This window comes from Andrographis paniculata, unplaced genomic scaffold (genome assembly GCF_009805555.1).
Source record: "Andrographis paniculata isolate CXL003 unplaced genomic scaffold, ASM980555v1 Contig15END, whole genome shotgun sequence".
Classification (NCBI taxonomy): Eukaryota; Viridiplantae; Streptophyta; class Magnoliopsida; order Lamiales; family Acanthaceae; genus Andrographis; species Andrographis paniculata.
The window spans coordinates 1780581-1897988 of NW_026137435.1; the positions used below are offsets into that span (position 1 = coordinate 1780581).

At 26.8% G+C, this 117408-nt stretch overlaps 7 protein-coding genes across 7 annotated transcripts; 4 read left to right on the forward strand and 3 right to left on the reverse strand.

Annotated features, from left to right (window-relative positions):
• Positions 1 to 10457: 10457 nt before the first annotated feature.
• On the reverse strand, positions 10458 to 13134 carry LOC127263234 (scarecrow-like protein 6). Its single transcript, XM_051292260.1, has one exon. The coding sequence runs from the start codon at positions 12763 to 12765 to the stop codon at positions 10747 to 10749; it is 2019 nt and encodes a 672-aa protein (XP_051148217.1). The 5' UTR covers positions 12766 to 13134; the 3' UTR covers positions 10458 to 10746.
• Positions 13135 to 34962: 21828 nt separating this feature from the next.
• LOC127260585 (root meristem growth factor 10) lies at positions 34963 to 35640 on the forward strand. The gene is made up of 2 exons (XM_051288367.1): positions 34963 to 35097; positions 35300 to 35640. Exons 1-2 carry the CDS (start codon positions 34963 to 34965, stop codon positions 35573 to 35575), a joined length of 411 nt encoding a protein of 136 aa, XP_051144324.1. The 3' UTR covers positions 35576 to 35640.
• Positions 35641 to 41607: 5967 nt separating this feature from the next.
• Positions 41608 to 42343, reverse strand: LOC127260458 (putative lipid-binding protein At4g00165). The gene has a single exon (XM_051288193.1). The coding sequence runs from the start codon at positions 42192 to 42194 to the stop codon at positions 41790 to 41792; it is 405 nt and encodes a 134-aa protein (XP_051144150.1). The 5' UTR covers positions 42195 to 42343; the 3' UTR covers positions 41608 to 41789.
• Positions 42344 to 60158: 17815 nt separating this feature from the next.
• Positions 60159 to 75141, reverse strand: LOC127262996 (protein RGF1 INDUCIBLE TRANSCRIPTION FACTOR 1). Its single transcript, XM_051291900.1, has 6 exons — positions 75103 to 75141; positions 74932 to 74999; positions 61191 to 61385; positions 61044 to 61118; positions 60824 to 60964; positions 60159 to 60685 (listed from the first exon to the last, which is right to left on the reverse strand). The coding sequence occupies exons 2-6, from the start codon at positions 74980 to 74982 to the stop codon at positions 60338 to 60340; spliced, it is 810 nt and encodes a 269-aa protein (XP_051147857.1). The 5' UTR covers positions 74983 to 74999; positions 75103 to 75141; the 3' UTR covers positions 60159 to 60337.
• An 8893-nt stretch (positions 75142 to 84034) lies between these two features.
• Positions 84035 to 85817, forward strand: LOC127263289 (protein GRAVITROPIC IN THE LIGHT 1-like). Its single transcript, XM_051292287.1, has 2 exons — positions 84035 to 85368; positions 85436 to 85817. Exons 1-2 carry the CDS (start codon positions 84145 to 84147, stop codon positions 85490 to 85492), a joined length of 1281 nt encoding a protein of 426 aa, XP_051148244.1. The 5' UTR covers positions 84035 to 84144; the 3' UTR covers positions 85493 to 85817.
• An 11569-nt stretch (positions 85818 to 97386) lies between these two features.
• Positions 97387 to 100761, forward strand: LOC127260063 (axial regulator YABBY 1-like). The gene is made up of 7 exons (XM_051287720.1): positions 97387 to 97844; positions 98171 to 98326; positions 98535 to 98655; positions 99558 to 99606; positions 99928 to 100003; positions 100107 to 100187; positions 100310 to 100761. Exons 1-7 carry the CDS (start codon positions 97560 to 97562, stop codon positions 100385 to 100387), a joined length of 846 nt encoding a protein of 281 aa, XP_051143677.1. The 5' UTR covers positions 97387 to 97559; the 3' UTR covers positions 100388 to 100761.
• Positions 100762 to 109888: 9127 nt separating this feature from the next.
• Positions 109889 to 114745, forward strand: LOC127262271 (plasmodesmata-located protein 8). The gene is made up of 3 exons (XM_051290893.1): positions 109889 to 110803; positions 113461 to 113574; positions 114185 to 114745. The coding sequence occupies exons 1-3, from the start codon at positions 110089 to 110091 to the stop codon at positions 114187 to 114189; spliced, it is 834 nt and encodes a 277-aa protein (XP_051146850.1). The 5' UTR covers positions 109889 to 110088; the 3' UTR covers positions 114190 to 114745.
• Positions 114746 to 117408: the final 2663 nt, after the last annotated feature.

Genomic DNA, 117408 nt, shown 5'->3' on the forward strand with positions numbered 1-117408 from the left:
CACACTTTTCTTACTTTACCTTTTTTGTTACTTTTCTATCTTTTTATTGCCCCTTTCGCCTTGGATGCTCTTGTGTTTCTTTTTTTATCTCCTTTTCTATTGGCAGGCAATGGTTATCAATATTTGTGTTTTATATGTTAATGTGTGTATATATGTGTATATGTATATATGTATACGTATATATCATTTCACTTTGTGTTTTTTTTTAGTACAAAAAATGATAATATTAACATATGGCATAAGGTATATGCATGAACATAACTATGATAGCTTTCAAGAAATGATCTCATCTTGAATACGGAAAGCTAGACTAGTTCTTTGAGCTTCTATATTAATAAGTTTGTGTTACCGATTCATCCTTTCTTTGTAATATACTCCCTTTTTCCATTAACTTTTTTTACATTTACTTTGTTTATGTTGATTACAAATAATACTATCAGATATTGTGCAAGTTTGTAAAGATTAAAATACTTTTAATTAGATTTTAAGGGTCATATTGGTTGACTCCATAATAAGTGACTAAATAATCTGTATCATTTAAAATTTAAATTTTTAAGTGAGATGATCTTTGTATAATATGGTATTAAAGTTGGGATGTCTTGTGTTAGAATCTCCTATCTCCTATTATTCTTTTAAGTTTAAATTTTTAGGTGAGACGATAATTTAACCGGTTAAGTCCATACTTACCAAATAAGAAAATATGTTTTTATTGTTTGTAGAGTTTCTAAATAACAAAATGTGGCTATTGTTAGTAATTAGAGAAGACTAACTAAACATTATGCTTCTTGGGTGTGCAAATACTTGGATTTCTCATTTTTATTTCCAGTTGAGCAAATACTAGGTGTTCAAATCCCTTGATTATTAATTAATTAATATGATGATAATATCAAAGTTGATCTTTTTAAATCCCTGAGTCCTGGGAGGGGAGAGAAGCAGCTTAGCTTGTGCATTACAAAAGTGCCTCACTTTAAAACTCCTTAACAAAAAGTTGTATATCATTATTATACTTTTCATGGAAGGCTGCTTTCTTTTGCAATTTTATTTATTTATTTATAAGCAAAAGTTAGTGCAATGTGTGCTTTTTAGTGGCTTCTATGTTTTAAATTTGGTGTCCTTTTCTTTCTTTCTTTCTTTATTTGCTTTCTCAGAATCTACTCTCATTCATTCATTATCAATCAACATTGGGAGGTGTTGTTTGGTTTCATTTAGGGTTTTAGTGCCCTTTCCTTCACTTCCCTTTACATCCATTCCTGTCTTTTCTTTCTTTTCTCACTTCTGCGGTGCATATGATTTTATATATACAAAGATAAAGATATATATATATATATCTATACGGGCATGGGTCAGATCCGGTCAAATCAGCATCAAGTTGACTTGTCTAGATTAACACAAGATCTGCGGCTTATGTATATACTCTTCTGTCCGGAAAAAATATGTAACTTGGTTGGATATGAAAATTAAAAAATAATGATATTATAATATTAAAGCTGTCTAGGTAAAAAGTAAACTGAAAATTTATAAAAAATTTATTAATGAGTTGATAACAAAGTGGTGGTGTAAGTAGAAAAAAGTTGTAGCAAGATTATTACTCCCTCCGTCCATATAGTAAGTAAACATTTATTTTTAGTGTGGTGTTTAAGAGATAATAGTATTTTAATTATAGTAAATAACTAAAAGTATTGTAATGACATTTTTGTCTTTGTTTTTTTGTGTAAAAGTAATAATGTGATGCAAAGTAAGGGTATCTGTGAAAAAAAAATGAGGTATTTAATGAAATGTTTACTTTATAATTAGACGTCTCAAAATAGAAATATGTATACTTAGTAGCTGGACGAATGAAGTATTATTTATTAAAATAGGAGTAATAAATTTGTGGGCGAGTAAAATATTTTACTATAAGTAGAATGTATATGCATTGATATGTTTGTTTTGTGAGATTGTTAAAAATGAAAAAAAAAAAAATTATATGGAGTATAAAAAAGTTGGGTAGAGACTATAAAAATAATGAATATGGCTAGTGTATTAATTTTTTTGAAAAAATATGTAAAAATAAATAATACAAAGAACAAAGTCATAAGTTACATGGATAAAGATTAAAAGATACTGACATTATTTCGGCGGACTGAGGAACTATATTAGAAATGCAAGAGTACATCCTTTTAAATGTTTGTTTACTTAAGAGTTTGATTTTATATTGTACTAATTTTAAGTTTTGGTATAAATAGTAGTTTGTTTGAAGGATTTTTGGATAAATTTATATTATTCATACAAATTTTTTCTCCGAAAATATCCAATCAAATACTTATATTTTATTTTTATATTATACTAAAAATTAATTTTACATTCAAAATATCGCATAAATACTTATTTACATTACATCGTACTATTATTTCAATTCAAATGTTTTATCATTCAAATCCTAACTCAAAATCCAAACGCCCAGACAAACACATTCATAATGTATATTTTGATAAAGAATTGTGAGAGCTTAATGGTAAAAATCTTAAACCAAACTTCAAGTAATAGGAATTCAAGGTGTGTGTATTTTGGAATTTGGTTTTATTTTTTGGTTGTGTTTTTTTTAATAATGTTCACTCTATCTCAATTCAATATGGTCATATATTTTTTTATATAATAAATTAAAAATAATAAGATTTTATTAATTAATAAAAATATATAAGAATGTTTTGATATTTTTGTTCATGAAAGTAAAAAAAAAAAATGAATATTCATATTAAAGTTAGGGGTATTTAATATTTAGGTATAATTATTTTTATTGTAGAATTAAAATTTGATACTTTTGAATGAAAGTAATAAAAGTAGTAAAAAAATATATTGAGTTGAGACGGAATAGGTAGTTTAAATGTAATATTTTGAAATAATAATAATAATAATAATAATAATAATAATGCTATATTATTATATATCACACTATATACATTCATTATTTTTATATTCTTTATGTATTTTTCTATACTTCATATAATTTTATTTTATTTTTTTATTTTATTTTATTTTTTTTATTTCTAACAATCTCACAAAACAAATATACCCGCAGCATGCATGTATGGTTGATCTAAAAATTGTTATTTTAAATAAGACACACACATGAATATGATGTTGTCTTATGAATCGATATTGTTTGCATATTTGTTGAATTAATGTAACATATATAAAAGTTGAAGTTTGGTATATGAGTGTTGTAACGAATGCATGTTAATAAACCTTGAACATTAGGATGATTATATAATACTCCCTCCGTCTCAGATACCGTGTCTGTTAGACACAGTATTTTACAAGGAATGTAATTAGTAGATAATTAAGGATGTATTAGTGAAAATAATTATCCTATAATATAAATAATTATAAATTAAGATTAAGATAACTAATTAGTTTAATTAAAATTAAAAAATTTAAAATGAGATTAAAGTGTGTAATCATTTTCCAAAAAAAAGAAAAGTGACATGGTGTGTGGGACGGACAGAAACGGCAACTTGGACATGTTATCTGGGACAGAGAAAGTAATATATATATATATATTTATATAAATTGTTTGCTTGTTAATTATAATTTCTAATAACTAATCATAAAAACTCTAAAAAAATTTCTAAGCATCGAAAGAACATAGGGTGTGTTTGATTTTGATTTGAAATTGAAGTTTTGACATGAGATTTTTCAATAGTATTTTAATGTTATATTTTAGGAGATAAAATAATGTACTTTTTATGAAAAATCATTGCGTAGAAAATTATTTGAAATAAAAATAAACAAAATCATAACTTGGCTAGTATTTATGCATTGTATTTTTATATGTACTCCCTCCGTCCCATGTAATATGGGTGTATTACTGTAGACACGAAAATTTAGATAAAGTATAATTAGTAAGTAATTAAGAAATGTATTAGTAAAAATAATTATATATTAAAATTAAGATAACTAAATAATTTAATTGAAATTAAGATAACTAAATAATTTAATTAAAATTTTTAAAAAAATTCTAAAATTTAAAATATGATTAAAGTGTATAATTATATTTTCAAAAAAGAAAATGACATGGGACGAACGAAAATAGAAAATAGGGACAAATTATATGGAACGGGGAGAATACTCTCTCTATCTGAGTCAAATATATTCATTTTGTCATTTTTGTATGGGCAACACAAAAGTTTTTTTTTTTTTAGTAAAAATATCTTCTAATTAAAATAGTTTTTACACTGTTATATTACATTATGTATCTATAGAATACTAATATATTTAAATCACGTAGAAAAGTCAAAATAAGTATTTTTTATTCGGATGGAAGAAAGTATAATTTTCTCTCACTCAATTTTTACTATTCTTCCCGTCCCGTCACAAATAACCTCTTTTTCTTTTATGTATGTCTCACAAAAGATAATTCATTTTTATTTTTGATAAATTTATCAATTTTAAATACACTTAACATATATAAATAATTTAATTAAATTTCTAATTAACCTCTTACACAACTTACTCAAAACCTTTCTATTTCTATATCTTTCATCAATTAAAAAATTTATTTACTTTTAAAACTTCTATTTTTTCTATAAAACTAATTTATAGTAATGATAAAAAATAAATATATATTTTTATTTATTTGTATTAAATAATATTCATATTTATATATTTTATCGAGGTGTAATATTAAAAATATTAAAACACATTTTAAAATTTTTTTTAACCATTAAATAACTAATATTGATTATCTAATAACTAATATATACTATCTAAATTCTTGTGCGTAAAAGGTTCATCTTTACCGGAACAGAGGGAGTATTATTTTTAATTCTAAAATTTTTGCAATATTATTCATTTATTTCATTTTTATTATTTTAAATATAATTTATAAAATTATTTCAAAATATAAAGATTGGTTAAGAAAATACAACAAAAATCATCTCACTTGAATAATCGTATTAAGAGTGAACACAACAAAAATATATTGTAACATAGTTTTTTTTTTATTTTTTATATTCAAATACTATATTCAATATAAATTAAAAAAATTTTAATTGATTTAACTTTCTTCTTTTTTTTTTTTTTTTTAATTTACTTGTAGAGTTTGTTCATTTAATTTATGTTTGGGGTAGCACAACAATTCTCTATAAATATTAAAAAAATTTATTAAAAAAATTCAATATATATATATTGACGGCAATTACAAATTCAACATGGTGTTGATAGCCGGTGCGTTAACAAACAACATACATATTACTATATACAGCACACCGTAACTGTTAATATAATACAAATACATCACATAAATTAACAAGACATGCATACTATAATTTTATACAGCATACAACACTTGATTTTAGCGCGCACACACATACTCTTATATAACATACTTATAATTATAAACAAAGAGCACATGCATTTATTACACATAACATGTGTTATGTATAATAAGGATGTGTGTTGTTTGTATATATTACTTGATTAGATGTATTGATTTTGCAAATCAGCACTGTAACCATTCATATACATATGAATACAATATATATATATATATTATTCATCCATAAAAAATCAATAATTCAACAAAAAGTATTACTATTTTTTTATATGACTAGACAATTCTTTGTATCTAACATAAAAAATTCACAATTTAAAAACATAAGTAGAAATAATAGTATTTTTTTACTTAAAAAAATAAAACGAAAATAAATTTAAATAACAGATGAAGTAATTAATAAGTAAGTAAAAAATATATTAGTAAAAATACTTATTGCATAATGAAAATAATTATAGATTAATATTAAATAATTAAATAATTTAATTAAAATTAAAAAAATTATAAAGTATGAAATTTAAAGTAATAAATTATATAAAACAAATCAAAATTATAAATAAATAAATAATTTTATATAGAAGAAATTAGTATTATCTAAATCTTTAAAGTCGGTTTCGAAAAGCATCATAGGATATAGGGACCATCTACTAATTTAATTGGTAAAAATTGACTTGATCTGATATTGGTCTTTCACGTCATCAATATATAATTATATCAGTTGTATATGACATAAAGGGAGATGATTACGGTGTTGATTTGAAAAATATCAGCATGGTGCTAATTTTTTACGTTAGCACGTATTCAGTGGTGTCTTGTAATACTAATAGAAAGATATTTGTACAAAAAATTATACAAATATAAGGATACTTTTAATGTGAAGTACAATGATGTAAAAGGTAAATGTGACCCTTAGAACGAATGGAGGGAGTATATTTACCCTACACTTTATCCTATCGTATTATTAAAATAAATATACATTTTCCTCTCTCATCATATCACTTAATTATCAAATTATTCTATTAATATTATCCACCTAAATTCTTGCGTCGAAAATAAATATTACATTATATTTAAGACGGAAATAATATTAAGAATCATATAAAAAAAAAAAAATTATGAGCAAAAGAACTCATTCTCTCTCTATTTATTTTTAGCATGTTGGGGTTGATATATATAATCAATAGCATGTTCTCCTTGCATAGTACACTTTGTATAAATTTTTAAAACAAAATATTTTATACTACATAATTTACTATAATAGTACATTCGTTTTATAAAAATTATCATATTATTGTAAATACAAAATTTTAAGAGAAATATAATTAGTGAATAATAAAGAAATATATTAGTAAAAATAATTATTATATAATACAAATAATTATATATTAAAATTAAAATAACTAAATAGTTTAATTAAAATTAATTTAAAAATTATATAAATTTAAAATGTGATTAAAGTGTATAATAATTTTTTTAAAAAAAAAGATATTATATGGGATAAACGAAAAAAAAAAAAAAAAAAAAGTGAAACGGATAGAGTATAAAATATCTTGTATAAAAATATAGATATTGTCCTATCAATTAATTATTTAGATAAAATATAATTATGACAATATTTTGATCCTATCATTTAGGAAAAGTTGTAGTATGAATAGTAAAAATTTTGAATTTTGAGTTAGGATTTTGAATTAGGATTTGAATAGTAAAAATCTTGGATTTGAATAATTGTATAATGTGATATAAATAGGTGTTGATATGATGTTTTAAATGTAAAATGATTTTTGGTATAATATAAAAAATTGAAAAATATGTGTTTGGTTTGATATTTTTTGGAGAAAAAAATAGGATGAGTAGTGGATATAAAATCCAATCCCCCATACAAACACACCCTAAATGTATTCGTATACTAATGCTTTACTATTTTTTCTTCTACTACATTTAAACGATATATATGGCAGTATCTTAAAATAATTTAGGGTAAATTGTTTTTTAGTCCGGTAACTGAACTCTCTTATCATTTTAGTCCCGTAAGTGGAGTCTGTCCCAAACTAGTCTCATAAGTGGAAAAATTTTGTTGTTTTAGTCCTCCGACGCCGGAGACGCCCGCGTAGCTCGCTGGAAGCTACGTGTCCCGCCAAGTCAGCAACACTTGGTGGATACGTGGATTTTTTTTCTTTCATTTTTTAAAAATTTTAAAATGAAAATAATAATAATAAAATCCATGTGTCCGCCAGGTGTCGGTGACCTGGCAGACACGTGGCCTCCGGCGAGTCACACGGACGTCTCCGGCGCCCGAGGACTAAAACAGCGAAATTTTTTCATTTATGGGACTAGTTTGCGACAGACTCCACTTACGGGACTAAAATGATAAGAGAGTTCAGTTACGGGACTAAAAAAACAATTTACCCAATAATTTAATATGAAATTATATATTTATATATATGTAAAATATATTTGATCTTATAGAAAATTTTAAATAAGATAGTTCGCGATGAAAGATAAATTAAAATTATTTGAATAACAATTTAAAAGTTAATACTTTCAGTATTATATTTTATCATCAAATTTAAACTATATTTACGTCGAAACTTGTACATGAAATATAAGTATGATAATAAAATATTAAAATATATACTCCCTCCGTCTCATTGAAAGGTTACCGTTTTCCATTTTCGTCAGTCCCAAAACAAGGTTACCATTTCCTAATTTAGTAAATGTACTACTTACTTCACATAATAAATATCCTTTCAATTTACAATATATTACACAAATGTCATTATTTTTATATTACACCATACTAATAGGGGTATTTTCGTCTTTTTTATTACAATCCAATATAATACTAATATTCAAAAATCTACGTACAAAAAGCAAACACCACCCTCATTGGGGGACGGAGGGAGTATAATATATCATTTTTACAGTTGTTCTAAGTCATTCAATACATTCATATCTATGTGAAGTGAGTTTTGTAAAAAAATTTGCAATTTTATTTATTTATTTTTATATTTTACTATAAAATTATGAACATATAAAAGTTAGATATTATCTTCGTCCCATAAGAAGAGTATCATGAGTTTTTTGCGTGTAGATATTTAAATATTAGTTATTATATTAATACTTAATACAAATAAAAAGAAAATGACAAAACCATCTCTATTAGTCTCTTATAATACAAATACAATGACATTTGTGGAGTAAATTATACAAATATTTTTAACTTTAAATACAATGATACAAAAGACAAATAATGACATTCTTATAGGATATAAAATAGAGGTAGTATAATAATTACTTGATTACTTATGTTTTATGTTATAGCGTAAATTCAGTTCCATCGTCGGCATGGGCCTATTGTGTATCCAACCCGCAAAATTAACTATCCTAATAATTATTTCATCATTACTTATACCGTAATCATTAGATGCCTCGTGGCAGAGTGTCATATAAGAGTAGGGACAATAATGCACGGTGGATGGAAGAGTTCGAGGTTATATTTATCTTGATTTTTTACTCACACTTTCAAATTAGACACTCCGTAGATAAAAATTTCACCAAAATTGCTTAGGGACAAATCATACAAAAATTTGTATTAAAAGCAAACCTAACTTATAAACTTTATTAACTTCAAGGTAAGTACATCGGTTTACTTGAGGGCCTACTATTTATTAGGAGTCCCATGCAGGGCAAATCGAGTTAGGTTAGGATGCTGAGTTGGGTTGGCCTTAGGCTTGGGTGAGAGAGGTGCCCGCCAAGGGCTCAATATAGATGAGGAGCGTCGGTCAAATATTTTTGTTATATATATATAGAATTTATTTGATTTACTTAGAAACTAAAAGAAATGTAGTTTAGTGATGTAAGATTATTTTGTAATTGTGAGATTGAGTTACAAAAATTTTGAAATTTTCTTAATGCTTCATCCGTCCTAAACAAGGTGCAACATTTGCTTTTGGCACGGGTTTTTAGGTGAGTAGTATTAAGTAGAATAATTTAGAAATTAGGTGATGTGATGGAGAGAGAAATGTATATTTTATTATTTTATTTGGATGATGTGATAGGATAAAGTGTGAGGTAGATATTAAGTATAATTAATTATTTCATATTTTAGAAATGTTACAGGGTGTTTGGGACGTACCAAAAAGGAAATATTGCAGGGTATTTGGGACGGAAGGAGTACTAAATTTTCATCTAAAAATATTAGAAAAGAATATTTTATTTAATTATTTAAATTTTTATTATAAAAAAAAAAATTATTTATATATATTTAGGGATCCCTGATTTTCTTTGTCTCGAGCCTTCGAAAGTTAGGATCGACCTTGATTCTACAAAGGAAGGCTTCTCAACCATAACATTGCCTCCATGTTTTTTGAGTTGTTTTCCGGTAGACGGAGTAGACATGAAGCAGCTTAGGATGACACTGTACTCCGTGCCTTTGATGTGTTGAAATTTATTTCAGGATTTTCTGTGGACAGAAGCTTAATTCTACAATACATGCGTGAATGCTTCTTCTCCCTTGGTCGGGAGATGTAAGAAAAGTGTGTCCGGAAGCTAGATATAATATATAGATTCTTACGATGAAATAAATAATTTTTAGTTTTGTATTCTAATATAGTATCGGAGTAAAATTCTTTCTGAATAAAACCATAACCCGTTATGTTGTATTTGTTGATATAACTTTTTATGCATATATTTTTACTGCGCCGCCACTGACAAAACCTTGTTTCCGACGCTAACGATATTGAGAGTCATGTCTCCGACTCTAAGGCCATCTCCAACTCTATACTCCATTTTTGCAGTTGCTACAGTAAAAATGCAGTTGATCTACAGTAATTTTACTTCCAACCGTAAACTTCAATTTTTACTCCATATAATTTAATTTGGAGTAACACTGTACATGTCTGCAAAAATGGGAGAAGATTTATGCAATGGGTTGGAGAAGCTCTAATAATATTGAGAGCTTTGTCTTCTACTCTAATGATGTTAAGAGCTCTACTTCCGATTTTAACGACATTAAGAACCCTATTTGTGACTCTACCAACGTTGAGAGCTCTATTTTTTACTTTGATTCAGTGAATTATCCCAACTGCGTCGTAAGAACAAAGGAAGAATGTAAACAAGAATAACAAAAATTAATTTCTATGCCATAAAGAATTTGATGAAAAATAAATATATAATCAGTCAAGGCTCAGATACACAACAATTACCTCCCACAATATCTTCCAATAATGAATTTAGACAACAATTAGCATATATGCAGCAGCAAATGCTTAAATTCTTACATCCCAATCATACATACATACATATATATATATATATATATCTACCTAATTAATCCATTAAATTTTACTTCACCTGATCAGTCGAATACGTATAACAATAAGATCGATTAAACCCATGAATCAAAATTAAAACCTTTTCCGAGATCTTATCTTAGCTCAGCACCGCCACGCCGTGGCGGAGATCAACTCCTTCTGCCGCCAGCAAAGCACGAGCGACGACTGCCGCCGCTCCACCTGAAATCCGCGGATCGGGACGCGCTTCACGACGCACTCCGCCTGCGACTCCGCGAAATTGCTGAACGTCGCCGGCGAAAATCCCGACGACACGAACAGAGCCCGCCAGTGCTGCTGCGTAGTCTTCTCCGGGCAATGGAGGAATCGCGCCGCAACGATTTTCTCGATTCTTGGCTGGAATAGCAGCCGCTCGATCTTCTGCATTGCGTCGATATTCACGTTCCCGGCATCGAGCGATTCCAGCAGATTCGAATACGTCTGCAGCGTGTGTATCACGTGGTTGGCGATCGGGAGATCGGATCGGTCACAACCCCGATCGACCGTAACGACAATCCTCGGCGACAGGTTCTTGACGAAGCTGAGAATGGCCGGGTTTTCGACGAGAGAATCGACGGGGAGATTCACGGCAATTGCAGTATCGGATTCACGAAAAAGGAACGGATTTGAATTTGAATTCAATTTTTCGATGTCATCGACGATCTCGAGATGGAAAGGAATGTTGATTTCTTGCGCGAATTGGATTAGATTCTCCCCCGTAAGGCTAAGCTTGAGGCGATCGTGGGGCGCCGCCGCCGCCGCCGCGACTGCGGTGATTTTGAGGGTGGGGGCGCCGCCGGTTCTTAGAACGAGCTCCTGCATTAGGGAGGCCCATTGGCCGCCATAGCCGATGTCGAAATCGAGAATGTGGATCGAGGGGAAGCCTTGGAAGGATTCGAGGAGGGCCTGGTTGGAAGTGAAGTTTGCGAAGTGGACGATCGGGGAGACCTCGGAGAACAGCTTGTATGCGGCGATTTTGAAAATGAGGTTGATCGGAGAAGATAGGGTTCCGGCGGCGACGGCGGTGGTGGTGGTGGAGGTGAGGGATTGGAGCAGAGCCTCCTTGCAGTAATAAGCAGCTCTGGTGAAGGGGTTTCCGGCGGGGGAGAGGTGGTGATTGAGCCGCGCCAATATCCCTTGCGCGAGGATTGGGTTTCCGGTCTGGACGAGCTCGGCGGCCTTGTAGAGATGATCTACGATGGCCTGCTGCTGTTGACCGGATTCGTCGGGGTCGCCGGAGTGGTGGCGCTTCGCCGGCGGCGGAGGGGAGGTGGGTGTAAAGGAGTACTGGTCGTGAGGGAAGAAGAAATTAGGGTTTGGGAAATTTGGGGATTTGGAATTGAAATTGAAATTAGGGTTTATATGGGAGGGGAAATTTGGGGATTTTGAATTGAAATTGAAATTAGGGTTGTTGAGGTGAAGGTAAGGGGAGGGGGGGAGGGGGTGGGGGATGGATCTGGGGGCCAAGTGGTCGGCGCCGCCGTACGGGTACTGATCGGCGCCGCCGAAGTCGAGCTCCGGCGGGGTGGAGGTTCCGATTCTGTTGAGGTCAGGGTCTTCGGCATTATCGGCCATGATCCACCGGAGAATCGACTGGTCTTGTGACTCCGACAGGACGCTCTCCCAATCCTCCATCGCGAATTTCTCCGGCGGGGCTCCGATCGGCGGCGGGAGAGGGAAGAGCTCCGACTCAGCTCCTCCGGCATTGGAGCTCGTCGCCGTGGCGGACTCCTGCGGCCATCCGGGAGAAGGATTCGTGTCGGAAACCGATGGGCCTACGCCTGGTGCGGTGTCGGTAGAAGCGCCGGCGCCGGCGCCGGCGACGGCGCCGAGGGATGAGGACAGCGTAGAAGAAGAAGCAGGCCTGCTGGAAATTTTTGCAGAATCCAGGACAGAAGTAGGTTCACCAAAACTATAGCACCAATTCTTCTTCTTCGTCGTCGTCTTCTTCAGCAGAGAAACAGAAGACGACGTCGTATTTGCAGCAGCAGCACTGTTCTTCTTCTTCTTCTTCTTCACAATCAGCTCCAAATCAAAATCAAAATCAAAATCGAAATCGAAATCAGAATCGAGAAACCCCTTCCCCTCAAAATCAAAATCAAAGGGCAAGGGCATCCCCTTCATCACCCAAATCCACCGATTTGATCGATCAAACCCTAATTCTCATCAATACACACATATTTCATATACATGTATGAATGTATCTGCTACCAAATCCCTAATTTCTCCATTTCCGATCAAAGCCTACAGCGATCTTCCTGTGAGAGATTTTGTAGGGAGAGAAGAAATTCAGACTTTGGAATTTAAGCAGGAACGAAAATGGTGGGTGGGTCTGAACTGAAGCAATCTCTCCCTCTATTTTATCTCTCTCTCCCACTCCTTTTTTCTATATCTCTTCTTCTTCTTCTTCTCTGTCAGTTCATGAAGCTCAGCTGGTCTCTGTTTTAGCTGCCATGGATGCGTGCGACATAATAAAAATAAAAATAAAAATAAAAATTAATTAATTAATTAAAGATGTAAAGTTCTCTCTCTCTCTATGTCTGTCTGGTCTCTGTTTATATTTTTATAAATAATAAAATAAAAATTAATTGAAGCCTGTTTAGTTAATTTATGTGGCTTGTCTGGTCATCTTTTCTTGCTAGGGTTTCTGTCACTCTTCAGACCTCACGCGCCTATACTGTCGCGTGTGCTCATTCAACTTCCACCCCCCGGAATTTTCTCAACTCCTTAGATGTGTTTATTGGTGAAATTTTTATTTTTATTTTATTATTTTATTATTATTATTATTTTTTAATCTCAAATTAAACTCAGAGTGTGTGTTTGTTTGGCGGTTTGAGATTTTGGGTTTTGAATGGTTAAAATAGTAAAAAGTTAAATTTAAATAATTATTTGATGTGATATAAATATATATTTATGTGATATTTTAAATATAAAAGAATTTTTAGTATAATATATATATATAAGTAATTGTTTGCTGTGATATATATATTTTTTAAAAAAAAATCTGAATAGTAAAAATTTGGAATAAAAAAAAAACACAATCATACATATTTCTATAAAATATATATATGTTTAATATGTATATAATTTTTAAAAGTATATTAGACTATTTCCGCCCTTAGAAATGTCAAATGGGGTGGATTAGCTTTGAATGAGACAGGTTCGGATCTAAAAATTGTGCTTCGAAACGAATTGTAAATTTTAAATTTTAAATTTGGCGGGTTCGGAGCATGTTATGAATTTTACTAAAATCGTTCTAGCCAGGACTTGGTCTTGAACCCAAATATTTTAATAATTATTAGAATTAATATATATATATATATTTATATAATACCCCCTCCGTACGTATTTATATTTTGTGACGTCCAATTACAAAGTAACTATTTATTAAATACCTTTTTTTTTTTTAATAAATATCCTTACTTTACATCATATCATTACTTTTATACCAAAAGACAAGGACAAAAATGTCATTACACTACTTTTAATTACACACTATAAATAAAATACTAGTATTATTTCTTAAACTCCCAGCAAAAAATAAATGTATACTTCTTAAGTGGACGGAGGGAGTATAAATTATTATTACATATTTATTTTTAAAAAATTAAATATAAAATATAATTTTAATTCTCAAATCAAATTTGTATTCATGTTTGCTTTTTTCTCAATTCTCCTTACAATCGGGACTACTGTTGCCGCCTCACCTACCACCGACCGACATTATTGCGGATCACCGTCTATATTTGATTATTCTTATTTTTTGAACTAAAATTTTGCCTTACTTGCTGCCGACCGCCATCATTGTGGATCACCGTCTATTCTTTTATTGTTTTGAACTAATCTTCTTTTTTTTTTTTTTTGGATTTTAACACTTACTGTTTTTAGTATTAAATCATATATATTTTAGAAAACGGGTTTATCGAGTTGGCCTCGAACCCAGAGAGTTCGGGAAGGGGCGGATCCAGGGGCTTGCAGAACTCATTCCAAACCAGCCCCGCTGACATCTCTATCCGCTATAGATGAATTTTTTTTTTTCTTTTTTGTCCGTTGTGACACCTTTTTATTTTTATTAAATTTATTTATGTTAAATATATTTAACTAATATACTATTTCCGTCCCATAAAATCGATAACATTTTATTTTTTTTCATATAGATTTTTTTAATATTAACATTATATTGGTTTATAGTGAAAATGACAAAATTGTCCTTATTAGATTATGTGATATTAAAGTAATAAAATTCATGTAATATATTGAAAGTTGTAAGGATATTAATTATGTTATGTATGTAGTACAATTACTAAATTAGAAAATGGTACCCTTGTTTTGGGACAGACAAAAATAAAAAATAATACAAATAGAGTAAATAAATTTAATTAAATTTCTAACTTCTTATTTATTGGACCTACTCAAAACCCTTTTAATTTTGTATCCTTAATAAAAAAATATATATTTTTATTTATATTTAAAATTTTTTATTCTTTATAAAATTAGTTTTAAATTAATTAAAATAAATAAATATATATTTTTTATCTATTTATATTATATAATATTTTATTATCTACAAAATGATATTCATGTTGTATATACTATATTGGGATATAATGCTAAAATATTTAAAATATAAACAAGGTTATTCATATAAAAAATAATAAAATAACATAATAATTCATTATTAATAACTTACTAATATACATTATCTAAAATACTGTATCCTTAATCAAATTGATTATCTGATCGGAAATATCACCTACCTAAAATACTTTATCTCTAATCAAATGGATCATCTGATCCGAAACTGAAGAAATATTATTTATTTTTTTGGTAAAAAAAATTACTCATTTTATACACAAAATAAAATTTGATCAAAGCCAACAACAACATAAAGGAACAAATAGCATGTCGGAGGCACGACACATGTAGCCACCAGCAAACAACCATTAAGCAAATCAATTTCCGACACTAACATCACATCATATTTTCAATTATGCATTTTGTATCATATTTTTTTGGAGAATACACAAACTAAAAATTTCATCCAAAAATAATACTTCCTCCGACCAGCAGCTAAAAGTATACATATTTTTATTTTGGGACGTCCAATTATAAAATAACAATTTCATTAAATACTCCATTTGTTTCACAAATACTCATACTTTACATCACATCATTACTTTTATACAAAAAAAGTAAGGGCAAAAATATCATTTAACTATATTTACCTACCTATTATAATTAAAATACTATTATTTCTTGAACACCGCGTCAAAAGTAAATGTATACTTATTTTGTGGACGGAGGGAGTATCATGAAACAAGAAACAATAGTCTCATTTGGATTTGATAAAGAATTTAAGAAATAATAATATTATATTAAAAGTGAATGTAAAGTAGATAGTAAAATACTAAAATATTCTTGTGAGAGTATTGGTGTAAAAAATAATAATTTTTGTGTAATAATAATGAAAAAGTCTGAGGTAATTTTATAGTCATATAATTATTTATGAAAATGAAACTAATTATTTTGAAATGGACAAAAATAAAAAATAAAAAAAAAATTATTTTGGGACGAAAAAAAATAAAAAATAAAATTAACTGTTTTGACACGAACAAAAAAAAAAATGAGAATATTATTTTGAAACAAAAAATCATATTAGCAATCTTTTTGTCTGATAGTAAAATTTTACACAAAGCACAAGCATATATATATATATATAGAATATATAAGTAACACGTAAGATATAATTGAAAAGCAAAATGTATTTATTAATATAGTATGAATTAATAGTGGTAAAAAATAAAGATATAAACTAGAACAAAGTATGTGTAGATTATATAATGTGTGCATTTTTTTAAAAAGAAAAAATCATGTGATGTGTAGTTTTTTATGGGCTAATCATGGCTATCCAATGTAAAACTCTAATTATTTAATAATATAAGTAAACTATGTAATAATTTTTGTTTAAAGAAGTTACTCTTTTAAAGAGTTGTTTAGATATTTTCTAAGTTGATATTTTTCTTTTCAACAATCAAAACTGATGTTGTTCACACGTACACTAATATTTTCTCCGTTTCAATGCAATAGTCTTATTTATCATTTTTATACGTCTTAAAATAATAGTCTTATTTTCATAAATCATCGTATCACCGTATCATATTACCAAAAAGTCAGCAATTTTTGTTTGTTAGGTATGTTGTACCAAATGATATATCATTTCCAAAAAAATGGACAGCCTATTTTCATTTGAGCATTAGTCAAAAAAATATTTGCTATCCTTTCATTTTTATCAATCTCAATCTCATAGAAGAAGTAAGATTGTCTATGTGTTTTTTTTTTTTTTTTTTTTTTTTTTTTTTTTTTTTTTTTTTTACTGAAATATTTGAGTAGTGCATTTGCTTATCATTTCTTCAAAGCAACATCTCTTTGTTTGTTCATCTGATTTTTAAGAGCTGGCTTAAGGAAAACTATACTTTGGCTGCCCTTTACAACTATTTTCATCGGATCAAAAGTATTTCTCATTTGGATCCTAGTTTCATGATTCATCTTTGCTATAATAATGTACTCCCTTCGCTCCAAAATTATAGTCTGAATTGTGTTTTGACACGAGATTTAAGAAATATTGATATTATATTGGTAGTTGGTAAAAAGTACGGGTAAAAGACTTTTTTGCCCTTGTTAGTGTATTAGTGTAAAAAATAGTGGCAATAATGTAATAATAATGAAAACGTAAGAATAATTTTATAGTAATATGGTTATTTATGGAAATGAGACTATTGTTTTGGGACGGACAAAAATGGTAAACAGAACTATTGTATTAGAACAGATGGAGTAATATTCATTCATTCTTCTGTTTGAAGTAAGCATATGCTTGTGTTCTGGTTTATGTAATTCATGATTATCGTTGTTATCAAAGAGGTAACTTTGTATATATCAAACTGTAATTTCATTTTTGCAGTACACTCAATCATTTTTTCATGCTTTGTTCGACTTGCAATCTTCTTTTGAGAAATATTTAATTCTCAACTGATTTTTTACTTTTCTTAACAGTGATATTCTTTTTTCACTTTTACTACAACAATACTTCAAGTAATAAAATTTTGAGAAAAAAAATATTATTTTTAGTCCTAATATAATTAAAATTAATCACTTTTGTTCCAAATATAACAAATTTATCAATATAACTAATTTCAATCAATTTCAATCCCACTACTAAAAGAATTAACGGAAACGTTGACGTGAACATAACGGAGCTGATATGGCATCCAATTAGGACCAAAGACTGAGATTGACAATATTTTTTAGTTAAATTGTCAGTAGAGTCTAAATTGAAAAATAAATGATATTTTGGTGTTTTTTTTAAATAAAATAATTATTGAATGTTATATTTTATATAAAAACTAAATATTGAATATATTAAAAGGAAGAAGATAAAAATTACTCCCTCCGTCCCACATAATTTGTCTCTATTTTCTATTTTCGTCCGTCCCACATAACTTATCTTTTTTATTTTTTAAAATATAATTATGCACTTTAATCGCATTTTAAATTTTAAATTTTATAATTTTATAATTTTAATTAAACTATTTACTTATCTTCATCTTAATCTATAATTATTTTACTGATACACTTTTTAATTAGTTACTAATTATATTTTACCTAAATTCTCGTATCTACAGTAATAGTCCCATATTTTCTGGGACAGCGGGAGTAAATAATAACAACATTTTAAAAATATAAAATTAACACATTCCAAATATAGATTACATTTTATTTATCATGAATTTCCTGTGTTAGAAAAGAAAAATTTTTATGTAAAAGAATTTTAATCAAATTTTAGGCAAATGCTTCATATAACTAGAAATTTGAATAGCACGCGCCGCATAGGCGCGTGTTGGAAGGGAAGTGGTATGCTTTGCTTGCGTAGCTTTCTTCCACAGGCCCATCAAGGCAATGGTGGGATGAACTGTCCACTGCATTCCCAATATTACCCCTCCACGCGCCACCGCGGATACGTTTCCTGTGCAGGGTATTTAGGTAATTTGACATATGTCCTGGTTTACGGAGATGGATCTGACGACACGAGATAATGAAAAAGCGTTTTCTTTCTGTTTCGGGGCTATGATTTTTGAAAATATCGAGACCCAATCCACGGACAGGATTCATCGGAATAGACGGCGAAGATTGAAGCAGTTGGGCAGGGGGCGTGTTTGGCACTGTGTAATTAAAAACGGTTAATTCAGGTGTGGATGTCTATACCCAGTGGGATTTTAGTGGAAATAATAGTCCATAACAAACAGAGCATAAGAATTGGAAGAGGTACCTGAAAGATCCGGGAGTTGGAAGACCGGATATTGTGTGCAGCTACAATATCTATCTCTGGTGCTGTGGTCCTGTAATCTTGCAACTGGTTTGTAGCCTTGAGGTCTGTTTGAAAACCATTGATCAATTTTTGAAAAATGTGGATGAACTTATAAACACGTCGATTCGTGTTTTCGGGTCGTGTTCGTGTTGGGTTGAGTCATGAAGATAACAAAAAAATTGTTAACTCGAACCCGACCGAACTCGAAATTTGACCTGAAACCCAAAACCCGAATACGACACGAATTCTTTCAGGTCGGGGTTCAGGTTGACCTAAATTAGTTTCAGGTCACATGAAACTCGAACAAATCCGACATGAACCCGACACGAAACAGACCCAAAAATTTTAAAATAATTAAATTAACCTAAAAAAAATCATTTTTATTTTATTTTTTTATTATTTTAAATATAAAAAAATATAAAAATTATAAATTAAAATAATAATAATAAAAATTTCAAGTTAACCCGAAACACGAAACCTAACTTAATTTTTATATTTCGGATTATCAGGTTAACCCGAAACACGACACGAATTTTTTTAGTTTCGAGTTCGGGTCACTCCGATTTTTTTGTAAACCCGAAATACCCAAACCCGAACCTGAAAAATTTCAGGTTAAACGAGTTTTATTTTTCGGGTCGGGTTTAATTTTAACACCTCTGCTTATAACTTAAGGGGTGTATCTTTTTGAGAAAAAAAATAAATAACTTTTAAATTTAATAATCTATTTGAAAAATAAGTGTTCGATATAATATTCTAAAGGCCACTTTCTAATAATTTTGTTGACTAAAGTTATTTTTTGTTCTTCAATAACAGTTTTCAATAAAAATATATTATTTTGTTTACAGTAAATCTACCAATTTACTGTTTGAAGGTTAATATTTGAATATTGATTATTATATTAAAACGTATAGTAAATTAAGAGATAATGACAAAAATTTTTATTAATGACTTATAATACTAATGTAATGACATTTATACAAAACTATACAAATATAAAAATATTTTTAATTTTTAAAAAAATGACAGGCAAATGCAAATGGTTTGTTTTATTTATCTCACAAAATATTCCCTTTGTTACATTCAATTTTGTTGAGATGATATTTTATGCTATTATTATTTTCACAATATTTGTCTTTGATGATATTTTATTATCATTATTTTACAATATTGAAAAAGTAGAAAATTGTAAGTTTGTTTATTTAACCCAAACTCCAAGTTTTATTATTTGTACTATATCTTTTTCGAAAAAAATACAATTTTTTTTTTATTATTATTTCACAAAAATATCTCATTATACATTATTTTAATGTCAAACCGAAATCAAAATTTTTCAAACTACTATCTCCGTCCAGCTAGAAAGTATACATATTTTTATTTTGGGACGTCCAATTACAAAATAAATATTTAATTAAATACCTTATTTTTTTCCACAAATACTCTTATTTTACATCACATTATTACTTTTACACAAAAAAGTAAGGGCAAAAATATCATTACATTATTTTTAACTGTCCACTATAATTAAAATATTATTATTTCTTAAAGACCGCGCCAAAAGTAATTGTATACTTTATGAGTGGAAAGTATATCATAACAATCATACAGTAATTATGATATTAAAAAAATATAAGACTCTCATAAAAGATTAATATACAATGAGGAGTTAGAAATTTGAGATGTAGTTTTAGGAATTTATTGACAATTTACAAATTTTTTAAAATAAAATAAATTAAACAGTAAAAAAAAAAATGTAAAAGTTTTTTACACAATAATTTTTATTGATATAATAAAAAAAAATAATATATACACACATTTATATAATATAAATTTAATAATATATAAACTTTATTATTTAACTACAACTACAATTAAATTAATTAATGACTTTGAAATAAAGACGTCATAAAAAAATATATATAAATAGTACGATGGATTTATTAATAACGAAGAAAGAGCAACATGCAAATAATATTACATAATAAAGACAAAAACAAATAAAAAAATAAAGATAAAAAAGTGTTGATTATATAAAAAAAAATTAAAATTTGTTGTAATGTTGGGACAGGTTTGCATTAATATTACTTTTTTGTGTACTTGCTTAATATTTTAATTTAAATTATTTAAGGAAGGACATCATCTATTTAAATAAATATATATAATTATAATATATATATGTATATGTAATTAATTAAATAAATAATTTGAGGCATTCATCCCATGTGATAAGTGTCTCCCAACTCAATTCTCCTTTATTTGCCTTTTTTTTTTTTAATTATTTAAATACTTCCTCCGTTCCATTGAAAGATTATCATTTTTTATTTTCGTTCGTTCCAAAACAAGATTATCATTTTCTAGTTTAGTAGATGTACTACCCACTTCACATAATAAATACCCTTTCAACTTACAATATATTACACAAATACAATTACTTTTATATTACACTATACTAATAAGAGTATTTTTGTCTTTTTACTACAATCTAATATAATACTAATATCCAAAAATCTACGTGCAAAAAGCAATCGTCACTCTTTTTACTGGAGAAAGAGAGTATTATTTATTCATTTAATTAATTATTTATGCAAACACACACTCTCTCTCTCTCTCTCTCTCTCTCTCTCCTCTTTTATTTTATTTTATTTAATAATAAAAAGGGATGATTGCATGGATGTTCTTTACTCTCTTCTCAAGGAACATATTGCTCAAGCAATCACCGTAGACATTTATTCCACAACATATAAAAAGCTACATCCACAAATTGAGATATATATATATATATATATATAATATAATTCTTGTTCTAAAATTATTTGTGTTTATTTATTTATTACATACAGTGGTTATTAAAAATAATAATGGGTTGGTTTTTGTTTAATGTTTTTGTAACAAACCTTTGACTCTTATATTTTTGGGATAGGAATAATAAAATAAAATAAAATTAAAGTGATTTGATGCCAATAATTCTTAAACTTCGATTTTTGATATTTTCTTTACTTTTTGAATTATACAATTTTTACATTTTTCTCAAAAAAATAAATTGTTTTTTTTTTTTCCATAAGATATCGTGCCCAACCATTGTTTAGACTATATATATATATACATGGTAAACTGATTTTTTAGTGTTGTAACTGACCCCTTATCATTTTAGTCTTGTAAGTGGAGCATGTCGCAAACTAGTCCTATAAGTGAAAAATTTTCGTTGTTTTAGTCCTCCAGCGCCAGAGACACCCGCGTGGCTCACCGGAGACCACGTGTCAGCCAGGTCAACGACACTTAGCGGACATGTGATTTTATTTTTTATTTTTTTTATTTTATTTGCTTTTTTTTTTTATTTGGTCCAATTAAAAAAATTAAAAAAATAAAATAAAATCCACGTGTCTGCCAGGTATCGTTGACCTGGCGGACACGTGGCTTCCGGTAAGCCACGCAGGCGTTTCAAGCGCCGGAAGACTAAAATAACAAAAATTTTCCACTTATGGAAAAATAATACGGAAGTTTAGTTACGAAATTAAAAAAACAATTTACCCTATATATATATATAACGTATGTTTGTATTTTGTATTTAACTGATTTTTTTATATTTTAAAAATTGTACTATTAACTAAAAAAATTTAAAAAAATATATATACACAAAAGAATAGAGGCATGAATACCCATTTAAATATATAATTTCCCGACCAATCTAAGTTTCTTTTTTTTTTTTTAAATGCCATTACGAATGGTAATAAAATTGGGTAGACCAGATAATTGACCTGAATCCAACCCATTTAATTAGAGTCATGTCAAATTATTTGAATATTAGATTAGATATGAGTCGTTAGAAGTTGATCCACTCCTAACTTGAATTCGAATTCGAATTCGACTTTATTAATGTATCGATATATTTAAGGAAAAAATAATCTCTTGAAGCAATTAACATTTGATTACAAGACATACAATATATATTATGTTATATAGAAATACGTGTTGTGTGAGTTATATATATATATTATATGTTATGCTGTATAATTTATTTATTACGCTGAAATCACAATATATTTTATTATATAAAATTATATAATATGCTATCAAAATATATATTATATACTCCCTCCGTCCACTTACAAAGTTTACATTTACTTTTGGCGCCGTGTTTAAGAAATAATAGCATTTTAATTATAGTGAATAGTTAAAAGTAATGTAATGACATTTTTTCCCTTAATTTTTTTTTTTTTTTTGTGTAAAAGTAATGATGTGATGTAAAGTAAATGTATTTGTGAAAAAAAAGTAAGATATTTAATGAAATGTAAACTTTGTAATTGGACGTCCAAAAATAGAAATATGTAAACATTGTAAGTGGACGAAGGGAATACTATATTAATATGTGACGTGGAATATTTGCTATTATGTACTGATTAAATCAAATCAATCGTGATACTAATTTATGAATTATGTATTTATTTAATTAATTACAAGAGACAAGACAAATCTTGCAAACTGATTCAATCTATCATCAACATGTCACAATTAATTCATGGTATTCAGACACAAAATCTATTATTATATTTTTCTCAATATAATAAATTAATACTAAAGTTTAATATTTAGATATATTTTATTTGGAATATTATATATACACTTAAGGGTTGACATTATTTCCATGCAATGTATTCATTAAGGAATCTAGGGAGGTCTCTATTCATGAATAATTCATTTATTTTATTTTATTTTAATTATTGAATAGCATACTTAATTAAACTCCATTAACATATGATTCTAGAAGTTTTAAAGAATAATGTAAAATTTAATATTCTATATAATATATATATTTATTGTGATATACTCCCTCCGTCTCACATACGGTGTCTGCTGTAGACACGGTATTTTAGGAGGGGTATAATTAGTAGATAATTAAGAATGTATTATTGAAAATAATTATCCTATAATATAAATAATTATAAATTAAGATTAATATAACTAATTAGTTTAATTAAAAATTTTAAAAAAATAAGATTAAAAAGTTTAAAATCAGATTAAAATGTATAATTATTTTCCATAAAAGGAAAATGATATGGTACGTGGACGGATAGAAACGGCAACATGGACATAGTATGTGGGACGGAGGGAGTATATATTTTTAAACAGTATTATAGATGAATTTAGGTTGCGTTTTATCCATCATAATTTCCTTTGTTAGAAAAATATTTTATTTTTGTATGTAAAAATATAGTATTTTATTTTTTACAATATATCGTATTCAAACCAGTACTATTAAAAAAATCAAATAATAATAATAATAAACTTTAGAGTGGTAAAAATACATCACTTCAGCACTTCGATAAATTGATAGTTATTTCCTATTTACTGTAATTTATTAGATATATATATATATATACACACATATACTTCCTCCGCTTCACATGATTTGTCCTTATTTTTTATTTTCGTCTGTCCCATACAATTTATCCTTTCATTCTTTGGAAAATTGATAATACACTTTAATTATATTTTAAAATTTACAATTTTAAATTTTTTTAATCTTAATTTTAATATATAATAATTTTTATTAAATAATAATTATTTTTACTAATACTCTTCTTAATTATTTACTAATTATACTTTACCTAAATTTCCGTATCTACGTTAATGCGTCCATCTTATCTAGGACGAGGGAGTATTAGATACTAATGTTTATTATATATTTTCAAAAATTTCAATATATAAAGAATTAACGCTTCAAAAAAAAAATAATAAAATAAGACACCCAAAATATAAGACTTATTTAGTATTTTAAATTTTGTATAATTAATTTTTGTTATTAATATTTAAAAACTTATAGAAAAAAAATAGGTTTTAGAGTTGTGATGTTGTTTATGAACATAATTTTCATTCTTTTTTAATAAATATTTTATTAAAAATATAGAAAAAAAATACTACCTCCGTCCACTGCGAATTTATCCATTTACTTTTTGTATGTAAATATTTGAATATTAATTATTATATCAAAACGTATTACAAATCAAAGAAAAACGACAAAAATAATTCTATTGGTGTCTTATAATACTAATGTAACGATATTTCTACAAAAAATTATACAAATATAGGATATTTTTAATGTTAAAAACAATGATGCCAAATGCAAATGGATAAATTGACGGTGGACGGAGGCAGTATTAACATATGCTATAAAAGAACATACCCTATATATTATAAATAAGTTTGTTTATTTGCATTTCGAAATCTTTGTACTAATATATTGTTAATCTTTTTAAATATTTTTTTTCATCATCCAAATATATGATAATTGTTTTATTATCATTAAAATTTTATTATTTATTTTTTTAGTAAAAAAAAATGTATTATCTTTTTGTACTTTCTTATTATAAAATGCAAAGTAACACTCTTTTTATTAAAATTTATGTCCAAATATTTGAGCACACATTATATGACCGATGGAGTATATATTATCTTCGATATTTATTTCTCTTATTAACTAAAAAATTAAATTTTTTTATGTAGAAATATTTAAATAAACTAAAAACTGTATTAAAAGAAAATATTATAAGTATATTTGGGCCAGCTTTTTAATGTTCCAAAGCCCAATAAATATTAGGCCCAATAAACCCAGTTTAGTTATGTATTGTTTTGATCTATATTCAAGTTGTCTAGTGATCAATCTGATTCATCCAATCAGGCCCAGCCCATTTCAATTCAGCCTATTCATCCAATCCGGCCCGGCCCATTTAAACTCGGCCCAGTTTTAAAAATAATTGTATTTTATATAAAAATATGATGTAAAAAAATAAAATGATTAATTCAATAGATTATATGATTATAAGATTAATTAATATTATATTTATTTTGTTTAATTAAGTATCATATAAATTTTAATACAAATATTAATTAGGATAAAATAATATTACTTATTTAGGTAAGATTAATTATCAATATATTATTTTTTACGGACTTTAATTAATTTCATATTTTAATCAATTATGATAAAAATATAATTGAATAAAATAATATTATCTATTTTAATTATCCAAAATAAATACACCCAAAATATAATATAATAATACTAATATCAAATAATAATAAATTATAGACTTCTAATATAAAGTTTGCAAGTAAATTGGACCTGTTTAATATAATGTTTATACAATATATTTCTTCTTCCCGTAAAATTATATATGTTTGTTTAGATACAGGACTAAAAAATAATAATTTTTTAATATAAAATAATGTAAATAAAAAGTAAAGTAATGTATTATAAAAATTTATTAAAAAAATTAATAAAAAGTTAGTGAAGTAAGTAAAAAAAAAATAGTGACAAATTAATTACTGTTTTTTTTTTAAAAAAAATAAGAATAATAAAATTATAGATGAATAAAATTATTTAAAAGATGAAACAATACTTTATTCATTTTAAAATAATAGTCTTATTTTGTCCGTCCCAAAAAATAGTCTAATTTTTATTTTTAGTAACTAACTACTCATCTTTTTACAAAATTATTCATATTTTTTCGCAATAATTACATTAATAGGAATATTTTAGTCTTCTAAAAACATGTTTATCCCACCATCGTTTCCTTGAAATTATACTTGGTATCATTTTAATAAATTATATAACAATAAATTAATTAAGACAATATTTATTTTGATTGAATATGATATAATTATTTTTCTTATATAAATACCTTTCGTAATCATAATTTATTATATCTTTTTTAATTATAACAATATAATTATAATGACACGTTATAATTAATTGAAATATTGTTATGACATGTACATAATTTTATTTTATTTATTATTTATTGAATATATTTAACTTTATCTTCAAAAATATAAATTTATTCGTTTTATTAATTATGTTACTCTATATTATTTTTATCACTTTATATTTCATTAATTATTTTTATTTTTTAAAAAAATCTATTACATTTCTAATTAAGTCAAAATATATTGAACATAAATATTGCTATTATATTTATATACTACTAAAATGATTCTCAATATGAAGAGTAATATATTTTAGTAAGTAGAATTAAATAATATAAGGGTTGGATTATAATTGACAAAAATAGATATTGTCCAAAAATTCTATCCGAATTTGGCACGAAAAAATTGTGTTTGGATTTAAGAAAAATAGGTCAAAAAAATTTCAGATCATGCCTAATTCGGTACGAGTATGAATCGGGCTGTACCCAAGTCTATCAATGTTGGGCTGTGCTGACCTGAATTTTAGATTAAATATAATTTTAAAAAAAAAGGGTAAATTGTTTTTTTAGTCCCGTAACTGGACCCCCTTATCATTTTAGTCTCATAAGTGGAGCCTGTCGCAAACTAGTCACATAAGTGAAAATTTTTCGCTGTTTTAGTCCTACGGCGCCGGAGATGGCCGCGTGGCTCGCCGGAGGTGACGTGTCCGCCGTCGCTGAGTATTTTTTTAAAACTTATTTTTAATTTATTTTAAATTTTATTTGTATTTTTTTATTTTTTTATTTGATACAATTAAAAAAAATTAAAAAATTAAAAAAAAATGAAAAAAATAAATAAATCCACTTGTCCGCCAAGTGTCGCGCCATCTCCGGCGAGCTACGCGGGTGTCTCCGGTGCCAGAGGACTAAAAAAACAATTACCCTTAAAAAAATAAATTTATAAATATGGTAACAAATGATTTTATGTTAAAAATGAAAATGTAATTTAATAGTTTAATTTGTGTAAGTATAAGGTGATGGGATCAATTCTTACTTTAACTTATAAAATTTTATAAACTATTTTATAATTAAAAAAAAATAAAATTAATAAAAAATTTAAAATTTAAAATGTATCAAACGGGCCGGTTCGGCACTGTTTGATTTAAAACCGGAGATGCCTAGTTGGTCCAAAATATTTTCGGGGCCGGGGCGACCCAACACGAAAAAGAAAAACCCGATCATACCGATTTGCTACCCTAGGTTAGATTTTATTAATTATTCTATAAATTGCTATTGTTGTTTAAGCATGTAACTATCTCGAGTTCGAATATATTAAAATAAAAATGAGATTAGATAAATTAAATAATATTATTCATCGTAATTTCATTTAATAAACGCACTCAATATATATACATAACAATAAATAAAAATCAATAAAAATACATTAAAGAATAGAAAATATTATTTTTTATAATAATTTCGAAATTCTCAATATTTCATAATAAAAAGTCTAAATACAAATTATTACTCCATTTGCCCCGAAATATATACACGTTTAGTTAGAGATACAATAATGTAATAAAGTTTAGTAAGTTATAATATTATTTGTATTAATTTTTTATGTTAGTGGAGTTTGTTGGTATTTTTAAAATAAAAATTTAAAAATATATTTAAAAGAAAATTATAATATATAATTTTAAACACCATATTTAGATAAAAGATAGTATATAATATGTATATCATTTTATAAATATAAAATTTTATATCGTATACTACAAATAAATAAAAAATATATCTATGTATTTATGATTAATATAAATTAATTTATCAAAATATAAATAATTTTGAATACATATAAATATATTGTTTATTAAAGAGGAAAATGCAACTAGAAAAATGTAATATTTATTTTATTTTTAAAAAGTAATGTAAAAAGTAAAAAAATATAAATGTTTTGATATTTAATTAAAATTATTTTTATTTAATTTGAATATATTTATATAACAAAATAAGAAGTTTACTTTTAGTCAGATGAAATATTATTTTATTCCATCCTAAGTTGAAACTATAATTGATAATTGGTTCGAAATTCTATTGAATTTTGTTAATTTCAAGTTTTGTATAGTACAATTTTTATATTTTTTTTTTGTTATATTATCATTATAATTATTATCTCTCAGACATCACTCACATATTAAAAAAATCAACATATACTCTCTGTCAATTCCAAATCTTGTATTAAAATTACTGTATATATGAGAATTTTATAAATAATTAATTAAATTTAAATTTAAAAAATTAATATATAATTTATTTTTAAGAAAATAAAATAAAATCCATTAACGGAATGGAATGGTGGGAGCACAAAATAAATCCCAATATGTCACAAATCAATGGTGGTTGAGTAGCATTTATTTATTGAGGTTAATTATAAAATACTCCCTAATTTTAATAAAAAATTGTTTAAAATATCTTATATTTTATTTATTTCGTAATTTTTTTTTTGTGTTAATTTAAAATTTACGCGAAACACCCTCTTGGTTCAAACCCCCAACGCCTCAAGTTATCTGCTACACTTGATTCGCTTGATTTTTTTGTCGGGCATGATTTGTGATTAATTAGGTCTTTATTTAGAATCAAACGTGTTTCGTTTAAATTCTTACGTTAACACAAAGGAATTTCATATAATAAATAAAACACATATTACTTTAGCATTTTTACTAAAATAAAAGGATGTTATATAATTTATCATATTCCTATTTATTGTTCCTATTTATTATGGGCGCGATTTAAGTTAAGGCCTGGCGTGGAGGTCCCGGGATCTCCAAAGACTATTATCCCAATGTCGTGGGGACAAGGGCGGGTGGCCGCATCGAGAATGCTGGTCTTTAACAAGACATTCGTACATACATACATAAATACGAACATGTATGTTAATAGAGTGTTTTCCGATTTCTATCACAAATCCCACCGCCGCCGCCTCGGCCGGCGGCCTTCGCCGGCCACCGCAAAATAGAGCCGCCATTTTGTGCACCGACGCGGCGGCGCTTATTTAACTGCACGTGGACTTCATTAATTACACGTGGCACGATGCTCACATGGGCTTCTGCCACGTGTCATTCGGTGCCGTTATTGACGGTTAGGGCACTTGCTACTGTCCTTTAGAACAAGGTCTTGCCATGCGACCCTGTCTCTCTCTCTTCGTACATACCTGCACATTATATATGAATGTATAAATGATTATAAATGAAAATAAATTATTTAAATTGGATAGTTTAAATGGTAAGTGAGACACATGTGGAAATAGTTATGTAAAATCATATTATATCTATTAAAAGAAATAAAATTTATTATAATTAGTATTTTAATTATCCAAATCTAAAATGAATTAATTTTTTTTTATTGACTCGTAATGTTAGAATCCATTATAAAAACTGTTGGCCCCGAAAAACTATTAACTCACGCACAATAGCAACAAATTTAGAAAAATCAACACAAAATTTTTTTCAGCAGAGACTGGTTGTTCGCTGGACGATCGAACTATGAATGAACACACTAATGACGAAAAATAATAGAAGCACAACTCGGCTGCACCAACCTACATCGGGGGTTCCAACCCAGGCGAAACTCATTACTTAAACTATTGAAGCACATGATCTATCTACCAATTTCTCGATGATTTCTCGTAATCAACCTATCTACCAAACTCCTCACCCTCAATGTTTAATTTTTCTCCCTCAATACTCTACTAGAAACTACCAGAATATAACATTAACAGTCTCATTTGCTCCACTATCAAATTAGTTATAACAAACTTAGATTCCCTCCGTAGATGCTTCACCAATTTATTACACGTCTCAGTTTTGGATCCACCGTCACCACAAACAGGCTTCTGGATAATAATGTAATCTTGAAGCTCAAGTCGCAGTAGCCCAATCTCCTGTTGCAACTCATTCTATATCCAGACAGTCTACAAACATCAATCAAAATCCAATAGAAAAAATAATTAGCAACTTAAACTATTCAATAATTTAAAATATTTTTAAATCATTTCTTTTTTATTGTAACCCGAATATTAATTACAAAAACGTAAATGACTTTAATTGTGCATTATGTAAATATATCAAATTATAAAATTAAAATAAGTTTTTTTTTTTTTTAAAAAAAAATCATTTTTGTAAATATAAGACACAAATAGATTATGATTTATTTAATAAAATAAAAGATGTACACTCTTTATCTTAATATTAATAATATAAGGGATCAAAATAGCGAATAATATAAAAGGTAAATATTAAAGAGTTTGAAAAAAAATTACTTAATGTAATCTTAAATCATTATATATATATATAGATAAATAAATAAGGTGCTTGTTATAGCCTTACTCTCACTCTTTATAATATGATGCATTTATTTTTTATTAAACATATTATTTTATTTTTTGAAATTCTACAACATATATTTACATTATTTTTAAACTCAACAAAAAGATAGAAAATCTTACTCGTCAATATTTCACAATCTTTATTGAACACTCGTTGAGAAGATATAATTAAAAAAATATTAAATTTATTAGATTTTAAACTCTTCAAATTAGGTTAGTTTTTGTTTGATATACTAACTCTTGTGAAGATACTAAATTTAAAAATGAAACTGAAAGTTTGATTAGTTCACATAAATTTTATGAATTTTCACTTGATATAATTATTTTGTATTAAATTTTATTTGTTATTATCTTAACATAAATTTGTGTGTATATAGATACTGCTATTAAACAATTGCAAGATGTTTTTATCATTTTTTTGAAAAATATAGAAATAAAGAATTTTGTATTATTACAGACATTACAAGAAAAAATCATTTTTGTAACAAAATATTTGTGTCTCTAACTTTAGGGACGGAATTCTGTTACAAATATATTATTTTTTTTGTAGTGAGATATGATGTTGAGAAATAAATTGCTTGTAATATGAATATTGAATGTGTATTTCTAACTAAATGTTGCTTTCTTAAAAATATATTTTTTGATGACAATAATAAAAATGAAGAAATACAATCAAAGGAAAAAAAAAAAATTAAAATGAATTATTTTTTAAGTTATAACAAATATGACAATTACCTTGTTAAATTATAGATTTGTGCAATTAAAACTATTTAATACTAACATATTTGATTTTTTTGGTTTAGTTCACAAAAATTAAAATATTTAAAATAATAAAGAGTTAAAAGAGAATGTTCATTGTCATTTCAACTATTATTTTTCTCAAAACAATATATCTGACAACAAAAAGATATTGTTGAATTAAAAGTTTTATAAATAGTTTTATTTAATATATTAAAATGGTTAATTGTTATCCAAAGTATTACAACATCTTATCATTTTTTATATTAACCGGTAATAATAGCGTCCACCAAAAAAGTTTTTCAAAATAAAATTATTGAAAACTTATTTGAAATTGTGTGTATCTCAAAAACGATTAAATAATTTGACTTTATTATGTATTGACAAAAAATTAGAAAAAATTGATAGTGATGCAATTATTGATGATTTGCAGCAAAAAATATTAGAAGAATTTTGAAAGTTATGAACTTATTTAAAATTGTCTTACCTAAATAGCTCATTTCGGTTCCAAAAAAGATGTCTTGTTGGAAATGGATACGAGAATTAAAGAATAATAGTATTTAATTAAAAGTGGATATAAAACAGAATGTAAAAGACTAAAATGTCCTTACTTTTTTAATGATTTTAAAAAATAGATTAAAATAATAATTAGGGGTAGTTTGGAAAAATATAAATAATTTTGTTATAAAGTTAGAGACCATAGTTACTAAATAAGAAAATAAGACAATTGTTTTGAGATAGACGAAAATAAAAAAAATAAGATAATTCTATTAGGACGGATGGAGGATATATAATTCTTATTCAATTATCAATTTATCTCCTATCTCTATTTAGCCTAAATATCACCCCATATTATACTTTTGACTTCACTAACTTAGAAGGTATTTTGTATTTTTTTTTTATCTTATACAAACTCACTCACTAATATAATACTCTCTCACTATAATTATTTTTGTTCTAAAGCATATTTGCACGTTTTTATACAAATTCACTCACTAATATAATACTCTCTCACTATAATTATTTTTGTTCTAAAGCATATTTGCACGTTTTTTAGGTAATTGTTTTTCTAGTTATGAATAAAAAAAAAATTATCCTTTGTTGTAAAGTGGAGATTAAAAATAATAAATGAATAAATAGTAAAAAAAGTAAAATTTGTATATAAGAAAAGAAAATAGGACAATAATTATTGGATATTCCAAATAGAAAAGTAGGATATTAGTTTGTGGATGAAGTAGATTTATTAATTTAATATAAAAAATCTTTTGTGACTAGTATATATGTAGGACGGAAAAAAAAAATTATATAAATAGTAAGAAATTGAATAGTAAGTAAATTATAATTTTTACGTCTCATATAAAATGTCCAGTTTTTAAATTTCGGTCCGTCCCGTATAATTTGTCATTTTCTTGGAAATATGATTATATACTTTAATCACATTTTAAATTTCACATATAATTTATGATTTTTAGTCTTAATTAAATTATTTATTTATCTTAATCTATAATTATTTTTATTATACAATAATTATTTTTACTAATATATTTTTTAATTACTTAAATTCTTGTATCTTACTATAACAAGAATAAATATTTCGAGCTGTTTTTGACAGCTTCAAACACAGATTATCTGCAGCAAATATAGGGTTTTCAATATGACATGCAATTATCAAGTAACCTTAAATTACCTTCACCTTTTGTCTCCAAGATAGATCTCATATATATATATATATATATATATATATAAAATACATATTAGAGCCGTCAAAATGGGTTGAGCACATCGGGTTAGCCCGCCCCGCCTTACTTTTAAGGGGGGTTGGATTGTAATTTTTTAAGCCCGTTAAAATGCGGGCCTAAATGGGCCAACCTGCATGGGCCGTGGGTTGAGAGTGGATTAGCCCGCAGTGGGGCGGGTTAACCCGCGGGTCAAGTAAATATAATAAGTAGTACTCATTCGTCTAACTAAATGTATTTTTTTTACCAATTTTTACTGTCATATTAAAAAATTATAATAAAACTAATCAAATATTAATATAAGAATATATTTTAATTTTTTATAAATTACAAATATACCATTATAAATAAATTGACGAATAAAATAAAATTTATATTATCATTAGTTTAAATAAATTATCAATATTGTCTACACGTTTATTTTTCTTCTCTAACTATGTTATTCATGACATTGTTATTTGTTTTAATTTTTCATCATTTGTTTTGTCCCTCTTCCATTTTATTATTTTATAATTTTACAAATTTATAAAATTAATTATGATTTATTTTTAAAATGAAGTATTTCTTATTATTATTTTTTTAAAATAGACTAATAAATAATATTTAGAATTGAGAATTTTAATATTTGTTATTTATTTTAAAATACTTATTATTTAAATTGTATAATAAAACTATTTTAGCAATTTTTAAATATTAATTATAAAAATATTTATAACATTAATATTCTTTTAATATTTTTAAAAAGTCCGTGGGCTAGCCCGCTTAGTTCGCCACCCGTAGGTGGGTTGAGTTGGGCTAATGAAATTTTGATCCGCCCCGCCGCAGGTTGACCCGTAAATAACCCGCTTATTTGCGAGTTAGGTGAGTTGTGGGTCAATTCGCCCCACTAACCCGTTTCGACAGTTCTAATACATATAAACAAATACGTATGTATATATTATTTATGGGGAAATAAAAATAATAATAATAATAATAAAATTGAAGTAGTAATAAGAGGTAGCAAGAAACCAGGAACACCAAGCCATCTAACAAGGGAACTCCACACATAACGACACTTGGGAATTACAGTAATTTATTTATTTATTTATTTATGTATAATCCTCGATCGAATCGAACCAGACATTGGCTCTTGCTTTCTTGCTTCCATAACTAATTATTTCTTGATTTAAAAATTTATGAACCCCAAACAAGGGTTATATTATATATATATATATATATATATACACATAGTGTATTTGTATGTATTTGTATTGTGGGGGCTTTGAAAGAGACAACTTGAGGCCACCCATATCTATATTTACTTGTGGCTGTCTACCCATTCATCTCCACGTTCTAATTCTGATATTCGATCGAACAATATATATATATATATATATAGAGTAGAGATTTCTAATTTTTTTTGTCTCTGCTGAGATTAATTCTATGTCAATCTTTGTCTCTTTTGTGCTTCTTTTGCTATGTTTTTCTTACTTGAATTATTGCTGTAATGCTCGAAGTTTTGGGGTTCTTGGAAAGGATGATGCTGCAAATGGAGAATTTCAAAACCCTATTGACAAGGTTTGTTTTATTTTCTATACTTGGAGGGTTTAGTTTGGAATTCAATTTTTTTTTTTTTTTTTTTTTGTTGTTATTTGATTCGGCTAAAGAATTGATTAGTTTGTTAGTTTGAAGATTTCAACTTACAAATGTTTTAATTTTATGTACATTTAATTCGAGGGTAAGGATATATTAGTGATGGTATTTAGGGTTTTCTATGCAGAGAAATGAGGGTTTGAATCCAACTAGGGTTTCCGAACAAAGAAACTTTTCGACGCCCAGTGATGGAAAGAAAGTAAGAAGATTCGAGGTTCATGGTGAAACCTCGGATCCTATTGCAAACCATGTTAGGACAAAAGGGGCGCATGTTTCGACTAGAAAAGAGTCGGTAGATTCAGTGGTATCATGGCAAGTTCCTCACAAGAAAAGAGGTGAACAAGAACCGGGGTTTAATTTGGACTACTTGCCGCCAAAGACACACCCACCCACCCACAATTAGGCTTCGATTCTATCAAATAATTTTGCCTCGATCATAAATGGTAATGCGATGAAACCCTAACTAGATCGAGGATGTATATGTAAGATTTTCTCTCTTCATTAATACATATTATTAACATTTAGGATAAACCCTAATTATGTATACAACGCACAATTTTATGTTGTGTTAATTAAGTAAGAGTATGTTATGCTAGATCTTTTAAAGTTATTCGATCTTTACCTAATGATCAATTTTGAATCCGATAATGTATATTGGGGCATATATATTTTGTGTATGGAACATAGATCAAAATTTAAAATTTTGCATCGTATCCCCTATTTTTCATTGTTTGATTAATCAGTATCAATCCCATTTGATCGTATACGTTGTTTGAGTAAATAATAGTACATACGCTTGCTTTGTGGAAAAAAATTATAAAATATAGGAATATTTCAATGAATTGTATAATCATATGTAAAATAATTCAATTTTTTACTTTGATGGATTATTATTTCAAATTATTAATAAAAAATAAAATAATTTTTTAACATTAATACTATCTTAGTACTATTATATGAACTTTACTTTATTTCGAGCTATAGTAATATATAGTAAATCTATGATTAGTATTGATACAATAATATTATTCATTATAATCATCCAAATAAACACACATTTTATGTCCTATAAATTATCGTGTTCGCCAATTATGAAACATAAAAGGTGGTACGTATAGGGTTTAGAGTGCATAGTTTTGTACACCATCTATTGTATCTCAAAATTTAAAAAACAAATTAAATCGATCTGAAATATTACTTGTATAATTTTTTGGGAAATGTTATTTTGATCAAGAACGAGAATAAAATATATTGAAATGATTCGTATTAATCTGTAAGATCAGTTCGAAAAAATAAAATAAAATAAAATCTTGAAGAGGTGTTTCATTCATGGAAGAATATAAGAGATTTGCACACATTATTAATTAATGTATTGTTACTAAATATTGTTGTTTCTCTATCGACATATGTATACTTATATGTATATATATATATATGTGTGTGTGTTTTTTGAAGACATAAATTGGCAACATTGAGATCATGAAATCCTACGAGGATCAAAATTCAAACAAAAACAAGACACAAGGTGCATCAATTCGATGATGTTTCCACTTCCACTATGAACAAAAACACACACACACCCACGCGTGGGTGTGTGTGTGTTTATGTAATTAACTATCAATAAATAAATTAAGCAGCCCTTTTGATGTAAGTGCATAAATCAAATATTAAAATCATATATATATATATATACGTACTTGCCCAATTTATTCAGATCCCCATAATCAAGAATATGTATAATATTCTTAAAATTTGTTTATACGTATAAATAGATTACTTAATTAATTGTTATTTATAGTACTCCCTCCGTCTCATAACAAAGTATCCATTTTTCCATTTTAATCCGTTCCATAACAAAGTATCCATTTTTTTAGTAACTGTATTATCTGTCTAATTAACATTACAAATACTCTTACAACTTACAGTATATTTACACAAATGTCGTTACCTTTATATCACACAATACTAGTGAGATTATTTTAGTAATTTCTACTTTATTCATACTAAATCTCAATATAATACTAATATTTCTAAAACTCCGTGTAAAAAGCAAATGGATATCTAATTATAAGACGGATGGGATGGAGTATATTTATAAGAATAATTCATAGTATAATTAGTAATCTTTCTTTGATATATATATATATATATTACATAGTGGTAAACTCTTAAATTAAACAAGAATCCTTGTCCTTTTGACATTCTTTATAACTTGTTTTCGAACAAAAACATCCTTTGTAATTAAGGCCAAAATTGATGATATCAAATCCCAAAAAATCACACAATGCAATTTTGACTTTGACTTTTGACTTTGACTTTGAGTTTGGATTCATTACTATATCAGACATTTTCTCGAAAACATTCAAAAATAGGGATGTAACATAGCAGGTTAGTCTTTTGAAGAGTCCTAATTAAGGTTGGTTTGACTGTAGATTTGAAAATTAAATTTAAAATTTTGTATTGAAATTTTTATTTTTTTTTTAATTTTTGTTTAGGGATGATTTATTATATTTTTAGTAAATTTATCAAATTTTAAACATAAGAGCTTATTCAAAACATTTTTACTTATATATCTCTTCTTAATAAAAAAATATTTTAATTTATATTTAAAATTTATATTTTTTTATAAAATTAATTTATATTAATTATAAATAAATAAATATAGGTCCTATTATTTGTATTATATAATTTTTTTACAACATTATATTCATATGTCTATATAATATTGATCTATAATATATTAAAAATATTTAATCATATATTTTAAATTTTTTAATAATATATCAATTCATATTTTAATAATACAAACAATATTATTCATATAAAAATAATAAAATAATATCATAATTTACTGGATTTATTTGTTTAGTCTTTTAGTTTAAGATGTTTTTTTTTCTATGAGATATGAAAATAGTATTAGTAATATAAAAAATAATATTTGGAATTGAATTTTTTATTTTATGAGATAATAGAATATAAATATTAACTATATGAAAATCGTGTTAGAAAAAAAAAAATGATTGAGTGAACAAAACATATTATTAAGGTACTAATACACACTACATAAATAATTATGCCTAAAATAAATGTATCATTTGTTTTAAAACAGATGAAATATATAAGATAAATCAATATTGATATATTATTTTAAATTTAAAATTAATTTGAGTATAATATAAAAATAAAATATAAATATTTAATTTGATATCTTTTATTAATAAATTTAATATATAATAATAAAATTTAAATTTAAACCATAACCAAACACTAAATAAAGTTATATATACAGTGGCGGAAATAAATAGGGATTTGGGGAAGTAGGTTCTGACCCAAGTTTTATAAAAAATTTTAATGTAAAAATACCTTTTTTTCGTTGAAAGTAATTTTTTTTATAATTTTCATATTTGTTTGTCTTCTGTAATTTGTTTTATTTTTTTATAAAAAAAACAATTATACAGATTTTTTATTTAAAATTTTATATTTTATAATATACATATTTTAATATATTAATTAATTATCTTAATTTTAATTTATAATTATTTGTATTATATAATATTATTGTTACAAATATATATTTTAATCAATTACTAATTATACTTTACCTAAATTTTTGCACCTACAAAGAATTGGACAATTAAAAATCGACGGAGAAAATATATTTTCATGTATGATTATAGTCATTTGACTTTATTATTTTGCCATGTTCGTTTTTTGTTTTTTGTTTTTCTTCTTTTTCTTTTTTTTTTTTTTATGAATTGGGGGGAATTTGAATGATTAGGGGAAGTTGGAAGCGGGGAAAATTGAATTATTTGATAGGTTCTTATTTTTCTGAGCTTTTTAATTATAATAAAAAATATGTATAATAAAGATTTAAAAATTTTGAAATTATTTAAAATTTTGAATTTTTCTAAGGCCTTTTATTAAAATATAATATATATATAAATATTCGGAAATTTTGAAATTATATAATTAATTGAATATAAATCTATATATATTTTTAATGCAGTTTCAAAAATTTTGGAACAATTATATTAATTAAATATATAATAAAACATATACTAAAGTTTCAGAAATTTTGAAATCAATTAATAGTTTCATAAACTTTCAAACTTTTTTTTTTTATTGAAAAAATATTAGATAAAAATATAAATAATACACTTTTTCCATCCCAACTCAAACTACTTTTTGTATGTCCTATTCTAAAATAATTTTTTTTTTCTATTTTAGAAAAAATAATTATATACTAATACCAAAATACCCTTTAATTTTTATTTAAATTACAAATATACTATTACACGTACAGTTACTTTATAAGAGCAAATATATCAAAATCTTTTACACACTTCTACGAATCAATAAAATACTATTGTTTCTTTATCTAGTACAAAACTCCAAAGAGCCATTTTCGTTTGGGATGGAGGTAGTATAAGTTTCAAAATTTTCGAAACCAATTAACAGTTTCGAAAACTTTTCAACCTTTTTATTTAAAAATATATATAATAAATCTTAGGAAATTACGAAGCTATTTAATTAATTAGATATAAATAATATATAATAAAACTTAAAAAATTTTGAGACAAATTTATTAATAAAATATAAATAATATATATAGTAAAGCATATAAATTTTGAGACTAATTAATAGTTCCGAGAACTTTCAAGCCTTTTTCTTTATAATATATATATATATATATATATATATATAAAGTTTTGGGAACTTTCCAGACTATTTACAATGAATTCGAAAAATTTTGAAACTTAAGGACTGTTTGGTTCATGAATTTGATAGAATTACATGAGATTTGAATTTTAAAATTTCAATGAATCAATGCTTGGTTAAAAATAGATACTGAAATTTAAAATAGATGAGATTTTAAAATTTTGCAGATAAAATTTTTTTTACCAGAATACCCATGTTACTTTAAATTCTCATTCTACTTGCATTTCATTTCATATTTTATCCTCCTATCAAACGAAAAAAATCATTTTTTTTAATATTATATGTATATATATATATATTTATATATTTAAATATACACTACAAATATATATATATATTTATTTGTAATCATTAATTTTTATATTTAAATTTATTTGACTGGTGTGTGTTTTGTTTAATAGTATAAGACTTATTGTAGACATTTTAATTGGATGATGACTGTGGGATTAATTTAAATATTTTTCTTATGCATTATGATTCTAATTTTGTATATATATAGTATATTTATATCTATATAATTAAATTTATAAATGTGTTGTTCTATAGCATTTTAGTTGTCGGCGGCAATATGTATGCACGTTAATTTGTGTTTTTGGATCGTTTTCGTGTCAGTTGATGAGTTGTAGGTATAACAAAAAATTTGCTAAATATTTGAATCTGATTGAACCCAATTTTTAATCTGAAATCCTACGTCTGATTACTTGATAATCTGAGCGAATCCAAAGAACCTGACACCAAACAGGCTAGAAAATTGAAATGAATAAAACAAACTCGAAAATTTGAAAAAATTTAAAATTTACTAAAATACCCGATGCGAAACATATTCGAAAAAAACTTGGATTTTGTTTTTTTTATGATTAGTATATTATTATTTTTTTATTAAATTTTTTATATTATTTTTTTTTGCAAGAAATAAATAAAAATAATTTTAATTATGAAATCAGTTAAAATCATGTAGAGTTTGAATTTTCGGTTATTTGGTTTTTATATTTTGAGTTATCGGATCAATTAGAAATCCAACTTGATCTGACTTTATTATTATTTTTTTTTCATTTCGAGTTCAAATTGACCTATTTTTTAAAAAATTCAAAATACTTAAACCCAAAAATTTCCAGATCCAATGGAATCAATTTTTTGGATTGGAGTCAATATTGACATCCCTGTCAATATGTTATCGGAAATTGACAACCATGTCATTAATGTAGAGACTTATTAGAGAAAAATTAAAAAATATTATTGTATTGAACATCAAAACAAGAGTCAATTTCATGACATTTGATTTCATAATATCAAATAATAACAATCTAATATAATGAATATGATGAAATAATAACAATATAATCCAAATAATAGAAATCTAAATCTAAACTACAAACTAAATCATTGAAATATCTCAAACATAGTTCAAAATGAAATGCAAACCCCAAATATAATGTGTGTGTATTTGTTACAATTTTGTTTTTACACTACAAAGATAATGGCTAAATTAATTTAAATGGATGAGTTTTTAAGGTCTCTTTCTTAGCTTCTTTGTGGCATTAAAGATCAAAGAATCAAACTTTATTTACAGGTTTTCACATGGTAAATATATGGGTGTGGATCAAGTGCTGCCTCAATCATATTAGCATATGATATTTATAACACAATATATGTTATACTAAACACTGAATCCATCGCCTATATATATATATATATATGTATATGATAGAGAGCTACTTCAATTGGAATCTTCACATCCAAATTTATCTTCTGAAATAAATTGGGTTGTGCTCATGCAATTGCTTAATTGGTTATATATATATATATATATATATGATTAATACATAGAATCCAGCCAGATCATTACAGTTACCAACATATATATATATATACTTACTGAATATGATCTGATCTGACCTTTAAGAACAAGCAAAGCCTTTGGGGAGTTTCTTTCCACATGAGTTGATGACCAAACTCACAGCAACTTGTATGTCATACTTGACAACTCCCAAGACATTACCCTTAATTGCTGTGCAAAGGCACAATGCAGCTTCCAGGTCAGCCAGGCCCTCTACAAGTGCACAACATTTAGCACTTGGGGGTACCCCAACCACCTCATGGACCAACCCTAGCCAGTCACCACAAACCCCAAATTTCAGGGTGTCTCTTGGGCACCTAACCGCCTCGGTTGGAGCTTTGCGCGGCACTGATGGAGGAGCCGTGCAGGTTGGAGGGCACGGCGCGCATCCGGAAGAAACAAAAGTGAAGAAGATGACATTAAGTATGAAGAAAATAGGGATCAATGCACTTGCTGCACCTGCCATTTTCTTTCTAAGCTGAGGCTGGGGCTGGCTTTTCCGGGGTATGTATGCTGTTTATTTGTTTTTAATACTAGTGAAACATCCCTGGATTAAGGGTAGACAATATTTGGAAACATCAGAATTTGAATTGATGACCTCATGATTAATAATATGAAAATCTGCAGCCGTAACCTCATGATTAATAATATGAAAATGCAGCCGCTAGATCAAGTAGTGAAACATATCTGGCTCAAGGGTAGACAATATTTGGAAGCGTCAGAATTTGAACTGATGATCTCATGATTAATAATATGAAAATCTGCAGCCGCTAAACCAAGTAGTGAAACATCTCTTGCTTAAGGGTAGACAATATTTGGAAGCATCAAATTTGAACTTATGACCTCATGATTAATAATACTAAAATCTGCAGTCGCTAGATCAAATAGTGAAAAATTCCTCACTTAAAGGCGAACAGTATTTAGAAATGTTAAAATTTGAACCGATGACCTTATGATTACAAAATCATTCATTTCCCCACACCACCGGGTAATCCGTTTCGGATATATAAGTTTTGTAGTTATACTTATGTGGAGAATGAATGATGATGATTCTTGGCCATGTATGGATGATGGGTTTGGGGTTGTGATTGGATGATATTGAATTGAATAGGGATTGGTCTTTTGTGCTGTGTCACATCATGGATGTATGTATGGCCCATATCCCATGTGCTTGCTTTTCTTGTTTTGGCTTTCTTGTCATAGGATAGGGTATGGTTTCTTTAGCAATATTTTCTCAAATTTTACTATTTTGACTCTGCGTAAAAGAATATATTTTTTTTTTTATAAAATATTTTATCAAACATTATTTTTATACTAAACTCAAACTAAATTTTTTTCAAAAGAAACACACCTTATAATGGTCTTAGTGCTTTTAGGACTATATATAGCATATCCATTAGGCATTAGGCATAGGTTGATTTTTCATGATCATATTTATAAGCATCATGACAACCCATTATTGTTAAATAGTGTTATCGATTATTTATTTATTTTTAGGATAAAATGCATTTAAATTGAAGTAGAATCATGTGAAGATGGAAGAAAATTAGCATTTGCTATAGCATAATTGTTCGAGGTGAGGGGTCTATGGTATCATCCTTTCTAATGCTTAATTTATAGTATAATTAAAAAGTTGTGGTTGCTGATGAGACAAGGGGTTTGTCCTTTGCCAAAAGTTTTTGTTTTTGTAACTTTAGAGCAATTACAGTGACTTTAATAGAATAGTGCTTTTAAATTATTATATGTTAAAACTTTGTTTTAATTTGGATGGATCTTGAGGGAATGATAAGTTAAAACTTGACAATGGTATAACACTTAAAAATAGGAAAGAAAAAATTTGACCTCCAAAATTCACCAATTGTGTAATGAATTTTTCGAGTGAGAGAATAAAACCTTTCAAAATATCTAAGTGTGTCTTTCTTTTGATGGGTTTGAAAAAAATTTGATTTAAATTTGGTATTAACATAATGTATAATGTGATGTTTTGTGAGAGGAAAATATATACTACATCCATCCGACTCTAAGGGAGTGAGGGTCTCATTTACTTTTTACGTGTTGATCTTTGAATATTAATTATTATATGAAAACATAATTCAAATTAAGAGAAAATGACAAAAATACTTCTATTAGTTTCTTATAATACTATTACAATGACATTTGTGCAAAAAATTATACAAATATAAGGATATTTTTTATGCTAAGTACAACGACACAAAAAGTAAATGAAACCTTTATAGCCGGACGGAGTAGGGATGTCAAATGGGGCGGGTTAGCCCCGGACCCGGTCTTAATGAGGCAGGTTCGGGTCTAAAAAGTTTGGTTCGGGGTGGGTTGTGGATTTTGAGTTTTAGACTCGGCCAGGTTCGGGGCGGGTTACGAGTTTTACTATAAACCTGCCCCACCCCGGACCCAGACCTGGACTCGGATATTTTAATATATATTACTCCCTTCGTCCCAAAAGAAGTGTCTTATTGAGAGTTGGCATGAGAATTAATGAATAATAGTATTTAATTGAAAGTGGGTATAAAGTAGAATGTAAATGACTAAAATGCTCTTACTTTTTGAAGGATTTTAAAGAATATATTAGAGTAATAATTATGGGTAATATGGAAAAGTAGGAATAATTTTGTTATAAAGTGGGGACCACGGCTACTAAATAAGGAAACAAGAGAATTGTTTTGGGACGGACGAAAATGGAAAAACAAGACAAATCTTTTGGGACGGAGGGAGTATAATTTATTTATACTTTTATACCGTATAAATTATATTATTTTTTTATTTAAAAAATTTTAAATATAAAATAGAATTTTAATTTTAAATCAAATTTATTTTCACTTTTGTTTCTCCTACAATTCTCTTTATAATTGCGATTACTGTTGTCCGCCATCACTACGAACTATCATCAATATTTGATTGTTATTATTTTTAGAACTATAATTTTTTAGTACTTTAACGCATATTTTTTTTAGTATTAAATTATTTTTTTAAAAAAAATTATTTTATTTTTTATTTAAAAAAAAAAAAACGGGTTTGTCAGATTGGCTCCGAACCCAGAAGGTTTGGGGCGGGACAGGTCCTAGGGCCGGATTGAAGTGGAGTGGAGCGGGTCTTGGTCCTAATATTTTTTACCAGGGCGGGTCCTGGAACCTGTAAAACCCGTCTCGAACCCGCCCCGTTGACATCCTTATGACGGAGCTAAGTATTTTTTCTAGAAAACACATAATCTAAATAATAAAAACTTAATAATTTTTTTTTTGCAAAAGAAACATACCCTAGAATAACCTCTACAAATAGACCATTGTTGTTGATCTCAGCTCCTTTATGCACTAATTATTCCTCCAATAAATAAACTTTTTAATTATCTGAAAATTCATTTGAAAAGAGAGGGAGGGAGGATGACAATTGAATTTGAATTGTAATGGAAGGTGTAGATATAATTGGTTTGTGTGAAAATATTTTACGAAACTAAGAAAATTGCATTGTTATTGATCATTAAAATAAAAGTTTATATATCAAAACAATATAAAAATAAATACTGTAAAATACAAGCTTGATGGACTCGTATCAAAACAATGTAAAAATAAACTCAAATCATAAAAAACTATCAAATCTAAATATATAAAAATAATGTAAAGATTAGATACTTTTTTTTTTCTTTTTTGTCATAAAAATATTACTGTCTATGTTCCTTTTGAAAAGGGGGCCACTGATATTTTATAGTAAATTAAAAAATAATAATATTTTAATAGATTTTTAACAGACAAAAATGGTAAAAATAATATTTTGAATCGGACGGGGGAGTATTACTTACCTTTTTATAAAAAAAAAAATACCAATTTCTAAAATTTAAATGAGCATAAATATCAATGACGGAGAGAGTTTTATTTAATAGTTTAAACGAATTTTCGATAAAAAATATATTATTTTCTATATAATATTATATCAAAATAAGATTTAAATTTAAATTCAAATAAAAAAATTAATCTCAAATCAAACCAAACCAAACCAAACCAAAGAAACTCATGATTTATTGAATTTTGGTTGGCTTTTAACATAATTGTGAGGCTCAAAAATTAATCCAGTGCCCAACACAGAACAACCCAAATGTATAAACCACTTAGGGTGGCCGTTTGGGCCGGTTAGTTCGGATCCGACCCATTCTAATCCGATTAGGGTTAATTGAGTTGTTTTTTAAAATATATTTCATCCTTCTCATATCTATATATTAATTTGTTTTTTTCACGGAATTTTAAAAATATTAGTAGTATATAAACAATGTGCTATATATATTATATATTAATATTTGCTTTTTTTTTTTTACAGATATTTGTTGATTTGATCAAATTATTATTGTGCTGAAATCAAAATATATTTTTACTAAAATTAAGATATATTTTGCTATATATAATTATATAATGTGTTATTCAAATATACAGTATATTATACTCCTTCCGTCCACAAACTAATGTCCTATTTTCCTATTTGGAATGTCCAATAACTATTGTCCTATTTCCTTTTCTAAACACAAATTTTACATTTTTACCCTTCAATCATTTATTACTTTTCATCTCTATCATACAATTAAGAACAAATTTGTCAATTTATAACAAAAAGATAATCACCTAAAAAATCGTATAAATATACTTTAGGACAATAGAAATTGGACGGATGAAGTATATTACATCAATATTTATTATTTGTTTAATAAATACAGCTAATTGAGCATCAGCACGGTAACCGAAGAGAATAGTAATAATCTTGAAATATAAAATAAAAAATAAAATGAAAAAAAAAAAAAAAGATTATTGAACAATAGGGATATTGTATAATTGTAATTGTATGATAGAAATTTGTTTACATTACTATATGTAATTTTATTTAGTTACTAATTTTGAGTTATCATTTGTTAAAAAGTAAATGTTAAACTTTATTTAGGACTTGTAATTCTACATGTATCAAAAGTGTGTATTTTATATTAAAATTAATAAAACTATCTCTAAAACAAATAATAAGAAAAAATAAATAAAAATTAGAGTTAAAGTAGTATATATGTTTTTTTTTGTATTGCAATTTTATTTAGTAATTAGGATTTACCCCTCCCCTTTCAATTTATGATTAATATTATGTATTTTATCTGGGTTTGGATTTTGAGTTGGGATTTGAATAGTAAAAAATTTGAATTTGAATAGTTGTATGACTTGATATAAATAGGTGTTGATGTAATGTTTTGAATGTAAAATTGATTTTTAGTATAATATAAAAAATAAAAAATAGGTATTTAATTTGATATTTTGGGAGAAAAAAAATGACATGAATAATGAAAATCTTCACAAATCCTTCAAACAAACGCCCCCCAATAAATGAATCGCCGAAAAAAAATTCTATATTTATTTTTGTACACACATAAAAAGTTTAATGACTGATTAAATAACAAAACGATAGTTTCCTTCATAATTCGAAATAAATTAAAACTAAAAGTAAATAATAAAAAATAAAATAAAACTGACAGGCGTAACAACTTTGCCCCCAAAACCTCAAATTGGTTTGTCGCCGTATCAATTCCATATTGACCGATAATTATTTTGTCTCACATAATTTGTTTTTATTTTTTATTTCGTCCGTCCACGTAATTTGTTATTTTTTTAAAAAATAATTATACATTTTAATCATCTTTTAAATATCATAATTTTTAATTTTGTTAATCTTAATTAAATTATTTAGTTATTTTAATCTTAATCTATAATTATTTTTATCAAATAATAATTATTTTTACTAATACACTTCTTAATTACTTACTAATTATATTTTACTTCAATTCTCATATGTACATTAACGTGCCCAAAATATGTGGGACGGAGGGAGTACATAATAAAATACTTCATCCGTTCCTTAACAATCTATCTATTTTTCTATTTTGATCTAGTATTTATTTTCTTTTTTAGTAATTGTATTATCTATCTAACATTACAAATACCCTTTCAATTTACAATATATTACACAAATATCATTACATTTATTTCATACAATACTAATAGGGTTAATTTAGTCATTTTACATTTATTTTTACTTTATCCCAATATAATACTAATATTTCTAAAATTTCGTGTAAAAAACAAATGAATATATAGATATGAGACGGATGGAATAGTTAGATTTTGTTTATATCACTCCTAACAATATATATCAATAATTATATTTTTAGTCAAATAACTTATTAATCAATACTCCCTCTGTCCACCAGTAAAGTTTACATTTGTTTGTTGCGTATTGATTTTTGAATATTAATTATTATTTCAAAATATAGTACAAATTAAGGAAAAAAAATACAAAAATACTTATATTAATGTTTTATAGTACTAATAAAATGACGTTGATACAGAAAATTATATAAATATAAAAATATTTTTAATATTAAGTATAATGACGCAAAAGGTAAATATAAACTTATTAAGTAGACGGATAATGTATATAATAGAATTCATAAATCTCTAATTTCTAATTTTGAAATCTAAATATTTAATTTGTCAACTTATCATCTTCATCCAAAGTTCAAAACCAAACCACATTGTAACATTGTCCACCCTCCATCACTCAATTGTCCTTATTTCGATCGACTTCTTTCCATGATATAATATTTTAAAAGTAATACATAAAGAATTTTTTTTTTTTCAAAAAAAGAAAAATAAAATAAAATTACGGGGTTGTTTTAATTCAGTATAGTTTTCAAACCGAGTCATGATCGGATTTGGATTTTTGGGCTCAGTTTCAAAATCATTCCCGACCGACTGGATTTTGCCAACTCTATATCACATCTACGACTAATTTATACCATTTCCATTTCGGGTAAGATGAATCATTTGATTAGGGACACGATATTTTAGGTAGTGTAATTAATAGGTTAATTGTAATGCTATTTGATTATTATTTTTATATAAATAGTATTGTTATTATTTTTAAACAAAAAATTAATATATTATTAAAAAAATTAAATAGATATTTATATATTATATCTCAATAATATATATATATATAATATGAATGAGAATAAAATTTTATATAATAAAAATAATTAAAAATATAGATTTATTTATTTATAATTAACAAACTAGGGTGTATTTCTGTTGGTGGAATTTAAAATTTTTTTTATGTGAATTTGATATTAAAATAATATATAATGATATATTTAGTGAAAGAAAAAATATTTTTTTTTAAATAAAAAGAAAAAAAAAAGACAAAGTCCACGTAGTAAAAAAATACACCCCTAATTTATAAAATAATAATAATAATAAATGAGAGTTTTCAATATAAGTAAAATATTTATTTATTGAGGATAAAGATATAATATAAAAATAAAAATAAAATTCAATAAATCTCATGTGTAAGATATTTAAAATTTAATTAAATTGACTTATATTCGTTAAATATGCTTAAAATTATTAAATTTAACAAAAAATAAAAATTGATCATCTTTTATGGACATACTAAAAAGCAAAATGAATAATGTATGACTAGACAAATGAAGTATTAAATTAAATGTTTATTTTTTATTTATATTTCTACAATTTCATTAAGGAATAATAATATACAATTAATTTATTTAATTTCAACACCTAAGAAGAAATCGATCTCTATTATCTATATATATATACTAGAACACGCTCTTGCGCGGTATACCGCGCGACTATTCTATAATGTAATGTAGTGAAACATTATTTATTTGAAATATAAACTGTAAAACAAAAATGTAATCGAATTATTTGCGCTCAGGTCGGTGGGTCAGGTCGTTGGGTTTGGTCGGTTGGTCTGGTCGGTTGGTTAGCGGTCGGATAGGCAGGTCGGAAGGTCCTCAGTCGGTTGGTCTGGTCGGTTGGTCCTCGGCCGGATGATCAGGTCGGTTGGTTAGCGAATGGATGGGCAGGTCGGAAGGTCCTCGGTCGGTTGGTCCTCGGTCGGATGGTTAGCGGTCGGACAGACAGGTCTGATGGTCACCAGATCGGACAGACAGGTCTGATGGTCTGCGGTCGGATAAAGTAGGTCGGCTGGTCTGCGGTCGGATAGGCAAGTCATCTGGTCCGCAGGTGGATAGACAGGTTGCTTGGTGGGTGCGGCCAAGGAGTCTTTTGGTCTAGCGATTGGTCTCTGGATTGGTCGGTTGGGCTATTTGAGTTCTGGAACTGGTGGAGGCGTTTGGCGAGGCGGTTGATGTAACCGACCAGACGACGTTTCAAAATGTTTCGTCTTGGGCGGTTGACGGCGGTTGCTGGCGACGGTTCCAAAACGTCTTTTCAAGCCAGTACAAAGGTAGGGTAAGAGCTAAATTGTCATTTTCGAAATGAGGGGCATGATAGACTTTTCAAGTGACAAATCCATACAATCTCGTGTATAACAACATACAAGTTTTAATACCCAAATCAACTAATACATAAGGTCTTGTTACGTACAAAAATAATAATAATAATAATAATGGTAGCAGGGTCTTGAACGAAGGTAGGACCCGAAGTTGGGCAGAAAAGTAGAAAAATTTGCGCTCAGGTCGGTTGGTCAGGTTGGAAAGTCCTCAGGTCGGGAGGTCCTCAAGACGGAAAGTGGTCAGGTCGGGAAGTCCTCAGGTAGGGACGTCCTCAGGTCGGGAGTTCCTCAAGACGGAAAGTGGTCAGGTCGGGAAGTCCTCAGGTCGGGAGGTCCTCAAGACAGAAAGTGGTCAGGACGGGAAGTCCTTAGGTCGGGAAGTCCTCATGTCGGGAGGTCCTCAAGACGGAAAGTGGTCAGGTCGGGAAGTCCTTAGGTCGGGAAGTCCTCAGGTCGGGAGGTCCTCAAGACGGAAAGTGGTCAGGTCGGGAAGTCCTTAGGTCGGGAAGTCCTCAGGTCGGGAGGTCGTCAAGACGAAAAGTGGTCAGGTCGGGAAGTCCTTAGGTCGGGAAGTCTGCAGGTCTAATGGTCAGCAGGTCGGACAAACAGGTCTGATGGTCAGTAGGTCGGATAAAGTAGGTCGGCTGGTCTAGCAATTGGTCTCTGGAATGGTCGGTCGGGCAAGTTGAGTTTGGGAACTGGTGGAAGCGTTTGGCGAGACGGTGCAAGGCACGTGTCAATAAATGAGGAATTAGAGATTCCTAATCTCAGGCGCTAATTAATCAAATTTAAGGATATTTTCCATATCTTTGAATTTTACTTTTTGTCTGTTGAAAAAATACATCAACACTTTATTTTCATATTTTATTTTTTATTGTTGAAAAATTGCATCAACAACAATAAAAAATAAAATAGAGGAGAATATAGATGAAATGTTTGAGATAAGAAGGGTGACCCTGCATCTCTTTATGAGTTTTGAAATGTCAAAAATAGCAAGGATATTTTAACTTTGATAATTGTTACGCACAAAAAATAATAATAATAATAATAATAATAATAATAATAATAATAATAATAATAATAATAATAAGGATAGCAGGATCTTAAAGGAAGATAGACACGAAGTCGGGTGGAAAAGGAAAAAAAATTGCGTTCAGGTCGGTTGGTCAGGTTGGTTGGTCCTCGGTCGGATGGTCAGGTGCGTTGGTTAGCAGTCAGATAGGCAGGTCGGAAGATCCTCGGTCGGTTGGTCTGGTCGGTTGGTCCTCGGTCTGATGATCAGGTCGGTTGGTTAGCGGTCGGATTGGCAGGTCGGAAGGTCCTCGGTCAGTTGGTATGGTCGGTCGGTCCTCGGTCAGATAGTTAGCGGTCGGACAGACAGGTCTGATGGTCAGCAGGTCGAACAGACAGGTCTGATGGTCTGCGGTCGGATAAAGTAGGTCGGCTGGTCTGCGGTCGGATAGGCAAGTCAGCTGGTCCGCAGGCGGATAGACAGGTCGCTTGGTTGGTGCCGCCAAGAAGTCTTTTGGTGTAGCGATTGGTCTCTGGATTGGTCGGTTGGGCTATTTGAGTTCTGGAACTGGTTGAGGCATTTGGCGAGGCGGTTGATGTAACCGACCAGACGATGTTTCAAAACGTTTCGTCTTGGGCGGTTGACAATGGTTGCTGGCGACGGTTCCAAAACGTCTTTTCAAGCCAGTACAAAGGTAGATTAAGGGCTAAATTGTCATTTTCGAAATGAGGGGTTGGATAGACTTTTCAAGTGGCAGATCCGTACAATCTCGTCTTTTCAAGCCAATACAAAGATAGGTTAAGGACTAAATTGTCATTTTCGAAATGAGGGGTAGGATAGACTTTTCAAGTGGCAGATCCGTACAAACTCGTGTTTATAAGATATAATATATATATATCTCTCTCAAGAGACAATATAGTACCTTGTGTTACCCAATGTTACCTAGTTCATCGACATTATTAATTAAAAACAATATTAATTAGTACAATTTTGAATCCCTAAATTATGAATACCTCCATAATTGAGGTTTTTCAGGTTTTTTGTTGTTCAATTCCTAAGTTAATAACAATATAGTACCCGATTCGTCCCATATCTATATATTCATTTATTTTTTGCACGGTGTTTTAGAAATATTAGTATTATATTGAAATAAAGTAGAAATAAAAGTAAAAAGACTAAATTAACCCTATTAGTATTTGTATGATATAAATGTAGTATTTGTGTAATATATTATAAATTAGATGGGTAGTTGTAATGTTAGGTACTTAAAAAAGGAAGTGGATACCTTGTTATGAGTCGGACCAAAATGGAAAAATAGATAGATTGTTAAGGGAGGGAGGGAGTAATATGTTTTTTTTTCATAAAACATTAAATTAAACAACCTAATTAAAATAAAATATTAAATTAAACACCCTCATTAAAATAATAACAATAATAATAATAAGAGAAAAAATTATTTTTAGTTCCAATATAATTAAAATTCGTCAATTTGTGTCATAATATAAAAATCTTATCAATTTTGGTCGCAATATAACCAAAATTCATCAGTTTTTGTCTCAATATAACCAAAATTCATCATTTTGGTCTCAATATAACCAAACCTAATCATTTTTTGTCTCAATATAATCAAATCTTATCTTTTTTTTTGTCTCACCGTCAACAAACCGACGGAAAATGCTGACGTGAAAAGAAATTAAACCTTATATTTATATTTGAAGAAATTGCATAATCTTGCAAGTCCACGTCAGCATTTTTCGTCGATTTGTTGACGGTGGGGCAAAAAAAGATAAGATTTTATTATATTGAGACAAAAAATGATTATGTTTGGTTATATTAAGACCAAAATGATGAGTTTTGGTTATATTTGAACTAAAATTGATAAAAATTTTATATTGAGACCAAAAATAATAAATTTTGGTTATATTTGGACAAAAAATGATGAGTTTTGGTTATATTGAGACCAAAATTGATAAAATTTTTATATTGAGACCAAAATTGATGAATTTTAATTATATTGGGACGAAAAATAATTTTTTGCCTCGTAATAAATACTAATTCCATGTGTTCGATTTCATAATATAATATATATATATATATCTACTATAGGTATTATTTCAACAAAGTATTGAATTACATTTACAATTTATTATTCACTTGCCAACTACTCATATTCATGGCTTCTAACAAATTTTTAGATACTATTTCATCTTTAAATTTGTTACTATTATATTTTAATTTAACATGTTCAAATTTTTGCAACTTTCTTTTATTCATATTTAGTTTTTCTTCATTTCTTGTTCTAAATATAATTTATAAGATCATTTCAAATAAAAATAAATAAATAACAACAAAACCACGAAAGAAAATACTATAAAATTTATATTCTCTCCATCCGAAACATTGTCGTTATTATTTCTAATTTGGGAAGTTAATTTATTTGCAACTTTTCCCTATTAATATACATATATATATATATATAATCTATTTTACTCTTCTATATAATTGATAAAAAAATTCTAAACAAAAAGCAAAAGTAAATTAGTTAAGGAACCAACAAACTTATACCACATAAAATTTAATACCGAAATTAAAACTAGTAATTTTATTAATGGGATCGAGAGAGTATTACCTAAAAAATCGATACCGAAAGTAAAAAAAAACAAAAATATTTCGACAGAGGGAATATAAATTAGTTTATTAACAAGATGATAGACACATTTACAATTATATATATATGCATGTATAAATCGATAAAAATTAATTTTTTTAATTAATTACAGGATGTTTGCTTATTTTTTAGTTTGAAATATTCTTTTTATGTAAGATATTAAAAAATCATGTCAAAAATATAAAAATATATTTTTTTTTTTTATTTTGAATATTAATTTTTGGTAAGAAAATAAAATATACTCCTTTCGTTCCATATCTATATATTCATTTGTTTTTTGCACGAATTTTTAGAAATATTAGTATTATATTGAGACAAAGTAGAAATAAAGATAAATAGACTAAATTAACCCTATTAGTATTGTATGATATAAAGGTAATAACATTTGTGTAATATATTATAAATTGAGAGGGTGTTTGTAATGTTAGGTAGACAGTACAATTACTAAAAAAAATAAATAAATACTTTGTTATGAAACAGATGAAAATGAAAAAATAGATAGATTATTAAGGGACGAATGGAGTATATATATTCTATCAAAGCCTATTTTTAGTAAAGATAAATTTAAATTTAATAACCACCTAAAATAAATTTTGTTATTAGCTATATGTATGTCTATATTATACTTTCTCCATCCCATGTAATATAGGTGTATTACTGTAGATACGGGAATTTAGGTAAAGTATAATTAGTAAGTAACTAAGAAGTGTATTAGTAAAAATAATTATTATTTAGTAAAAATAATTATAGGTTAAGATTAAGATAAGTAAATAGTTTAATTAAAATTAAGGAAATTATAAAATTTAAAATTTAAAATGCGATTAAAGTACATAATTATATTTCCAAAAATAGAAATGATAAGTTATGTGGGACGGACGAAAATAGAAAATAGAGACAAATTATGTGGTACGGATAGAGTATTATATTATATGAATATAGCAATTATTAACCTCCAATTAACTCTTTTTTTTTTCTTTTTTTTTTAAAAAAAAAACTAAGTCTTACAATGTTGTGAAGTAGTTTTCAAGAATATACTTTGAATTCACCTAAGACAAAACATATATATTGTGGAGTGAATTAATTATAAACCTCCCAAATTGTTTGGGGGATTGAATTTTAAATATACTATTCATCCAATTTTTTTCTAAAAAATATCAAATCAAATACCTATTTTTTATTTTTTATATTATATTAAAAATCAATTTTACATTCAAAACATCACATCAACACCTATTTATATCACATTATACAACTATTCAAATTCAAAATTTTTACTATTTAAATCCCAACTCAAAATCCAAATCCCCAAACAAACACCCATAAAATAATTTATTCCCAACCATACTAATAAATATTTCCATAATCATATTCTTTTTTGAACCATTAATTCTTGAATCTAACTTAGGTATCATTGTGTTTATTATTGTCTAACATATTAAATAAATATGATTGATGAAATATAATAATGTAAATAAATAAATGGGAGAGGGTGGGTTAGATCAAGGGGTCATTTGTATTCATTTCTGTTCAAATCTATTCTTACTTTTTTTTTTTTTTTTTTTTATATCATTCAAATTTATTCTAGTTTCTTTTTTTAGTAAAAAAATACCACTTTTTTTTTACCAAAAAAAGTAAAAAATTCTATTCTTACATATATTTTTTTTAAATCCATGTCCGATCAAATGAGCACACAATTGGATGACGGAGGGAGAAAAAGATTTTGAATGAAGTAATCGTATTTTATATAAAAATTATCTACTTCATCCGTTTCATAACTATAATCTTAATTGGGGTTGACACGAGATTTAAGGAATACTGATATTATATTGGTAGTTGGTAAAAAGTATAAATAAAAGACTTTTTTGCCATTGTGAGTGAATTAGTGTAAAAAGTAGTGGCAATTGTGTAATAAAAATGAAAAGGTAATAGTAGTTTTATGGTGATATAGTTATTTATAAAATAAAACTATTGTTTTGGAATTGACAAAAATGGTAAATAAGATTATTATATTGAGACGGGGGAAGTATATCTTTATTAGGAGTTATAATTTTTATAGTTAATAATTAGAAAAATACTCCAGTAATAAAGTCAAATGGCAAATATACTATTATTCTTCTAATTTTTTATTTAAATTACAAACATAATATTATACATACACATACTATTCAACATAAAGTTAAACGAAAAAAAAAAAGTTAATCTTTTATACAATTTTACTAATCAATAAAATATTATTCTTATTATTTATTAATGGAAAAAGATCAATTTTGGTCCTAATATAAAAAATAAAAAATAAAAAAACTCATCAATTTTAGTTATATTATAAACAATTTCAATCAATTTTGATCCGATAATAGACAATTTCAATCAATTCTGGTCTCACCGCTACAAAATTAACGGAAATTGTTGATATAGACATAACAGAAGTGACGTGGCAACTGACCTGGAAACTTTCACGGTCATGTATAATTTTACACAGCCGTGTGCCTTTTTGTTTTCACCTAATTTTTTTTTTATATATGTTTTAAAAATATATATAATTTAGAATAGTTGATATAGTTAAAATAGAAAAAAAAAATCAATAATAATACTAATATAATTAAAATGTATAGTTCAAATATAAATATTTATCGAGTATGTTCTTTTGGAAGATTTTGTTAAAATTCTACTGTTTACCAAAAAAATTCTCTTAAAAATATTCAGTTACACAACTATTTTTTATTTTTGTATATTATTTCAATACAATTTCAAACAATTTCAACATAGATATATATATATATATAATTGCATTGAAATAATAAATTAATTTTTAATACTACTATAATATACAAAATTAAAAATTAGTTGTGTAATTGGATGTTTGTAAGAGGAAATTTTTTTATGAATAATATAATTTTAGACAAAATATTTCAAAAGCATATATTTTATAAATTTTTATACTTGAATTAAAATTAATAAATTTTAATTATACTATGATTACTATTGATTTGGTACATTTTAACTATATCAACATTTTAAATTCGAAATATTTTTTTTTAAAAAAAATATAACAAAAAAATAAAATTTTATATCAAAACAGAAAGGTACACGGCTGTGTATAATTATACATGACAGTGTAACAACATGGTCATATATAATTATACACTGAAATATATATAGTCGTGTATAATTGTATATGGCCGTGTTTCCAGGTCAGCTGCTACGTCACCTCTGTTACGTCCACGTCAGCAATTTCCGTTAGTTTTTTAAAGGTAAGACTAAAATTGATTGAAATTGTTTATAATAAGACTAAAATTGATGAATTTTTATATTGGGATCAAAATTTATTTTTTTTTCCTTTATTAATCTACTAAAAAACTACAAAGGGTGTCTTTCAAAAGGCACATGAGATATATTTTATTAAAATTCATTTACTAAAATAATTGAATACATATATATATATATATATATTAAATTTATAGATATTACATTATAAATTAAATATTACTTAAATAAATTATTTTCAACTTAAAAACTCAAACGCTAATCAAGCACATCCTAATGGTATATTTGACAATTAGCTGATAGTTGTTAGCTGATTCAATTAGTTGTTTGTATTAAAGTGTTTAGTAAAACAATTGTTTGACATTAACTATTTATACGTAAAATGACAATTAAAGACATTTATATGCTACTTTTTAAAATATTTAATTTGTTCATTTTAGTTTAACATTTATTAGAATTTTTGTTATTAATTATTGATAATTGTAAAAATATTATAAAATATTTATTTTTATATTTTAGATTTGAGAAAAAAAATTTATTAAAAAAATAATTTTTTTATTAAAATTGTGTAAAATATAAAATAATAAATCTTTTGTGTATGCATTTTTGTTATGTTAATTATTGTTTATTAATTTTCATGTAAAAATTATATAATGAAAAATATATAAATAAATTAATATATTTATTTTTTCTATTTGATTTAATTTTAGTAAATTTATATATTTTACAAATAAAATAATTTATTGTAAATAATTAATAATAGTTATTATTTTAAATTTACAAGAATAAAATTACAATTTAATAAATTAAATATATTAAAAAGAATTAATAAATACTGCAATAAAAATGTATTTATATGTATGAAATAAATAAATAAATTTTAAGGGTAAATAATGAATAAATAAAATTAAAGTGAAAAAGTTTTTTCAAAACATTGGGTATATTAGCTTTTTAAAAATTATTTTTTGGGTCCAAAAAACTTTTTAAAAAGCTAATTTACCAAACACATAAATTAATTTTTTAACTGATCAAACAACTAAAAATTATTTAATAAATTAAAAACTCTTCAAAAATTCTTTACCAAACAACCACTAAATAATTAATAGTAGTAAGAAGTTAGAAAGGTAAATGCAGCAACATGGTATATTGCTCCCACTGGCCTTTAGGCCATCTCCTACCACACACCTCTATTTATGCAGTTATAATTCTAAAATTGTAGATACTACAATATTTTAAGTTCAATCCATAACTCTATTTTCAATTAAAAAAAAAAAAAAAATTCTTTAAAAATTCTTTTTTATATATTATTTTAAACAATTTTCAAATCACTAAATAAATAATAAAAATACAAATATATACAATTAAAAATTGGTCCCATGTAGAGACCAATTTACAATTTGTAAAAAATTAAAAAAATTAAAAAAAAAAATCCACCATAAATAATGTTGCTACACAAAATGATATTATACTGTAACAAATATAAAAAATAGTGTATGAAATTAGCGTCTAATTGGAGATAGTCATCTACAAAAATGGAAATACAACGTCAATTTTGACGTTGCAGATGATCTAACAACAACATCATATCATTGCACTTTATTACTTTAATCGAAATAATAATATATATTTAAAATATTAAAATACATATTTAAATATATATAAGATTTATTTTTAAATAATACTTATAAATTAATGGTATTGAAAAATAAATGTAGCATTTCTTTTAATTCCATTTGTACCCAAGCAAGCAAACGTATTGGGTGCATCGTTTTGACACTTCAGATTTATTGCAAGCTTTACTAAAATTTTGAATTCAAACACTTGTTTAATGTCGTATAAATATGTATTAATACGATGTTTTAAATGTAATATTAAATTATAGTATAATAAAATAAATAAAATTAAATGTTTGATTTGAAAGGTGTTTGTCAAATAGTTTTTTGAAGAGCTTTTAACTTATTGAACAATTTTTAGTTATTTGATCAGTCAAAAAATTAATTTAGATGTTTGATAAATTAGCTTTTTGGATCAAAAAAACTAATTTCTGAAAAGCTAATTTACCTCGCGTTTTGAAATAGCTTTTTCTGTAAAAATTTTTTTATTTCTTATCTGCCCTTAAAAATTTATTATACATTTTACACAAATAAATATATTTTGATTTTTTATTAATTATATTATAATATTTATTATATTATAGTTTTACTTTTATAAATTTAAAATAATTAATTTTTATATAAAAATTATTTCAATTGTAAAATATATAAATTTATTAAAATCAACATAAAATAAAAAATATAAATATTAATAATTTATTTTTATTAAAATTACATTATATAAATTTTATACTAAAAATAAATTAAATTTATTTAAAATTATAAATATAATGAACTAATCGATAACTAACATAATAAATATATACACAAAAAAATTTATTATTTTATATTTTACATCATTTTCAATAAAAAAACTATTTATATATTTTAATAAAAATATACTTATTATTTTTTAAATCTAACTGTAGTAAAAATAAATATTTTTATAACACTTATATAATTTTCAATAACTAATAACAAAAAAATTTAAACATTCTAAACTAAAAAAAACATAATTGAATATATTATAAACAATAATAAAATAGAAATGTCCTCAATTGTCATTTTACGTATAAACTGCTAATATCAAACAGTTGTTTTACCAAACATTTTAATACAAACAGCTAATTGAATCAGCTAGTCAAACCAACAAATTGAATCAGCTAATAGCTATCAGCTAATTAAATCAGCTAACAGCTATCAACTAATTGCCAAACACACCCTTCATATTTTTAAAAAATTAAATTAAATTAAAATAATAAAATTTTACAAGTAAACAAAACCTCTATATTTGATACATATATAAATGAAACAAAAACTACCAAACTTTATAAAGATTTTAGGACCCAAAACCCCTTTTCAACAACACTATTTATCTATTTATTACCGACCCCACAAATCTTAATTCCATCAACACTTTTACCCTTTTGTCCCCAAACATTCTTCTTTTTTAGATTCAATTAAAATGGGAAGTGGATAATTTGGTACTAATATATATTTTTTAAGGGTCATTTAGAGATATATATTTATATGTCATTTTAAGGGTCTATGAAAAAGACAAAAAGAAGGGAAACTAGTGTAGTAATCTACAAAATTTGGGAGGGTTAGTAATTTCCCTAAAATGCCCCTACTACTCATACTACTACTATCATGATTTGAAATTCCGGATTTGCCCCTCTCCCATCACTACTTTTCCCCTCATTGCCATCAAACCGCCGCTCAAATCAAAGGAGCGGAGACCGGCGCGGCGTACTCTTCCTCCGGTTCATCATTGACTCGGAAATCTCATAAACCGGCCGGGAAACCGGTTTAAAACCCGACCGGCTGCTGCTGCTCCTCTTCTTCTTCACCACCACCTCCGTCGTCGCCGTACAGCTCAGGTGCGGACACTCCATTAACCCACCTCCGCCGCCGCCGCTTGAACCGGATTCGGTCCGCAGCGAAGCGGACCGCTCCAGAACCGAGTCGGGGGTCATCTGACCGTCGTCCAGAGCCGGTTCCGGCAGCGCCATGAATTCACACTTGCGAAGGTAGTTGGAAAGTTTGCACCCAGTTTTGAGAATGTGCTGAAGCTATGGATGCGATCGTTATATATATTCAGATGTTTGTTTGTTTGTTTTTTTTTTTGTTTTTTTCAGAATTTGAAAATCCAAAAACCCCTAATTAGTGGGAAGAACAAAAGTAATTTGAAAATTAGGGTTTCTGCTAACCTTGCAGGAGATGCAGCAGAAAAGAGAGGATTCCTGCAGATTCCGGTCGCAGGTGATGCAGAGGTTGCCGGAAGCCCGCGGCGGTCGCGTCTGAGGCCTCTGATTCAAGAACACCACTTTCGCGCTGTTGGTAGTGTAAGACTGCAATCATCTTCCTCAAATCAATTTTCAATTCGCCCAAAATTGAAAACCCTAATTGAAACAGTGAATTACTTTTTACCTGGACATGAGCGCAGTCCATGAGCTTATCGGCATCGACGAGACGTATCACATCATGGTAAACATATCTTCTTATCTAATAAATCAATCAATTAAGCCATAATCGAATCGAGAATTGAATTCAATTGAAGCTATGGATTGAACCTACCTGGAGAAGACGATGGGAGCGGTGATTGGCGAAGCAGTGAGGGCAAATTCCGTCGCAACAATCGAGACAGAAGACGTTCTTCTCGTTCTTCTTGATGTCCTCGTGAATTATGCAGGCGTTGAAGAATTTCTCCGTCACCAGCCCCGACAGCCACGCCGGAACCACCTCTCCGCCGCCGACCATGGCTGCTGCTACCTGAATCTCGTCGATTTGATATTTACGAAATTAGAAGCAGAAAGGCCTCACAGACTGTCGATATATATATATTTTGTATCTATATATATGTGAGTGTATGGAGAAAAGAGAACGGCGCCTGCCGCAAACCCTGATAATGGAAAATGTTACTGTTACCAATGGCGAGGGCATATATAGCCACAAATAAAGTTTTTTGGGGAATGTTAAATACGGCGGCGGCGGAGGTGGCGGTGGTGGTGGTGGCGGTGGCGGTGGCGCTGCCGTGGTGGTGGTGGTGGCGGCGTGTGTTCTGTGCCTTTCCGTAGAGTTTTTAGTATTCCCTTCGTACTGCCCGTCATTCGTACCATTTTTCATGGTTGGCTTGTAGGGGCTCCCGGGACTACGGGGCCAGGCGGATCTGGAGTGTAGATGAGTGGGGAGTATTCGTCTGGCGCTGGAGTCCCGGGGCCTGCCAATTAGGATGCGCTTTTCGGAACGTTTTTGTCTTATGCAGTAGAATTAAATGTAATTTTGTCGGAATTAAAAATAAATGAAAATAGAAATAGGTAAATTAGGGGTTGTCTCGAAACCCTAGATGGAAACGTAAGCACTAATGATAATAGTAATTAAATGACAAGACAACAGATGGGACATTATTTATTTTTTTTATATTTTTTAATTATTTTTATTGTCACTTCTCGGGGAAGATAAGTGAAATTAATAATTAAAAAATATATGTATAAAGATTCATATGTGGAAATGTTTTATTGGTGGAAAAAGTGACCATAAATTAAGTGCCAAATGTTGGCACGATCATTGTGGATGTGTTTGTTTGGGAACTTTCAAGAATTTTTAATATTTTTAATTTTAAAAAATACTCATCCCGTGTTAAGATATTTTGATATTTTTGATCTTTAATAAGTAATTATATGTGTGATGATATGTTTTTAAATCAGGTAAAAGTTAAAGATATTTTAGTATTGGTATATGATTATTTTTACTAAAATAGAAAATAAATACTTTGGAGTAGGATAGACGAAAATTGGAAAAAATGTACTTTGGAATTGAAACTGAAGGAGTATTAAATTAGATAATTAGTTTATACTTATAGTAATTGACACAATTTTTATTTTTATCTATTTTCATAATAATTGACATTTTTATATTTTGGGTAAAAAAATTTGAATCAAAATACAATTAACAAATACTTCATCTGTCACATAACAATTGACACATTTTTTATTTTTATGTTTCATAACAATTGATATTTTTTTATTTCAATAAAATTTACTGAATCAAAATATACTTAACAAATATGAATCAACTTAATTAATTGCATAACATATAGTAACATCATAAATCATCACATAGAACTCCATCAAAACCCTTATATTTATATCCCTCCTAAAAATATAAATATTTTTATTTACATTTAAAACTCCATAATCTTTTATAAAATTAGTTTATGTTAATTATAAATAAATAAAAATATTATTTGTATTATAGAAGATTTTATTATTTACAAAATAATATCTATATTGCATATATTTTTTTATTGCAATATAATTTTTAAAATATTTAAATACATATTCTATTTTTAATTATATATATTAAATTTATTTTAAAATTATTGATATTATTAATTACATAAAAATTAATAAAATAATATCACAATTCATTGTTACTAATTAATTAAATATTATTTTCTTAAATATTGTGCTATTAATGAAAAAAGTCAAATATCTTGAACGAGTAATAATTTATTATTGGATATAATACTTTTTGAAAAAAATTCAATACTCTGGTACTCTACTCTCTTAATTTCACGTGAATTGTCTCATTTGTTGTTTTTTTTTTTTTTTTAATTAACAAAGTAGTTTTTTTAAAAAAGTAATAATAATAATTCTTCCGTCCTATTGAAAGATTACCATTTTTCATTTTCGTCCATCTCAAAACAAGGTTACTATTTCCTAATTTAGTAATTGTACTACCTACTTAACATAATAAATATCCTTTCAACTTACAATATATTACACAAATGTCATTACTTTTATATTATACCATACCATACTAATAGAGGTATTTTTGTCTTTTTTACTATAATCCAATATAATATTAATGTTCAAAAATTTACGTGCAAAAAATAAATATTTAATACTTTCAACATGATAGAGGGAGTAGTATTCTCTCTCCCATAAAAAAACAAAATTTTGATCTTATTACACAAATCAAAATAATATGATCATTTTACTACACAAATGATTCGAAAGAATTTTTTAGAATCACCTTAATTATTTTATTATAAAATGCATATAAACTTAAATATTACAAGTAATATTAATGTTTAATTGAATTTAGATAATATGGATGATAAAATTATAAATAATATACAAGTTGGTTGTCAATTGAAAAAGAAATATAATATAAAATTGTTCATAGTTAGATAGTAGAGGATGATGCTACTAGTTACGCTTTATAGTTAGAATATGCCTATAAGAAAATATTTGGAATGAGAAATGAGAAAATTTTTATAGGGTGTGTTTGTTTGGGAGTTTGGATTTTGAGTTGGGATTTGAATAGTAAAAATTTTGAATTTGAATAGTTGTATGATGTGATATAAATAGGTGCTGATGTGATATTTTGAATGTAAAATTGATTTTTAGTATAATATAAAAAATAAAAAATAGGGGTTTGATTTGATGTTTTTTGGGGAAAAAAATTGGATGAATAGTATAAATCCAATCCAATCCCCCAAAACAAACACACCCTATAGTAGAAAGCAATCATATATTTTTATATGGAAATGATATTATTGTTCTTGTGAACATGTAAATGACAATAAAATATTTGCAAGAAAAGTAACTAACTATGAAAAAATAAATTTGCGATGTGGATGTAATGCAAAATTAAAAATTTCTCAAAATAAAGAAAATTTGTGGAGAATTGTAATGTTTAGTCCGGAGCATAATCATACTTTGTATAATTCGGATGAGATTCATTTATTGCGTTTACAATGTGCTTATATTCACAATACTTGATTAAATATTGGTATGTAATTATATTCATAAACGCATACAAGTTGATGAAGATCATTGTTCGTTAAAAAGAATAATCAAAATTTAACTCAAAAAGATGCGAGTAGTGAAACTATTCAGAAAATAAGAAAAGAAAAAAAAAAAAAAAACTTGATGAAGAAGATACAATCTCAATGGTTTAATATTTTTGAAAAAAATAAAATAAAATCAATTTAAGAGCAATACTTTTATTAGATTGTGAAAGTGAATGATGATATATTACTATGTTGAACTTGTTTATTTAGAGATTCTTGGTATCTTCTCCCAAATTTGTGAATTATGCACACTTATATATTTTCTATATAATAGATCTTTAGAATTCGAATTATATGTTTAGCTGATTATTCTTATTTTAGGGATGTTATTACTTTCGACATCATGTACTGTATAAATAAATATGAGTCCGTTGTGGATTTCTATGTTATCAAAAAAATATATATATAAGTTAGTGTGTGTCTCTTTTGTTGGTATTAATCATCACAATGAGAATATCATGCTTGTTTTTTTTTTTTTTTTTTTTTTTTAAAGTCGATGGACAACCACCAACTTAAAATGATTTTCACCTATCAAAGTCAAGAAACGATTAATGCAATACATTGTAAGTTTTTTTTTTATATATGTTATAGATTATCCCAATGACATATTGAATAAAATGCTCTTTCATATTTTGAAAATTTAAATAGCGATGCGAACTTCAAATTCTTTTGAAAAAAGTGTACGAGTTTTTGTAAATTTGAAGATTAGTTTGAAGAAATATGAAAGATACTCGTGAATGATTATGATGTTGGAAATAATGATTATTTTTCAATGATGTATAAAATAAGAAAAAAAATGGTTAACAACTTTTAGTCTTGAAAATAGCACATTCATATTACTTACTCCGTTTTATAATTAAATATTCATTTGCTTTTTGCACGTAGTTTTAGAAATATTAGTATTATATTGGGATATAGTAAGAGTAAAGTAGAAATGACTAGAATAACCTTATTAGTATGTGTGATATAAATGTAATGACATTTGTGTAATATATTGTAAATTGTAAGAGTATTTGTAATGTTAGGTAGATAGTACAGTTACTAAAAAAGGAAATGGATATTTTGTTATGAGACGGACTAAAATGAAAAAATGAATACTTTGTTATGAAACGAATGGAGTATAACATTTTGTTCATAGGTAGGAAATATTTTTAAACCATTGGCGAAAAAAAAAAAAAAAAAAAAAAAAAAAAAAAAAAGAAGATAAATCATATTAAATCTCGCTGGAAGAAGCCCCCATTTTTTAGTCCAAACAATTCATTGCTAAAACAAGTTGCTATGATGTATACATATCAAAGTTTTAAATTATTTGACAGAAAATGCGAGGACAATTGTCGGTTGAATGCATTGAAGAACCATGGTATCCAAATTCTTACTTAGGGATTTTTAAAGTGAGATCTTTTAGTGGCGACTCAAATGATCATATTGTTCATCATGACAGTCAACCAGTTGAAGTCCAATATTTCTTAAATAAGGAAGGTCCGACTTATTACTTCTTTTTTGAATATATACATACCACAAATTTGAAACTATCGGTATGCTATGTAAACATATTTTGAATGTATATACTTATACTTGTTAAACTAACAGCTCGGATAAGTATATTAGTAAAAATAATTATTATTTGTTTACTTAACATTTTTAGATGGAACTATTTTTCATAAATATTATTAAAAAAATATGATATACACATATTAACACAATATATATATTATCCACCAACAAATAGTCAATAATTAAAAATAAAATATTACTATTTTTTATATTATCAATATAATTTTTCATATGACCTAAAAAATCTTTATATCTAAAAATATAAAATGAACAAACTCATCATTACACATATAATTAAGTTATATATAAAAGATAAAAGACAAAAATATTACAATTATTTTATAAATTTTTACTAACCGATAAAATATTATTACTAATTTTAAATTTATTACAAAATTTCAAAAAACCAGGATTGAGAGTGTGGGAGTGTGAATTGAAGACAATTATTTTAGTTCTATATGTTATGAGATCATGTAGAGCCCATCAAATTATCTTTTTTTTAGATTTTGAATACTCTCTTCGTCATCGTAAATATGAGAATTTAAAATAAATATAATTAATAAATAATTAAAAATGTATTAGTAAAAATAATTATAAAAATTATAAATTATAAAATTAAATTAAAATATGTAATCATTTTTCAAAAAGAAAATGATATGAGATGGTGGACGAACAAAAATGGCAATGTAAACAAGGTAAGTGAGACGAATGACGTATAATATTCAATTCAAATTTAATTTAATTCATTAAATAAAAAAATTGTCATTTTTATTTTAATTAATATTTTTTTTTAAAAAAAAATCAAAATTGTATAAATGCCACATCTCAACGTTTGGTTACTATATATTTTTGAATGAATATATTTTATATATTAGATATGAGAAATTATATTGGTAATATAAAAATTAATTTTTTTATTAAATTATATATTATATATATATCGCATTAAGGCGTGTGTATATTGTATTTTTTATTAATATTTATAAAAAATTATGTCAATAAAAAATACTAAATTATTTGTTTACTGCAAACTAGGCCGATAAAACAAATTATACCATTTTACTATCATGAGTTATTCTTACATTATCAAGTCATCTTTTGCTGAACAATAAAAAATTCTCTTAAAAATAAAAGTTATATTTGCATAAATATTTTGAAGTTTTCGGGAATGTGAGAAAAAAAAAAATATATTTAATTTGAAATAAATATATATTAGTTTTATATTTTTTATTTAAGATTTATTTATACTTAATATTTAAAGGAAAAAAAAAATACTTAATATGATGTATAATTTTTGAAATTATCAATGATAAATTATGTCATTAAAAAAAAAAAATTGTATGTAAGCACAGGCTTGTTTATCTTACAGTCTTTACAAGGGTGTGTTCTTTTTTTTTTTAAAAAAAAATAATAATAAAAATAAAAAAAAAATAAAAATAAAAAAAACATTTTATCTTATAACATAAAATATCTAAATATTATTTAAATAGAAATTAAAACTAAAATTTATTTTAAATTAATTTAAAATTATAAAAAAACAAAATGAAGAGTGCAAGCAGACAAATGAGTGCATGCAGACAAAAGACAAAGAGGGAGGACAGTTGGCAAGCAAAGCAGTATTCTGAAACATCTCAGCAGTTTGTTTGGTTGTATTATTATTATTATTATTATTTTTTTTTATTATTTATTTATTTTATTTTGATAGCTTGGGAATCCGCAACCGCTATTCGAAAGTATGTATTGGGTAAATTTTTGATCGAACCTAATATCCTACAAATTAAGCTTGACAAAGCAAGTCACGTTAGACGAACCATGTGTGGCAGATGGACCTGGAGGCGTCGGATTATACATATTATTTATGTATGTATTTATTTTGTGTTTGTATATAGTATTCTTTTCGAGTTTCTATTTTTTCTATTTTCATTTGTTCAGTATAATTTGTTATTTTTATTTTTAATTTTAGAAATATGATTATTTATTTTAATTTTAATTAAATTATTTAGTTATTTTAATATTAATTTATAAATATATTTATTATATAACAAATATTTTTATTAACACCACTTTTTAATAACTTTATTAATTATATTTTACCTCGTGAACACTTTAACTTGGACGAGGAGAATAATTTGTTGTATTATTTGTTTAAAAAGATTAATGTATTTTAGCCTTTTTAGGATTAAATAAGGTTGCATAGTAATTAAAAACAACTAAGATTTGTTTGGTTTGATTAGAATTTGGTATAAATAATATTTTGATGTAATATTTATGACAATAAATGATATAGTACTCTCTCCGTCCCGTATATCGTGTCTGCTATATTGGAGATAAGGTATTTTATGAGGGATGTAATTAGTAGATAATTAAGAATGTATTAGTGAAAATAGTTGTCTCATAATATAAATAATTATAAATTAAGATTAGGATATCTAATTAGTTTAATTAAAATTAAAAAAAGAATAAATTAAAAAGTTTAAAATGAAATTAAAGTGTGTAATCATTTTCCAAAAAAGGAAAGTGATATGGAATATGGGACGAAGAAAAACCACAACGTGAATATTGTATGTGGGACGGAGGGAGTAGTATTTTTTCTGAAAAATTGTATGAATTGAAGAATATTGTTAATTTTGGTTAGACTCAAACCAAACACACCCTAGGTTTAAAATTTTTAATTGAAATAATTTTTACTATTATATCCATCAAAAATAGTATTATTTATTTTTTGCGTAAATATTTTAATATTAATTATTATATTAATATCTAAGTATAAATTAAGATAAAAATATATGTATTATTGTATTTTATATTAAAAATATTTTTATATCTATATAAATTATTTTATAAATGTCACTGGATTATTTATATTATAAAAAACTAATACTTTATCTGTCTTATTGAAAGGTTATTATTTTTTATTTTCGTTCGTCCCAAAACAAAGTTACTATTTCTTAATTTAGTAATTGTACTGCCTACTTAACATAATAAATTCCCTTTCAACTTACAATATATTACACAAATGTCATTACTTTTATATTACACCATACTAATAAGGGTATTTTTATTTTTTTAACTATAATCCAATATAATATTAATATAAAAAATTTATGTGAAAAAACAAACGTAAAAAAATACTTTCGTCCCATAAGAAGGGTTCTATTTTTCATTTTTGTTTCAAAACAAGAATATTATTTTCTAATTTAGTAATTGTACTACCTACCCAACATAATAAATATCTTTTCAACTTACAATATATTATATAAATGCTGCCACCTTTATATTACACTATTAATAAAAATATTTTTATCCTTTTTATTATAACTCAATATAATATTAATATTAAAAAATTTACGTGAAAAAATCAAATGTTATTTTTTATATAGTAGTATAATATATATATAATAAAAATTTATTTTTAATTTTTATTTAAATAATATTTTAATATAATAGTAGTATAATATATATATATATATAATCAATCATATTTATGTGTACGTATATATAGAGACAGCGGTGGCTGCGCCAGATTTTTCTGCCGCAACATCTCTATTGCAATATTTCTCGTCTTGTCTTCTTTTGTCACTATCGGAGTCCGTGCTACGCACCATGTAATCGACGAAAAAATATTACAATATTAAAAATATAATAAAAAAATAAAATTTTAAAAATATGATAATGTATAATTGTACATTGAATTATATCATGCTTGAGGGTCATTTAATTTTTAGGTCAGCTATCATATCAATCGCGTTATGTTTACGTCAGCAATTTCCGTTAGTTTTCTAATAGTGAGACCAAAATTGATTAAAATTATTTATAATGATTATTAAAATTGATGAGTTTTTTATATCGGACCAAAATTAATAAATTTTAATTATATTAAGGTTGAGATCAAAAGTAATTTTTTCGCAATAAAATTTTATATAATACAAATAAATAAAAAAAATATTTATTTATCTATAATTAATATAAACTAATTTTATAAAAAAAATAAAGAATTTTAAGTATAAATAAAAAATTAATACTACTATATACTTTTTTTAAAAAAAATTAGAATATATATCTAAATATTTTAAACACTATTTATCAATAAAATATATATACAATGTGTATATTAATTTGTAAAAAATAAAAATTTATATAATACAATTTAAAAATAAATATTTTTATTCATTTATAGTTAACATAAATTAGAAGAAATTTTATGTGTAATATACTCAAATTTTAATTAAATAGATTGAAGAGATTAAAAAAAAATAATAGGTAAAAAATGAATGCAATTTGCATATAGATATTTCTTTTTTGACTCTTATTAGACTTTTTAATGAACTAACAACAATATTAGATTTTTAGACTTTAGACTTTTCAATATCCATATAATTATTTTTAAACGGCAGTTATTATGATATATAATATATATCTATATATCTATATATGACTTCTAAAAAATAAAATCTATTTATTTATCATACACAATCATTGATTATTAACAAAAAAAAATTATTAGGTTACATTCTTAATATAACTGGTATTATCCAATTGATCTGTATACAAATTATATATTTTGTGTTTTTTTTTTTGTATAATTGAGTGTAAAATTATACAGGACATTTATATTATACAATCATTCAAAATTTTATTTTTTTTATTATATTTTTAATATTGTAATTTTTTTTCGTCGATTACACCGTGCGTAGCATGGGCCTTTCCGCTAGCAGGTGTCCGTGCTACGCAAGGTTAAATTTAATACTTCCTTCATCTATTTCTAATGTCCTAAAATATATTTGCACATATTTTTAACTTATTGTTTTTTTGTTATGAATTGATAAAATTGTGTATAGTAGAAATTAAAAAAATAAATGAATAAAGGAAAAAAAATACAAAATTTTTGTTTGAAAATGAAATAGGTCTATAGTTGTTGGACATCCAAATAAAAAAATAGGATATTAATTTGTGGACAGAGAGAATAATATTTATTGTATTATGATCATTTATATATTATATATATTTTTAATCAATTTTAAAAATAGTGTGAATAAATTATACATATATGTATATATATGTTATATAAAAGAGAAAAAAATCTCTTATATTGTGTTAGTTGTAAATTTTTACAGATTTTTTATTATCTCTTAATTATATTATAAAAAACTTTAGGGTAAATTGTTTTTTTTAGTCTCGTAATTTACCCTTTTATCATTTTAGTCCCCTAAGTGGAGCATGTCGCAAACTAGTCCCATAAGTGAAAGTTTTTCGTTGTTTTAGTCCTCCAGCGCCGGAGACGCCCACGTGGCTCACCAGAGGTGACGTGTCCGCCTGGTGTCCCGTCAGATCAGCAACACCTGGCGGACACGTGGATTTACTTTTTTTTTCATTTTTTTTATTTTTTTAATTTTTTTAGTTGGACCAAATAAAAAAATAAAAAAATACAAATAATATTAAAAATAAATTAAAAATAAGTTTTTTAAAAAAAATTTAAAAAATGAAAAAAAAATAAAAAAATCCACGTGTCCGCCAGGTCAGCGACACCTCGCGGATACGTCACCTTCGGCGAGCCTCGCGGGCGTCTCCGGCGCCGAAGGACTAAAACAACGAAAATTTTTCACTTATGGGACTAGTTTGCGACAGGCTCCACTTACGGGACTAAAATGATAAGGAGGTCCAGTTACGAAACTAAAAAACAGTTTACCCAAAACTTTAAATCAAATATTTATTTATTTATTATATTAATATCGAATTTTAATGTCCAAAATAGTACATAAGTATATATTAATATAATATAATTTTAATTTAAAAAACATTACTTACAATTTAAATCAAAAGATACGATCAAATAAATTTAAATGGAAAGAATTTGTTAAAAATTCATGACCAAAATATTTAGTAAGCTTGGGCATCCAAAACCTAAACCCTAAATAAACTTATACTCCATTATATCTAACAAATATTATTTGAAAAATCAAATAAAATATAAAATATATCTGAAAATATCCAATCTGAACAACTCTAAAAAATTTACAATGCTTGATTACACGGTTTAAATTTATTCTTTTTTTTTTGTTATCTAAATTTATTCTAGTTATTTTTATCTAACAAATTACTCGTTCCACTCCATTTAATGATTTTTTTTTTCTCTAAATTTATTCTATTATTATATTATGACATTTAATTAAAATTAACAATATCTATATACTTGTGACCATTTAGGCTTCAAAGCAAAATAAGTATAGGTAAATGTACTATCATCATTTGTACAAATATATAATGAGATAACAAAACATCTACGAAAAAAAACAAAAGACATCTTCACCGTTTAAATTCTGATTAAAAAATAAAATTCTCCCAATCGACAGTAAAATTCTACTAATTTCGCAAAACACAAAAAAATGGAACTCATGCAATCGAAAGAACTCCACAAATGTTAAGTTCTACCAAAATCGCATGGAATCAAACAATAATAGATATGCAATAGACATGTTCTCAAACATACAAAAAATTATTGTAAAATGACTATAAAATTTTATAAAAATCAACTAATATATGGTTATTTTTTTTCTCACATTATATTTAATTTTTGGGTTGAATTTTATTAAAAAATTATATATATTTTAATTAAATTATAAATATAAATTTTATAAAAGCACAATCAACCCTTAAACCAACATACTTCACACAGATATTAATGGATATATTGTTTTTATGTAAATAATTTTATTTATTATCATATTATTCTACCTCTTAATCAAGCTTAAAATTAATATTAGATATTCTTTAAAATAGATAAATATTTTATTTAAAAAAAAACATTTTATTTATTATAATAAATATTAAAATAAAAGCCTACTATCAAATAATAATAATAATAATAATGATAATAATAATAATAGTTATTAAAAATAAAGGTATATATATTATGATTGATTTATAATTAAATTAAAAAATTATTATGATTATATTTAATATATTAAATATTTAAAAATAATAATTAATTAAAATTTTATTGTAAAATTTTGTATAATATAAAAAATAAATATATTTAAAATACAATTACATTGTACATAAAAATTTATATATTGTAAAATAAATATTTTTTTTCATATATATAACAATTATTATGCATGATCCAAAAATACTTTTTGTTAAGAAGAGCCTATGAACTTCTATAATAATATATATAAGATATATAACAATAATTTAAATATACATATATAAATAATCATTATGTATATTTCACACATTAGAAGAAAATATTATTATATAGTATCATCAATCCAATTTTTCAACCAATCATTATGTATAATATTTTTTTTCTTTTCTTTTGTTATAAATATATTGTACTCTCCTCGTCTTTTAATGAAATGAATTCTTCGAGATTTTGTATTATATTAAAAAATAATAATATTTTATTAGTTAGTAAAAATATGTACGATTTTTGTCATTTGACTTTTTATTTAAAGTAATTGTACATGTAATGATATATTTGTAATTTAAGTAAAAATTAAAGATATTTGATATTAGTATTTAATTATATTTTCTAAAAAAATTAAAAATAAATACTTTAAAATGTGATAGAGAATTAGGACGGAGAAAGTAATATTTTTTTTAGTCCGTTTCAAATATTATATATTATTATTAAAATAGAAATTAATTAAAATAATTAATTTTTAAACCGTATTTTATTTTATTGTATCACTCAAATAAAAATAAATAAATATATAATTTCTTCTCTCTTCTCATATTATTTAATTTTCAAACAATTCTATAATTAAATATTATTTAATAAATTTCTATAATTATTTAAATTACGTAATTTATAATTTTATAGTTATTGCATTTTCATTGTTTATTTTTTATTTTATTTTTTTCAAAGTTTGGTGACTTTCAATGGTGTTTAAAGTATTGATAATACTTCCTCCGTCTCAATATAATAGTCTTGTTTAATATTTTTGTTCGTTTCAAAACAACAGTCTCATTTCCATAAATAACCATATAATTATAACATTACCTTTACTTTTTAATTATTATTACACAATTGCCACTATTTTTTTAACTAATATACTCACAAGGGCAAAAAATTCTTTATCTCGTACTTTTTATCCACTATTAATATAATATTAATATTTTTTAAATCTCGTGTCAAACACAATTCAGATTATAATTTTGAAACAGAGGGAACAGATTATAATTTTGAAACGGAGGGAATATTACATAATTCTTCTAATCTGATTTGGGTCTAACTCATCCCCATTTCTTGCCCTAATTCTTTTTCTCAGCCCAAATCAAATTCAAAATCTTTGCCGTATATATAATATATAGTCTCTCTATCCCAATTGCATGTACTATTTTAATATTTATATAGTAAAAAAATATATGAATAATCAAATTTACCCATTAAAAAACAAATAAGTAAAATAATGATTATAATACATTTTTTTAATAATATGTAAATTGTAAAAAACTTTAAAATTATATATAAACACAATTACAAAGAAAAAAAAAATTAATTTCGAATAGGCCAAAATGAAAAATAGATAAATTCACTAAAAATTATTAAATATATATTATAATTGTGATATGAATAAAGTATTATATTTAGCCCACGGTCTAACATGTTCATCTGCGGGCTAATTTATTTTCAACCAGCAGCTCACGTGGGTTGGCTCATTTAGGCTCGTATTTTTATAGGTTGGAAAAATTTAAATTCAACCGTCTATTCTCCCAGCCACACACACTCTCCCCCTCTCGTCTCGTCAGTTGAATTAAAAATTAAATTGTAAATTAAATATAAACTATTTACATTAATTTTTTTAACGGTGTATGATACTTAGATGGATAACTAGTTTAGTACTCAAAAGCTTATTGAATCAGTTTGTAAGATTAAAATTACTTTAGTCTAGTGTGACTTACCTTGTCAAGCCTATTTTGCAGGGTATTAGGATCGCCTGGAGGTTTACCCATGTGCACTTCGGTAGCGGCTGCGAATTCTCATGTCATAAAAAAAAAAAATCTTTTAGTCTAGATTAACTGAGTTTGATTCGATTCGCAGAATTGACGAACCCATCCACGACAACAACGGACCAACGTTTACTTCGGTGGACAGCAACGGCGGAGAGACGGCAACACCAGTTTCCTCGAACAACAGTAGGTGTGTGACGGTCCTCCGGCAGTTCTTGGCAATGCAGCGACGAAAGACGACACTCGACTTAGATCTTTATCTGGTGAGGGACGATTGGATTAAGGCTCAGACCCAAGTGCGAAATAGCCCGAGGTAACCATACTCAAGGTGAAAGTCATCACTTCACTCTAAACCTCGACAATAAGCTCACTCTTTAATTGGTTGGGCTTAAGGGTCTGTTTGGTTTGAAGAATTTGGAGGGGATGAGAGGAGAGGGAATGAGAAAAATTACAATTATCTTGTTTGGTTCAATTTTTTTTTTTTTTTTTTTTTTGGGTTCAACTTATCTTGTTTCCCCTCAAAATTTGGGGAATTTGGAGGGAAAGAAAAGATGTTTATGTTTTTAATTTATAAAATTACTATTATATCATTCATATTATATATTACTTTATCTATATTTAATTATACATAAATTATATTATACGTATTTTATAATTAATAATTAATTATAATATTTTTAAATTTTATAATGTAATAAAATTATAAAACAAAATTTTATATACTCCTTCTGTCCCGTTGGAAGGGTAGCGTTTGCTTTTTTTTGCACGTAAATTTTTTAATATTAGTATTATATTGGATTGTAGTAAGAAAGACAAAAATACCCCTATTAGTATTGTGTAATATAAAAGTAATGACATTTGTGTAATATATTGTAAGTTGAAAGAGTATTTATTATGTTAAGTAGGTAGTACAATTACTAAATTAGGAAATGGTAACCCAGTTTTAGGACGGACGAAAATGGAAAATGGTAACTTTCAATGCCACGGAGGGAGTAATCCTTAAGATCAGGCTTTAATTAATAAAATAAATTCATATCTCTTATATTTATTTAACACTATAAAATATATTATCTTTGTAATTTATTCTAAATAAATAAAATTTATGTTAGAATGATTATTTTGTTATTAAATGCTTCAATTTTTTTACATATAATTTTATTTTTATTTATATTTTACTTACATGATATACGTACTTATTTTAAAACAAACTACGACATTCTTATATCAAAATTGAAATTTTATTAATAAATTAATAAAATTTTATTAAATATTTTTATTTTTCTTTATTTATAAAACAGTAAAATTATTATATTTTCTATTCCATTCCTTGCTTAAGCAAACACAAAAATACTATTTTCTCTAGCCTCCTCTCCTCTTCTTTCGATATGAACCAATACACTATTACAATTTTAATATTCTCTCTCCTCTTCTCTCCCATTAAAATCCTTTCCCTCCTCTACTTTCATTTGAACCAAACAGAACCCTAAAGGTTTGAATTTGGGTTTGGGCCGAATTTGGTGAACTAGATTAAAGATTGGATCAAATTATATTTATTAAGAAACTTGTTGGGTAACAAGGCCGAAATTTCTAACAATTTATTTAATAGAAATAAATATAGAAGATTACAACCGTTCACAAATAAGTCATACTTGAAATTAAGGTTTGTTCGTTTGAAGGATTTTACCAAAATTTTATTATTCATAAAAAATTTTCCACCCAAAAACATCAAATTAAACACCTATTTTTCATTTTTTATATTATACTAAAAATTAATTTTACATTCAAAACATCGTATTAACACCTATTTTTACTATTCAAATCCCAACTCAAAATCCAAACTCCCAAACAAACACACCCAAACAAATTCTTTGTTTACTTGTGATTTAAAATTAATTTAAAACAAAGTAATTATTAGAATTATTGTTTAAATATATTTTGATATGATATTTTATATAAAAGAAAATTATATTTTTATTAAAAAATTGTAAAACATAAATAATATTTCAATTAATTTTTTTTTTTTATAAAAAAGACTATTAATCTAGCTCCGGACAAACACATCCCAAATAAATAGAGAAGATGCGACATTTTTCTTTTAAAATGTAATCAATTTCTATATTATTAAATAATATAATTCATATAAGCATATCTATCTGATTAGAGTTTAAACATTCAATGATGTCTATAATTGTTTTTTTTAGTCTCGTAATTGGACTCCTTATCATTTTAGTATCGTAAATGGAACATGTCGCAAATTAGTCTCACAAGTAAAACTTTTTCGTTGTTTTAGTCCTCCGGTGCCGGAGACACCCGCGTGGTTCGCCGAAAACCACGTGTCCGTCAGGTCAGCGACACCTGGCGGACACGTGAATTTTATTTTATTTTTTAATTTTTTATTTTTTTTTCAATTGGATCAAATAAAAAAATTAAAAAAAGCAAATAAAATTAGAAATATTTAAAAAATGAAAAAAATAATAAAATCCACGTGTCCGTCAGGTGTCGCTGACCTGGCGGGTGACACATGGCGGACACGTAGCCTCCGGCGAGCCACGCGGACGTTTCTGGCGCCGGAGGACTAAAATAATAAAAAATTTTCACTTATGAGATTAGTTTGCGACATGCTCCATCTTCGGAACTAAAAATAATAAGGGAGTCCAATTAGTGAACTAAAAAAATAATTTACCTTTAAATAATATACTTATATTTGATTAAGTTTTAAATATTCAGCAATAAGCGACTAGACTACTTGAATTATACCTGAAAAAAATAATAATAAATATATAAATTTACTAGCTGAGCTTAAGGAAAGCACGAAAAATTGGTGGGGAACAAAAGTGTACGTACACACAGAAAAGCCCAAGCACGCCAACGCTACATCATTTGATCTTTAGCCACGCCATTTTCAAATATATTCATTTTGTTTATACTCCAGGAGAGTTTTAATTGGATTGGGCACGAGATTTAAAAAATATTAATATTATATTGATAGTTGGTAAAAAATATGGATAAAAGACTTTTTTGTCACTCTAAATGTATTAGTATAAAAAGCAGTGACAATTGTGTAATAAAAATGAAAAAAAAAGTAAAGGTAGTTTTACGGTGATATGATTATTTATGGAAACAAAACTATTGTTTTGGGACAGATAAAAATGGTAAACAAAACTATTGTATTGGGACGGATGAAGTATATAATTGTTACATAGGGTGGGTGGCGGCTAGAGTGTTGAATTTAAAATTTAATATTGTGGTGAACAACAAATTGCGTATTATCAAACAACACATAATATTATTACAAACAACACACTATATATGTTAATATAATAGAAATACTAACACATGAATAAAAAATGCATACTATAGTCTCAACGATACACAATATTACTACAGACAACACATTATATATGTTAATATAATACAAGTACAACACATAAACTAACAACACATACTATAGTCTCATACAGCACACACAACAGTTAATTTTAGCACATGACATACTTATTATTAAAAAACAACGTATATATGTTATACACATCATGTGTTGTGTATTATACTAATATGTGTTATTTGCATATATAATGCGTGCTGATGTAAAAAATCAGTATGGCGATGATTTTTCCAAATCAACCTTCTAATCATCCTCGTTATATATATATATATATAAGTATATATTTACTAAAATATTTAGTTGTCTTTTTAATTTAATATATATATATATATATTAAATTCTAAATACTTCTATCCAAAAAATTATTATTATTGTCTTTTCTTTCACATTTAAAAATTTCTCCCATAGTAGGTTATGTTTAGATATATGTAGTTTGTTCGCTTAACAAATTATTATTTATATAATTTTTAATGAATATTAATAAAAATACAATATATAGTTATATTCACACAATATAAATATTTTTTATTCTCCTAAAAAAATTCATAATTAAAAAAAAAAGTTTATTTCCTCCATTTGTCAAATTTACTTTATTTTTTAAGCTCGTCCCCTAAATTTATTTAGTTTGATTTGATTTTGATTTTTTAAGAAAATTTAAATAGTATATTTTTATTAAAAATCTATATAAATTGAGTAATAAAAAATTTATTGGAAAGTAAAAGTAAACAAGCTCATGGATTTTGGATGTTTATTATTATTATTATTATTATTATTATTATTATTATAATTTTAGAAAAATAAAAATAAAATATTTGATATAACATTTTTATAATTAAAATGAATCATATAGTAATTTTTTTAAAAGTATGTGTAATTATAACCCACCAATGTACACATTTTATTTATTCCTATTACGGCATTATTTATTAGAAATTTTGGTGTGACTTTTGGAATTTTAATTATTTTTTAAATAAAAAATATTTTATGTGAGATTTTAATAATAATAAATATTTAATATATAGGTATATACGTTTAAAAACTTATTATCAGATGAGTAATATTTTTAAAAAAAATTAAACTGTGTTTGGTTGAACACCTAGGATGGGAGAAATTTTAATTAAAAACAAAAGTAGAAAAAAATAAATTAAACGGATAATTAGAATTAAATTTTCATTCCCACTAGTAAATTTATATTGAGTCTTTAATCCAAATTTATAATACTGCACTCCTCCTTTACAATTTGTTTTTATTTTTTTTATTTTATTTTTACTCCTTACCTATACTAAATTGATTGTAATTTTCAAATCTACTCCAAATCGCTGGTTAGATTCACACGAATTTCTCTTGTCAAAGAACCGAATTCCGGAGATAATCGACGATGTCGGAAGCCTTTGATTTCGACTGCCGGCCACCATCATTTTGGCGCCACAATCCGACGAACATCGACGATGTCGATGTCGTTGATTTTGATTGTTGTGCCCCTTCTTTTCGGAGCAAAATTCGATGGTGAACTGTAGCTCAGTGTTTTCTCTTTATGCTATTGATCGTCGATTCCTTTTCGTTGGTTATGAACGCCAACAATCCACCTTTCTCACTTTGTTATCATTTTGAGCCTTAATTAGAAGTCTCTTTGCCGGTAAAGATAAAAAAAAAGGGAGATCGGAGAAAGTTCGGCATGAGCCGTTGCTGTCCACCGATGGATTTGTCCGTTGCTATTCGGTGCTTTTTCAGTGTAGATCGAAAGAGAATCAGTCGTTGCCGATCAATGTCTGAGGCTGGTCGGGTATGTTAGGAGGAGAGCCGCTGTCCAGCCGCGCCAAGCCGCCGAGTACCTGAGGAAATCCGTGTTGTGCGCTAACTACCTGAACCGTCGGAGCTACCTGCAGCTCGTCGCCAGAGAAATGCACGGTGAAGTTCCATCGCAAGCCGCCATCGGTCAATTTTATCGCGCAAGAATTGAAAATTTATTCAATTCCGGAGAAAGAGAATGCAATAATTTCAATTGTCTTTAATTAGACATGTTTGTCTGCATTCTTATTTTGATTTCTAGATTTATGTCTTTTGTTTTTCACGTGTTAACTTTACTTTCGATTTGGTAGTAGTATTGAGTTTGAGCTTTATTTAAATTTTGCATATGCTAATTTTATTTTATATTTTGTTTACAATGTTTATGTGAATAAATTCATCGATTCAGTATATAAATTCATAACAATCATCCTATCATCCTATTTCGCGAAAAAGTAGGAGCACTCAGGTGATTATTTTCCGTAGGATTAAATGTATTGACTCTAGTAGCTTGATTTCGAACTGAAGTAATCGCAATTACTTTGGGAGAATTTGGTCGAATGTAATAATAAAAAAAGGAAGTTGAAATTACAATTGTTGCTAAATTAATTTTCACCAAATAAGCTTGCAGTCACGATTGGAATTAAAAATCACAATTAAAACACAAAACATTGAGTGCTTGTTTGTTTTTTATTTATTTATTTATTTTTTCATTTTTGTATTTGGGGAGTCGGGTATGGTCTATTACACTCATCCTTATCAGTTGTAGTGACACAATTTTGTGAACGATTTGCAAACATTTTAGCAAAATAAGAAAAAAAAAAAAAAAAGAGTGAGAAATAAGAAATATATGTCTAATTATAATTCGAATTGAGGTATGATGGACTCTAAAATATTCATATTTATGCTAATATGTATGTATATCACTCCACCTTAACTGTGTAGGTTCTTGCTTTATTGGACTGGTTTAATTGGTGTACATACAATGCTTTTTACACTATTGTGACTGTTCAAGGTATAGAAGATAGAATCAAAAGATAGTGTTTTGATTATAATTCTGAAGTATACAACTTTGTATGATGAATAAAAAAAAATTAATGCAAATAGTTTGTGGAATCATTTATTTATATACATGCAACTTCACTAACGGAGATATACCTCTGCGTTTTCTAATCATAAATGATGAATGTCAAGAAATTAAAAGTAAGGTGAATAAAAGTTTATATTGTATAGTTCAAGAATGAACTCATTAAGTAAATAATTAAATTTGTCATATAATATATTAATCAAAAGATTATCATGTAGCTGACCTTATCTTTATGGTTTATTGCAGATTTGAAAACATACTAAGTGACAAGGACGTCCAATCTTTAAGCATTTAAATGCCCGTGGGACCCATCACTCGAAGCCGAACTCGTTAGTTTCAAAAATCCGTCACTGCATTGATCAAACAATTTTTCATGGAGAATCAATTTAAGGATAATGCTTGGAGACCACTTAGCCCTCACCTGACGTTCCTTCAATGGGACCCGCAAGAATCCCAATTGAAAGATCAAGAGAATCGCTAATCATGGAAGATTATCAAGAGAATCGCTAATCATGGAAGATTATCAAGAGAATCATCACTTATGGAGAAAATCACTAATGATGGAAGTATATCAAGGGAATAATCACTTATGAAGATAATCACTAATCATGGAAGTATATCAAGGGAATCATCATTTATGGAGAGAATCGCTAATCATGGAAGATTATCAAGGGAATCATCACTTATTATGGAGGCTTCTAGAAGTACCTTAATATATATTTCCTTTTATTATAAGTTTTTATATAGTATAATTCCATATCTAAAACTTCCCTAATTATTTATTTCCTTATAGTTATACTTACCTTTTGGTTTTTTTTTTATTTGTTGTCTTTTATTTTCCTCAAGGACCTCTATATAAGGTCCTTGTCTATCATTGTAATGGGAACCTTCTTTTTTACGTCTTGAATTGAATTTCACTTTTATAATTTTCTAGTGTTAGAGAGTGATTTCCTCACATTTAGAATCTCAAATCGGGTCTTTGGAGTGATTCAATCGGTTCATGACTTCCAATCCTTTGCAGTAGGATTTAGCCTATTGTTTGTGTTTTACCTATGGATTGATTTCAAGTTCGAGACTTATTCTCGTGGTTGGTTATCATCCATACTAATTCAAATTCTCTGCACTATCTTTTCTTTTATTCCTATTTTTAATCCATTTGTTTATTGAACTTTGTGGGTAAGAAAATTATATTGGTTATAATTATACACGGTTGGGCCATGTCATTTGGTATCAGAGCTAATTGATATAATCTCTTGATTAATATCACGGTTCTTATTTGAAAAAAAAGGAAAAAAAAACAGTTATTATCAAATATCAAGATATTTATTATTTATTTCTTGTTCTCGAATCATCTTTTCTTTTATAAAAAAAAATAAAAATAAAAATCTATTAGATTATTTGTCTACCTTCATTCTAAACTTATATTTCTTTTGTTTTCACTACTGTTTTAGATTTTTTGGCTATCGTCTTTAGGAGAATTCCATCGATTTGATTTGAATTCTTTTTGCGAGACGGAGAGGTACATAAGGTGTGAAGTGATACACGAGAATGAGAGTTCTAGTGAGGTTATTTTTTTTTATATTTCTTTCTTCTCTTTCTAATGGCAAGGGGTGAAAGTACATACCCGATATATTTTTTATTTTGAAAGTACATTTTAATTATATTTAAATTCTATGGATTTTATTATTATTATTTTTTTTCATTTCAACTATATAACAATTCTAAATTCAATGTATATTTTTAAGAAAATAATAATAAAATTTTAGAATATATAGTGACGTACAATTAAACACGACCGTGTGATACCATGAGCGTGTATAATTATATATATGGCCGTGTAATAACATGGTCGTATATAATTGTACAGTTATCTCCAAGTCAACTGTCGCGTCAACAACAATAGTTTTCATTAGTCTTTTAACGGTAAGACCAAAATTGATTGAAATGATTTATAATACGATTAAAATTAATAATTTTTTTTTTTTATATTTTTTTTTATAATAGAACAAAAATTGATATATCTGATTGTATTGAACAAAAAAATGATTTTTTTTTTTTTTTTTTCCTGCGACATGTCACTGCCAAATGGGTTCTTTAATTTAATCTATACGAAAATTGTCGAGTGAACGTGACAATTCAAAGCTCCACCCATGCCAACCTACAACTACTACTGCTACTATACCTAATTATTTTTCACTATAAATTGAATTTTTTTAATGTACCTCATTTATTTATTTATTTATTTTAATGTAGCTCATTATTTTAATCTCGATTGAGAGTTTGAAGCAAATAAAAATTGTTCAATTTTCAATCTGGATATATTATTATTTTTTTAAATAATAATATTTTCTTATTTTATTGGTCTGTCACTGACCGACGCCGTTACTCTATCGTTTCCTTTTGTTACCGTTACGAAATTTGATTCCGTCTTTCAAATTCACATTCTTTGATCTCAATTGGATAAAAACCCTAATTCCTATTTTTTTCTTTTTTTTCACACTTTTTTCGGGAACATAACAAATGATTAAAGGTGTCTACTAAAAATTTTAAATTTAAATAATTATATGATATAAATAGATTGATTTAATATTTTGAATATATAATTAATTTTATAATAATATAAAAAATAAAAAATAAATATTTGATTTTATATATATATACTTTTGAAAAAAACCTTCAAACATACACACGAAGATTCCCACTAGCCAAAAATAATTAATTATTATTCCTTATATTCTGGGTTTTTATTTAATTTTTTAATAAATAAATAAATTATTTTCACGCTGAAAGCGACGGCGGCGGAGTGGTTGCTTCTCAGTCATCCAAAGCATCCTGCAAAGATCAATCGAGCTGATTTTAAGCTTGGAATTTTGGGGGAGAAAGCTCGATTTCGATATATATATATTGTATGTATAGGTTTCGGGAGATGGTGGAGGTGGACGGCGGCGGTCCGTCGGGGAAGCAGCCACAGCAAATCTCCGATATGTTTCAGAAATTCGCGCTCGCTTTCAAGGCGAAGACGTACGAGCTCTTCGCGGAGGAGTCCGGCGGCGCCGATTCGGAGGGGGATGTCGCTCTGCTCCTCGATTCGGCAGAGGAGTTTATCCCAGACCAGAAGGTTGTGGTGGTTAAGCCGGACGAATCGGGCGGAGGATCCGTCGGAGAGTTGATTCCGTCGCTCTTCGCCACCGTCTCCTCCTTTGAAGCTGCGTATTTGCAGTTCCAATCGGCGCACGTTCCGGCGGTTGACCGGGAAGCGCTCGAGCAGGCGGACGATTCAATTGTGTCGATTCTGCAGAAATTGACGGCGATGAAGAACTCGTTCAAGGATTATTCGAGGAAGAGGAAGTTAGGGCTGGCTCACGCCTTCCCGGCGGCGTCAATTTGGGAATTTCAGGTGGAGGAGAATCAGAGCAAGCTCAGAGTCCTGGAGACGGTGGTGAACTCTCTGCAATCCGAAATCGACGCTAAGGACGACGTAGTTAGGGATTTGAGGAAGAAATTGGATCAAATTAGGGTTTCAGTAGCGGATTTCACCAAAAAATTGGGGGTTACACCAAAATCATCCCAAATCAAGCCATCTCTAACAATTCGTGTCTTCGAAAGCTTCCTCAACGATTCCATCAAATCAATCCGCAGCTTCACAAAGCTCCTCATTGAATTGATGAACAATGCAGGATGGAATTTGGAGGAAGCTGCAAATTCTGTCCATCCCGGCGTCAGCTACGCGAAGACCGGGCACCTGCGATACACCTTCATGTCCTACATCTGTCTTCGAATGTGCCAAGATTTCGACAAGCAGAGTTTCGGATTGCCGGCTACTGAAACCAGCGGAGCTAGTGATCAATTGAGGCAATTGATCGAACACGCCGAGAGTGATCATATGGAGATATTGAGGAAGAATCCAAACTGCGAATTCTCGCGGTTCCGCGAATACAAATACAATCAGATTATCCATCCGACAATGGAATCGTCGATTTTCAGCAATTTAAGCCACACCAACAAGGAGAAGGTGTTGGATTCATGGAAATCATTGAGCATTTTCTACGAATCGTTCACTAGCATGGCGAGCTCGGTGTGGCTGCTCCACAAGCTGGCGAATTCATTCACCCCTTCCATCGAAATATTCCAGGTGGAGAGAGGTGCAGAGTTTTCGATGATCTACATGGATGATGTAACCGGTAAATTTAACTTTGCAGGAAACAGTTACACGCCGAGGAGAGTCGGGTTCACAGTCGTGCCGGGATTCAAAGTAGGAAGGACTGTCGTTCAATCGCAGGTTTATCTCACAAACTCAACATCTGCCTTAAATTAAGAGTTGTTGGATCGAATGTTGTTAGAATTGAGTTAACCTTGTGTGAAATCTTGAACATGATGATTGATTGATCTTTCTTGAAGTTTTACATTTTAGCAAAATAGTTAGGTTAGGATTAGGTCTCTGTGTTCTTTGTTGTGTAATATCTCATCCCTCTTGTGTTGTGGTTTGTAGCTATTTCTTCGTTTTCGTGTTTCTATAGCTTCGCTTAATGCCTGTAAAAAGAACGATTTTCCTCGAATAGAAAATCAACAACTTGTGTGCAATCCGTGTTGTTGTTGCTGTGTCTTTTTTTTATTATTACGTGAGAACTTGCCGTCGCTGTTCTTATTCTTGTTCTTGTTCTTCGATACTGTCTTTTTAGTTGCAGCTGCGGTATGTTAATACGGATATGTTGTTTAGAGGTAATAATGAGCTGAGTAATTTATATTTGAGCTTGGCTCGTTGGCTACTCAGCTTAGTTTCTATTTATTTGGTATTCCCTCCATCTCAAAAAAGTGTAGTCTTATTATATTGTACATGAGATTTAAGAAATATTTGATATTATATCGGTATTTGGTAAAAAGTTAGGATAAATGACTTTTTTACCCTTGCGATTATATTAGTGTAAAAAATAGTGACAATTGTGTAATAATAATTAAAAAATAGGGATAATTTTCTAGTGATATGGTTTTTTCATGAAAAATGAGACTATTGTTTTTGGAACGAAAAAAAGACTATTGTATTGGAACGGAGGGAGTAAAATATATTGAACTGAATATTTTTATTTTTTTAAATTTAAATTTAATTAATAATAATAATAATTGTGTTTTCACTTTATATTTTTTGTTTAATTGCTTTTTATGTTAAATATGAAAATTCATATTGATAATATAAAAATAAATATTGTACTTTGACTTGTTTATTTATTTAAGAAGTACGTTACTCCCTCCGGCACGTTCATATTATCCGCTGTTTAAATTATCCATTTTAGTTTGGGCACAAAATTTTAGATATTAACTAATTAATAAGTAATTAAAAATATATCGGTGAAAATAATTATGATTTAATAAAAATAGTTATATAGTAAAATTAATATGACTATATAGTTTACTTAAAATTAAGATAATTGTAAATTATAAATTTTAAAATATGATAAAATGTATAATTTTATTTTAGAAAGGAAATAATAAATTATGTGAAAGAGACAAAAATCAGAAAGAGGGACAAATTAAGTGGGACCAAAGTATTATGTCTTCGTACGTCTGTCACTATTATATATATTTTTTATCCGTTAAATTTATGCACAATCTTTCTCTAGTAAGATATTTTTTTATTTATAATTTTTTTACTTATATTTTTAAAAATAATAATATTTTGTCATTTTTTTCTTACCCAGTCACTTCTTGATCAACTTTTTGATAAATTAGTCATAATATTTTTATTCTACTTTAAAATTTGCGGTTATTACTTCAAAAAACTTTGTTTTTTTATGAATTATTTTTTATATTAAATATGAAAAATTGTATTGGTAATATAAAAAATAATGTTTAATATTAAAAAGTTAATTTTTGTGATTGAATAAAATATATATTATTATAATATATTAATGTGCATTGTATTTTTTAAATAATATTTATGGAGAATTGTGTCGATCACAAATACAATATGAACAAACCCACAATCTTAACAAAAAAATAAAAAAAAAAGAGTACCACATTATGAGTGTGTTTGTGTTTACTTATACGGTTTTACGTCTGATTTTACTATTTCAATTTTTTTTTTCTCCAAAAATATCAAATCAAACACCAAATTTTTATTTATTTTATTACATTAAAATTTAATTTTATATTCAAAACATCACTTCAATACATATTTATATCACATACCAAACTAGGCAGTGGACCTGAATTGATCTCAATCTAGTAAACTTGAATGAGCCCATATTAAAGCACGAGTCTAGCCCAAACTAGAAATTTATAATCTCTACTCAAATATATATATATATCTATTTTGGAATATCTCAAAAATAAATAAATAAATTTAATACATTAATTTTCTTTTCTTTTTTATCATTTTAAATGCAATTAATTAAATTATTTCAAATAAAGAAAATAAAAAAATAGTTAAAAATTTATTGAGTCTAAAAAAATAGATCTGAAAAAATTCAAGTCATTATGGCTCGGCACAAGTATGAAACAAGTTGTGCCGGAGCAATCAAAGTTCAGTTGTGCCTGCCCGACAATAGATATAATTTTAAAAGAATAATTTATTAATAATATTAAAAAATAAAATTTTGTTAAAAATAAAAATATAATTTAATGATTTAAGTATTGCCTTGTTAGTGTAAGGTCGTGGGTTTAATTCTATTACATAAAGTGTAGAATATATTCCGACACTTTTATGGTTTAGGTGTTGCCTTGTTATTTGGATTTGTTCACTTAGGGTGTGTTTGTTTGAAGGATTTTGGAGGATTTTCACTATTCATCCAATTTTTTTTCCCCAAAAACATCAAATCAAACACCTATTTTTCATTTTTTATATTATACTAAAAATCAATTTTACATTCAAAACATCACATCAAACCCTATTTATATCACATCATACAACTATTCAAATTCAAAATTTTTACTATTCAAATCCCAACTCAAAATCCAAACCTCCAAACAAACACACCCTTAGTATATTTAGGTGAATAATTTCTTATAAATATTATCGAAAATAAATATTTTTTCCGTTCCAAATATTTTGCGATATTTATTTTTTGGTTTGTCTAAGATATTATGCAATATTTTTAAAAATAAAAAATATTTAATTATTACTTCATACTTTGTCTCACCACATCACTCAAATAAAAAAAAGTATATTATGTACTTAGTAAATAATTAATACTCTTTTCCTTCCAACTAATTTGTCCCATTTAGCTTAGATATAGAGTTTTAAGTATTGTATAATTATAAATAATTCAGAATTTTATTAGTAAAAATAATTATGATTTAATAAAAATAATTATAAATTAAGATTAAGATGACTAAATAATTTAATTAAAATAAAAAAATTATAAATTATGAATTTTAAAATATAATTAAAGTATATAATTGTATTTCCACAAAAGGAAATGAAAAATTAAGTGGGACGGACGAAAATAAAAAGAATGACAAATTAAGTGGGACGTATTATTCACCTAAATTTTCGTGTCAAAAATAAATATTGCATCATATTTGAGATGGAAGAAATACAATATATACATTAATACAATATATGTAAATATATATACTTACTTACAAAATCAATAATTGAAAAAAATATATATATACTACCTCCGTCCACTGCCAATATCTATCCATTTACTTTTTGCATGTTAATATTTGAATATTAATTATTATATCAAAGCATAGTACAAATTAAGGAAAAACAAAAAAAAATATTTCTATTGGTGTCTTATAATACTAATGTAATGATATTTGTACAAAAAATTATACAAATATAAAGATATTTTTAATGTTAAAAATAATGACGCCAAATACAAATTGATAGATTGGAGGTGGATGAAGTTAGTATTATTTTTTATATTACTAATATAATTTTTTATATATAATATTCCATCCGTCTCATTGATGCAATCCACCTTTCTATTTCTGCATGTTTCACTTTTTCTTCATTTTTTTTTGAAACATTGTTATACATCTTAATCTTATTTAATTTTTTTTAATTTTTAATTAAATTAATCAGTTATTTTAATTTTAAATTAAAATTATTTTTATTATATGATAAATATTTTCTCTAATACATTATTAATTATTTACGAATTACATTCCTGCTAAATTTACATGTTTACGGTAAAAGAGACACAGAGGAAATATAAAAAATGTATTCATTAAAAACATTATCATGGAAATTATATACTCCCCCGTCTCAGCGGAATTGAACTATTTTTTTAATTAGTCAATATTAATGAGTTATGATATTATTATATTATTTTTTTATAATTAATAATATTTATAGTTTTAAAGTAAATTTAATATATATGATTAAAAAAATTAAAATATATGTTTAAATATTTAAAAATTATATAAAAATTAAAAAATATATGCAATATGGATATCATTTCGTAGAGAATAAAATATTCTATAATACAAGTAAATAAAAAAATATTTTTGTTTATTTATAATTAACATAAATCAATTTTATAAAAGATATGTAGTTTTAAATATAGATAAAAATATTTATTTTTTTGAGGAGAGAGGTAGAAATAAAAGGATTTTGAGTGGATCCTACATCGTTGTATGTTATGTAGTTAATTAAGTTGATTTATATTTGTTAAATATGTTTTGGTGTAATAATTTTTACCAAAAATAAAAAAATATCAATTGTTACGGGACAAATAAAAATAGAAATAATGTCAAATGTGGTGGAATGAAGAGAGTATATATATATATATGCTCTGACTTGACTGACAACTACGTATCTCTGTAGGAGTGGTCATATCACATTACTCCCTCTGTCATGCAAATATGTGCTTATTTGACCGGGTACGAGTTTTAATAAAAGTTAGTAATAATTATTAATATTTTTTTTATAGTAAAAAATAGTACAAAAATGAAATGATTTTTTACTAAAAAAGAAAATGATAATATTTTTCGATGATAATTCAAAAAAAGAAATGAGTATATATTTGAATAACGGAGAAAATATTAATTTTAGTAAACCCTTTGTTATTTTTTGTTGTCATCAATTTTCTGCTTGCATATATATATATATATACACATAAATTTCACAACTCACAAACACACACATATAAATATATATTTACATATATTTAAACAGTATTCATATTTCATGACAAAATTAATTACCCTAGTACTTATAAGAGCTACAGAAAAATGAAACTGTCATTGGGCCTACATATTTAGGCATATTAAAAGATCGGGTAAACTGTTTTTTTAGTCCTATAAGTGGAGCATGTTACAAACTAGTCTCATAAGTGAAAAATTTTCGCTGTTTTAGTCCTCTGGCGCCGGAGATGCCCGCGTGGCTCGCCGGAGGTGACGTGTCCGCCAGGTGTCACTGACCTGGAGGAGACGTGAATTTTTTATTTTTCATTTTTTTAAATTTTTTTTAAAACTTATTTTTAATTTATTTTAAATTTATTTGTATTTCTTTTATTTTTTTATTTTTTTATTTGATCCAATTAAAAAAATAAAAAAATAAAAAAATAAAAATCCACGTGTCCGCCAGGTGTCGCTGACCTGGTGGGACACCTGGCAGACACGTCACCTCCAGCGAGCCACGCGGGCGTCTACGGCGCCGAAGGACTAAAACAACGAAAATTTTTCACTTATGGGACTAGTTTGCGACAGGTTCTACTTACATGACTAAAATGATAAAGGGGTCCAGTTACGGGACTAAAAAAACAGTTTACCCTAAAAGATTACAATAATACTCACTCCTCCCTCCGTTCAATTGAAAGATTACTATTTTTCATTTTTATCCGTCCCAAAATAAGATTACTATTTTTCATTTTTATCCATCCCAAAATAAGATTACTATTTCCTAATTTAGTAACTATATTACCTATCTAATATAATAAATACCCTTTCAACATACAATATATTACATAAATGCAATTACTTTTATATTACATCATATTAATAGGGGTATTTTGTCTTTTTTATTACAATCCAATATAATACTAATATTAAAAAATTTACTTGCAAAAAGCAAATATCACCATTTCAATGGGACGGAGGAAGTATATACTCTTTTTTTTTTGGTAGGGAGATGATATTTTAGATAATATAAATTAATAATAAATTATAATATTATTTTATTATTTTTTATATAAATAGTATTGTTGATATTTTAAATATTTTTAAGTTTTATCGTACTAAAATATATACAATATGAATATCATTTTTTTAAATATGACCAAACATACTTAACAAATATAAATCAATTTAATTAAATTTTAATTTTCTTATACAAGGCCCAGTCAAAACTTCTTTATTTATATCTCTCTTCAATAAACAAATCTTTTTTATTTATATTTAAAAATTCACATTTATTTGTATTATATAAAATTTTATTATCTACAAAATAATATACATATATTTTATGGAGATATAATTCTAAAAATATTTAAAATGCCAACACTACTCGTATAATAAATAATAAAATAATATCATAACTTATTATTAATAACTTATTAATTTATGTTATCTAAAATACTGTGTCCCTAACAAAAATGGTGATCTTTGCCGGGAAAAGGGAGTATTATTATACCAAGTTATAATAATGCATATTAAATACATTATTAAATTAATCATCCGAAATATACACACTAGAAAGTACTAAATTCTTACATAAGTATGTGTAAACCAACAAATTAAATAAATACTACTCCCTCTGTCCCGGTGCAAGGTTGCCGTTTACTTTTTGCACGTAGATTTTTAAATATTAGTATTACAATGGGTTATATTGAAAAAGACGAAAATGCCCCTACTAGTATTGTGTAATATAAAAGTAATGACATTTGTGTAAGTTGGAAGGATATTTATTATGTTAGGTAGGCAGTACAATTACTAAATTAGAAAATGGTAACCTTGTTTTGGGACGAACAAAAATGAAAAATGACAACCTTGGAACGGAGGGAGTATAATAGTTATGTTCTCCCAACACTATTTTTGAATTGTGATTCTTTATAAATAATAAAAATATATAAAATATTTTATATAAAATTCAAAATGTAAAGAAAATTTTTAAAACATTCATTACAAAAAAATCAAATATTATTCAACTTAAAATAATATTATTTTACTTTTTTATTTTATGCACTTTTTTATATTATATATATAAAATTGTTTTATTTAAAAACGCTGGGGGAACAAATTAATATATATATATATATCAATATATTGAAAGGGATAATCATGTACGTCTTGGCATGTGATATATTAGATTCAGTTCTTATATTTATCTTTTTGCATTAATATTTAGACTCCTTCAAATTTGACTTTTGTCTTTTTTTTTTTTTTTTTCACATGTAAATATATGTTATTTTAAGAATAATATTATATCAAAAATATTATTTAAGTTAAAACAAAAAATCAAGTTATAAATCAAAATTATCTAAATAAATTTTTGGCTTTATTTACACATATATATATATATACATATACTTTTGAAAATTTTGATACAATTTATCAAGAATAAATATTTTTTAAAATTATAGCATTGATCGATTTTTATTTTAAAATATCAAATTAAATACTCAACTTTTTTGTTGTTTTTCAAAATTTCTAAAACTCCAAGAACTTGTATGTAAATGGAGGCTAAATCGATCTTGTTGCTCCACATAAAATAAATGAACAAGATCCTAACTTGTTGTTTACAACAATGCTTTTGTATGCAATGTCTTTTTTTTTTTTACAAAAATATTGAATATGATATTTTAACGAAAAGTATTTATTGAATCTAATATAAACTTTGTAATGAAATAGTAAGTTATTATAGTTTATAGAGGAGTATTATGTGTACAACACAAATAAACAATGGTTTGTTTTGGGCTTATGTTTGTATATTACTTTTGTATTTAAATAGTAGTTTAATATGATATTTAACGATAACAATTTACTTTTGTATTTAAATAGTAGTTTAATATAATATTTAACGATAACAATTTGTTTGTTTTTTATTTTAAATTTAATTTTATACTTCTTAATTTGTACAATTTTTAATAAAAAAAATATATTTTTTTTAACAAAATATTACTTTAAAATACTATATAAACTAGATTTCTACTTTTAAAAAGAAAAGTCAAATTTAAATAAAAACAAACACACAACAAATTTAAAGAGGTGATTTGGCGGAAGGTTTATTATAGCATCTCCAACCATGCTCCATATCTGGCATTCCAACACCATTTTTGCCACCGAGCTGCTCCAATCCAGCGGCATTCCCAGCACCAAATTTAGAGTTTGCTACAGTGCAACACCGTGTTGCACTGTAGCAAACGCTATTTTTTTTTTCTTTAAATTATAAATTAAATTTTTATTTTTTAAAATTTTTTAAAATATTATTTTAAATTATAAAAATAAAAAGTTGTTTAAAATAATAGGAAAAATTTAATATTTGAAGAATAATAGTAAAAAGTAGAGTTATGGTTGGAGTAAAATTACTGTAGCAACTGCATATTTGGAGTTAAAACTGGATAAATGGAGATAATGGGTTGGAGATGGCCTTAGAGTGCTAATTAAAGTTAGGGTAAACTGTTATTTTAGTCCCGTAAATGGACCCATGTATCATTTTAGTCTTGTAGGTGGAGCATGTCGCAAACTAGTCCCATAAGTAAAAAATTTTCGCTGTTTTAGTCCTCCTGCGCCGGAGACGCCCACGTGGCTTGCCGGAGGTGACGTGTCCACCAGGTGTCCCGCCAGGTTAGCGACACTCGGCGGACACGTCGATTTATTTATTTTTTTCATTTTTAATTTTTTTTTAATTAGACCAAATATAAAAAATACAAATAAAATTTAAAATAAATTAAAAAAAAATTTTAAAAATTTTAAAAAATGAAAAAAAAGATAAAAAAAAATCCACGTGTCCGCCATGTCAGCGACACCTGGCGGACAAGTCACATCCGGCGAGCCATGCGGGCATCTCCGGCGCCGGAGGACTAAAATAGCAAAAAATTTTCACTTATAGGACTAGTTTGCGACAAGAGAGTCCAATTACGGGACTAAAAAAACAGTTTACCATTAAAGTTAATATATACATCATATGTCATAACTAATTTGGACACAAGATGGTATATTAACACAATACAAATGGTAATAGTCCACATATCATATAGTAATAATATACACAATATAAGTTACATGTTAGCATAATACAAATGTTTTCTAAATTGATATTAATACATGGTAAAAAAGCACAAAATATATGTTATTTTAATTTCAACCGTATTATGGTTATAATAATTTCGTATGTTGATTAAATTAATAAATTAAGCATCATAACTTTTTTTTTTTAATGACGTGAGAATCTTAAATAAAAAACACTTTATATTTCTTTAACTTCATGATTGTAATTTCTTTTCTTTTGATGATGTGATAAACCTTCGGCCGAATCACCTAATTGCTTGAAAACTAAGTGGGGAAGACAAATTTATTAGACGAGCCATATGTGACAAGCTAAGTAAGACCAAATTTATTAGACGAGCCATATGTGACAAGCTAAGTAAGACCAAATGACGTCGAAAAATTTTAAATTTATAACTTCACGATTACAAGTTCACCTCTCACGCCACTAAATCATCCTTACAGGACATATGATTTACAAGTAGTTGGATGTTATGTTATGATTGGGAAGAAAATATAATACATTATATATATATATATAATCATTAGAGTTGTGTACAATTTTTGTGATTTTCTAGATAAATATATTGTTTTTTTATAAAATATTAATTCAAATTATTATTCAAATTAAAACTCAAAACCAAACTCCAAATAAATGAGATCCCTATATCGCAAGAAATATGTACTAAGGAATCAATGAATAAAAATGAAAATACTTAACTTACAATATCAAATATGGGCGTGAAATGTTACATGATAAAAATAATAAATGCACATATAGACAATATGTAAATATTATAACTTGTCAATTTACAAACATATAGGATATACTTTCGCATTAACTCTTTCTACCTTACGGAAGAGCGGGAGGACAAGGAATAATTTGATTGCGATGTCCATGGAGACTACATACTTCATCGGAAATTTTTACAACACGATTGGAATTTTGGTAGTTGTTATTGCTGTGAGAACTCAAAATGATCACAATACTTTTCATCTACCCTTCATAAAAAATTGTGGAAACACTAAAGGTCGAGAAAAATTCATTTTTTCGAATTCAGTATCTAACTCTCAAGTAAAAAATATCTCACCATTTGATCTATAAGGGTTTGATAACCGGTAGATAAGATTGATTCTATTTTGTTGCTAAAAAATGTTCATAAAGAGAATGAGCTATTTTTATTAAATCCGAAGGAACGACAACCTCAATATCCTTTGGAGAGTATTAAGTTGAGGGATGAGGCTAATCCCGAAATGACAAAAATCAGCACATTGTTAAAACCATATGAGAGAAAACAACTAATCATCTTTATCCAAGAGTTCGGACATGGTCTCTAGTGACACTAAAAATATTAAGATGTTAGGAATCATACCTTCGATCTTCTTTAGGAAGTTATATAGGGAGCTCATCATGTCATTCCTTAATGAAGTAACATCCGAGAATATTTCTAATGAAACATACTTGGAGACAAATAATTTGTACAATGGGCTTCCGAGTTTGAAAGACAAGCCTACGAGAGGCAAAAATAAGAAAAATATAATGCAAATCAAGAAAAGACATAGGAATTGCATGATATCATTTTCAAAGGATTCAGTCCCAAAGCACCAAAGAATGCTATTGGAAGCATGACCCAAAGGATCTAAAGAGTTCGATATTATATTTTTTTTTATCTGAAAAAGAATTCGATTATGAAGTGGTGTTGTTATGGCCAAGAAGGGTGAAGGAAAGGTTGGCCCAATGAGTTATTGTGTCCAAAAAGAGAAGAAATTGCTTTTGGGATTAACGAAACATATGAAGAAAACCTATAGTTCTGAAAGCTATATATAATGAAGACTTTAATGCATAAGTTACAAAGCTAATAACTAACCCAATGAATTGAACATTAACAAAATAACTTCATTGATGATTAATAAAATATTTTGAGTGCTGATTCGAGATTTATCAGCACTATACTGATTGTTCAATCGATAGATAAAAATAATATAAATAATATATAAAAATTTAGAAAGATAATACCTATCATATGACATATTAGTATGCATTATATAAAATATTAATATGTATTGTCAGTTCTATTTTATATGTATATTTTAGAGATCCAACTCAAAATCACTCCAACTTCCCTTGTGTACAAGTACTTTTTTTTATGTTATTTTCATCCTTTCATTTATGAATTTTCAAATTGTCCTTAATATATTGCAATTTTCATTCTTTCATTTCGTAAAAATGATCACACATAAGTCCGTCCGAAAGACTTGCTTAAGTTAGCCGAGAACTCTATTTTTTACTTCATCCGACCGGTCCAACATCCTTATAGGCCGACGATTAAATTTTTTAGTGACAACATTATCTATACCCATAAAATTAAACATCCCTAACTACCTAATGGGAATAAAGATGCACCAAAATACACTTGGGATTTGTTTTTCTGAGACAAAACTCATGTTACTGCTAGATTTGAATTTTGCATTTTTCGAAAAAAAATATACTTTTTTATTTCACAAAATATTTGTAGTACATTATCTTAATACAAATGCAAACCAATTTTTTTTCAAAACTTGCAAGTACCCTTGAATCATAATTAAGTCTTATCTGGGTTGTTATTTGGTTAAACACACAGATACATACATATACACTCACAGAGACATATGTATATATATATATAGAGAGAGAGAGAGAGAGAGAGAGAGAGAGAGATGCGGAGGGGGGATGAGAAAGGGACGTTTGCATGGTGGCCATTGCTCTGAGTCATTCACCTGTTGTTTTCACACTTAATACCTCTCTCTCTCTCTAGCTCTCTCTCTCTCTCTCATTGTCTCTCTCTTACAGTCAGACACACAGACACAAATCCTATGGGCAATGCGATTCACAATCTCCCACCTCTTATCTTAACATCTTCATTCGTTTAATTAATTATCACCATTCCATTGCAAAGCAAATTATAAACCCTACCCTACCCCTACCCTACCCACCTCTACTTTTTTTGTCTTTGAATGTCTTCCTTCTTTGTTTGTTGGGAGAAGAGATATAATAATATCGAAGCAGCAGGATCATCGATGGCTCTAAATTATTGATGAGGTTACCCTTAACCCTATCTACTTCCCTGTCGGAACACAGTAGCAGTGTAGCCCTAGCCCTAGCCCTAGCCTTAGCCTTCATATATACATACCTCGATGGGTCAATCCATCAATCAATCAGTCACTCAAATCATCGTCATCATCATCAAATCAAAATCACATATCCAGAGAGACAAAGAAAGAAAGTTGGATAGTTGTAGTCGTCTCGAGACAAGACCTTATCATAAGAACAAAAAGAAAAAAGAAAACATGTCCTCTTCATCATCTGCAGCTTTTGCACCGGACCACCACCTCCACCACCACCACCACCACCACCACCCCCCCCACACCACCGATCAGCTCTGTTACGTCCATTGCAACTTTTGTGACACTGTCCTCGCGGTATGTATTTGTTCTACCTACCTATTTCTTATCACTTGTCTCTCATCAATCTCTATCTGTCCATCCATCCATCTTTTCACAACCCCCCCCCCCCCCCCCCCACACACACACTTATATATGTACATATATATATGTATCTATATATGTCCCCTATAGGTAGCTTCTTCTTCTTCCTCTTTCTTGTTGTTCAATGTGGGTTTCTTCAAAAGCTGCTGCCTCCTCGTTGAACAAAATCATTCAGATTTATTTTAATTGTTTAATAATAATATATCAAATCATCAATTGTTGAAATATATGTGTGTATATATATATATATATATATATAGGTGAGTGTTCCTTGCACGAGCTTGTTCAAGACTGTCACCGTTCGATGCGGACATTGTACCAATCTTCTCTCTGTCAACATGCGTGGATTGCTTCTTCCTCCTGCACCTAATCAGCTCCATCTTGGCCACTCCTTCTTCTCTCCTCAGAATCTTCTGGTATTTATATATATATATATATATATATCTAATTAGGGTTCTTATTTAGGGTTTCTGTTTATTTGCTTGCACTTCTATTATATATGTCTGTCTGCACACTACAGATTCTGCAAATCCATCAAATGATTCTTCGAAATTCGTTTCATTTTCTGAATTTTTGAAATTTTTTTATCCTTGATTGAAATTAATTTTTTTCAAATTTATGTAGGAAGAGATTCGGAACTCGCCGTCGAACTTGCTTATCAACAATCAGCTGAGTCCGACAGAGTCATCTGTGACGGCTGTGCGAGGAATCGACGAGCTTCCGAAGCCTCCAGTGGCTAACAGACGTGAGAACTAAATCATTTCTGTGTTTCTGTTCTTCTACGTTTTCGATTTTCTAGAAAGATTGAAGTAAATAAAAATGTGATCTTTAATGAAACGATTAATCTTTCTGATCAGTCATCCTTAAATTTGCATATGTTTGAAATCACTTCTGTGTTTCTGTTCGTCTTCGTTTTCGAATTTCCAAAAAAATTAAGTAATTAAAAGTGTGATCTTTAATGAAAAGATGAATCTTTCTCAGACGTCCTTACACTTGCATATGTTTAAAATCATTTCTGTATTTCTGTTCTTTTCGAATTTCCAAAAAAAATCAAGTAAATAAAAATGTGATCTTTAATGAAAAGATGGATCTTTCTGAGACGTCCTTAAAACTTACATGTGTTTGAAGATCAGACATTAAACTTTGTGCTTTGAAAGTGTTTGGAATGTTAAGAAGCTGAAATTAAATTGGTCCTATAATTTTAGGTCTTCTCTCTTCAACAGCTGACAGAAAAATTTAATTTCTGATATTTCATCGATCAGATCGAAATCTGAATCTCACCCTTTAATGTGATTATCATTATCTTCTCCATTTTCTTCTCTTTAAATCAGAACCCTCAATTTGCACAGATGTTTCAACAAACCCTGATTTTGTTCCAACTCATGTTTTCTGAAATTGATATAATTAAATGTTTCTTGGCCTTGTCTTGAAAGTAAACACAAAGAAACAAATAGGAAAGAGGCAAAAATCATTAGATAATGATGAAGCAGTGATGAGATATCTAGAGAGAGAGAGAGAGAGAGAGGAGAAAGAGAAAGATAGTGAAAGGTAAAAGGATGAATGTAGAAATCCAAAGAAAGACAGGCAAGTGAAATTAATGTTGGCTTCTGTTTTATTGTTTGTCTGTATTTATTGTTTATATTTCAGCCCCAGAGAAAAGACAGAGAGTCCCTTCTGCATACAACCGTTTCATCAAGTAAGTAATTATAAAGCAATTATAACCTACATATATATATATATATGTATGTATATACAGTCCTTACCCTACTCTACCCTAGCCCACCCCCAACCCCACCAGGTGTGTACTTCATAGATGTGAATTGACCATGTGTTCTTGCAGCTTTTATCAAATGCCTTTAATGGCTGCTTTTCATATATATATTTGCAATGACAGAAATTGTAGTCAGTTGTCGACATGTAAATTTAATTTTTATCTCTAAATAAAAAATCGAATTTGTCGATGATTTGAAGCACAATTTGAATATTAATTTTGTAAACGATTATTCTTGGATCTCAGGGATGAGATTCAACGCATCAAAGCTGGAAACCCTGATATCAGTCACAGGGAAGCCTTCAGTGCTGCTGCAAAGAATGTAAGATAGATCCAAGAACTTTCATTGTTAGGGTTTCCTTTTTTATTTCTTGAAATTAGAAACATATATATATTAATTTTGTAATTATTTTATTATTTTATAGTGGGCCCACTTCCCACACATTCATTTCGGACTTATGCCTGATCATCAACCCGTGAAGAAACCAAATGTTTGTCAGCAACAGGTAGCATATGCATGTCTGAAAACCCTAGATTTTTTAATTTCTAAAAACCTCTTCGATCTTCCCCCAAGAATTGGCAACAATGGAGAATTATAATATGAATTGATTAATTTGGTGGTGTTCAGGAAGGAGGAGAGCTTGATCATGTTCTGATGAAGGATGGATTTCTTGCTCCTGCAAATGTGGGTCTGTCTCCCTACTAAGATTAATAATTATTATTCTTCGATCATATATATATATATATATGTGTGTGTGTGTGTATGTATTTTATGTGTGTGGGGGGCGTATGTCGATGATATACGTCTGGATCGTGTTTAATTACTGGATCGAGGTTTCTGGCATTAGCTAGGGTTCTTATTATACTAAGTTCGATCGATCCATGCTGTCTGTGGGAATGATGACTGTTTTAATTTGCAGTTTCTGCGTTGCTTAATTAATTAGCTTAGCTTAGCTTAGCTTAATTCGAATGACATGATTGTGATGGGAAAGAGAGGATTTTGGATGTCGAATGTTTGGTAATGTTATATGATCTCTCGAACCCATCCTATCATAATGAATTAAAGCTATATCCTTTATTTATTATGGCTTTGTTTCCTTGTAAGATTTTAACTCTAATTTTATTACTTTCTTGGTCCGAATGAAAGGTTACCATTTTTCATTTTTATTCGTCCCAAAATTAAGGTTATCATTTCCTAATTTAGTAATTGTACTGTCTACTTAACATAATAAATACCCTTTCAACTTACAATATATTACACAAATGTCATTACTTTTATATTACACCATACTAATAGGGGTATTTTTATCTTTTTTACTACAATCCAATATAATTACTAATATTCAAATATCTACGTGCAAAAAACAAACGTCACTCTTCCAACGGGACGGAGGGAGTATTTCAACTTTATTTTTCCTCCAAAAATATTAAATCAAACATCCAACTTTTATTTATTTTATTACGCTAAAATCTAATTTTACATTCAAAACATCACATAATATATATTTATATCACATCAAATAACTATTTCAATTCAAAACTCACAAACGACCCTTGTGCATTTGATAAACCTAGCATATAAACCGTACAAGAATCAAAAGGGCATCAACAGATTTTGGACTCATAACTTTACGGTTACAAGTTCACCCATATCACCAATTCTTAGCGATAAAAAATTAAATAAATAAAAATGTATCTAAATCATATAAAAAGATTGTGCGAGTATTTTAGAAAATTCATTTAAGGCTGTGTTTATAACAATATTGCTATTATGAATTAAAGTATAGGTAATTTAAATAAATATATACACTCGATCGCTCTATCCGAATTCAAATGTGCTTTTTCGTTTTTCTATAGTAACTTAACAAATAATAACATTTTATTAGTCAGAAGAAGTAGGGGTGAACAAAATATCCGAAATCTGAAAATTCAATCCGAACCAAACCGAAATTTAAATTTTGGTTCGAATTTTTCGGATTTTCAGATTGGATCGGATTGAATTTTTAACAAATTTCGAATTTTCGAATCGGATCGGATCGGTATACTTAAAATCTGAACCAATCCGAAATATAACATTTTAATATATTTTTTTATTATACATATTTAATATTTTATTAAAAAATATTATATTTTAATATAAAAAAAACTCAAATTTATTAATTATATTTTAATATATTTAATTTTTATATATTTTATATATTTGATATTATAAAATAATAATAAAATATAAAAGAAATTTAAAATTTTAAAAAAATAATAAAAATATTTAGAATTTCGGATTTTTCGGTTTGGTTCGATTTTTTTAGTTCGGATTACGGATTTTCGAATTTCAGTTCGGTTCAGATTGATTTTTTTAAAAATTTCGAATTTTCGGATACCGAAAATCCGAATGCTCACCCTTAGTCAAAAGTGTAGAAAATAGTTTGATATTTTTACCATTGAAAGTACAAGAAAAATGGATATATAAATTGAGAGTATTTTGATATTAGATAGGATTATTTTTACTATAAAATTGAAAACTGATACATTTGAGTAGGACCGACAAAATTGATAAAAACTAGTATATTGAATTTAGCCGGAGGGAAATATAATTGATATATGTCATCTTGATATATTTGTTGTGGCTAAAATAGAGTATATTAGATTTATTTTTCTTTCATATATATTTTGTACTACCTTCTTCATTGAAATCTATGTTTATTTGACCAGTTTTTACGAAATGAGTAAAAATATAAATAAAATAAATTCTTTTATAGTAAGTAGAAAAGTAATATTTTTTTTACTAAAATATAACAATATTTTTTTTATGACAATAGAAAAAAAAAAAAAAACAAAAAATTAGCATAAATTTAATTGGCAGGGGAGTATTATAATTCTTTTATATATGAAACATTTCTTGTGTGCCACAATGTGTTATTATAAGTATAACACAGTACTTAATAAAGTTGATTTCCTTGTTTAAGTAACACTGTTTTTTAAAGTGATCTTTTATATATATATATATATATATTAATATTAATTTTTTAAAAATAAATTATTCACTTGTAATTTAAAAAATCTGCATTACTCTACCTTTATAATTTAAAATCTATATGAGACTCTTTTATTTTCTAAATATTATACTAATGGTTTTTTAGAAGATTCTATCCAATATTTAAAAAATAATAATACAAAAGGGGTCTAATGCAATTTTTAAAAGATTTTATAAAATATTTTTTAAAAATAATATGGAGTCTTGTGCAATTTTTAAATTACAGGAGAATATAATACCGATTTTTCAAACTATAAGAGCATCTCCAATGCAATGTCAAAATTGACGTTGCAGCTCCATATTTGCAGATCAACTTCTCCAACCAGACGCTATTCCCTACACCATTTTTTGTGTTTGCTACAGTGCAAAATCAAAAGCAACGCCATTTATGGTGTGTTTGTTTTATTTTTTACAAATTGCAAATTGGTCCATGTAATATTTATATTTTAATTGTGTATATTTGTATTTTTATTATTTATTTAGTGATTTAAAAGTTGTTTAAAATAATATATTTTGGAGTTGAAAATAGAATTATGGGTTGAAGTTAAATTATTGTAACAATTGCATTTTTTGAGTTATAAGTACGTAAATAGAGTTGTGTGGTTGGAGATGGATGGGGATTATAAGTAATTTTGTCTTTTATTTTTTCCACACATTACATGCACCAAATGGAAATTAAAGGATGTAAAGAGAGTGTTCAACCACTTAAGTTACAATTTTTTTCACATTGTTCAAGTGAGCTTGAGCACTATGTTGTCACATGTTTGTTGATGATCTACTATGTTTCTAACATAGTGCTTGAATTATAGTTGGAGTTAAGTATTTTTTTTTTCTTTTTTATAATATAAGAATTAGGCTATAGTATACGGAACCATTTCCGTGTAGAATAATACCATTACACCTCCGTCACTTTATATAGCAACAGAAGCTGCAACAAAATATAAAATAATACCATTACACCTCGAAGGGTTTCGAACTAGTGACCTTATAGTTATTAAAGACTTAAACGACTTTGTCATGCCATATTAGCTATCTACTCTAAAATATTACTTTTTATTTGTTATTATATTTTAACTATATAAATATTATTGATTATAAATTTATCTTTTAAAAATAGATATATATTTATTTAATATATCATCATGATTTTTTAACAACAAATTGAATAGCTACGAACGATATTAAATAAAGATATTGAAGATGATTTTATTATTTTTTTATTATTTTGAATAACTACGAACAATAATAAAAAAAATTATAGTTATTTTCGTTACTTATGTTGTGACATTTGATTTAAAAAAATCACGAAAATTATACTATGACAATATCTGTAATAATTTAAAATGTTGGAAATATTTTGGTTATTTTTGCCGCAACTTAAAATAGTCAAAAAAAATTTTTGTGACAAAATAGTCAAAAGACACGGAATAGAAATATCTTGGACATTTTCGTTACATAAGCCGCTACTTTAAATAGTCACGGAAAGTTGTTTGTAGCTTTTTCTGCAAATATTACTTACGGAATAGTTAAAACAAAAAGTTGTGACATAAATTTGTCACGAAATTACTTTCCCATTTAAAAATAGTTTTGAATACGTCATTTTGTTGTATTTTTTTATACTTTTGTTATGATGATTAATCGAAAATTGAAGAATGGTTCAAAAAAAAATCCCTATATAAGTAGCTTGAGAAGTCCGACGAATTAAAGATAGAATCCGATGAACTAAATAGAGAATATAAAGATCTTAAAAAGCGAGTACAAGAAGTTTTAGAGAGATTTTTCTGTGTTCTAAAAATTTGAGGACTCTAAAAAAACAATTGAAATCTTTTTATATACTAGAATTAGATATGAAAAACTTTGACATTGATAATATTATTGTCGATCCAGCCAACAAAGAAATTATCCTTGTTCATGTAGTGGAACACTTGTAAGAGAAAACACAATCAAAGAACGCAAAAACCTCTAATGGAGATTAATGCATTGGTCCGTCATTCTCACTTGGTATCGATCAAGAAGAGAACCCCGATATTTGATGTTGTTGTTTACGCTAGTAATACTGCCCTTGAAATTGCAAAGATGAGTTGATTATCCCGTTGAATCAATTTAAGTTACAATGATTCTTTGGAAGCCACCGCCAAATATGTCTTTGTGCATGCAAAGATAGGTTTCGATAATGTAAGAATTCGTCGGATCTCTTGCATTATTAGTAAACTTGTTGGATGTGCAATTTTGAGAGGGATTCGAAATGTACAAGGGGAAAAAGGGTTAAAAGAGAGTTTGTGTATTGCGAAGTGTGACTTAATTCAAACACTACAATGACACAAGAAGAATATTTTAGTGTTGGCCGTTTTATAGCCATGGATTCGCGCTATTTGGAACCGCGCATATAATAACTTCACGATCCTAAGTCATCCCTGTTGAATATATTCCACATTGAAAAAATATGGAATCTCTTATTGGCTTATAAGAGTGAAGGATCACTCCACCTTTTATTAATTGGTTTTATATTGGAAACTTGGATCTCTTCTTAACATAGTATCAAAGTCATGGTGTCCGTATTGAGTTTGGATCATATATAGATTTTTGAGATTATCATCACGAGGGAGAGTGTTGAATATATCCCACATTGAAAAAATATGAATCTCTCGTTGACTTATAAAAGTGAAGAGTCACTCCACCTATAACTAATTAGTTTTAGGTTAGAAGTCTGAATCCCTTCTTAACAATTCCCAACTTAAAAAACACGCATATTTACGTCTCAACCTATTCTATATAATACTTAATATGTCTCTCTTAAATAGTTTTTTAATGTATATAATCGATAGTTCATCTTTTTGTGAATCTGAATATATATATATATATATAATAACTTATTGATCGGTTCACTTCCACTAATTTACTCTGACAATATAGTGGGATGATGAAAAAAATAATAATAAAAAAATAAAAAGAAAAAAAATTAGAGCAGAATTAATATTTTAAATTAAAAAAAGATTAGATTTTTCTATAATAAATCTATGATGAAAAATATTACTCATTTCGTCGTCCAATTCTATGCTATTTGACCCGATTTTAAAAATTTATAAACAAAAATATAAACAAAAATATTACTCATTTCGTCCGCCAAGTGTCGCTGACCTGGCGGGACATCCGGCGGATACGTCACCTCCGGCGAGCCACGCCGGCGTCTTCGGTGCCGGAGGACTAAAATAGCGAAATTTTTTTACTTATGGGACTAGTTTGCGACAGACTCCACTTACAGGACTAAAATGATAAAAGAGTCTTGTTACGAGACTAAAAAAACAATGTACCTTTTATTAAAATACTTAAATAAAAATTAATAGTTAAACTGTAAAATAAGATATTAATGTATTTATTTAGTAAAATTGTTGGAAGATATATTTTTTATGTGATGTATATGAAATTGTATAATTAATATGAAATAATAAATGTATTAATATATTAACTCTTTTGAAAAAAAATATAGTTTTTAGAATTGTGGAAGAAAAATATATTTAATTCTTTTGAAAAAAAAATTGTTTAATATAAAAATTGTAACTAAGATTATTTTATTATTAAATATGGGACTAATTTCAGAATAAAGTTTTTATTATGAATAAAAATAAATAATAGACCAGCAAAAATATTTAAAAACACATCGTAGTATGAAATTAATGAATATTAATTAATTATGCAGAAAAAGGAAAAGCTGTTTCCAACGCAACTTTTGAGTATAGGATTCCACAGTTTCGGAATTCCTTTTGGTTGTGTATAGTTAAATTTTTTATTATTTATTAATATTCCCTCCGACCAACAATAGAGTATTTATTTTTTTATTTTGATATGTTTTATAACGAAGTATTTATTTAATATTACAAATACCCTTATAACTTATAATATATTAAAGAAATATCATATTTTTATATCACACATACTAATAATGTTATTTTAGTTAGTTATTAATATTCCCTTCAACCCACAATAAAATATTTATTTTTTTATTTTAGTCTATTCTATAAAAAAATATTTGTTTTTATTTAGTAACTGTACTATCTATTTAACATTACAAAAATTTATAATATATTACACAAAGGTCATATATTTATATCACACATACGAATAAGGTTATTTTAGTTATTTCTACTTTATTTCTACTACATCCTAATATAATACTAATATTTTTAAAACTACGTAAAAAAAATAAATATTTAATTATAGAACGAAAGTAAAAGAAATTACAAATAATATTACATTAAATATATATATATATTTTTACAAAATATTATTTTGAATATTTATATAATATAGTATTTTTTTTCTTAATTTCAAATGTTTTTCCTGTGGTTCAAATTTATGTTTATTTTTTCTGTTTTGGTTGTCATAAAAATATTTTTGTTTTTTAGTAATAAAATATTATTTATTTTTTTCACTATTAAAAAAATTATTTTTATCTATTCTTTTACAACTTATATTCAAATCGACATAGATTTCGATGACGGAAGTAGTATAAATTTATACTATTTCACGTGTATTTCTTTACACCAAAATCCTAAGGTTTCTATTTTAACTCTTACGTTTTTCCGAAAAAAATATTTTTTTTTTCTCTCACAAAATATTCTATCATACATTATTTTACTACCAAACATAAACCAAATTTTTTCCAAATTTATCAAAAAAAACAAACCCTTAGAAATTTATTATGCATTTTACACAAATAAATATATTTTGATTATTTATTAATTATATTATAATATTATTATATTATAATTTTACTTTTATAAAATTTAAAATAATTAATCTTATATATAAATTATTTTAATTATAAAATATATAAATTTATTAAAATCAATATAAAATAGAAAATATAAATATAAATAATTTATTTTAATATTAAAATTATAGTATTATATAAATTTTATGTTAAAAATAAATTAAATTTATTAAAAATTATAAATATAATGAACTAATCGATAATTAACATAATAAATATATACACGAAAAATTTATTATTTTATATTTTGCATCATTTTCAATAAATAAAACTATTTATATTTTTCAATAAAAATATATTATTTTTTAAATCTAAGTATAATAAAAATAAATATTACTCCCTCCGTCCCAATACAATATATAGTCTTGTTTACCATTTTTATCCGGCCCAAAACAATAGTCTCATTTCCATAAATAATTTATATAACTACTATTACTTTTTCATTATTATTACATAATTGTCACTATTTTTTATACTAATACACTCATAAGACCAAAAAAGTTTTTTACTCGTATTTTTTACCAACTACCACTATAATATTAATATTTCTTATATCCCGTGTCAAACACAATCCAGACTATAGTTTTGAGACAGAGGAAGTATTTTATAACACTTTTACAATTTTTCAATAACTAATAACAAAAAATTTCAAACATTCTAAACTCAAAAGAACACAATTGAATACATTATAAAAAAAAATATACTTCTTCCGTCTCATAACAAAGTATCCATTTTTTTATTTTAGTCTGTCCCATAACAAAGTATCCATTTCCTTTTTTAGTAACTGTACTTTCTACCTAACATTACAAATACCCTTACAACTTACAATATATTACACAAATGTCATTACTTTTATATCACACATACTAATAAGGTTGTTTTAGTCATTTCTACTTTATTCCTACTATATCCCAATATAATACTAATATTTTTAAAACTACGTGCAAAAAGCAAATAGATACTTAGTTTCGGGACGGAGGGAGTAATAGAAATTAGCTCAATTGTTATTTTGAGTATAAACCACTAATATCAAATAGTTATTTTACCAAATATTTTAATACAAACAGCTAGTCAAATCAGCTAATTGAATCAGTTAACAATTATCAGCTAATTGTCCAACAATCTCTAAAACTAAATCCACCCTAATATCATATGGAGCTTTTTTTCTTCTTTTTTTTTTATGACATGAAAACCTGCAGCCGCTACTCGAAAGTGCGCACTGAATAAAGCCCAGCCGAACCTAATACCTTGCAAATCAGGCCAGACGGAAAAGTCACACTAGGCGAATCATGTGTAACTGGTGACCTGAGGCGTCGGAGGTTTGAATCCATGACCTCACGGTCACAAATCCAACCCCCGATTTGAAGCTAATATCAGATGGAGCTTTTGAAAACGAATATATTCGTTAAACACTATAATTATTCTGCAATAAGAATATATTCAATATTTTCCATTTCAAATTTTCAATTCCCATTCTATCTTTTACACCATGAATAAGTTATAATCACCTTTCCTATGATTATATTCAGTCATATTTTTTATTTTATTTTTTATGTTACGAATGTGCCTCAAATCTTATTCTTTGTACTCCGTTTGGAGGCACTTTTGTGTGCCATATTGATGCAAGTCAACAATTTTTATTTTATTTTATTATTTTTTTAATACGTGAAAATCTACCGTCGCTATTCGAAAATACGTATTGGATAAATTTCTGATCGAATATAAATACCCTGTAAACTAGGCCCGATAAACAAGTCATATTGTCACACTAACCGAACCATGTATGATAGTTCTGATTTGACGAATCGAACAAGTCACATTATCACACTAAACAAACAAGTCAAATTGTCACACTAAACAAGTCACAAGTCACTTGCTTCGGGATTTGACGGATCTAACATATATTTATTCATTTTTCAATATATTGTATTATAAGATAGTATATACTGAAGTATAATATAACATATAATGTATTATAAATATATTGAAATATGTATCTACTTTAATCACATATATTTCGATATATTTATGATACATTATACTCTTCTTATTCGGTTCCAAGGATCCGACTTACATTTTGCGTCGTTATATTTAACATTAAAAATATTTTTATATTTATATTTTTTTTTGCTCAAATATCATTATAATAATATTATAAGTATTTTTTTCATTTTCTCTTAATTTGTACTATATTTTCATATAATAATTAATATTCAAAGATCAACACGAAAAAAAAGTAAATTGGACCCTTAGAGCGGGAATGAGGTAGTATATTATACTACGTATTATAATTTAATAAATGTTACTACTTTCGTCCCAAATATTTTGTGTCAAACTCACTGCAATATTTTTAAATTTAATAATAATTAATTATATTTATATATATATATACATACTCCATTTTCACTCAAATAAAAAATAAATAAATAAATAAATATATATATAAATATATATTGATCCGATCAAATCAACATCACCACGTGACACGATCAGTATAGAATCTGCAGCCTCCAAGTTATCACCAAAAACAGTTACTTCACTTCCTCCTCCACCATCATCAGCATCATCTTCTTCTCCTTCTGTTCAATCCCTAAATTAAAAATTTATGTCCGCCATCGCCGCCGCCATCAAATTCTATACCCTTTTCCTCTTCACAGTAGCTCTCCTGCGCATCATCCATGGCGGCCGCGCCAACATCTTCATCTACGCCGGCTGCTCCCTCGACAAATTCCCCCCAAACTCCCCTTACCAATCCGATCTCAACGCCTTGCTCTCCGCCCTTTCTTCCTCCTCTTCCCGCTCGCTCTACAGCTCCTTCTCCACCGGAAACGCCACCGGCCTCTACCAGTGCCGCGGCGACCTTAAAACCAGAGACTGCGCCGATTGCGTCGCCGCCGCCGTAAGCCAGCTCGACCTTCTCTGCCCCTACACGGGCGGCGCCGCCCTCCAGCTCGACGGCTGCTTCCTCCGCTACGACGACGGCGGCGATTTCGTCGGAAAACTGGACACCAGCTTGAGGTATAAGAAGTGCAGCGCCAGCAACGGCGGCGACGCGGAGTTCGTGCGGCGGAGAGACGACATGCTCGCCGATTTGGGCGGCGCGGCTGCGGCGGCGGCTGGGTTTCGCGTCAGCTCCGCCGGCGCCGTCGAGGGTTACGCGCAGTGCTTGGGGGATCTGACGGCGGCGGAGTGCGGTGAGTGCCTGGCGGAAGGGGCGGCGATGGTGAAGTCGCTGTGCGGCGCAGCGGTCGCCGGCGACGTTTTTCTGGCAAAGTGTTATGTACGGTATTGGGAAAGCGGTTACTATGGTTCATCTTCAGGTATACATACAAATTTAAAAGTAGTACTATATTATTATTATTATTTTTTTTTTTTCTATTTAGAATATCATATTTTATATTTATTTATATTATTCTAATTATTTTATTATTTTTAAAACAATTAAAAAAAATCCTCTGTACATTTTTTGTTTAGGACTATTTTAGGTAATGTAGCTTATTAAGTTATTAATAATAAATTAAGATAATATTTTATTTATTTTTTATATGTGTAGTGTTGTTGGTATTTTAAATATTTTTAGAATTATATCTGAATAAAATATATGCAATATGAATATTATTTTGTAAACAATAAAATTTTATATAATACAAATGAATAAAAAATATATTTATTTATTTATCGTTACTATAAATTAGTTTTATAAAAAATGAGGAGTTTTAAAGGTAGATAAAAATATTTGTTAATCGATGAGAGAAAGGGTCTTCCACGTAAGATGTTAGAAGTTTAATTAAATTTATTTATATTTGTTAGTATGTTTAAGATTGATAAACTTACCAAAAATAGAAAGAAGTCATCTATGAAATGAAGCCATCTGTGGCAAAACGAATGGAGTATAGTTATCATACGTTATTTTAATATCAAATTCAAACCAAAAGTTTTTCAAACTTATCAAAAGAAACAAACTCTTAACTTTTTGTAATGACTTTTTTATTTTTTATAATGAGTATTTTGACTTTTTTACTTTTGTATAAAATATTTGTGATTTTTATTAATCCCTCCGATATTCAAATATATTCTTATTTTTCTTTTTTATTATCATTTAAATTTATTTTTATTTTTTTAAAATTAAAAAAAAAAAATTTACTATCTCTTTACCTTAAAAGTAACGGTTTTTATTTTTATCTATTTTTTGAAAAATTTATACTCGCTAAATAAGTATATAATTGAACAACGGAGGAAGTATTACTTTTTGGGAATCTCAATTAAAAAATTGCTGCTAGAAGAATAACTGATATTATTAGAAAGTACTTTCATTGTTATGTAAATACTTTTTTTTTATAGATAGTAGTAATATTTTTCTATGATGTGAGAATTTGTAGTGATTATTTTTCAAAATATATACTTTATATTTATTTTAAATATATGTGTGAAGTATCAGCTCAATAATGCCTTGACAAATAAACTCACAATTTGATTTTTTTTAATTTAAATTTTAATGGTTATTATTAATTTAATTTTTTTTAAAATAAAATTTTGATGTGGTATTTTGTGAGAAAAAATAATATATCATTATTCTCCCTCAATCATTCAAATCTATGCTAATTTTTCTTTTTGGGTTGTCATTGAAAAATATTATTGTTTATTTTGTAAGTAAAAATTTATTACATTTTTGTACTTTGTTTAACTATAAAAAGAAAAAATACCCATTATTACTCATATTTATTAAAATTCGAAATGAGCACTAATTTGAATAAAGGATGAAATATTAAAAAATATATTAAGTGAATAATGTTAATTTATCTTTTTTAATTAAATAAATATATAAGTTGTCAAACTATATTTTCTTTTTATTTTTTTATCCAAAAAAAAGAGCAATAATATTTATAATACTATTAGAATTTGAAATTGTTTTTATTTTTATTTTTTTGAATAGTGAAATTATGCACCATAGAGTAGAGAGCTATAAACAAATCTCCACTTGATGTTGCTTTTCATCTTTGAATCTAATTTATGTTATCCTCACCCCCTTTTAATTTGTGTTCTCTTTTCACTTTCCTTTAATATATATTATATTTATAATGGAAGAATTTTTTTTTATTATTATTTTTATTTTTATTATGATGTGAGAATTCACACCCGCTGTCCGAAAGTAAACACTGGATCGTACTGGATAAAAAGAATAATTCTTATTTAAATGCTTAAGAGCATAATCGGCATGTTCTACATATTATGTTATTTTTTAAAAAAAAAAAATTATATACTTTAATTATAATTTAAATTTTACAATTTATTTATATTTTAAATTTTGATTATACTAATTAGTTATTTTAATTTATAATTATTTTTATTATATTGTAATTATTTCTATGAATATATTTTTTATTATTTACTAATTACATTTCTACTAAATTTTTATGTCTATAATATATATATAATATTTTATTTTTTACAAAAAGTTAACAATTTTATACAAAATATTATTTTTATATTACCAATATCACATATTCTGTATTAGGGTGTGTTTCTTTTGAGTGGATTTGGAGAATATTGATTTAAATTTGATATTAAAATAATATTTGATAAAATATTTAATAAAAACATATACATATATTTAAAAAATACACAATTCAAATGGTAAAATGTGAAAAAAGAAGAAAAAAAATTGCGAAAAAATATACACACCCCACAAAACACACTTTTTGTTTTTATAGATAAAAATAATAATACTCCCAATTTTTAGCAATTACGTGTATCTTGTTTGTTCCTTTTTAATTCGATTTTGTATTTTAATTTTAGGCTTTTAGTTAAATAATTATTGAATATGAGTATTTTTGTTAGAAAAAATAATGTAATTTTATAAGAAATGCTAGGATTGTGTAATAATTTTATTTTATTTTTATTTTTTTAAAAAAATATATTTATACAGAAAATAGAAAATTATTATTATGGAATAATAGTTTATTGCAATATGAATTAGGACGAAGTTCTTCAGAGGAAGACGATGTGGGAAAGACTGTGGCCATAATTGTGGGTGTAATTGCAGGCCTTGCTCTGCTCATTGTTCTTCTCTCCCTCTGCAGAAAGTCCCTTGGTATTTATTTTATTATTATTATTTATTTTAGCGTAAACTGTTTTTTAGTTCCGTAACGGACGTCTTATTATTTTAATCCCGTAAGTGGTGTCTGTCGCAAACTAGTCACATAAGTGAAAAATTTTCATTGTTTTAGTCCTCCGACGCCGGAGACGCCCGCGTGGCTGACCGGAAGCCACGTGTGCGCCAGGTGTCCTAGAATTTATTATTATTATTTTTTATTTTAATTTTATTTTAATTTTTTTTTAATTGGACCAAATAAAAAAAATTTAAAAAAAAGCAAATAAAATTTTAAAAAAATTTAAAAAAAATTAAAAAATAAAAAATAATAAAATTATGTATCCACCAGGTGTCCCTAACCTGGCGGACACGTGACCTCCGGTGAGCCACGCGGGCGTCTCCGGCGCCGAAGGACTAGAAGAGAAAAAATTTCACTTATAAAACTAGTTTGCGACATGCTCCACTTACAAGACTAAAATGACAAGGGGTACAGTTAGGGACCAAAAATCAGTTTACCCTTTTTTTTATTAATAATTCATATTATATCTATCTCTGCATCTAATTTAATTTAATTTAATTATATATATATATATATATATTTGCAATGCAGGTTAATGTCAGATGCATTAAGAACACAGCATATATTTGGCAAATGGAAATAGATAAATCAGATAATTGATTTCTTGTGGTGCATGAGTCTGAAGCTGGATCTTTTTAGTTTGTTGGTTTTTATTTTGTTTTATTTTATTTTATTTGACAATTTGTCTTAGTTTTGGGGATTATAGTGAATTTTTTAATATTTTTTACTTTTCAATTCACACTATTTATTTAATTTTTTAATAAATTAAGTATAATTCTATTTTATTAATTAATAGAAATGTGTTCAAATAATAATACTATTTTCGTCCCGCAAAAAGAGTAACATTTGTTTTTTACACGTAGATTTTCTAATATTAGTATTATATTGGTTTATAGTAAAAAAGACAAAAATGCCCATATTAGATTGTGTGATAAAAAAGTAATGACATTTGTGTAATATATTGGAAGTTGTAAGGATATTAATTATGTTAGGCAGTACAATTACTAAATTAGGAAATGATATCCTTTTTTTTTACGGGCAAAAATGGAAAATGATATCCTTTTTATGGGACGAAGAGAATAATATTTTTGTCCTTACAACTATAAAGAAAATGAATAATTTTGTAAAAGTTAAAAATATGTTGGTATTTATTGTTGGAATTCTCGTTTTGATAATTCAGAAAATCAAATAATGATTAAATGTTTTGCTTCTCAAAATCGAATTATGGTGAGTGAAAAAATATATGAGATAATATGATTATCATGTCCCATAATTATGTGCCGAACTGAATTGCAAATTCGAATCAGACGTCGGGCTGAGTCGGTAAGCTCACAAGTCGGATATAGAAATTTGAAAAACTCAATCCATACGAAATTGATAAGTTATATCTTAAAAATTTATTTTCATATTTAAATTTGAGATCATATCTGATAAGATTTAATTTTTGATATCATATCCTAATCCAGTGACGGAACCAGCTTTCGAACTCCGGAGGCGGAATCAACAAGTTGGTTCTGTTTATTGTCTCTTACATATTTTAAATTATAAATTGTCAGTTTGAATTACTGTTTTTTGTTAAATAGAATCCGCAATTCAATATATATATCAACTTAAATATTTTTTTACGAAATATTATATCATATATTATCTTCGTCTGACTCTAAGAGTCTCATTTACTTTTTGCGTATTGATATTTGAATATTAATTATCATATCAAAATGTAGTACAAATTAAGAAAAAATTACAAAAATACTTTCATTAGTGTCTTATAATACTAATAAAAGAATATTTGTACACAAGAATTATACAATTATAAAAACATTTTCAATGTTAAGTAAAATGACATAAAAAATAAACGTGACCCTTAGAAGCGAAGGAGTACATCTTTTACCTTTTTTTTTTTCTAATATTCCAAAGCTTTTATGTAAACAAAACTTAGTTTTTATATATATTTATGATAAAAATATTATATATTATAAATAAAATTAATAAATTAATGTACAAAATAGATTATGGATAAAGGGGCAAACAAAACCATGTAATCATATACTCCCTCCCTCTAGCGGTGAGGACAACATTTAACTTTTTAACGTTGATATTTAAATATTAATTATTATATTAAATTATAGTATAAATTAAGGAAAATAATTTATTAATATTTTATAATATTAATATAATAATATTTATATAAAAAATTATACTAATATAATAATATTTTTAATATTAAGTATAATATTGTAAAAGGTAAATATAACCCTTAGAAACGGAGGAAAATAGTATAATATAAAAATTACACTAAAAGAAATGATTTTTTAAAAAAAATTTGGGGAGTCAGTTGGCCCTGGGACCTACGTTCATTCATCCAGTTTTGAGATTTTATCAATGGTTTATAGTCTTTTTATTTCTGATTTTAATTTTGTTTTAAGTCATGTCTTGTCTACGATTGAAGTCATGTTTGTGCATCTATCTGCAATTCTGTGATCCGTCTGCTACGTTTCTACATTTCTCCAAAACCATGTTTCTGATTGCAATAAGAGTTATATTATTTCCGACTTTGTGAAAGTACTCCCGTCATTTTTTGCTCTAGTAGAGAGTCCGGCTCTGGTAGAGAGTCATATCGTTTTCGGCTCCAGTAGAGAGTCATGTCATTTTCGACTCTGTTGTGAGTTCTGTTATTTTCGACTCTGTTGTGAGTTCTGTTATTTTCGACTCTAATTCAGTTGAGAGCATTGTTTATGGCTATGACACGGTAGAGCGGCGGCGACAACGGTAAATAAGCTACTGTTATTTTTATTTGTGTCTTTTTTGGGTATGTATTCAACTTTCTTATCAAAATCAAGTTGGTTTATGTTATACCATTTGAGTTTGAGAGGATTGTTGAGATATTTTAGATTTAGTAGTTTTATATTTAAATTTTGTATTATTCATAAATTAAATTATTTAGATTTGAATAAAAGTAAAAAAAAAAAACACGAAATTCAACTTTTAAAAAGTTATATCATAAAAATCAGCACTTGTAAATGACGTTGGATTTGGAGATAAAACCATCTGTAAATGGTGTTGGATTTGGAGATAAAAATGTGTGAATGTTGGTCAACTATAAAAATTCTTTTTAAACAATAATTTTTTGTCCAAGGAGAAGACATACCACTATTTATATCGAGGGGTAGGAGAAAATGAAAAGTGCGAAAAAATTTTGTCCACGATAATGCAACATAAAGTTGACCATGTATAAACATAGTTTGTTTCATGTATAGGTCAACAACATATAATGTACCTTTTTGTAATTTATTGATGGTCATTGAAAAGCTTGTACATTGTTAGGCTTGTAATTATAATGTCCGAAACTACTCTTAGTATCTATGAGATCTCTTATAATAACATCAAAAGCTTTGTTGTAATATTAGTATAGGAATAGCCAATAGAAATATTAATTATTTCTACCGCTAACCACTATTTTATATATATTATATATAATATATATATGTAATAGGTATATATATATATAGATGTATGTGTGTGCAGCCGTGTGTCTGTGAATATAATATATATATGTAGTATGTATGTATATATAAATATATGTATTACATAATGTATGTATGTGAAAGTGGAGGAGGAAATGCAGTGGGGGGAAAAGCAATTACATAGACAAAGTAAAAATGAGATGTGTTTTGATTTAATTATTTTCATAAGTATTTATACACGAAAGTACCCCACAACGAAGTAATTGAAAGCATACATAGCAGATACGTAGC

Coding starts and splice junctions, on each gene's coding strand:
- LOC127263234 (XM_051292260.1), bottom strand. CDS start 12,765: ATGAAGGGGATGCCCTTGCCCTTTGATTTTGATTTTGAGGGGAAGGGG.
- LOC127260063 (XM_051287720.1), top strand. CDS start 97,560: ATGGGTCAATCCATCAATCAATCAGTCACTCAAATCATCGTCATCATC. Junction 97,845..98,170: donor TTTGTGACACTGTCCTCGCG/GTATGTATTTGT, acceptor ATATATATATAG/GTGAGTGTTCCTTGCACGAG. Junction 100,004..100,106: donor TCAGTGCTGCTGCAAAGAAT/GTAAGATAGATC, acceptor ATTATTTTATAG/TGGGCCCACTTCCCACACAT.
- LOC127262996 (XM_051291900.1), bottom strand. CDS start 74,982: ATGGGTAAACCTCCAGGCGATCCTAATACCCTGCAAAATAGGCTTGAC. Junction 61,386..74,931: donor TGCAAAATAGGCTTGACAAG/GTAAGTCACACT, acceptor GACGAGATTCAG/GTAGCAGCAGCCATGGTCGG. Junction 60,686..60,823: donor TCTGCTGCATCTCCTGCAAG/GTTAGCAGAAAC, acceptor TCGCATCCATAG/CTTCAGCACATTCTCAAAAC.
- LOC127262271 (XM_051290893.1), top strand. CDS start 110,089: ATGTCCGCCATCGCCGCCGCCATCAAATTCTATACCCTTTTCCTCTTC. Junction 110,804..113,460: donor TTACTATGGTTCATCTTCAG/GTATACATACAA, acceptor AATATGAATTAG/GACGAAGTTCTTCAGAGGAA.
- LOC127263289 (XM_051292287.1), top strand. CDS start 84,145: ATGTATAGGTTTCGGGAGATGGTGGAGGTGGACGGCGGCGGTCCGTCG. Junction 85,369..85,435: donor CTTCCATCGAAATATTCCAG/GTGGAGAGAGGT, acceptor TTAACTTTGCAG/GAAACAGTTACACGCCGAGG.
- LOC127260458 (XM_051288193.1), bottom strand. CDS start 42,194: ATGGCAGGTGCAGCAAGTGCATTGATCCCTATTTTCTTCATACTTAAT.
- LOC127260585 (XM_051288367.1), top strand. CDS start 34,963: ATGTCAATCTTTGTCTCTTTTGTGCTTCTTTTGCTATGTTTTTCTTAC. Junction 35,098..35,299: donor TTCAAAACCCTATTGACAAG/GTTTGTTTTATT, acceptor TTTTCTATGCAG/AGAAATGAGGGTTTGAATCC.